We start from the raw sequence: 144,179 nt of genomic DNA, 5'->3' as shown, positions 1-144,179 counted from the left end.
TTTTTGAGTTTCTTTTTGTGAGTAGTGTAATATAGGGGTCTAGTTTCATTCTTTTATATATGAGATCTTTTTTAAAAATATATTTTTATTGATTTCAAAGAGGGAGAGAAACATCAATGATGAGAAAGAATCATTGATCGACTGCCATCCAGCACGTCCCCTACTGGGGATCGAGCCCACAAACCAGGCATATGTCCTGACCTGGAATGGAACCATGACCAACTGATTCATAGTTTGACACTCAACCACTGAGGCACACTGGCTGGGCATGATACACAAATTATTTTTATCAAACTGTTAAGAATCTGTAATTGGCAGTTTAGTACGTATGTCATTTTCAAAATGGTAAGTTACATTTTTTTATTCAGAGATACACATTTGTGATTGACAGAGATTTAGTTGTAATTTGTAATTTTGCTGAGGCTTACATTCACCAACCCATCCTGTTCTATATAAGAGCTAGCAGAAGTAACTTAGCTAGTAAGTAAACTAGGCCAGTTGGCTCTACATCAAATCTCAATAACTTTGTGTTCTGATCTCTCACAAATTATACTCTTAACTGCATTATTTCACACAAGTATTTACTAATGAAAATATTACATAAAGCCTCAGGTGTTAACCTCCAAAAATATTCAGGATCAGGTAAATTATTAAACAATTGTCATAGAATAAATGGCTCTTTATTAAGGCACGTGTTCAACATATTTATTAGGTATTGACTGTGTGACAGACATTGTGCTAGGTCCTAAACTGACCCAGAAAATTCACAGCTTTGCTGTGGGGCAGGGGGTGCATGTCAATATAACAAGTTGAACGTATCCCTTGTTGTTACGCAGAGAAGCTGTGGCAGTGAGAGAAGAAACCCCTACAAAAGATGGCAGATAAAATGAGGGAGGTCATTAATAACTTGTATAAAGACAGTGAAATGAAATATTTTGTCAGGTTTGGGGAACTGCTAGTCATTGAATAACACTAGATGAGAGGAAAATAATTTAGATGTGGCTGAAAAGTTATGCAAGGATCTTTTTATAGTCAAAAGCTTCAAAAATTAAGCAAAAATATGCATGTAAAACAATTTTTTCTGTAGTTTTCAGATCTTATACCTAAATATATTTAGGTACAGCACAATGTGCTCTTAGTCAACCTGTGAAATAAAATTAGCTTATAAAAGCACTAATAAATGTAACATTAAAATACCTTTTTTGAAGGTTTACTGACAAAGCAAATTATAACAATTTAATGTTACCGAGATGCAGAAAATTTTATACTGGTGGAGAGGAAAATCTTGGTAGGTAGGGTGGAAATTTCATTAGTTTACTCCACAGATCTGTAGTTAGAAGTATCTGTATATAAAAATATTGTGGGCATTTTTTAATAAGAATAGTTACTAAAGTGTGCATATTTATTTTGCAGGGGAGTGGATATTGCCTTGAAAAATTCCACTTTTTAAAAAAATAAGGGGGGGCGGAACGAAAAGAGATGACGTATTTCAGTAGACCACGGAGCCTCTTGCGACCTCCTGGCTGCGAGCGAGGCTGGCCTGCGCCTGCGCGGGGCGGAGCCTACGGTGACGCGCCCGTGCGCCGCAAGGCATTGTGGGGAAGTTGGGCCCGCAATTGAGGTGGTTGGAGGCGAGGCCGTTTGTTTTCTCGTGGGCTCGAACTCGCGCGCTCTGTTCCCTCCCCCCCGGCGAGCGGTGGGGCGGAGAAACGGCGGCGGAGGCAGCAGCAGCGGCTGTAACAGTGGACACCCTCCTGTCTCCTCTCCGGCAAACGGTTCCTCTTTCCCCTCCCTCTCACTGTTTGTTGTGTGTTTGATGTGTTAAAGCAGGAGCGAGCAGCGCCATGAGCAACACTACCGTCGTCCCCAGCACTGCGGGCCCGGGCCCCAGCGGCGGGCCGGGTGGTGGCGGCGGCGGCGGCGGCGGCACCGAGGTAATCCAGGTGACTAATGTCTCCCCGAGCGCTAGCTCTGAGCAGATGCGGACCCTCTTCGGTTTCCTAGGCAAGATCGACGAACTGCGCCTCTTCCCGCCGGAGTGAGTATCGTCCACCATCACCGTTTCGCTAACTCCTCCCAGCCTGGGCCTAGCACCATTTCCTAGGCCCTGTCGATGCTTCGGGAGCGGGAGCTTTGGCCGAGCGGCTGCGCGGCCCCTGGGGAAGCATCTGCCTGCTGGGCCGACTAAGGCGGCAGGGCCTGGGGTTCGGGGATTAACCTTCAACCCCCGGCCCCTTAAATCGTGCCAACAGGGTCGTTCTTTGAGCAACTAAAGCATGATAACTGCATTTTATGTGTATTGGTTAATCTTTTTTTTAAAGTTGTTTCTTTGAGTTCTTTGGAAAGTAACAGAATTGCCCGTTCCTATGTAAATTTATTATTGAACTTTGTAGGTGGTCGTTCACTTATTGCTAGGTATTGCTGTTCCGGGATTCTGGCCGACTGAATACATACAGAGTTAATGTATTAACACTCTTCACAGCAGTAAATTCAGTGAACCCGAGTACATAATTTTAATGACAAAAGAAATGGGTTATAGCTGAAAGTTAGAGTTTTCCTTTGTTTAAATAATGTATATAGTTATGATGTTTTACCGTTCTAAGTTTTTAATTTAGAGTATATGGCTTTTTTTATCCTGTTGTCTCACATTTTTATTGCATAAGTATTAAATGAGTGTATTGTAAAGAAAAGTAAAGAAGCTATGACGCTAGATAAGATGTGATAATTATTAGAACAAACATTAGGAATAAAAGAGTCTGCACTCTTTCAAAATTCAAATGTTACTTTCAGTATCTTCTCCCATCCCACTTAGTTTTATGATTTCACTTTAGTTCTAAACAGGAAATAGGAATCTGCTGTTTTGGTGGATGTGATAAATCATTACTCTATGTACTCTCTACACCAAAATAATACAAGTTGACCATACTGTGGTGTTTGTGAGGTATTGTCGTATTTTATCACTTCCTATTTAAAATATTTTCAGATGATTCTTAGTGTTTTCAAATTGTTATGTTGTCTTTACTATTTAGGGGAATATACCTGAGAGAGATTTTAGAATTATTTCATGAGGTGTACAGTTCTGGGAACATGTATTTGTAGTAATCTTGAATAGAAACTCAATTTGCTTTGGTAATGAAGGACAAATAGCTTTCATAATATGAACATACAGAAATAGATGTTTTCCTGTTACTCAGTTTTTCTCACAACATATTCCTCCTTAAGTTGTTAGTAAAATTAATAAACAGTAAATGGCAGAAAAATGAGTCACATTTGATTATATTCAAAGTATTTGAGATACTGGATTTATTTACAAAATAATTCTTTCCAGTCCCACAAGTTATTAAGAATTACAATTAGGGACATGGTTTTAAAGAACTTAAAAATGTTTTAAAATAATGGAATGGTTAAATATCTTATAAAAACAGATCCGATTTCTAATTTTTAGAATTAAAATCTCAAATAAAAATATGGACCACAGTATAACAAGGGTTTCAAATGGTTCACTCCATGCACATTTACACAGGGACCTTTAGTTTTGTCAGCTCCCAGTTGCTGACCTTGAAGTGTTTTGTTTATTTTGAAGATGCTCTTTTTATGATTCATTTATTTAAAAGATAACAAGGGGAGGTGTAATCAGCTTTCTGGCTTATCCTTTACCCATTCCATGGTCAGTATCTTAGAGGGATACTGGACTCAGGGCTTTTTGCTTTACAATCCAAGGAGTAGTTTCATCATGTAACCGGGATAGCAGATGTACACTAGATAATGATTTGGGGTATTGTACATTAAGAGGACATTCCCTGTTTTGGAAGAAGGAGTTATATATTGACACGTTTCTGCTCTTTGACTCCATATGTGTTCCCACATACAGACTATTTTCTCACCTGAAAATGTACAAAGTTACAATGTAGTAAATACTGTATTATCTTAGTGGCTTCCCTAAATTGAATAGTACTTATGTAGATGTTTAATTTTGTTGCTAATCTTAACATCCCAATAGCTCATCTGACCTGCAAAATTTGGAAATATTTGATAGACAGTTTCTTTAAGCTTGCTACAGTTTTCAGTAGTTCCCTGTTGACAATGTGCTATGGAGTCTTAGTAGTCCAAGAGGGTTCATTATGTCAAAACTTGGCTCTTAGACTATGCTTAATTGGCTCAGATTACATAAAATTATGACTATTATAGACACATTTGCACATGGTGTGTTGTTGTTGTTAGGGTGTACATCCTCCTCCCCACCAAAGGCATTCATATCCCCCTGGAACTCTTTTCTCCTCGATATGACCATGATATGCTTATTTCCTTTTGTTGCTCAGATGCCACCTAATCTGTTTCCTGATCACCCTGTATAAAAATACAGCACACCTGCTTCATCTTTATTCAATTTAACTGCTTTGTTTTTCTCTATGGCACCAATCATCAACAGGTTAAGTTTAGTTCTCCCTCTTCTAGAATATGAGGTCATTGGTTGGGGTCATCAATAATTTGGGAGACTGGAAGTTGGCATGTTTTAAAGTACATATATGACTGAGCCCCTGCCTATGGGGTGGGGGGGGGGGGAATCCTGGGATCTGAATCATGCCAAACATTTCAGTGGTAACCTCTTCAAGAAGGTTTCTCCCTTTGTTTTATTCTTGAATCCATCTATTTCCTGGTTCTTCTAAGCCAAAAATTGCTGGCTTATAATTTCACCCAGTGATAAAATTGCCTGTCTTCACAACAGATACTGTAACCCTCTCTTCACTATGACAGCCCTATAGCCATTGAAAGTATCTGTCATTGTTCCTCCCATTTATTCTCTTTTTAAAAGAAAAATGGTTACTTTAATTCTAGTTCCTAAAATGCATGTTGGAAATTAAATAGTGCTAGATGCTTTCTAATTTCATCTTACTCTGCTCTTACAAATGTAGAGGGAGAATGTATTTAACCGTATCTCACAGATGAGTGGACTGTAATTCATGTAGGTAGTTTTTTACACCCAAGCCACTCTACCAGTGTCAGACCTAGTATTGGAACTTCAGTGTTGTGATTGTCCTTTATAACTTGATCATGATTTTCTTGATTTAGCCTCACAACTTGTGAGTGGAATCACTCTTTTACACGTAGTAGGTATTCTTCATATGTTTGGTTTTAGTGGGATTTCATAATGGAAAATATAACTGGAATGTTGATAGGGTAATGATCCCAGCAAAGCATATATATGTCAAAAGTGTGCAGTAACTACAGGCTACTGTAACACTGCAGGTAAACTTAAATTCATTATTTAAGTAAATATTTCAATGACCAAAAATAGATACTTTAATCATTATATGCTACCTTAAAAAAAATTTAAGGTAAACTAAGTTCTCTCCCTTATCTAACTATAGCATTTAAAGAGCTCTTTAGTGGTAAAAATATGGATATCAGAAAAGAAATGCAAATTGCTGTATATAGCTTTAGTACTAAAACTGCTGGAATTGTATTCTTTCCACTACTCTTGGGTGTAACATTATTACATTTTCCACCAGTGGTCCTTCATATTAAAAAAAAAAAAAAAAAAAACAAATACTATGTCTACACTAAAAAACACTGTAGCCTTTCAAAAATATTTAGCAGTAAGCTTCTATGACAAGGTGGCTTAAATTCTATGTGGATGGATATATTGTCAGCTTTGCTTTGAGCTTAGATTAGGATCTATGCTTAGTATCTAAGGGCAATGCTTTGGGTAAACTTACAAATTCTAACGGGTTTGAGGGTTATACAGCTTTATGTTAGTCTTCATTATAAGTAATGAGGTTTTATTTTCATGTTAGCGCACAAATTGGGATGGGGGGGGTCAGCAAATACTTACCTCTGCAATACCTAGGGCAACCAAATCTGATGTAAATACATTTTTGTGGACACTTGAAAATCTAGTTTATTAAGAAAATTAACAATAAGCCTCATTCTAATAACATTCAAAGATACTATAGGATTTTCCTTTTCATTGAGTCTTAAAATGTAATTGGCTTACATTTGGCAGAGGTTCTTTACCCTGGGTGCATATAAAAATTGTCAGAATTAAAATAAAGAAGGGGAAAACACTTAGTACTTCATAAGAGATCTTGATTTAATTGCTGTGGAGTAGAGAGCCAGGGTATTTTTTTCTCCACAGAAGATTCTAATGTATGACCAGGATGATGTGATTACTGCTGCCATAGGGCATTGGTTTTAAAACAACTTTTGGGTTGGGATTAGGGAGTAACTCCTGCCCATATTTAATCTTTCCCTCTCATAGATGGAAAGTTTTGTGGCAGAAATTTGAACCACCCTATATTTAAAACAAAACAAAATCAGCACTCTCTTAATTTATCTTACCTTGTAGTCTGCTATAACTTGTACATTAGCACTTGTTTTTGTTTTATCTAAGAAAGCAGTTTGCTGAGGGAAGTGACTCCCTTGCTTATTGAAATTTTGCATACTAGTAACACTAAAGGGTGGAGTACTGTTGCCATGTGTGCTTAAAATTTTTTCTCTCTCTGATGCTATAGATGAAAGAGGACAGGGCATTTTATTTAGTAGGCAGGTAAAGAAAACTCGATTGTCAAATAGATATACTTTTCCACAATATTCTTTTGTTCCTAAATTGGTGAATTCTGTATATTTTTTGCTCTGAAAAGTTTTCTAAGCCAAGACTACTTGCTACCTGTATTTAAAAATAACTGGTATTGGTATTATTTTTCTTCAAGTGTTGACATTTTTGTGGTCTGCTCAACCTCTGACACTTGAGTTTCAAACAGTTTTTAACTTGGTAAACTATAAAGTTAAACAGTGATTGCATGCGTGCAATTTGCTCTACATGAGTTTAGTGGATAGTTCTTTATTTGTGAAGTCATTTTTTAAAACTAGGTAACTAATATATGTGCAGTTACTAATATCTGCCTATTTCACTTTAGAAATGCAGGTGTGGGTTTATGAATCATACACTTACGTTTTAGTTGATATTCTTTTCCTCTACTTTTATGCAATTTGTTTGTTTTTCAGTGATTCACCTTTGCCGGTCTCATCCCGTGTCTGCTTTGTTAAATTCCATGATCCGGACTCAGCAGTTGTGGCACAGCATCTGACAAACACTGTATTCGTTGACAGAGCATTGATAGTCGTACCATATGCAGAAGGTTTGTGCTTTGTTTACCTACCTATGTGGGCATCCAATGATGACCATCTACCTCAGTATAGTTTTTAGAGTGAGTGTTAGTAGCATGTTAAAAATCTAAGCTATTAACAATTTGAAACCCTTGTTATACTGTGGTCCATATTTATACTTGAGATTTTAATTCTAAAAATTAGAAATCAGATCTGTTTTTATAAGATATTTAACCATTCCATTATTTTAAAACATTAAGTTCTTTAAAACCATGTCCCTAATTGTAATTCCTTAAGATACATTTACTTAGTTAATGTAACATTGAGTTTTACGAAAAAGTCCTGAAGGTGAATGGTTCACTCCATGCACATTTACACAGGGACCTTCAAATAGATGCATGATGTTATTTCTGTTTTGAATAAAGGACTGGGCTTTATTTTTTTAGTGCTTCCTCACTGACAACTTTACAAAAAGATCCCATATTGAATTCCAGTATACCAAGGGTTGCAATGATTTTGGTTTGTATGAAAATTCAAGATTTCCTATAGCCTAGGTGCCAGATGGGCACTGGGTGTTTTGTTTTTATTGCCAGATTTTCTTGTTCATTCTTGCTATATTTTCTAGAATATCTCTAAATAATAAATTCTTCTCTCTGTTATTTGTGTGTGTGATTTTTGTAGTGGAGAAGGCAAATGCAAAACTCTTCCTGATGACTGAAAAACAGTGGGTCCTCTGCAGCTACAGGGGATTCTAGACATTAACTAAAGGCCAGCAAGCACTCAAGTCCCCCAAGTGTTTTTCTGGTGTAACCATTTGTTAACTACATTTTCTTTTCTTTTTACATTTTAGGAGGTTAAAGTAACTTGACAGAAATAATGAGCAGGGTTTGGGGGTCTTAAAAAAAGCCACTGTGACAAGACAGCACTATTTTAATTCCATTTTGTAAATTTTCTAAGCCATATTTTATAATTAGTTTGTTCCCAATGTACTGCTACTTTATTTGCTTTTTGTTATCTATAAATTTTGATCAAAGAAATAACTGAAATATAAAATTACTGGATTTTAATTAAGTTAATAATTACGGGGTTTTAAGTTAATTTTCCCCTTTCCTTAATGTACTGGTCAGTGGAAGCAGAATCTTGATATTGTTTACTTTAAATGCTATCTCGGCTCTTTGAATACCAATGTGAACATTTACACCATACCTTGTAAAAGTTGTGAAATGTCTAGTCCTTAAAACTTAAACAAATTGCCTCTGGTTTCTAAAGAAATTAAGTTGCATTCATAGATGGGGTAAAGGCATCTATATAATAGTACATCTATCTCTATGATATTAAAGTGTGTCGACTAATTTAAAGGTTTTAAAATATATATGCTGATAAACATTTGATTTAGTGTGTTTTGATTAAGCAATTCTTTTTATATCAGTTTGCCTGTTGTAGGATAAGACTTATCACCAAAAGAAAATTTACAGAATTCCAATTTAGAATAAGTAAAATATAGATGATAGTTTTTGGAATAAGGGTCAAATCATGTGAGTAATGTACAAAACATTAGCCTTTAAATTTAAATAATTCTTATTGGCTAAGTTTTATATTATAGTTCCCGAGCCCTGGACATAATACAGTATATCATCATATAATTGGCTTTTATAAATATTTTGACTATGGTAATTTTTCTGAATCTATTTCAGAAGTGAAATATTTAGGAGTGTATGTGGAATTACCAAAATACTTAGTTCTGGAATCTATTTTTAGTGTATTTAATAATGGTATGGTATGCTGTATTAATGTTATCTCCACTAAATAACTGATGTACTCAATCCATTTGTCACCATTCACCCTAGTTTTAGCTTTGACACTTTGGTGTTGCTTCTTGATCATGTTTTAGAACAATAGACACAAAGTATACGGTAAGGAATAATCTTTAATTGGTAAAACTGAGATAGCTGGATTTGGAAGGAGCTCTTAATAGTAATGGATTTGGGGGTTATTTAGGTTCCTTGGTTAATGTTTGTTTCTTTTGTCTGTTTCTTTTTCTTTCATTTCTACACATTCATGCAGTATTTCATGGTTCTATCAAAGCAGCAGTAAAAAAAATACTCTTGACGCATGAAAATTAACTGGTGAGGGGCCTCATTGCTATTTTTAAATTGTAGTTTTATTTTCAAATAGTCTTTTTTTAATCAGAGGATCAGATGCATGACTTTTTTTTAATGGATGCAGATCTTCTACCAGGTGTCTCACAATAAATTCAAGAGGATTGTAGTTTGCCAGAAATGTTGCAAATGCACTAATTTGAATAAGATGTTGATATTTAATATTATCCTCTTGAGACATAATTTTGCATGCAAGATTATCCCATAATCTTTGTAGGTTTGTTAATATTAATGCATTAATGCCCTATATCTAAATGATCTTCTCCCTCCCCATCCCCCCTCCATAACTCTGGGTATCTAAATTGATGACAGCTCTGACACAAGCAAGATAACAGTGCTGTGTAGTATACATTTGTTTATATTATCGGCACTTCTCAGTATAGGTGGAAGGAACCATTACCTTTATTTAACAGTGGTTTTTCTTTTTTGTTGTTGTGTTTTACAGTTCTTTTCCCTGGTTCAGCCTGAACTATATACCAGGCCCTGCTGAAAATACCACCCAACAGTTTTCTTCTGCAGCTTATCCAGTTTCTCTTAAGTGCCCTGTACATATTGTATGTTTTATGATGAGATGCAGTTTCTTAATATGTATTACAGAAATACTACTGGTATTTGCAAATATATAGTTTAATTGTATTATTGAACTCTCATTTTGGGGGCTTGGGCACATTAACAGATTAATCCATTTGTATAGGGCTTTTGCTGTTGGATAGAATTTAAATTGTGTACATAAATATTTGTTTTAGGACCCTTAGATGTTATCTGAATACACAGTTTAGGCTTTAAAAACAGATATACATGTTTTTGACTTTAGGAGTTTGCTTAAGTTAGCTTTTGAACTCACACTGTATAGCAGCATTTTTTGGTATGGTTAGCATGGCACATGCTGGAATATAAAGCATTTTACTGTACAGGTAAGGAATGTGCCATGTTATTTTACCCCTTCTCTCTCCCTCTCTCTCTCTCTCTCTCTTACTCCCCCACACACATCCAGTGTGTATTCAGAGACCTTCAGAAACATTCATTTTCATGAGTCAGCAAAAGCCCTACACTTGATTCCAACAGAATATTTCCTTTACATACTTTCCTTCTCTTAATTTTTACAAAATTTGTATGGTAGGTGTAAAAGAAAATCATAGTAACTGTACCATATTATTAACCCCTAAATCAAACTTTTTTTGTCTTGTGTATCTTGATTTTTCTGTGTGCTTTATAGTGAAGCAGCCGACACGAGTCGTTGTTCATAAAACAGCTTTTGAAAGTTGAGAGCACACCCCTGGAGAACCGACTGTGCTTGCTTACGTTTGGTTCATGACTTAAAAATCGAGTACAGGTGATGAAATCTTGGCAGTGTTAACAAAAAAGTAGTGTGTATTGTGCTATTTTTTTTTACTCTAGAAACTTAACCATTTGTAGAGAAAAAAAGGAAACAAACTTTCACACATTGAAGTTTCATTCTGACATAAAGTTAATGATAAATAATAATAGAAATCAAGCTTTATATTTTAGCGAACATAAGTACTTTCAACAAACTCAGATGGTGTATCAGGGAGACATTTTCTGGGTGTTTTTGTGTGTTTTCTGTCTTGCAAAAGGGTGTGTTCTAATGCAAGGATGTTTCTCTGCAGGAGTTATTCCTGATGAGACTAAGGCTTTGTCTCTGTTGGCACCGGCTAATGCAGTGGCAGGTCTTCTGCCTGGTGGTGGACTCCTGCCTACTCCTAACCCACTTACCCAGGTACTAGCTCTATTGAAATCTTAAAGGATAGAAAGGAACACAGAATTGTGGATAAAGCTAAACATATTTGAGCTTTTTAAGTATTGTGATTCTAGTTCACAGAATGATACCATTGTTTATGATATTAAAGGCTATTGCAATCGTAAATCCTAAAGAGAATCTCTTAGGAGTTTGCATTTTAAGAATATCTGTTACATTGGTTTTGCCACTGATTCAGAATAACTCAGTAATGTGAAAAAAAATTTCGTGGAGCATAGTTTGTTTTAACCTGGAAAAAAAGTAAAGGTGAATTTCAGACTTGTTTCTTTACCAATGTTTTTTAATCTTTTGCTCTTAACTGGGGGTTTGAATTAAGTAGGTGTCTTGAAATAAAAATGTATTTGTGGATATATATTTGATATGAGGAATAAAATATTCAAGTTGGAGAAAAATTTACTTGGTAATATAAAATGCATATCATTATAGAGGCAAAAGGTTCTTTAAATGTTATGTATTGAAACAACTCAGAAAGACTGTAACTGGTCAGTGGTTTCACAGATAAAGCAAATGATAGAGCCTCAACTAGAACTTTATAACAACATTCTTTTTATTAAATTATTTTGCCTGTCCAAATAGTTTAGTTAACTGTTAAGTGAACAGTATGTATTATGAAGGAGAATGAGATCAGGAATTCCCAGCTTTTATGAGTATGACTTTGATTGTCCCATATAAAATGTGGACTTTGAGAAATTTGTAGACAATTTTGATATATAAAATTGTGTAAAAGCCAAAATAGCTTATATAATAGTATTAACACAGTTTTTTAACTGTACTTAGTAAATAGTTAAATCACAGAAAATTTGGAACCTTATATTTATTAAAAATTAATTGGAAGCTAGGAGAACTTTTATAGAGAAGGTCAAACTGCCTTCAAAGCTATAAGATTTTGTGTGGTTTGTATCTGAAATTATTGATTAATCAGAATTATATTGGACAGGAGACATAATCACACAGTACTTTGAACAGTGAGAGTTTAGTATAAGGAATTAGTAACTTGTAACTGGACCTTACTAAGGGAACTGTAAGAATACATACATTGCAGATATAGGAAGCAACCATTACTTCTAGGGCTGAAGAAGAAAGAGTACAAGGGGAAAAAACACATTTTGATGAAAGGGCTTTGCAACGCTCCTCGCGTAAGATTCAGACCTTTGAAAGGGTTGGATGCTAAAGAAGTTTCCCAGGGTGCCACAGAACTTGTTAGGTAGTTGCCCAAGAAGATGGCTCTGCAACTTTCTGAGAGGTGAAGGCCACTGGGTATTTCATATGGTGCTACAGTAACAATCAAAAAGGGAACATAGAAACAAGGAAGAAAAATCCATTTTACAATGTCATTCCAGTTCTTATCCCCCAGTAGATAAAGCTTTTAAGATTCCATCTGTCAATGGAGAAATGCTATCTTCAATATCACAAAACAGGGCAAAGAACTGGATTTGGAGCTAAGAGACAAATATTTTTGATTGGCACAAAAACATATTGAATTTTTCCCCCTAAATTCTTATTGTAGGGATAAATGTGCTATAATGACAGGTGGAAAATGAGGCCAGAGGTAGGCAAACTATGTCCATTTGTTTGTTGTATATGCCTGTTTTCAGGCTATAATGGTAAACTCAAGTAGTTGCAACAGACAGCACATAGCCTATGGACTTAAACTTAGTTCTTTGCCCTTTAGAGGGCAAAATAAGGTGACAACCTCCACACACACATCTCTCTCTCTTTCTCTTTCTCTCTCTCTCTCTCTCTCTCTCTCTCTCTCTCTCTCACACACACACACACACACACACACACTATAAGGAACAAATGAAATTTTAAATAAAATTTGTAATTTCACAGATTGGCGCTGTTCCATTGGCTGCTTTGGGAGCTCCTACTCTTGATCCTGCCCTTGCTGCACTTGGGCTTCCTGGAGCAAACTTGAACTCTCAGGTATAATTTCAATACCCTTCAACTTTGAGCTCATTATAATTAAAGACTTTATTTTATTTGTAACTATTACTGGGCATTTAAAAAGTGGAAGATAACTAATTACTATGGTGTAGTATTTTTTCTCATATAGTCTTGTTAAAAAGATTTAAAAGATCACTGCATTATTAGCCTATTAACCCATTAAAGAATTTTACTTTATATAATTTTATTTTATTTTTTTAGTCCTCATCCAAGGATTTTTTGTTGTTGACTTTTATTTTATTTTTTTTTTAAATATATTTTATTGATTTTTTACAGAGAGGAAGGGAGAGAGACAGAGAGTTAGAAACATCGATGAGAGAGAAACATCGATCAGCCGCCTCCTGCACATCTCCCACTGGGGATGTGCCCGCAACCCAGGCACATGCCCTTGACCGGAATCGAACCCGGGACCCCTCAGTCCGCAGGCCGACGCTCCATCCACAGAGCCAAACCGGCTTTGGCTGTTGTTGACTTTTAGAGAGAGAGAAACATCACTCAGTTGCCTCCTGTGCGCACCCTAATCAGGGATCCAGCCTGCAACCTAGGTTATGCGCCCTGACCACAAATCGAACCTGCAACTTTTTTTGGTATACAGAACAGTGCTCCAACCAATTAAGCCACCTGGCCAAGGCAAAAATTTTTCATTTTACATAGTTCAAAGTAGAGAGTAGTTTCACAGAAATTTAATACATCATATGTTATGGAGACTTTTTTTTTCTGTCATTTGCTCACTTGGAAATTTTCTCGCATTGTAATTTGGCTGAACCTTTTTGGACATCCTTTGTAAAAATATTTTGATTTATTATCTTGACTAAGTACTTTGAGTTGTGTTTTACATGTTTCTTTTAAGCATTACTTTCCGTCATAAAGTCTTAAATAAGCAGGAGGTAATCCTGTATAATAAAAGCATATGCAAATTGTCCCCTCAACCTGAGTTCTTCCAGGAGTATGACCACGGGGTGGGGACAGGGCTGGCCAAGGGAAGGGAGGGAGGCCCTGGCCGGTAGCTGCTGCAGGCGGCTAGGGGAAGGGAGGGAAGCCCTGGCTGGAAACAGGCAGCGGCTAGGGACCCTACCAGTGCATGAATTTCGTTCACTGGGCCTTTAGTTTTTCTATAAAAAGTAGATTGTTCAGTTTTATAATCTTCACTAGAGGCCTGGTGCATGAATTCACAGGAGGTTGGCCCTCCGGGGAGGGGCCGCGAGAGGGATCCAGGGTATGTCCAGACCATCTCGTTCAGTCCCTGTCTGCTGGACCCCAGCAACAAGCTAACCTACCAGTCAGAGCATCTGCCCCCTGGTGGTCAGTGCATATCATAGTGAATGGTTGAGCGGTCTTAGCATATCATTAGCATATTATACTTTGATTGGTTGAACAGCCAACTGGGTGACCAGACACTTAGCATATCAGGCTTTTATTATGCTCCAACTGGTAGGTTAGTTTGCTGCTGGGGTCCAGCCATTTGGGACTGAGCAAGACAGGCCAGACACACCCTGGAGCCCTCCTGCGGTCCCTCCCCAGCCGCAATCATGCACCAGTGGGGTCCCTCGACCTGGCCTGTGCCCTCTCACAATCTGGGACACCTCAGGATATCGGAGAGCCAGTTTTGGTCCAGTGGCGGAACGACCAGTCACTATGACATGCACTGACCATCAGGGGTCAGACGCTCAATGCAGGAGCTGCCCCCTGGTGGTCAGTGCACTTATACGGGGGAGCACCGCTCAGCCAGAAGCCAAGCTCATGGCTGGCAAGCACAGCGGCGGTGTCGGGAGCCTGTTCCCCATCCATGTCAGTCGGACATCCCCCAAGGGCTCCCAGACTGTGAAAGGGCGCAGGCTGGGTTGAGAGGACACCCTCTTCCCCCCCCCACTCCCCCCAATGCAGGAATTTCATGCACCGGGCCTCTAGGATATTTAACTTGGATAAAGCACCTTTGAGTATCCAATCAGTACTATAGTAACTAATGTCATCTGTTTCTTGTTTTATTTTTTAATGTGGCTACTGGAAAACTTAACTGACATTCGACTGGCATTGTATTTCTGTTGGTCATTGATGTGCCTGGTATGTTACTTTTTGTAGGTTTGCCAGGGTCTCCTAGGACATTTCAACATCCTGAGAAAAATAAAAGGAAATCATTATTGCTTCATGTATTCTCACTGTTGTTATGTTTTGTGGTGTTTTTTTTTTTAGTCTCTTGCTGCAGATCAGTTGCTGAAGCTTATGAGTACTGTTGATCCCAAGTAAGGTTTTTTTCTGTTTTTCCATTGATGATATGGATATAGTATTTGAATGTCTAGAGAACAGTGTTTTGATAGCTAAAAAGAAAGTTATCTCAAGGCATGCAATACGTAATTCAGTTTTCTAGAAACAGAAAAATCCAGTGGTGAGTCCATCAATAAGAGGATTTTGTGTTAGTGTAATTTGAGTATTTCAAAATGATTGTAAATAACTTATACCAAAATAATGGGGAAAGCGCTAAACACTATTTTTAGTTGATTCGTTTAAAGTACATATTGAATGCCTACTATAAAGTTGTATCTTTATAGCATTTATACACTAGTTTGGAGGGGAGATGTTATTTAAAGCATGTGGATCCAACTAGATGAAGCACAGGGATGCTATGGAAAGAACTTATTACAAGAACTTAGTTTGAAGATCAGAGAAGCTAAGCCCTAGGGGATGAATAGGAGTTAGGAGACATAAATGAGGGAAAAACAATCCTAGAGCCAAGGACTGGCATATGTCACCATAATAATGGCCAACATCTTTTAGGTGCTTTGAAAAGTTCTCTTCATGCTGTCACTTTTCTATTTCCTACTTGGTATACATAAAACAAAGTCATAGTTACTTTCATTGTAATTTGTCAGTATGTTAAATTTGAACTGAAACCTTTTTCTCCTTGGTGGAAGTCACTATCAATAAGTGGAAGAGTATGGGAAAAGGGAAGACAGGATTATTTCGCTGTAGTACTTTGTGGACTTTTTTCTTAAAAACGAGATAAAGTTCAAGCGGATACCTGTCACCCAGCTTATAAAATGAAATATCAATAAAGTTGAAATTGCCTGCGTACCCATTTTTAGTTACATTTCCCACTCTCCCCACAAATGACTACTGTCCTAAATTTGGTGTCTAATTTTTTCTCACATGTATAAACCCTTTAAAAGTGTATCTTTAGCCTTTCCGATCAGGAATTTCATGAGTAACTTGGTTGTGCCATCAGCCTCTGCCCCAGTTTCTTCCACAAACTTAAAATGCTCTTCCCCGACAGAATTATGATTTTAAGTCATATGAAGAAAAGTTTCATTATTCAAAAATCTTTAGCATTAGCATATTTCCATGTACTAGCATTTCACAAAATGTGTTTATGGAAATTGGATGAATGTTCATTCAGGTTTAAGAAGGCATTTTTCTTATTTCAGATATCCTGAGTCTTTAAAATGCAGGTGGCATTTAAATATTCAAAAGGGTACTTATATTATGTATGGTTTTACCAAAAAAAAAAAAAAAATGGAATCCTCCCCCTTTTTCCCAAGGAATGTCTTACTAAAATGTAAAATGTTATATGAAACGTATTTACTTGAAATGCTGTTGTGCATTTTAAAATGTTTCCTATCTCAATTCTTGGTTCTGTTTCAGGTTGAATCATGTAGCTGCTGGTCTTGTTTCACCAAGTCTGAAATCAGATACCTCTAGTAAAGAAATAGAGGAAGCCATGAAGAGAGTACGAGAAGCACAGTCCCTAATATCTGCTGCCATAGAACCAGGTAAAATATGTTAATGCACTTGTATTGAATATTAAACTACATGATTGTTTGCAAATATGATTAGTGCTTTAGTTTGAAAAGTTTTTGACTTAATACTCTAGTAATTTTTTCAAATTCTGATAGAAAATCATTTAGTGGAGTGATTTTCAGTAGGTGTGTGGGGGGGACCGGTTGGAGTTGACACCCAGACATACTTGGAAATATTTAGAGACACTTAGTAGTTGTGCTGGTACCAAATGTATCTCATGGGCAGAGGGTCAGGGATATTGCTAAACATCCTTCACCATACAGGACAGGCACCACCCCTGCTTCAAATGATCCATTCCTAAATGTTAGTAGAGCCTAGGACGGGTGGGCAAACTTTTTGACTCAAGGGCCACAATGGGTTCTTAAACTGGACCGGAGGGCCGGAACAAAAGCATGGATGGAGTGTTTGTGTGAACTAATATAAATTCAAAGTAAACATCATTACATTAAAGGGTACAGCCTTTTTTTTTTTTTTTTTTTTTTTTTTTTTAGTTTTATTCATTTCAAACGGGCCAAAATCCGGCCCTCGGGCCGTAGTTTGCCCACGGCTGGCCTAGGATTATCTAATAATTAGTGTGATTTTTTTGTTTGTTTTTTAATTTATAGTTTGGGGTTGTTTTTTATCATTCATGTTTGTTATATGGGGATAGCCTAATTGATTTTAGTCTTTTATTTGACCAAGAGATGATGCTTCTGTTGATGCCATTTGTTTAAAGAAAAGCAGACCTTATTTTTTGCAGATTATCTTTTGAGATGGAATGAATGGTTATCCTATTGTTGGCCTGTGTTTCAATCTTTGATTCCCCTATTAAATAATGTTTTATTTTTCACTGTTACTTCTTAGTAAGTAGGAAGAATTTTTAGTAGGTAGAGCTTTTGAAAAATAATTTATATACAATATTGGATGAGTTAATACTAAGTGCTTTATGTGTGTTGCCTCATTTAACAAAACGTTATCCCAAGGTAACATGTCAAACGGGACCTGATACTTTCAGTACACAACTGGATCACTGACACCAAAGCTAGAATACCGTGCTGTAATTGTGTTCAGTGAAAACTTATAATCAGAATGACTAAAAGTGGTTTCTGTATGAATTTTTTTCTCCACTGTTTTTTAAATTATTAATAATGACATTAACAGTAATTTGAATTCTGTTAATGAAAGGCTCTGAATGTGAAAGAGGACTCATTCTCACTGAGATGATTGCTCATAAGTGTAATGGCTTTATTTCTCTTGTTATGTGTTATTTAAAAACTAGGAAATGGGACAGATCATTCTAGATCTATTTCCTCTACACAGTTAAACATTGGTAAGGAAGAGGAAAGACAGATTATGAGGCTATGGCTGGTTTTCTCAGTGGTTAGAATGTTTGCTCATGGACCAAAGGGTTAACATATTAATCTCAGTGAAATTTGTGAAAGTAGTACCTGGGAGTGGAAAAAGGGACTCCTTGTTTATAAAACTTTAAAGAATAAAGGGTGAAAAAGGTAACTCTTCATAGATTATTTTATGAACAACACTTATCAGACTCCTGAGTCTAGAAAATGAAATTGTCCATTTGGCTAGCCAAAATCAGAAGTCTAATTTGAATCTATCAAAACCCTGGATAATTTGTGTCACTTCAGTAAGCTTCAAAGTTTTGATTGTAAAATGATCACTTACAATATTTAAGGAATTAATGTAAATGCTGAAAATTAAGATGATGAAATTCTTACCCAATTCCTAAATGAGATTACATTAATTCCTGAATCAGATTAATCTATTTGATGGTTTTAAAATCCAGATTTATTTTCTTTTAAATCCAGATAAAAAAGAAGAAAAACGAAGGCACTCAAGATCAAGATCACGCTCTAGGAGGAGGAGGACTCCTTCATCTTCTAGACACAGGTTAGATAGATTGCTTTTGGTATTCAGTTGTACAAAGATGAATTTGGTATGCCACATCCTTCATAATTTACTGACTCTTCACCTTGCATCTTCTGGTTAAACTGTGTTTTAGTAACCAATCCTGTTAGCAGAGTGTGTAAATAATCTTCACACATGCATAAATGGAGAAAAGGTATGGTCCTAAGTAGGTGATTGGTACTTTAAAACCCAAAAACATTCAGGGGCAGGAGAAAGGCACTGGGACTTGAGCACTAAATTAGTACTATGGGAAGACCCTTACTTGAAACTTTGACTTGAATTCTAGTTTTGCTTTTCTCTAGTCTCTCCTAAGACTTAAGTTGGAAGGTCATCATGCAACCTATAGATTGATTCTCTAATGCATGAATATTTGCAAATGACACCACTTGCTGTTCTTTTGAGATTGTTTTTTGTTTTACTGGATACATTAAATGATTCTATAACTTTTTATCATATCTAGAGTAAGACTAAATAAATTTATTGCCTTTTCCACATGACATCCCTGTATAAATTTGTAAGGTTTGCTAAACCAGTAGATCTCAAACTTGCTGGTATTAGGACCTCTTTATACTTAATAGAAAATATGAGAACCCCAAATAGTGTTTGATTATATTGATCATAGCTATTAATGTCGGCCATATTAAAAAAAATTTTTTTTAATATATCTTTATTGATTTCAGAGAGGAAGGGAGAGGGAGAGATAGAAACATAAGGAGAGAATCATTGATTGGCTGCCTCATGCACACCCCCCACTGGGGATCAAGCCCACAACCTGGGCATGTGCCCTTGGCCTGAATCAAACCTGGGACCCCTCAGTCCGCAGGCCGACGCTCTGTCCACTGAGCCAAACCAGCTAGGGCGGCCATGTTAAAATTGAAAAATGACAGTAAACCCATTCATGTTAACACAACTTAGAAACTACTAACTTTCTAAAAATATATGGTTTTTTTTATTGATTTCAGAGAGGAAGGGAGAGGGAGAGAAATGGAAACATCAATAATGAGAATCATCGATTGGCTGCCTCTTTCCCGCCCTCTACTGGGGATGGAGCCCTTAACCTGGGCATGTGCCCTGATCAAGAATCTCACCATAATCTCCTTGTTCATAGGTTGACTTTCAACCACTGAGGCACACCAGCCAAGCAAAACTAAACTTTTTAAAGAAAAAATTAGAAGAGTGACTGTTGTACTTTTTGCAAATCTCTTTAACATTTATAATATAGACACACAAGATTCTACATTCAATAAATTTTGGTTATATAGAGAAAATCTGCCCTGACTGGTTTTCCTCAGTGGTTAGAGCATCAGCCAGCAAGCCAAAAGGTCACAAGTTTGATTCCCAGTCAAGGACGTGTACCTTAGTTACAGGTTTGATCCCTAGCCTTGGTCTGAGTGCAAGTGAGAGGCAACCAGTCGATGTGTCTCTCACATCAATGTCAATGTTGATGTCTCTCCCTCTCCCTCTCCCTCTCCTTCTCCCCTCCCTTCCTTCCACACTCTCTCTACAGATCAATGGGAAAAAATATCCTCAGGTGAGGATTAAAAACTATGTATATATACACACACACACACACAGAGAGAGAGAGAGAGAGAGAGAGAGAGAGAGAGAGAGAGAGAGAATCTGGCTTCACAAAAACATCGTTGGATGCCGGGGTCCAGCCCCAGCAGGTCCAGGGGTCCCCAAAGGTGTGGACGGAGTCGGCGAAGAAGGAATGACACGGAGACAGCGTTCAGTTGATCAGCAGCCTAGCCAGGATCTCCAGCCAAGTTCTGGTCTTGATCTCCAGAGAGGCTCTGCTTCGGATCTCCAGCGAGGTTCTGTAGCCATGTTCCCTCGCTAGGTTCTCCAGCCAGGTTCTGTCCAGGCTCTCCAGTCAGGTTCAGTGTCCAGGTTCCAGTCAGGTTCTCCTGCCAATCTCTGTAGTCAGGTTCAGTCCAGGATCCCTTGCCATGTTCTCCTGCTAGGCTCTGTCTCTAGGCTCCGAGGCCAGTCCCTCTCCAGGATCCTCCGGCATGCTCTCTCCAGCGAAGTTCTTCTGTCTCTAGGCTCTGTGTAGGCTCTGTCTTCTTGATTCTGTTCTAAGTTCTGCCTCTTTCTGTCTTGTTACAACTGTATTTATACCAGTTGATTCAATCCTATCAATCTCTATTATAGAGGTTAGGGCGTTTCTTATCTCCATTCCAGGGAGAAAAGATTATGTAGTTTAAGCATGATTGTTCGTAGTTAAAGGGATTAATTACCCGCCTGGCACTTAGTTGAGGGGTTTTATTCCCTCCCTAACTTCAGGGGAAAATCCCTACCTGGGGATTCAACCTTTCTCGGAGAGGTGACCTTGGTTAAAACACAGCGCCAAGAAGGTGAGCAAACATATTAAGAACCGTATGCCATATATGCCAGGTCCCTTGAAACAGCAAGCATGGACCGGCTCCCGGCAGTTGGAAAAGGAAAAAGTTGTACTTTTTTCCAGGTAAACTGCAACTAGTGTTCTTTGATATACCACCAAAACTTGACCTGTGATAGTTTCTTAAAAGATAGCTGCAGTAGGGAATCTGAAACCATAAATGAACCTTTCATACCCTCTTAAACTTTGAATGAATCTTTTTCCCAAACATCCTTTTGTAAAATTGTGTGTTGGTGATTTGCAAAATAATCAATTCATTGCTTTATGCAAGTTTTCAAATGTTGACATGTTTTGTTATATGACAACAAAAATGGCATTTGGTGCTACCACCACAAATCTCATCAGAAAATGCTGTCAGTTCAAAATGGTGGGTTCAAGTTTTCCAAAATTTTCTCTTAAAAGCTCAGAACTTTATACAGGCAGTCCTCAGGTTACGTAGGACTCAACATATGTCGTTTCGTGGTTACATCGCCATCTCCCATTTGCAGTATCCTATCTAGTAATATCCAAACATGGTAATTGACCATACCTTCTCTATGCCTCCCATTGGCTAATCAGCGAGATATGCAAATTAACCACCAACAAAGATGGCAGCTAATTTGCATACTGCAGGCAGGCGGGACAGCACGAGCCACCATCCAGGCCCCCATGGGCAACCCCAGAAGCCACGTGCCTGCCACCCGGGACCCAATCCAGTCCCGGGCCCTAGGCAGGCCGGCCCTGCAAGCCCCAGGAGCTGACCTCCTGCCGCCCGGGACCAGATTGGTCCCAGGCCGCTGGCGGGCCCCAAAAGCCCCAGAAGCTGCCAAATATGGCAGTAACTCTATCAGTAAGCACTCTGAAAGTCAGTAGCATAAATGCACCAATTAAAGACAGATAATGAGGCTGAATCAAAAACAAAACCCACTTTAAATATAAAGACACATATAGATTAAAAGTAAATGAATTAAGCTGCAGCCTGTTTGCTCAGTGGATAGAGCATTAGCCCTTGGACTGAAGGGTCCCAGGTTCGATTCCAGTCAAGGGCATGTACCGTAGTTGCTGGCTTGATCACCAGTCCCTATCTGAGCATGTGCAGAAGGCAACCAATCAATGTGTCTCTCCCTTTCCCTTTACTCTCTCTAAAATTTAATGGAAAGATATCCTTGGGTGAAGATTAACAGAAACAAAGTAAATGGCTTAAGTAACATTAAAGAGATTATAAGAAAAATATATTCCAAATTCTGTTAGTTGTATAATGGTTATGTTTAAATTATTAACACCTAAGAAATTGGGTGAAGGGTACATATAATATGCTGTAGTATTTTATAGGGTTTTTTTTACATGTATGAGATTATTTCAAATTAAAATTTAATAAAATATTAATTGAAATGTATCTGCATTACATGAAAAATCTAATTGCTTCTAGCATAATTTATTAAATTGTGCTAAAATTTACAAGGGTTCAATTAAAAAATATGTTAATTCTAAATGATATAATAGAGAATATATAATAGTGCAGTTATTAGCACTTATCTGAAAATAAAAATTTAAAGAAGGGATTAGCCAAAGAAAATATATGCACAATCCATGGACACAGACAACAGTATGGTGATAGCCAGAGAGAAGTGGGGGGCAAGAGCTGGGTAGAAGGGGCAAAAGGGGGAAAATAGGGACATTCTATATCTACACTAATAAAAGAGAAACATGCAAATTGGTGTCACTCCGCTATGCCCACCAGCCAATCATAGTGACTGTGCAAATTAACCAAACAAAGATGGCAGTTAATTTGCATATGCAGGCGCAGAGCGAAGACTGAAGAGGCTTGGTTTCTCCGCTGCAGCTGCAGTGGAGAAGCCAAGCCTCGCTGTGGCGGGACTAAAGGCCTGGGTCCCGGATGCCAGAGGAAAACCGATGCCAGCAGCCAGGGGAAGGAAGGCCTATTGCACAAATCTTCATGCAACGGGCTTCTAGTAATAATAATAAAAGGCTAATACGTAAATTGACTGAACGGTAGAATGGCCGGTTGCTATGATATGCACTGTCCACCAGGGGGCAGACGCTCAATGCAGGAGCTGTCCCCTGGTGGTCAGTGCACATCCATATGGGGAGTGACATTTTTATTTCTTCTTTTACTGCTAGTACTTACTATAAATGCCTGTGAAGAATACAGTGACTACAAGGCAGTTCAGCTGCCACTACCTTTGTTTGTGCTAAGGTGATGCCAGCACTTTTACCATTAGTGCAGATGTCAACACAGTAAAAAAGGCAAATAATCTTACTATTTTGAAAATAATTTTGGCCTCATGGACCCCATGACATTATCAAGTCATTTCTCATCCAGTTTCTTCCTCTACTCAGAATACTATAAACTGGGTGGCTTATAACCAATAGAGATTTGTTTGTGACTGATCTGGAAGCTGAGAAGTCCAAGATTGAGGTGCCAGCAAATTTGGTGTCTAATGAGGACCTATTATTTATACTGGGCTATCTTTTTGCTGTGTCCTCGTATTATAATGGGCCAAGGGGTCTCTAAGATCTCTTTCAAAAAGGACATTACTCTTAATCATGAAAGCTGCCCCCTTTTGACCTAATTACCTCCCTAAGACCCCACATTAAAATATCACACTGGAGATTAAGCTTTGTATAAGAATTTTGGGAGGGACACTAACATTCAGTCCATAGCAGAATATTAACATGTGGTATAACTGTCTGATTTCCTTTTACCTATCTTCCCCCACCCTGTTTTATTCTTCCTAAAGATGTCTATTAAAAACCTAAATTAGAATTATATCACAACCTATTAAACCTTGAGAAGTTCCCTATTGCCTGAAGGTGTTAAACCTTAGAGTGGCATTCAGGGTTTTTTTTACTATTCAACCTAGTTTTTCTTTTCACACTTGTAATTTACCACTCCAAAACAGTTAACCACAGCACTGCTTACCTGAATATAATCATTTTCTTTATGCTTTCAAGTTTTTACTCTTGATGTTCTTTTCTACCTAATGCTCTTTCTGATACCTTCATTTCCACTTGAAGGACCCCTTTTTCTTTGTTCTTACATGCAATGTTGATACTACTTAGAATTCCATTATCTTTCAGGTCAGTGCTCTTATAGCTTAGTTTTAACACTTAAAAAGGAGAACCTATGTTTTTTACATATAGTACCAAGTACATCCCAGGGCTCCCAACATTTAGTTTGAATTACTTTGATATGTATGATTAATGGGAAATAACTGAAGCATGTATTTCCTTGAACAAAGTGTTTTGGACACTTGCAGTAACACTTCATAACAGATAATTATTATAGCTTGTAATATCTTAAGCATCCTAGCATATAAAATTGGCCATTTTTTTCAATAAGCTTTTTTACTTAGATACATTATATACAAGTCTCTATTTTTGTGATTTTTAAAAGCTCATATAAACTAGTGTGTTAAAATGGCTCTGTTGTACATTATTCTTGAAAGATAACTGTTTCAGGACCTTATAATAAATAGATTGATGTGGTATTTCTGTTTATTGGCTTTTTAAAAACTATTATTAATCACTTGGTTTAGGAAAAATCCCGTGTAAGAATGGGCATATGGTTTTGTTTTCTGCATCTATATTTTTTCTGTATACATTCAAAAGCAGGAAAAAGGTGATTCAACTTAGCTAAAAGGATTGTAGAATCAAAATGAATTGACCAACAAAATAAGTCCCCTGCCATGGAGACATGGAACATACTGACATACATCAGAGGGTGTATGACAGAAAAGAGATAAACCAAAGAACTTATATACTACTAGAGGCCCGGTGCACAAAAATTTGTGCACTGGCGGGGGAGGGAGGTGTCCCTTAACCCCACTTGTGCCCTCTCACAGTCTGGGACCCCTCGGGAGATAACCACCTGCTGGCTTAGGCCCACTTCCTGGGTGGTAGATGGCAAGCCTGAACCCTTGGTGCCTGCACCGACTCCCCAGGTCTTGCACACGGCAGGGCCAATCCTGCCCCACCCCGGATCAGGTTGCACATGGGTTGCCCTAGGCAGGTCGCACACAGGACACCCAGGCGGGCTGGCCGATCACTGCTGCCCTGCCCAGCCGCCCCTGGTCAGGTCGCAGATAGCAGGCCCAGAAGGCAGCAGGGCAGGCAGGATGGCGCTGTCCTGCCCTGCCTGCAGTATGCAAATTAGCTGCCATCTTTGTTGGCGGTTAATTTGCATGTCGTGCTGATTAGCCCATGGGAGGCGTAGCGAAGATATGGTCAATTACCATGTTTGTCTATTATTAGATAGGTTATGCACAGCCCATGGACGCACAATAGTGTGGTGAAAGCCTGGGCAGGGGGAGAGACATGGGGAGGAAATGGAGGTCATCTGTAATACTGTCAATGGTAAAAAAAATATATATATATATTTTTTGCCCTAACCGGTTTGGCTCAGTGGATAGAGCGTCGGCCTGCGGACTCCAGGGTCCCAGGTTCAATTCTGATCAAGGGCATGTACCTTGGTTGCGGGCACATACCCAGTAGGGAGTGTGCAGGAGACAGCTGTTCGATGTTTCTCTCTCATCGATGTTCCTAACTCTCCCTCTCCTTTCCTCTCTGTAAAAAAATCAATAAAATATATTTAAAATAATTTTTTTTTCAAGAAAGTGAGGAATCTGATATTTTATATTAGAATCAAAATACAGTGTCCCCAAAAAAATCTTTATGATTATTCAAAGTGTGTGTATATATTTTGGGGGGGACACCCTATATTCATACCTTTCATTTAAGTCAGACACACTAGTAATTTCTCAAGGGTTTGTGGTCAGTAAGATATACACACTTCCTGTCCTTATGGAACTTACAAAAAGGTAAGCATTACATGAAAATTTTCTAGGATATAGACATGTTTTTAAGAGGGAAATGTTTTAGTAAATAGTTGCGTAATATGGTCAAATATAAGATGATTAAAATAAAAATTCGTTGGATTTGATGAAACACCAGTGATGAATTTTGAAACAGCTATTTTAGAAAATGATGGCAACAGAAATTTTGTTAATACATAAGCAAGAAGAAGAGGGTCAGTATTTAATGTACATACTTATACTAAGGCCAGAGTGCTGAGTTTTTTAATTCCTTTTAAATTACAAATGTTCTGTAATGGAAGTGCTATTATTTTTCTTTGCTAAAGTAGTAGGCTGAAAGAGGTTAGTTAATGAATGCACTCAGTTGTTTGCTGGCTTATAAATGAGATAATTTCCATTTATAAAATGTCCGTCCTTTGGCACCTTGAAAATGTGAAGGCAAAAGGTTTAGAATATATTTGAAAATTTTCAGAGAAAGGTGGAATCGTCACTAAAAGTTAAATGATTTAAGTCTAAGCAAAATATTGCAGTTTATTTTTAATCTTAATGTAGAAGGGAGTAAACTACAGGAAGGAGGATTAATGACAACATCAAAAGGGTTAATTTTACCTAAATTCTGGGAGAGAAAGAAACTATAGGTTTGGGGGGAGGAGTGGAATGAAGAGGGTACAGAGACATTTCTTTTACATGACAGGAAGGAATGGTAGTGAGAATAAGGCAGTTTGTACTGAATTATATAAATCTGTATAAAGAAGGCCTGCATTGCTCTTAAATTGCAAATTAAAGAAGTAGGATATATTTTAGAGAACAAAAATTAGAAATTATAGAAGCAATATTAAGTGGTTTCATTTATAAGATGGGAGTAATGATACCTACATTATAGGCTCATTATGAGTATTTATAAAGCATGTAGTAAGCATATATGAATATTTGGTAAGTGATAGATTTAACATGCAATAGTGAAGAATCAATAAATAACATGCTAAGGTGCTATATACTGAGGAAGATAATGCAAATCATTCAGGGTTTTTTTTAATTTGATCTTTTTTTTTCATGTTCTAGCAGTATTTTTACATTTGCTATTGTAGTTTCAATGGACATAGGACTAGTTTGATAGTTTCAACAAAAGGTATTCATATTTCTAGGCTAATAAAAATGTTTATTATTTGGACTAAATAACTGGTAGTAAATTGTCCCCACTTAATGAAACTTATAAGTCTTTTATCTGATACTAAGTGATATAGTCATAAACACAACTAACCTTTCCTATTTAAGTACATGTATTGGCTTTCTTTCATTAGGCGGTCAAGAAGCAGATCTAGAAGGAGGTCACATTCTAAGTCAAGGAGTAGGCGACGATCCAAAAGTCCCAGACGGAGAAGATCTCATTCCAGAGAGAGAGGTAGAAGGTCAAGGAGCACATCCAAAAACAGGTATAGTGGACGGTTAACATTGGGTGGGAAGACAAAATTTAGAGTTCTCAAGACCCCAAATACTGTACTACTTAAAGACAAAAGCGATGGTATTGGGAAATACCAATAGAGGGGGAAGAAACTAAAGTTTGATGAGTCTAGCATTTGTTTTTCTTGTTTCCTTTCTAAACTTCAGATTTCTATTTATAGCTGAAGATCCAGGTAAGATTTCTGTGTAGTAGAAATTCTTAGCTATCCTACTACTTTCCTTTATTTCCTCCTATCCATTCAACCACCACTAAGGATTTAGTGCTACCAACCATCCCTTGTGATATGCCAAGGAGTTTATGACAGACAACCATGCTTTAATTCATCTTTACACATTTCATCATCAATACTTAAAAATATTTATTAATGCCTGGCTTCTGTGACTCAGTGGCTGAGCATTGACCTATGAACCAAGGAGGTCAGGGTTTGACTCCTGGTCAGAACACATGCGGGGTTCGGGGCTCATCCACAGTAGGGGGGTGCAGGAGGCAGCCAAGAAATGATTCTCTGTCATCGTTGATGTTTCTATCTCTCCTTTTCTCTTCCTCTCTGAAATCAATAAATATATGTTATATATTAAAATTGACTATATGCCATATTTTAGAGTCTCTTATCCCATGATTTGGGACCAGTAGAGAATTGAAGTGAGGATTTATTAAAAAGCAAATATATTGCCTGCTGGTATGGCTCAGTGATTCAGTGTTGATCTATGAACCACGAGATTGGATTCCTCAGGTTGCATGTTTGATCCCCAGTGGGGTGGTTGCAGGAGGCAGCTGATTGATGGTTCTGTCATCATTGATGTTTCTATCTTTCCCTCTCCCTATCTCTCTGAAATCAATAAAAATATATAATTTGTCAATCAAAGGCAAACATTTTGACTTAAATATGTGTTCAATAATAAGTCTTTTTCATTTAAAGTGAAACTTTAAATTAGCATGATAGCCTTGAGTAACATTTACCAAATCATTGTTTTCTTCTGAACCACCTTTAAAGTGGCAAGAGAATTCTGTCACTTGAAAAATGCCTAGTTTTTTTTTTCCTATGTAGAGTTGTCACACTTTGTTTCACAATATTTCTTTTAGCAACTGTCCTTTATCTCTTTCTAAAATATTTGCCTCATTTTTTTAGAAGCAGTTCTTTATACTACTTTACCTATTCATTTAATTATGTAATTTTTAAAAAGGACAGAAGGGGACCAACAAAATTTATTCTTGGCAAACATGTAACAACTGGGAACATAAAATTCTGGGATAGTTTTGCTGACTGTTTGAGACTGTAACAAGGCTTTTAGTTGTGTTTTACAAGGTGGGTCATCTCTTAATTCAGTCAAACAAACAAGCTTCCTCCCACATATGCCCTGAAGGATTCTGGGTCCAATTCCAGTCAAGGGCACATACCTCAGTTGCAGGTTTGATAGCTGGCCCTGGTCAGGGCATGTGTGAGAGGCAACCAAACATTGTGACTCACATCTATGTTTCTCTCTCTTTCTGTCTTCCCACCTCCCTTCCACTCTCTAAAAACTAATGGAAAAATATCCTTCCGTGAGGATTAACAAAATAAAATGACTTGAATGAAGATAAGGGGTGACTGATGGAACAGGGTGACCAAGGAAGGAAGGGATGGGAGAATTGGTTTAGAGCAACAAGAGACACTTTAATCTCTAAAACTGTGGAATAGTTAAGGATGAATGTATATGTCTGTTTATGGATGTAAGGGATTTCTCATTCAACAAATACAGTATTGATCCCTTTGTCCATAGTCTTGGTGAAAATGGTGATCCAAAGCGGGGGTGGGGGGGAGTATTTCTGTAGCAAATCTCCTCACAGGGAACAGGTGTTCTCAGTTGATCTCAGGCAAGCTGTTAGCTTAGAAACAAAGACCTTTGCCTGGTGGGAGAGCTGTTGTCCAAGACCGTTCGTGATCAGATGCACACCTGCACGACATAATGTGTATGGGGGTGGCCTCACATTCACCCATCCTGAAAGGAGATTCTTCCCACGAATGGGACAACAACATTCAAGACCCAATTACAATAGGAAATAACAAATTGCACAAGGGACATTCCTAGCCCGCCCGCCCCCAACTCAAGAGATCTGAGAGACTGCACAATATACTTACTACATAAGACCATCCCATGAAGACTGGAAGGCTTAGCAATTTGATCTAATACATAGAAAGAAATACAAAGGGACAGCAAAAATGGGGAGACAACCAACACACAAATAAAAGGGGGAATCTCCAGAAAGGAGGCTAAGTGAAAAAGGAGGCAAGCAATTTGTCAGGTACAGAGTTCAAAGTAATGGTTATAAAGATGATCAAGGAACTTTGTGAGGATTTCCAGAAACTTAGAACTACAACAGCATGAAACAGGAAATAGAAACCATAAATGAGAATCAGTTGGGCCCTAACCAGTTTGGCTCAGTAGAGCGTCGGCCTCTGGACTAAAGGGTCCCAGGTTCGATTCCTATCAAGGGCATGTACCTTACTTGCAGGCACATACCCAGTTGGGGGTGTGCAGGAGGCAGCTGATCGATGTTTCTAACTCTCTATCCCTCTCCCTTCCTCTCTGTAAAAAATCAATAAAATATATTTTAAAAAAAGAATCAGTTGGAAATGAAGATTAATATCTGACATAAAGAATACATTAGAAGGAATCAAAAGTAGATTAAGTGGTGCAGAAGATAGAATCAGTGACTTGAAATACAAGGTAGGAAAAAAAACAATTAGAGCAGCAAAAGGAAAAATTGAAGATCAGGAGGATAGTTTAAGGGAACTTTGGGACACCATGAAACAAAACAACATTTGTATCATAGGGATTCTAGAAGGAGAAGACTGAGCACAAGTAATAGAGACACTGTTATAAAGAAATAATAACTTCCTTTAAAAAACATGCTGAGCCCTAACCGCTTTGGCTTAGTAGATAGAGCATCGGCTTGTGGACTGAAAGGTCCCAGGTTTGATTCCAGTAAAGGGCATGTACCTTGGTTGCGGGCACATCCCCAGTAGGAGGTGTGTAGGAGGGAGCTGATCAATGTTTCTAACTATCCCTCTCCCTCTCTGTAAAAAATCAACAAAATATATATTTTTTTAAAAAAACAACATGCTGAGGGGAATAAAAGTCAATTCATAATAATCTGTAAAAAGACTTAGAATGGATAAGGTTACAGTACCAGTTGATTATGATGTGATATTTTTTCTACTAGCACCAAGTAGCCCAGAATAGTTAGCAGCAGAAACAAAGGTAGAAAGTCGGCTAAGTCCATGAAAGAGGTTAACATGAGTGTGTGCTTTGGAAGAATACTAATAATTAATTTTGATAGTGCATTATAATGGGTTTTGGCCTGACAGAAGACATAGACCAATGGTGGGTTGTAAAACAAATCACTTGAGAGAAAAATGACTATTGAAGAGCCTAGAGACAATTACTAAAACTACTAGAGGCCCGGTACACAAAAATTTGTGCACTCGGGGGGGTGGGGGTCCCTCAGCCCGGCCTGTGCCCTCTCGCAGTCTGGGACCCCCTCGGGAGATAACAACCTGCTGGCTTAGGCCTGCTCCCGGGTGGCAGAGGGCAGGCCCAATCCCTAGGTGCAGCCTCTGGTCGGGCTCAGAGCAGGGCCAATTGGGGAGTTGGGGCGCCTTCCCTTGTCATGCACAGAGCAGGGCAGATTGGGAGGTTGCGATGCCACCCTCAGTCACGCTCAGGGTAGGGCCGATTGGGGGGTTGGGGCACCGTCCCCTGTCACACTCAAGGCAGGGTCGATGGGGAGGTTGCGGCGCCACGCCCTGTCACGCACAGAGCAGGGTCAATCAGGATGTTGGGGCGCTGCCCCCTGTCACGCACAGAGCAGGGCTGTCACGCACAGAGCAGGGCCCATCAAGGGGATTGGGGTTCTGCCCCCTGTCACGCACAGAGCAGGGTCCATCAGGGGGTTGGGGAGCTCCCCCCTGTCATGCACAGAGCAGGGCGGATCAGGGGGTTGGGGCACCGCCCTCTATAACCCACAGAGCAGGGCCAATCAGGGGGTTGGGGCGCCGCCACTCTCACACTCAGGGCAGGGCCGATGGGGAGGTTATGGCTGTACCCCGTCACACACAGCAGGGCCTGTGGGGGAGGTTGGGGCGCCGCACCCTGTCACACACACAGCCGCAGGGCAATCAGGGAGTTGGGGAGCTCCCCACTATCAGGCACAGAGCAGGGTTGATCGGGGTTGGGGCGCCTTCCCCTGTCACCAACAGAGCAGGCCGGATAAGGAGGTTGTGGCCCCGCCCCCTGTCACACACAGAGCCGCAGGGCGATCAGGGGGTTTGGGTGCTGCCCCCTGTCACACTGATCCTGGTGCTGGGAGGCATATTACCCTTTTACTATATAGGATAGTGGCCTGGTGCACAGGTGGGGGCTGGCTGGTTTGCCCTGAAAGGTGTCCTGGATCGGGGTGGGGGTCCCCACTGGGGTGCCTGGCCAGCCTGGGTGAGGAGATGATGGCTGTTTGCAGCTGGTCACACACCCTTCAGGGTGGGGGTCCCCACTGGGGTGCCTGGCCAGTCTGGGTGAGGGGCTGAAGGCTGTTTTCAGGCTGGCGGGTGACTGAAGCTCCCAACTGCTCCTTTTTTTCTGTTTCTTTTTTATTCTTGGCCAGCTTTAGCTTTAGCTCCAGCTCTGAGGCCTCTGTTGCTAAAAGCAGGTATCTGGTTTTTTTGTGTTCTATAATCGAAACACTGTTTCAACTCCAGCTCTGAGATCCCCGCTGGCTGAAAGCAGGTTTCTGGGGTTTTGTTTAGCTACTATATTTGTAACAATGTTTCAAACTGCAAGCTCAGAGGCCGGCAAGGCAGGCGGGGAACGTTGGTTTCCTCCGTCACTGAAGCAAGCAAGCCTCATGTTCGCTTCAAGCTGCCTGGCTGCCGGCCACCATCTTGGCTGGCAGTTAATTTGCATATCTTGCTGATTAGCCAATGGGAAGGGTAGTAGACGTACACTAATTACCATGTTTCTCTTTTATTAGATAGGATTGGTTTTTGTACCAGTCAATCAAGAAACTGGCCAACATCCTTTATCATTTTCTCTCTATAGTCTATGCTCTCTATTGGAGAGAAGTTTTCTGTAGAATACCAGAAAAGTAGGATTTTTTTCTTAAAAATTTTTAATCACAAGTAATACCATTCGAATTATATTTCTATATTTAGTATCAGAATAATGCTCATTTTATTTTAAGAATGGAATTAGATCTCACTGTTCTTTTGTGTTTATTTGGTGTACTATATAAGTTTTTATTAGGTGAAACTTATTAATGCATTCATAAATTATGTTCATTTATTAGAGACAAAAAGAAAGAAGACAAAGAAAAGAAACGTTCCAAAACACCACCAAAAAGTTATAGCACAGCCAGACGGTCCAGAAGTGCAAGCAGGTAAGACATTATAAATTCTTGGCATTTCTTAAAACTATTTGCAAGGATGTCAATAGATTGTGAGCATTGCGTGTTTTCTAGTACGTACAGGAGTGGGCAAAAGTAGGTTTACAGTTGTGAGTACAGAAAAATTTATTCTCATATTATTACTTATTGTATTGTTTTCCATATGAACTGTAAAACTTCTTTTGCCCACCTCTGTACATACTTCAGTGTTAACAAATTTTAGAGGCAACTTGTGAAGAATAACCTAAAGTTCTTTTCTTTTTACTTACTATTTATGGTGTAGAGCAAGCATGTCAAATTCGTGGTGAGTTTGACATGCTTAGTGTAGAGCAGCGGTTGCCAACCTTTTGGACCATGTGGACCACTGGTTGGCGAATGCCTGTGTAGAGTAAATTTGACGTAATATGGAGTTCAACAGAGGTCATTTTCTAGTTTGCTACATGCATTTTGTATCCTGATTTGAATTATTACATGAAACTTATTTTTATTACATAGTAATTCATGCTTTAAATGTCCACGTTAATAGTCAAGAGTTTTTCCCCCTATATATAGGGTTTTGTTGATAAAATAATAGCAAGTAGTCAAGTTCTAATTTGTGTCATTCTTAGACTTGTAATTCTGCCATAGTGTGAAAATTAAATGTTGCTAACTTTACTCCACAGGAATGTGTTTTTCGCAATGGTATATAAACATTGTTATTTATGAAACTAGAGGCCCAGTGCCCGAAATTCGTGCACAGCCGGGGGAGGGACCCTAAACCTGGCCTGTGCCCTCAGGGCAGTCAGACATGACTCGCAATCCAGGATGCTGCATGCGCCAGTGACCATACTTTTCATACAGGTGAAAGGCATCTTGCTGTTGTATGGGCAGCTACATTTTTTTGCCCTGATTATAAAAAGTAGTACTTAACATGATCCTTCTGAGGCAGTAGTACCATTTCCCCCATCTTATGGGTGGAAAAACTGAAGCAGAGAGAAGTTAAGTAATTGGCTTTGTCACATAGTTGTTACAAGTGTCAGAATCAGGGCTGACTACAAAATGTGCAAGCCAAAGTCCTTGAATGTCATCACAGCGTCATCCTGTTTTTTCAGTGTTAGAGTAGCCTTGTCAGGTTTTAATTTTTAAATCTAAGAGACTCTTCCCAATATATAGGGTAGAGTCCTTAGGCCTGGCTGGCGATCAGGGTCCCCACCGCTGGTTGCCTCCCTTTTGGGTGCAGAGGCTCAACGCAGGAGCTGCCCCCAGACGGGGACAGCTCCTGCGTTGAGCTTCTGCCCCCTGGTGGTCAGTGCATGTCATGGCGACTGGTTGTTCTGCTGTTTGGTTGATTTGCATATTGGGATTTTATTGTAGGATTAGTAAGGGCTGGTCATACTTAGTAACTCCATTTTCTTCCAATCTAGTTTACACATTTTGCTGTAGTGATTGTTTTCTTACATTGATTATTAAATGCTTAGGAGGGTCACTCTATGTACAAAAATTAATTCAAAATGGATGCATGACCTAAATGTAAAACCTAAAATGGAAGTAAATCTTCATGACCTTGAATTTGGCAATGGTTTTTAGATATGACATCAAAAGCATAAATAACAAAAGATAAATGTAAATTTTGGAGGTCATAAAAATTAAAAACGTTTGTTTCAAAGAATACTGTCAAGAATTTAAAGACAACCCAGAGTGCTAGAAAGTAACAGATTATATATTCAAAAAGGGACTTGTGTCTAGAATATACAAAGAACTGTTACAACTCAATTATAGTAAGACAACCTAATTAAAAAATTGCCAAAGAATCTGAATTGACAGTTCTCCAAAGAATATATGCAAGTGTCTAATAAACATGAAAAGATATACATTAGTCATCAGGGAAATGCAAATCAAAACCACAGACACTTCCCTGACCAGTTTGGCTCAGTGGATAAAGCGTCAGCCTGCGGACTGAAGGGTCCCGGGTTCGATTCCAGTCAAGGGCATGTACCTTGGTTGCGGGCATATCCCCAGTGGGGGGTGTGCAAGAGGCGGCTGATCAATGTTCCTCTCTCATCGATGTTTCTAATTTTCTATCCCTCTCCCTTCCTCGCTATAAGAAATCAATAAAATAATATTTAAAAAAACAAACAAAAAACACAGACACTAGGATGGTTATTATTAAAAAAGACAGATGGTTACTAGTGTTGGCAAGTATGTGGAAAACCTGGGACTCTGTATGTTGCTGGCACGAATATAAAATGGTGCAACTGCTTTGGAAAACGGTTGGTAATTCCTTTAAAATATTAAGAGTTTTGACACAGTATTTTCACTTCTAAGGATATACCCAAAAGAAATGAAAATGTTACACACAAAACTGTGTACACTAATTTTCATAGCAGTGTTATTACTCATAATAACCAGAAAGTCAGCCCAGATGTTCATTAACTAACATGTGTGAATAAAATGGTATAGCTATACAATGAATTATCCAGCAATGAAAAGGAATAAAGTACTGATAAATGTTACCAGGTGGATGAGCCTTGGCAACTTAGATGAAAGTAGTGAGTCACAAAGAACCATAAATTGTAGGATTCCATTGACAGGTGTCCAGAATAGATAAATCTATAAAGACAAAAAGTAGATTAATGGTTGGGGTGTGATACCTAAAGGTAATTTATTATGGGGTTTCTTCTCAGGGTGAGGAATATTTTCAGAAAATGTAAATTATATTAGAACCCCCTGCAGGAACCAAAATCCAAGAAGCTCAAGTCCCTTATACAGGGTGTCCCCAAAAGATGTATGCACAGTTTAACTGCTGATGCCTCAATTTTGAAAATGAAATGTATTTTATAAACACTGCCTTTATAATTATTCAAAATATGTGTATACATTTGGGGGGCACACCTTTTATTAAATGGCACAGAATAATGCATACAGTTAACCCTCTGGCATCCATAGATGTAAAACCTGCAGATACGGAGAGGCAACTATTTAAAACAGAAAATGAAACCATGTGTAAGTATTTAAGAAAATGACAAACTAGGTCTTAGGGAAAGGTGGGGTGTGCAGCATTTATTTTTCTTACCTTGCTAACTAGTGGCTATTTTTTTCCTTTTATTTTTTCTTTTTGTTGTTTTTGCCTGTTCCTTTATTTAATATACTTATTCATAAGCACTTTACACTGCTTAATTATTGGATCACCTTGATAATATTTGACGAATGAAAAGTTGTGTGTAATGTTTCCAGGACTGTGAGGGGAGGTGCCACACAGGGTTGTAAAGGTAATTTTTTGTTTGGTTGGTTTTTGGTGGTTTTTTTGTGGGGGGTTTTTTTCCTAAAGCTTTTATGGAAGCTAGACAACTGAAATTAATGGGGTTTTATTTTTATTTTGTGCCTAAATTGTAATCTTACACGTCCTAATAGCTTTTGAGAATAGTAACCAGCAGAATTTTTTTTTAAGCTACATTTTAAACCACAGGTGGGGAACATCTCACCAAGAGAGAGGAAGGGGCAGTGAGAGAGAAAAGCTATGTGAGAGCAGAACATTGATTGGCTGCCTCCTGCAACCAAACCTCCCCACCACCACCACCCACCGGGGTTTTAGCTTGCAACCTGTGCATGTGCCCTAACCAGCAATCAAACTGGCAACCTTTTGGTGCATGGCTGACGCTCAACCAACTGAGCCACACCAGCCAGGACAGCAGCCTAATCTTTAAGTTGATAATTTTGTATAGCCCACGAATGATGTTACAAATATCCAAGTGGCACTAGGCAGAAAAAAGGCTCTGCACCCTGTTTTAAAGAGAGGGAAAGGGCTATATTTCTTAAACAATGATTGCTCAAAGCAGTGTTGGGGGACATGGCTTGCTGGAGTATAGGCAATCGATTTGATCCTACATTAACATTAACTTTAGTTCTCTAAATTTTACCCAGTGAATTTAAGAGTAATTTTTTATTTTACTAGTATCTGCAACATACGATCCTATACCTCTTCTGGACACTGATATATGAATCAAAAACTGATTGTTAATCTTTCCTCAAGTTTAACAAATCTGATGTTATGATAATGTAATTTAAGAATTGCTGGAAATGAGGGTTTTCTTGAGAGCATTAAAGGAAAGGGACATGGTTTGAAAAAGAATTGTGGTTTATTATTACTCATTTGATTCTTCAGCTCAAAACTGTATTTGAAAATGCTCTGAGTTCCTAATGGAGCTCCATCATAGACATATCTGCTATGATGTGTCTGTATTTTAAAGTCTAGTTTGTACATTTGTGGTCCTAGAGAGAGACGACGTCGACGAAGCAGGAGTGGCACAAGATCTCCTAAAAAGCCCAGGTCTCCGAAAAGAAAATTGTCTCGCTCACCGTCCCCTAGGAGGTAAGAATGCTAATGATTTAGGTGTACTCTTTCTAATTTTCAGAACTTTTTTTTCCATTAAAATGCTATGAATGTGCTTTTATTTTTCTCTTACGATTTGAGACTGTTTTAATAAACACTGTGGAGGATTGAGCATTTTATGCCTGTAACCAAATTAGTTTTCTTCTATTATTGAGCATGGCTTGTGTCCAGTGTTTTGAAAATGGATATTTGCTATATATTTTTTAAAATATATTTTCATTGATTTCAGATAAGGGAGAGAGAGATATATATAAACATCAGTGATGGCGAGAGAATCATTGATTGGCTGTCTCCTGCACACTGCACACTGGGGATTGAGACTGCAACCCGGGCATATGCCCTGACCAGGAATCAAACCTTGACCTCTCCTGGTTCATAGTTCGACACTCAACCACTGGGCCAAACTGGCTGGGCTAGTCTTTTTTTATTATTTATTAATTTGATAGAAACATCAATTTGTTATTCCACTTATTTATGTATTTATTGGTTGCTTCTTGTATGTCCAGGGGTGGGAAACGTCCAGACCGCGGGTGCTGCTAAATTTTGGTCTGGCCTTGCCAAGGCATTAGGGGTAAGTTAATTAAATGTTTGACCAAATACAGCAGGCTAATTTTTAGGTTGATAATTTTGTATGGCCCAGGAATTGATGTTATAAATATCCAAATAGTCCTTGGCAGAAAAAAGGTTCCCCACCCCTGTTGTGCCTTGACGAGATCAAACCTGCAACTTTAGTGGTGTATCAGGACAATGGTCTAACCAACTGAGCTACCCGGCCAGGGCCCTGTACCCTCTTTATATCATGTGAACTTGGGTCAAGCTTAGCATCTAAACAAGTTAAAACTTATTGCTATACTTACAGGTTAAAATTCTCAAGCGTATCCTTTAAAGCATCTTTTTTTTCTTTGAGAACATTTTACTGTTATCCTAGGCATAAAAAGGAGAAGAAGAAAGATAAAGACAAAGAAAGAGGCAGAGATGAACGAGAACGATCAACAAGCAAGAAGAAGAAAAGTAAAGATAAAGAAAAGGATCGGGAAAGAAAATCTGAGAGTGATAAAGATGTAAAAGTATGTTTACATACTAATTTATTTTGGTATTTTAGGTGGTACTAGTACTTATAAGAAGTGATTTTTCTGTGAAGACGTTTACTTTTATTATTCTCCTTGGCAAAGCAGGTTACACGGGATTATGATGAAGAGGAACAGGGGTATGACAGCGAGAAAGAGAAAAAAGAGGAGAAGAAACCAACAGAACCAGTTTCCCCCAAAACAAAAGAATGTTCTGTGGAAAAGGGAACTGGTGATCCCCTGAGAGAATCCAAAGTGAATGGTGATGATCATCATGAAGAAGACATGGATATGAGTGACTGAATATGGCCTCCATGAGAATCCACCTGTATACATGCATCAGTGTCATTCCTTTGTGTGATATCTTCATGCTGTATTTGTTCATCTCAAACCTTAGATGTATACAGCTCTGAGCTACAAATGGTTATAACGCTCCTGTAATTGATATTATTTACATCCAAAAGTTTTTAGAAAATGCTATGTGGGTAACCAATTCTTGATGTGGTGAAATCTGATTGAGTAACCAAGCAGCTTGACTATTCTGGTGCTGCTTCATAGCAGAAGTGAAAAGCTGCATGCATCTACAGCAGGCATGGATTGTTTATGTTGTATAATCTCCTTTATTAAGTAAGTTCACTTATAGTATTTCTAGAATTTGATTCATTGCCGTAATAGAGCCCTGTAGGGAATGCACTGATTGCATGTTAATTGTGACAGGAATATCCTCAATGTCATTAAAATCCTCCAACATGATGGATCTACTTATGGTCTTGTTCGTTGATATGACAAGTTAACATTCTTATAGTTACATCTGGAAATAAGCATTTGAAATAGATAATCCTTTAAGCCTTGTGGCTGAAATTTTGTGGCTTTTGTTTAACTTTGAAAGGTTATATATGCACTAACCTTTTTTGATGGCTGCTTAGGCTTTAATTACAGAAACAAAATTTGAAATAAAACTGTCTTTGGCAGTGAGTAAATAGCATATTTTGAAGTAGAGTTGTATACTTTTTCATAAGGTGTTTGGGAATTGTTTTCCCTGAAATAATTTATTTCACACCTACATCATTGAAAGCTATCTGCCTATCCTGAGTCCATCTGTAAAAGACTTATTTCTTGTCCTAATTTTCAATTTTTCACTTTTATTAATTTGTTTTAATATCAATGTTGGAAAAAGGGGGTAGTGCATTTTAAATTGACCATATGCTTTTAAAGTGAGACAAATGTACTTGATAATGTACTTTTTATTTGATCTCAAGTTGTATAAAACCAATAAATTTGTGTTACTGCAGTAGTAATCTTATGCCCACAGTGATTCCATGTTAAATGCAAAGTAGTTTAGGCAACTGTTTTCTTAGTTACAGGAGTTTCCAGCTTCACTTTTGTGCAGTAAAAACAAAAGTAGGCTACAGTCTGTGCCATGTTGATGTACAGTTTCTGAAATTGTTTTACAAGTCTTTGATAATAAAACCCTTAAACCTATGTTCATGTTCCTGTAAAACCGTATTTGTATTTATTTACAAGCTGTTGAATGTATGACATTTACCTCATTCATTTTACAAATCAAGTCCTTTGCCCTACAATCTACATATTTACTATACAATCCATCACTGTAGTGATTAGTTACCATCAGAATTATCAAAGTTGCTTTAATTTCTAAAACAATCTATTTCTTAGTATAAATTTCTCATATTTTGGGTATAGGAATTGGGTTGAGTAAAGTAACTGTAGGATAAATGATCCCACCTATATCTACTAAATTTATATTTTCAGTGAAATATTTGCCTTTGCTGGAATAGTATAGCAATTCAATGGTATGTATCTAATGTACAATACTAAATATTTATTCATTTATGAAATGAGTAGTGTAGAGTGGCTGGGTTTAAGGGGGAAATGAGACTTGGAAGTATAGCTCTTATCCAAGTCTGATAATTTTTTTAACTTTTAAAATTGAAATGCCATATAGAAAGCAGCATTGTTTTTACAGTTTATAGTAAGTAACTTTTTAAAGATTTTATCCAAAGGAATTTTGTCTATAGTTATGAAGTTCTAATAATGGCCCTAATAGTCATTTTAAAACTGTTGAACAGAAGTGACATTTACTTAAACCTACAAAAACTTTCTTAGTAGGTGATGGTTGAACCATATGACTGCCGTTTTTGTAAATCAAAACAAGTAAAATGTTGGCAGTTTCACCTGGTTAAACCTAGTATTAGTCTGTTTCCTCACTTGTAATCTCTGAATACAAATATACTTAACTTTTCAAAAGGGATTAAGTTTTGGGCTGTAAAATAGTGTCACTGATGTAAAATGCAGTGACAGGAACCCATACCTAGGTTATTTTTCAGTGAACATTTTATGCACAGCGGTAAGGTTGCACAGGACACAAGCCTTTAACACGATCAGTTGAAACCAAGTGAATACTGACTGCCTCCACACTTAAGTTTTGTTCTGTATTTAGTAGTAAATGATTAAAAAAATAAAAGTGGTTTTGTTAGAAAAAAATGTTTGTCCTATTTATTTGCTTAAATTCTATAGCAGTGAATGAGAGGTAGTGGCTATGAGTCTAGTCATGAGTTTTGGTTTCATTTGCAGCTGAGGAGACCTGTATCTTTTACTTTGAATTTCTTAACTGTGAAATGAGATTAATACCTATCCTGCAATGTAGTTGATAATGTCACCGCAGGGGGTGGGGTGGAGGACGGGTTGGAGCGGAGAGATACAGGCTTGTGTTGCCTGGTACCTGCTATGGAGCTTTTCAGAATTATAATTTAGTTTAGGGTAATGTTTTAGCAGAAGCACTACAATACATTGCATGCAGATGAAGAGAGAAGGCTATGTTGCTCTTCTCATTTTTTGACGATGGGTTTTGGATGATAATCTTCCTGGTAGTGATTGCAGTGTCTGTATGTGGACAGTATGTGTAAATGTTAGATACTTAGGGAAAGAACAAACAGGGCTTCTACTAGAACAGTACAAACTAATTTTACTTCAAGTTGCATCCTACAACTGAATAAAGTTCTGGTGTGGGTATCACAGAAAATATACAAGCCAACTTTTCCTCTAGCAAACAATAACACTTTGGTTGAGTTCTAGATTAAGTGCCTCAGGGCCATGCAATCAGTACTTAAATTGTGTTTACTTTGGTTAAATATGGATGTTATGGAAATGCTACTGGGACTTTAAAGAGCATCCAGAATGTCTATTCCTAAGGCTTTATTAGCATAGGTCCTTTCTAAATGAGACTAATTCTGGAGTTGTAGATTTACTCATCTGTTTTACTCAGTTTTAATTTTGTTGCCATTTTCATTGTATGTGAAATTCATTTAGAAATTCTTTAGCAGCCCTAGTGGGTTTGGCTCAGTAGATAGAGCCTCAGCCTGTGGGGTTCGATTCCAAACAAGGGCACATGCCCAGTTGCAGGCTCAATCTCCAGTAGGGGGCATGCAGAAGGCAGCCAATCAATGATTCTCATCATTGATGTTTCTACCTCTTCTTCCTCTCTGAAAGCAATAAAAATACATTTTTTTAAATATAAATTTTTTAGCAAAATAACACACGTGTACCATACTAAATTCTTCATCTGTGGGAATATTCTTAAGAATACGTTTATTTTAAAATACATATATATATACACTTATTACAATATAAAAATTCACAGAATGATGAACTTTTTTTATATACAGTGGGGCCTTGACTTACGAGATTAATTCGTTCCGAGACTGAACTCGTTAAGGAACTCGTTAACTCAAATTACTCTGTCAACTCAATGCAAAAAATCGGCCGAGAGACAGCTGGTATCTCAAAAAACTCGTTAGTCGGGACACTCATAAGTCAAGGCCCCACTGCATTATTCGTTTCAGAGAGGGAAATACAGAAATATCAATGATAATCATTGATCAGCTTCCTCCTGCACACCCCCTACTGGGGATCGAGATCAAGCCCACAACCCGGGCATGTACCCTGACTGGGAATAGAACCTTGATCTCCTGGTTCATAGGTCAACACTCAACCACTGAACAAAACCATCCAGGCCAAACATCCTAATATATAGGATGGGTCATAACCAGTCACTACTGAGGCTCAACCAACCAGAAGTCAGTCCTGTAGGCAGTGCTGCTGGGTTGCCATAGCAACCCAGTTGCTGACTGCTTCTGCTGCAGACAGTGCCCCAGCACTGACTGCTGAGGGGGCTGCAAATCAGAGCCAGAGAGAGGCCTGAAGAGAGAAGCAGGGACTGACGGTTGCTCTGTGGCAACTTTAGATCAGCACTTGGCTCTCTCTCCCAGTCTGGCCAGCAGCTGTTGTAAATGTTTCCCCCCACGTCCCACGTGGTTCAGGGTTCAGGATCTGGAAGAGGAGCCGCACACGAAAGAGAAGAGACAAGAGATAATTTGGAAATATTGGGGGGCCAGACGGGTAAGTCCAACTCAAGGGGAAGGACTTCCACTGGTGCTCAGGCCTCGCCAACCTTTTATTGGTTTGGGCTACACCCATAGCCCTTAAGCAGGCAAGTTCCAGTAACAGACTATCTTATCAATAAGGATTTACAGAGAAAAAAGGATGGCGGCATAGGTAAACACCGGAGTTTGCTGCCTCGAACAACCACTTCAAAAATACAACTAAAAGACATAACGGACATCATTCAGAACCACAGGAAGGCTGGCTGAGTGGAAATTCTACAACTAGAAGGAAAGAGAAAAGCATACCAAGACTCAGAGGAGGTGCAGTGTGGAAGTAAAATACAGAGGTACAGAGGTGCATGCAGAGAGGGATGGCGGCTGAGGACACAGTTGTCTTTTTCAATTGGGAGGGAGTCTCAAGCTCTGAGCTCCAGTTCCAGGCAAGTCTCTGGGGACCCAGACTCACACGGGAGAAACTGAGCTGTCTGGCATTGGTCAGAACTTGAGGGCAGCTTTCTCGCAGGGGTGCTTTCAGCGATTGCCGGGACACTGAGAAGCAGGGCCTCTGAGGGCAGGACTGAGAGCAGCCATAACTGCCCTCTCCGCTCTGTTGATCCCCTGGGACCCCGCCCCACCCAAGCCCTGCACAGAGGCTTTTGCTGGATAGCCTCAGGCAAAGGCTAGATTAGCACCTCCCTAGAGATCCAGGAGCAAGGAAACCCAGAGGTCAGAGAGGGACCATCCAGTTTGCAGCTCCGCGGAACCATAAAGGACACACTCAGGGGGCAGACTCAGTGAGCACCAAAGCCCCATTGAAGCAAGTCTTGCCCCAGAGGGGTGTCTCCAGCACAGAAGTTCTCCCACTGCAGACACAGCTGATTCTCACAGCCAATTGGCCTGGAGGTCAATTCCTCCCAGTGATAACTACAACAATGAAGGCTTAACTACAACAAGACTGTGCACAAAGACCACGAGGGGGTGCACCAAGAGTGTCCTCCTCAGGTAATTGGGGAGGCTGAACCACTGGGCCCTAGAGGACACTCAGCACAGAAAACCACTTTATCAACACAGGGAAGCATAAAAAATGCGGAGACAAAGAAAAAGGACACAAATGACAGAAATGGAGGAAAGCAAACTACTGGACATAGAGTTCAAAACCACACTTTTAAGGTTTTTCAAGAATTTTCTAGAAACTGCCAATAAACTTAATGAGATCTACAAGAAATCTAATGAGACCAACTAGAAATTAAGCATACACTGACTGAAATAATATTATACAGATTCCCGCCAAAACCGGTTTGGCTCAGTGGATAGAGTGTCGGCTTGCGGACTGAAAGGTCCCAGGTTCGATTCCGGTCAAGGGCATGTACCTGGGTTGTGGGCACATCCCCAGTAGGAGATGTGCAGGAGGCAGCTGATCGATGCTCCTCTCTCATCGATGTTTCTAACTCTATCTCTCTCCCTTCCTCTCTGTAAAAAATCAATAAAATATATTTTTTTTAAAAAAGAATATTATACAGATTCCCAACACCAGACTAGAGGATTGCAAGAATCAAGTCAAAGATTTGAAATACGAAGAAGCAAAAAACACCCAACTGGAAAAGCAAAATGAAAAAAGAATCCAAATATACGAAGATAGTGTAAGGAGCCTCTGGGACAGCTTCAAGCGTACCAACATCAGAATTATAGGGGTGCCAGAAGATGAGAGAGAGCAAGATATTGAAAATCTATTTAAAGAAATAATGACAGAAAACTTCCCCTACCTGGTGAAAGAAATAGACTTACAAGTCCAGGAAGCACAGAGAACCCCAAACAAAAGGAACCCAAAGAGGACCACACCAAGACACATCATAATTAAAGTGCCAAGAGCAAAAGACAAAGAGAGAATCTTAAAAGCAGCAAGAGAAAGAAACCCAGTTACCTACAAGGGAATACCCATACGACTGTCAGCTGATTTCTCAACAGAAACTTTGCAGGCCAGAAGGGAGTGGCAAGAAATATTCAAAGTGATGAATACCAGGGCGGAGGGAAGCTCATTGGTGGGGCTACGCGCTGAGTGCACCTCGTCACTCTACCCCATGTCCCCTGGGAAGGTCTGAGACTAGGGCCAAGCGCGGCCCTAACAGGGCCCTCCCTGAGCTGCGTGGAGGTGAGTTCCCAGAGAAAGGGTCTCCGCGCGAGGGCAGACTGGGCAGGAGATGCCACGGACCCCGCCCTCGGGAGGGGCCTGGCGGATGCCTCCTCAAGCGGAGCTTGGAACAGACTCACGGCCAGCAAAGTGATGAATACCAAGAACCTACAACCAAGATTACTTTATCCAGCAAAGCTATCATTCAGAACGGAAGGTCAGATAAAGAGCTTCACAGATAAGAAATAGCTAAAGGAATTCATCACCACTAAACCAGTATTATAGGAAATGCTGAAAGGTATCCTTTAAGAAGAGGAAGAAGAAGAAAATGGTAAAGATACAAACTATGAACAACAAATACACATCTATCAACAAGTGAATCTAAAAATCAAGTGAATAAATAATCTGATGAACAGAATGAACTGGTGATTATAATAGAATCAGGGGCATAGAAAGGGAGTGGACTGACTATTATGGGGGGGGGGAAGGGATGTGGGGGATGCAGTAAGAGACTGAACAAAACTCATGCACCTATGGATGAGGACAGTGGGGGGGGGGCGGTGAGGGTGGAGGGTGGGGTGGGAAACGGGTGGAGGGGAGTTATGGAGGGGGAAAGAGGAACAACTGTAATAATCTTAACAATAAAGATTTAATTTAAAAAAACAAAAAAAGGGCTGGGAGGCCAGCATGGGCACAGCGACCATGCCATCTTGGAAAACAGAGCTGCTTGAGACTAGGATCCTGGCCTCAGCACCACCCAGTCTGATCTCAGACACATACCAGGACCCTGCAGCCACTGGGGACAGAGACCTGTGACCACAGCTACAGACGTGTGGACACCAAAAGTTCAGAAATCCCCTCAGCAGATCCGTGAGTAACAAAGCCCATCCCCCTTCCTGCAGGTGTGGGGGCAGCGCCATAGTAACTGATAAACCCACCCCTTGCCCGGGTCTCAGTGCTGCCACAGGAACTTTAACCTGGAATTGCACGAGCACCTTGGAACTGGTCCCGCGTAGTGCCTACTTCAGGAGTCCTGGGCTGGGAGCAAACGCGAGAACACCGGGAAGGGAACTGGTCCTGCGCGCACTGCCTGCTCTAGGAGCCCTGGGCTAGAAGCAATTGTGCAAACACCGGGAATTTGTCCCACGTAGCTCGGGCCCAGGGTCCCCGATTCTCTGCGCAGAAGGCAGAACCAAACACCAGTGACTTGACTGTGTTTCTTATCACCTGCGCCTGAGATCCCTGACTCCCTGTGCATTCATACTAAGAGCCAGTGACCCCAATTCTTAGTGCAATGGCACACAGGGACCCTGATTCTCAATGCGAGGTCGTGCAAACAACAGAGACTCTGATACTGGATTCTTGGGGAACTCTGACTCCTGGCACACGCTAGAGGGCGCTGATTTTCAGCACGCTCCAGGGGGTCTCTGTTTCAGCACAGTGCAGGCAGGGTCCCTGATTCTAAGGGCACGCATGAGGCAACATTGAGCGCTGGCAACACTGATTCTGAGCGAGCCTGGTTCCCACCAACCCACAACAACAACACATCTTAGTGTCAGAGCTCTTCAGTGACACTAGGGTGGTGTGAGGCTCCCACTGCACACAGCCCAGGCCCACGCAATTCGACGTTTGAACCATCGGGAGGTAATCAGAATGAAGAGACGACACAACACCCAGAGGAAAGACAATGAGGAGTCGCCAAGAAAGGAAATTAATCAAGTTGAAGCATGCAACATGACAGAAAAAGAATTCAGAATAATGGTTGTACAATTCATTCACCGAATGGATGAGAAAATCAACAACCTATGCAAGAATCAGGAAGAAAAAAAAAGAATCAGGAAGAAATGAAAAGTGATGTAGCTACAATCAAAAACACCATGGAAAGTTTCAACAGCAGACTAGAAGAAGCAGAGGACCAAATTACTGAGTTAGAAGATAAGGCAGAGAAACAAGCTCAATCTGAACAGCAACTGGAGAAGAAAATTAAAAAGCAGGAGGAGAGCCTAAGGGAGCTTTGGGACAACATGAAACAAAGTAACGTATGCATAATAGGGCTGCAAGAAGGACAAGAAGAGCAGCAAGGATCAGAAAATCTATTTGAAGAAATAATGACAGAAAACTTCCCAGATATGGGGAAGAAAAAAGTTACACAAGTACAGAGAGGCCCAAGCAAGATGAACACCAAAAGACCCACACCAAGACACGTCATAATAACGATGGCAAATGTACAAGACAAAAACAGAATCTTAAAGGCTGCAAGAGAGAAACAGAGAGTTACCTACAAAGGATCCCCCATCAGATTATCAAATGATTTCTCAACAGAAACACATCAAGCTAGAAGGGAATGGAAGGAGGTATACAAAGTGTTGCAAAGGAAAGGACTGAATCCAAGAATACTCTATCCAGCAAGACTATCAATCAAAATTGAAGGGGAAATCAGGAGCTTTGCAGACAAAAAAAAAGGCTAAGGGAGTTTATCACTACCAAGCCAGCAATGCAAGAAATGCTAAAAGGAATGCTGCAAAAAGAAGAAATATAAAGGTAAGAAAGAACACAGGCACGAAAATAGAAATGAATCCAAGCACGCACCTTTCAATAATAACTTTAAATGTAAACGGACTAAACGCACCAATCAAAAGACATCGAGTGACTGAATGGATAAAAAGACATGACCCATATATATGCTGTCTACAAGAGACCCACCTCAGAAAAAGGGACTCACACAGACTGAAGTGAAGGAATGGAAAAATATCTTTCAGGCAAATGGAAATGAAAAAAAAGCTGGGGTAGCAATACTTATATCTGACAAAATAGACCTCAGAGTGAAGGCTATAACAAGAGATAAGGAAGGCCACTTCATAATATTAAAGGGATCGATACAACAAGAGGATATAACCCTTATAAACATATATGCACCCAATGCAGGAGCACCCAAATACATAAAAAACCTCCTGGAAAATAACAAGGGAGAGATCAACAACAACACAATCATAGTAGGGGACTTAAACACACTACTGACATCACTGGATAAATCCTCTAGACAAAAAATCAGCAAAGAAACAGCAATCCTAAATGACTCACTAGATCAGATGGACTTAATTGACATCTTCAGAACATTTCACCCCAAAGCCACGGAATATACGTTCTTCTCAAGTGCACATGGGACATCTTCAAAAATAGACCCCATATTGGGTCACAAGCAAAGTCTCCCCAAATATAAGAAGATTGAAATCATACCAAGCATCTTCTCAGATCACAAGGGCATAATATTAGAAATAAACCACAGTAAAAACAATCCAAAAAACTCAAACACTTGGAAGCTGAATAGCATGTTACTAAATAATGATTGGGTTACCAGTGAGATCAAAGTAGAAATTAAAAACACCCTGGAAACTAATGACAATAACAGTACAACAACCCAAAATCTATGGGACACAATGAAAGCAGTACTGAGAGGGAAGTTTATAGCACTACAGGCCTACCTCAAAAAACAAGAAAAAATGATAGTAAATCATTTAACTCTACAACTCAAAGAATTAGAAAGAGAACACCAAAAAAAGCCCAGAGTGAGCAGAAGAAAGGAGATAATAAAGATCAGAGCAGAAATAAATGACATAGAGACCAAAAAAAAAAAAATACAAAAGATCAATGAAAGCAAAAGCTGGTTCTTTGAAAGGATAAACAAGATTGACAAACTTCTAGCCAGGCTCACCAAGAAGCAAAGAGAGAAGACTCAAATAAACAAAATCAGAAATGAAAGAGGCGATATAACAACAGATCCCTCAGAAATTCAAAGAATTCTTAAAAAATACTATGAACAACTCTATTCTAACAAACTAGACAACCTGGAGGAAATGGACATATTCCTAGAAAAATACAATCTTCCAAAACTCAATCCAGAGGATTCTAAAAATCTCAACAGGCCAATAACGATGGAAGAAATTGAAGCAGTCATCAAAAACCTCTCAGCAAACAAAAGCCCGGGGCCAGACGGCTTCACAGGGGAGTTTTACCAAACATTCAAGGAAGAACTAAAACATATCCTCCTCAGACTATTCCAAAAAATTTAAGAAGAAGGAACACTTCCCAGCTCATTCTATGAAGCCAGCATCACCCTAATACCAATACCGTAGAGAGAACAAAATGAAAGAGAATTATAAGGCCAATATCCCTCATGAACATAGACGCCAAAATACTCAACAAAATTCTAGCAGATCGGATCCAGCAATACATCAGAAAGATCATACACCATGACCAAGTAGGATCCATCCCAGGGATGCCAGGATGGTACAATATCCGCAAATCAATAAACGTGATTCATCACATAAACAAATTGAGAGATAAAAACCACATAGTCATATCAATTAATGCAGAAAAAGCTTTCGACAAAATTCAACACCCTTTCTTGATAAAAATTCTCAGCAAGGTAGGAATAGAAGGATCATACCTCAACATAATAAAAGCCATATATGACAAACCCACAGCCAACATCATAATCAATGGGCAAAAACTAAAACCATTTCCCCTAAAAACAGGAACAAGACAGGGATTCCCCCTCGCACCACTCCTGTTCAACATAGTACTGGAAGTACTAGCCGTTGCAATCAGACAAGAAGAAGAAATAAAAGGCATCCAAATTGGAAAAGAAGAAGTAAAACTGTCCTTATTTGCAGATGAGATAATACTGTACATAGAAAACCCTAAAGACTCCATCAAAAAATTATTAGAGTTAATAAATGAATTCAGCAATGTAGCAGGATACAAAATTAATACCAAGAAATCTAAGGCATTTCTTTACACCAATAGTGAACTTACAGAAAGGGAGACTAAAAAAGCAATCCCATTTACCATCGCACCAAAAAAATTAAGATACCTATGAATAAACTTAACTAAGGAGGTAAAAGACTTATATGCGAAAAACTACAGGACACTGAAAAAAGAGATAGAGGAAGACATAAACAGATTGAAGAACATACCGTGTTCATGGATTTGTAGAATCAACATCATCAAAATGTCCATACTACCCAAAGAAATCTATAGATTCAATGCAATCCCCATTAAATTACCAATGGCATATTTCACAGATCTAGAACGAACGTTCCAAAAATTCATCTGGAATAAAAAAAGACCTCGAATAGCTGCAGCAATCCTGAGAACGAAGAACAGAGTAGGTGGGATCTCAATACCAGATATCAAACTGTATTACAAAGCCACTGTTCTTAAAACAGCTTGGTACTGGCACAAGAACAGACATATAGATCAATGGAATAGAATAGAGAACCCAGAAATTGACCCAAAGCACTATGCCCAATTAATATTCAACAAAGGAGGCAAAAGCATACAATGGAGTCAAGACAGTCTCTTCAATAAATGGTGTTGGGAAAATTGGACAGATACATGCAAAAGGATGAAACTAGTCCACCAACTCACACCATACACAAAAATAAACTCAAAATGGATAAAAGACTTAAACGTAAGACGGGAAATCATAAAAATACTAGAGGAATCCACAGGCAGTGAAATAGCAAACATATGTCGAAGGAATTTCTTCTCTGATAATGCTCCTAGGGCATTGGAAACTAAAAAGAAAATAAACAAATGGGACTACATAAAAATAAAAAGCTTTTGCACAGCAAAGGAAACCATCAACAAAACAACAAGAAGACCCACTTCATGGGAGAACGTATTTTCCAATGATATCACCAATAATAGTTTAATCTCCAAAATTTACAAGGAACTCATGAAAGTTAATAATAGGAAGATAAACAATCCAATAAAAAAAATGGGCAACGGACCTAGATAGACACTTTTCGAAAGAGGACATACAGAAGACCGAAAGACATAGGAAAACATGCTCAAAGTCACTAATTATATGAGAGATGCAAATCAAAACGACAATGCAGTATCACCTCACACCTGTCAGAACGGCTATCATCAACAAATCAACAAACAACAAGTGTTGGAGAGGATGTGGAGAAAAAGGAACCCTTCTGCACTGCTGGTTGGAATGCAGACTGGTGCAGCCACTGTGGAGAACAGTATGGAGCTTCCTCAAAAAACTAAAAATGGAACTCCCATTTGACCCAGTGATCCCACTTCTAGGAATATATCCCAAGAAGCCAGAAACACCAATCAGAACGAATATATGCACCCCTATGTTCATAGCAGCACAATTCACCATAGCTAAGATTTGGAAACAGCCTAAGTGCCCATCAGCAGATGAGTGGATTAACGCATTGTTTGTGGGTAGTTTTTATCGCGTGCTAACAGGTGGCGCGGGCCATTTTTGCTAATTTTTTGCGCAAATGGCAACGTTCAGTAAAATTACGATAACTTTAGTTTACGTATTTATACGTTACCCGCATTCTACCGCTAGTCTATAAAAAACGTATTAACACATTGTATACAGGAATCGTATTTATACGTTTTACTTATACGTTTTACGTTGACTGGTAGTAGAGTGCGGGACATGTTATTAATACGTTTTTTATAGACTAGCGGTAGAATGCGGGTAACGTATAAATACGTAAACTAAAGTTATCGTAATTTTACTGAACATTGCCATTTGTGCAAAAAATTAGCAAAAATGGCCCACGCCACCTTTTAGCGCATGATAAAAACTACCCGCAAACTATGTGTTAATACGTGTCCCGCTCTCTACTACACTGGTAGGAGGTATAAATACATAAAACGTATAAATACGTTTCCCGCATACAATGTGTTAAAAAACTGTGGTACATCTACACAATGGAATACTACCCTGCGGTAAAAAAGAAAGAACTCTTGTCTTTTGCAACAGCTTGGATGGAACTGGAGAGCATTATGCTAAGTGAAATAAGCCAGTCAGAGAAAGATAAGTACCATATGATCTCACTCATTTGTGGAATATAGAGAACAACATAGACTGATGACCAGGGACAGATCCAAAGACAGAGAAACAGCAATCAAACTATTAATCCCCAGAGGCAAAGTAGGGGACAGTGGGGGTAAGGGGAAGAGGTCAACCAAAGGACTTGTATGCATGCATATAAGCCAAACCAATGGACATGGACAACAGCAGGATGAGAGCATGAGAGTGGGGGGGAAGGGGGTTGGGGGTTAATGAGGACATATTTGTTATTCCTTAACTAATAAAGAATGTAACGATTAAAAAGAAAAGGATTTACATGACTATCTGGTGGGGAAGTTGCTTCAGCTACCATTGTCTGGACTAACAGTGGGTGCACAGCTTTGACCTTTGCTAGGGCTTCAAGTGTCACCAGCCTTCCAGGTTCTCTGTCCATACCTCACTGCTAGTGAAGACAATAGGCAGTTTCCCACATGCCTCCATTTCTCTCCAGGCCTCTACCCGGGCTGCTGATCAGCCCTGCCTTTCTGATCAGGCCCTGTTGATAAGCCTAGTGATGCCGACTGGCATAGGAACCAACCAATCAGAACAGAATCTGGGTGCTATGAGGAGTAAATGCTTGCCTAGGAGGTGGAGCTTTTGACATTGACATATGAACAACCAATCAGAACCAAATCTCGGTGCTGTGAGGAGCCAATGGCTGCCTAGGAGGCAGAGCTTGACACTGACTGGCATAGAAACCAACCAATCAGAACTAAATTGGCCTGCAGGGGAGGGCAGTTGGGGGCGAGATCAGGCCAGCAGGAGGGCAGTTAGGGGTGATCAGGCAGGCAGGCAGAGAGGTTAGGCATGATCAGGCAGGCAGAGAGGTTAGGCGTGATCAGGCAGGCAGAGGGGTTGGGGCAATCAGGCAGGTAGGCAGAGGCAGTTAGGAGCCAGTGGTCCCAGGTTGCGAGAGGGATGTCCGACTGCCGGTTTAGGCCTGATCCCTCTGCCGGCAGTCGGACATCCCCCAAGGGGACCCAATTAGAGAGGATGCAGGATGGGCTGAGGGAACCCATCCCTCCATTCATGAATTTCGTGCACTGGCCACTAGTCTTACCTAATAATAGACAAACATGGTATTTGACCGTACCTTCGCTACGCCTCCCATTGGCTAATCACCACGATATGCAAATTCACCACCAACAAAGATGGAGGTTAATTTGCATACTAGGTTCCAAGCGGTGGAGCGAAGTCTGACGGCCCGGGGCCAGAGCAGTGAGGCCTCACACCCTGGCGCCAGGCGGAGCAGCGAGGCCTCACGGCCCTGGGATCTGCGGAGTAGCGAAGCCTAATGGCTCCGAGGCGGCTTCAGCCGGAGCCCAGCTAGAGCAAAGGCCTGGGTCCCGGGTGCAGGAGGAAAACCAGTGCCAGCAGCCAAGAGAAGGCCTATTGCACAAATCTCTTCGTGCAACAGGCCTCTAATCTAGTAACAGAGAAACATGCAAATTGACCATACCTCTGCTACACCCACAAGCCATGCCCACCAGCCAATCAGGAGCAAATATGCAAATTAACCCAACTAAGATGGCGGCAGCCATGGAGCTGAACAAGCAGGAGGCTTGGAGGCAATGGAGGAAGCCAAGCTTCCTGCCTGCCTTGCTGGCCCTGAGCTCTGCTCAAGGCTACAAAGTTTCAGTTATAGAAGATAAATAAATCCCAGATACCTGCTTCCAGCTGCCATGGCCTCGGAGCTGGAGCGAGCAAAAGGCTTGGGTTGCCCACAGCAATGGAGGAAGCCAAACTTCCCGCCTGCCCTGGCAGGAAATGGGCTCCATTCAAGGCTACAACGTTTCAATTATAGAAGATAAATAAATCCCAGAATAAAACAATTAAAAAAAAGGAGAGGCTGGGAGCTTCGGTCGCCAGGGGACTTAGCCAGCGTGAAAACAGCCATCAGCCCCTCACCCAGACTGGCCAAGCACTCCAGTGGGGACCCCCACCCTGAAGGGGCTGTGGCCAGCCTGAAAACAGCCCTCAGCTCCTCACCCAGGCTGGCCAAACCCCCATGGGGTGAGGGTCACCACTGGAGGGCTTGACGAGCCTGCAAACAGCCATCAGTCCCTCACCCAGGCTGGCCAGGCACCCCAGTGGGGACCCCCACCCTGAAGGGGGTGTGACCAGCCTGCAAACAGCCATCAGCCCCTCACCCAGGCTGGCCAGGCAGCCCAGCAGAACCCCCACCCTGATCCAGGACACCTTTCAGGACAAACCAGCTGGCCTCCACCCGTGCACCAGTCCTCTATCCTATATAATAAAAGGGTAATATGCAAATTGACCCTAACAGCAGAACAACTGGGAATGACTGGTTACTGACACACACTGACCACCAGGGAGCAGATGCTCAATGCAGGAGCTGCCCCCTGGTGGTCAGTGCACTCCCAAAGGTGGAGCTCTGCTCAGCCACAAGCCAGGGTGACGGCTGCCAGCACAGCAGTGGTGGCGGGAGCCTCTCCAGCCTCTTCAGCAGTGCTAAGGATGTCCGACTGCAGCTAGGCCTGCTCCCCGCTGGCAAGTGGACATTCCCCCGAGGGCTCCCAGGCTTCCAGAGGGATGTTTGAGTGCCAACTTAGGCCCAATTCCCCTGGGGAGCGGGCCTAAGCGAGCAGGTGGACATCCACCGAGGGGTCCCAGACTGCAAGAGGGCATAGGCCAGGCTGAGGGACTCCCCCGAGTGCACAAATTTTTGTGCACCAGGCCTCTAGTTTTTTAAATAATGTCCTTACAAAAATAATTGGGAAAGGTGCTTTCCTTCCCGAAGCTCGCCCATGCCTTTCCCATCTTCCTCTTCCCTGCCCCACGCACTTTACCTTTAACTGCCTCACTCCAAGTTCCATGGGACCTTCCTTTACCTCTGTAACTTGTTTCCTAAGTCCACTTCTAGAAATTTTTCTACCTGTGATGTACCAAATAAATGTTCTCTTATACAAAAAAAAATAATTGGGGAAGTGACATGTTCTCATTCTTTTCAAAATATCACTTTGTAAAAGTTATTTTTCCAGTGCACAGTCACTAAATTAGTGATACTAAAATTAGTTACATGATGTATTTTTTAAAAAAAAGCTAGTTAGTTAAATAAAGTATGATGGCCCTAGCAGGTTTGGCTCAGTGGATAGAGCGTCGGCCTGGGGACTGAAGGGTCCCAGGTTCGATTCCAGTCAAGGGCATGTACCTTGGTTGCAGGCACATCTCCAGTAGGGGGTGTGCAGGAGGCAGCTGATTGATGCTTCTCTCTCATCGATGTTTCTAACTCTCTATCCTTCTCCCTTCCTCTCTATAAAAAAAATCAATATTTTATATATATATATATATATATATATATATATATATATATATATATATATATATATATATATAATTTTTTTTTAAAAAACTGCAACATGCCGAAACCGGTTTGGCTCAGTGGACAGAGCATCGGCCTGCGGACTGAAAGGTCCCAGGTTCGATTCCGGTCAAGGGCATGTACCTGGGTTGCGGGCACATCCCCAGTAGGAGATGTGCAGGAGGCAGCTGATCGATGTTTCTCTCTCATCGATGTTTCTAACTCTCTATCTCTCTCCCTTCCTCTCTGTAAAAAATCAATAAAATATATTTAAAAAATAAAATAAAATAAAAAATAAAAACTGCCACATTTAAATAAACAAATAAATAAAGTATGATGATTTTTGCATAAGGAATTGAAGGTTAACGGTCACAAAAATGAAGTTAAGATTTGCTTACTTAAATTGTTTTAGAAGACAAGCACGTAGATTTAACTTTTTTTTACCAGTCAGCATTCAAAAGAGAAAAAGATTTGTTACAGCCTCCACTCGGGCTGCACCCCCAGCAGCCTTGCGGTCAAGCCACTTGGCCTGGTGGGGACACGTTCTTCGGAAAATCATTGGCAAGGAAATCCCAGCCAAAATCATTTCTGAGGACAATCCGTGTCTTGCTTTCCATGACATTTCCCCTCAAGCACCAACGCATTTTCTAGTGATACCTAAGAAACATATATCCCAGATTTCTGTAGCAGAAGATGATCATGAAAATCTTCTTGGACATTTAATGATTGTTGGCAAGAAATGTGCTGCTGATCTGGGCCTAAAGAAGGGTTACCGCATGGTAGTGAATGAAGGCACAGATGCGGGGCAGTCTATCATGTTCATCTTCATGTTCTTGGAGGTTGGCAGATGAATTGGCCTCCTGGTTAAGCATGTTTTAGGGATAATTTTCCTTGCTGTTGGCAATGACCAGTTTTGCAAGTTCTAATATGCTAAACAGTACATTTTATTTTTACCTGTGTACGAAGTGATCAAGGAAATAATTTCTAAAACCCATACATAATAAAAAACATCGTTGTATGTTATGAAAAAAAAAAAGTTTGTTACAGGGATTTGACCTTAATTATGGGAGCTGGTTAACCAGTTTCAAATCTGTTTATGGGCTTTATATGATGCTGGAGGTTGAAGCCTGCAGGCAGTTGAGAAGGGAAGATGGATAATTAGAGGGAAGAGTAAGTTAGAACCACAAGCACAAGCTGGAATCCACAAGGATGGGCTAGAACTCAGGTCTCATTGCTTCTCACCTGGGTGGCATGGCGGAAGCCAGGATTTTGCATCATGAAGCTAAACTCACATATCTGGCCTGTAGGTCTGAGAAGCTGAAGGAAGAGAAGGTGAAGTAACTGCAGGCCTTGCTCTTACCTCATCCCAAAGGGGCCAGCAGGTAAGCTACAAAATTTCTGCTTCACTTCTGCTTTCCAAAACTCCTACACCACCCATTTTTATTAGAGCATCCCAGCCAGTCATTGTCAGCCACCTTTAGTGATCAAGAATGCTATGGGAGGTACAGGTAAGTAAGTGGTGGGGGTTTTCTGTTTTTTATTACACAAAGTTTTTTACTTTAGGCAAGTTATTTTCATCTGTAAAACGATGAAATTCAGGAATGCTTTCCAAGTACCTTTCTTTAAAATCCTTAGATTTTGCTTATGTATTTGCAGGTGTTGTGGCAAAAGTGAAATTGTAACTGTATCATTGGTGCCATTATGACTAAAAGTACTATACTAAAATAAGATAATTTTAGAAGTTCTTCACTAGATAGTACTGTAGAGGGTCACATGACCTAAAATTGCCAAAATACTTGAGGTGACATTTTTAGATGACAATCTAAAATACTACTGCCCCAGATTTCTGACATAAAATGCTTTGTAAAAGTATTAACTTTGCACTTTACAAGTAGTGTAATATCTCCTCTGTCCTTTTGTCTCTTGGGCAAGTTTTACTGTCAGTTGTCTTTGAAAGTTTACAGTTTCCAAATATAAAAACTTTGGTAAGGATGCATTTTCTTAATTTTAGAAAACATGGTTAAGATTCCTCTTGCTGGAGTTAACATCAGAGGCATAATGTGTTCCATACTAATTAATAATTCTCTCACTCAATTTTAAAGGCAGGACTTCAAATTCACCTAGTGTTCTACTGTAACTTTCTTACTCATGCTATTTGCAAATAAAAGGAACATAAATGAGCAAAAGGAAGCAATCCTTAAGTCAATATGAAAGCGTTTAGTCCAGACCTTTTTTGTCCCCTTGAAACAGGATCAATTCTGTAGACTTAGTGAAAAATAAGAAGGGGTCACTAAAGATCATTATTCACTACTCTCTCACAAGGTGTGAATTATAAACTGTCCATGAATAACACTATAAAAAGTCATTTCTATTAGTGTGAGTGGGGCTCAATACCAATTCAAAGCAGAAACAAAATTGTTTTTCAGCTTCCGTCAGCTATTAGCTTCTCTGAAATGTGTTAATTTCCAGACCATATGTTCCTAGGTTCACAATAATCAGAGCATCTGCTTTATGCTTCCTTTTTATGAAATCTGACAATTCTCTATGAAGCAAATTCTCTCTCAAAAATTATTTTAAGCCGAAACCGGTTTGGCTCAGTGGATAGAGCGTCGGCCTGCGGACTGAAGGGTCCCGGGTTCGATTCCGGTCAAGGGCATGTACCTGGGTTGTGGGCACTTCCCCAGTAGGGGATGTGCAGGAGGCAGCTGATCGATGTTTCTCTCTCATCGATGTTCCTAGCTCTCTATCTCTCTCCCTTCCTCTCTGTAAAAAATCAATAAAATATATTTTAAAAAAAATTATTTTAAGACAAGAATCTGACCTTTTGATGCCACACTGTTGGCAGAAATATTGAACTCTTCAAAATAGCCATTTAAGGTGACTATTTCATAGGCCCCCAAGTTTTAATTTTCTTCAATCACAAACAGAAGACAGAATTTTATGGACCTACACTACAAAATCTAGATTTTCATGTGGGATTAAAATACTAGAGGCCTGGTGCACAAAATTCATGCACTGGGATGGTGGCGGGGGGTGGGGGTGTCCCTCAGCCCAGCCTGCACCCTCTCCAATCTGGGATCCCTCTGACATCCCTCTCACAATCCGGGACTGCTGGCTCCTAACCGCTTGATGGCCTGCCAGCCTGATCACCCCCTAACTGCTCCCCTGCTGGCCTGATGCCTAACTGCTCCCTGCCATCCTGATTGCCCCCAACTGTCCTTCCCTGCCAGCCCAATCGCCCCCAACTGCCCTCCCCTGCTGGCCTGATCTCACCCCTAACTGCCCTCATGTGCTGGCCTGGTCACCCCAGTGGAAGCCATGCAGAGCAGCAGCGGGAACCCGCCCCCCCAAGGGGCCGCAGGAATTGCGGTGGCCGGTGCGCGGAGCAGCTGGTTCCACCCCCGCTGTGTGCACCGCCATCTTGTGATGGTGTTACGGTGTGAGGGTCAAATTGCATATTACCTCTTTATTATATAGGATATGGTGTTTTGATTTAGTTACTTGAAACACAGAATATCGCTTCATTCATTAACTGGATTAAAAGGCACATTTTGAAAAGTTTAATGTGAAAAGTTTATTTGCATTAATAACTCCTTGTTTTCACCATTATAAGAGATACTGACATTTGCTTGTCCTTTATGATCAAATAAAAGACATTTGGAATGGATCATCTCTTTCTACTATCCTTTATGAAAGAAAAAGTTACGAGTTAAAAACAAAATCCAAGTGCAAAAGTTTTCAGTAGTCTTCCTACCTCCAGTGTACCCCAGCAAAATATTCACAGCTTTTAGGAAATTGTTAAGTTCCAAGTTGCAATTTTCCATGTTTTTTCCCCCACTAAATTGTCTGTACTTGTGAAAAATCTATAGTATAATCCTGAAAATATAACATTCCCAAAGAGTAAGGGAGCCTAAAAGCAACAGTGATAACTACCATTCAGTGTCTCAAACCTCACATAATTACTGACAAGATAATTCAATTTCTAAGTCACTTGATCTATAAGGATTCCCAAAATAATTGGGATCAACTTGTATTTAATAAACCTAGTCTGGGTTTCCAACTCTTCTCACAAAATTCAACAGACCCACACCAGGTAGTAAATGGCCTTTGAATTTTTAACTATGATTATTTTTCTTTATTATAAAATGTATTTAATAAAATGTCAACATATGCAATTATGTTACCAGCATGAAAGATGCAGCTTTAAAGATGTTTATTATAAAAATTTTCTTATGATTGATGCTTTGGATTTGTAAATAATCATCTTTTCAATAAAGGTTTCTAAACTCATTCAGCTTAATTAAAATTCTTGAAAATGTTTAAATTACGGGTCACTCTAAAAAACCTGACAAATGCATTCTCACACATTCATCAGGATACATTTAAAAAGCATTTCTTTAGCTAATTTCTTAAATATAACGTAACATATTATGTCTCATACCTTATTCTCCCTAATTTATTTTCATTCTTGGACCATCAAACCATCTTGGAATAAACATGAAAAATTTTAAGTGTGAAAATGAGTAATGCATGATTTTTTAACACTTTGAAGATAATTAAAACCAATAAATATTTTCTTGTGACTTAAAAAAATAAACAGTAGGAATTATCAATCTTGTGTACATTTTTGGAATTTAACTTATAACAAATATATTCTGTTAGCATATAAAATGTTTTTACCTTACTTTGAAAGCATTAAATATGTAGGGAGTCCAAAATGTGAGTTAAAACTGACATGAACACTAAAAACAAACAAAATAATCAGAATGATGTGCAGTTATTAGGAAGCAAGTTTAAAATTTTGGAATATTTTTAAAGTGCTGAGATTTGGAAGAGGACTATCCTTAAACATGCTAGTCATATCCTATTATGAACACAAAAAAGGCTTTAAAACTCAAGTTTAGAAAAAAAATAGAGGTTCTATGAAAGGAAGATTAGTAACAAACATTTACCATTGAAGAAAGAATTCAGGTAAAAACAAATAGCACCACAATGAATTGCACTAAGGTGCTAAAGGAGGTACCTTATTCCCTGCAGAGTGAATGCTCCTTCTGAAATGTATTGCAACATATAAATGCAATTGTTTAATGGTTACCATTTGGTTCATTCATCTACAGAAAACTGCATTCCTTTCTAGTTCATCATATTGAACAAACATTCAAATTACTGAACTATACATAAAGTTACATAGTTTACATTTTATGAAAACAAAGTTGGAAGGAATATTTATAAATGTCACCTTGGTCGGCCGTAGGAGGTTGGCTGTGGGAGAGCGCTGACCACCAGGAGCAGCTCCTGCGTTCGGCGTTTGTCTCCTGGTGGTCAGTGTGTGAATATAAGATGACAACTGTAAAGGGCTTCATATCTCTTAAGACATTTAATTTATGTTACTGGTCCAGGAGTGTTTTAGATATAACTATATATATAGATATAGATATATATGCATATATATTTCAACAAGAAGTGTAAAAATCTTTAAAAACAAATCACAGCACTCATAGCTGTTTTACATAAGAAGTACTTAGGGTCATTAAGGTGTCAAACTATTACACTATAATATGTATATATTTAAAAAGACTGAAAATGGCACATCAGGAAACTTATTAGAGGCCCATTTCATTATGTCATATCACTGATGTGTCAGTTCTATGAAATTCCCTTTTCTTCACTGAAAGCATCTGTCCCTCCTACTTCGCCTCCCTGTGGGGTCTCTGCACGCTCTTGCTTTCCTTGGTGAGATGGCGTCATGCTCGCGTCATTAGAGATCAGGAAAACGGCTTGGGTCTTCCTTGTAGTCGTCAGGTATAGTAAAGATGGAGCCGTCAAACTCATCATATCTGAATTCCTGAAAAGTCACAGTGGCTGTGATCGTAGGAAACACAGGTATATCTAGAGAGAATAATCAAGAATAATACTGTAAAATGAAATGTTAATCTACTTATCTATATATATAAGAGCCTAAGTGACTGTTACGACTGGTCACTATGACATGCACTGACCACCAGGAGGCAGACGCTCAACGCAGGAGCTGCTCCTGGTGGTCAGTGCACTCCCACAGTCAACCTCCTGCTGCCAGCCAGCCAACCTCCGCAGTCCCTCCCCATGGCTGGCCAGCCAACTTCCCGCGGTCCCTCCCCATGGCTGGCCAGCCAACCTCCCGCGGTCCCTCCCCATGGCTGGCCAGCCAACCTCCCGCGGTCCCTCCCCAGGCTGGCCAGCCAACCTCCCGCAGTCCCTCCTCAACCCCCAGAATGGGTGAGATGGCCCTGATCGGACCCAATCGCCAGCCAGGCCGAGGGACCCCAACCGTGCACGAATTCATGCACTGGGCCTCTAGTAGACTAAAAATACTATTAGAGACATCCATACTCCTTAAATTAAAAAAAGACACATTATTCAAGCACCAGACCAATCCTACCTAATATATGTTTATTACTGAGTATGATGCTTTGAGGAAGGATTTAGTTATTGGTTATGTGAGAATAAACAATCTTTTCTGTCAAAGAAGAGAGTTTTGGCGGCTGCCATTTTGGCTCCCATGAGGGGCTGCCATTTTGAAACAGCAAAGGTCAACCTCTTTGTTTAAATTAGCCAATCGCGCAAGAGTGTGAGCCTAAGGTCTTCCAACCAAGAGTGAGGAACAGATGACATGCGCCAGGCATGAGAGCCTGAGCAGACCGCCACCCAGTGTGCATGTGCTCCCAGACCATGTGAATGTGCACCCTCCTGCAGGAGTGAAGATATTTGCCTTGCTGCCTGGCTCCCGAGTGTGCGTTGTGTTTTACCAGGAGCCCTGATTTTGGGGCTCGCCTTATTTCTAACAGTAAGAAGAGAAAGACATGGAAGCATCAAAAAACTCATTTCAATTGCTTTCCAATCTAACATATAATGCCAGATTCCACCAGTCTTTTTATTTTCCTTCAGGCAAAGGGACAGCTAGCTATATTTGTAATTTTTGCAATGTGATAACTTTTCTTCAAATTATAGTATATATATTATTCAGACCCTGAGCTAATTTATTTTCATTCTAAAACAAAATACATGAGCCCTAGCCAGTGTTACTCCGAGGTTACCAATTGTTGGCTCACAGATTGAAGGGTTGTGGGTCCAATTCCCAGTCAAGGGCATGTACCTGGGTTGCAGGTTAGATCCCAGGCCCTGGTCAGGGCATCTGAGGGAGACAACCAATCGATGTGTCTCTCTCAAACTGATGTCTCTGTCTCTCTCCCTTCCTACTCTCTAAAAAGCAATGGGAAAAAATATCCTTGGGTGAGGATTAACAAAACAAACAAACAAAAAACTTAAACATAATTAACATAAAGATTACACAAAGAAATCAACATAAGGATTACACAGTTTCCAGTTATTTCTGGGAGGGAAAATCATTCATTTGTGCCTATTATGTGCAGATGCTGTTCTATCTAATTCCAGGTATCAGCAAAGTAAAGCCCATTGCCTGGCCTCTTTTTGTGAGGCTTGTGAGCTAAAAAATGATTTTCTATTTTTAAATGGTTAAAAGAAACACCAGAAAGTAAAAATATTTGTGTCTATAAAATTACATGAAATTCAAACACATCATCACAAGATGGCCACCCTCACATCGTCACAAGATGGCTTTCAGGGAAGGGCAGTTGGGGGCAAGATCAGGCCTGCAGGGAAGGGCAGTTGGGGGCAAGATCAGGCCTGCAGGGGAGGGCAGTTGGGGGTGACTGGGCCTGCAGAGGAGTGGTTAGGGGGTGATCAGGCTGGCAGGCAGAAGCGGTTAGGGGCAATCAGGCAGGCAGGTGAGTGGTTAGGAGTCAGCAGTCCTGGATTGTGAGAGGGATGTCCCACTGCCAGTTTAGGCCCGATCCCTGTGGGACATCCCCCGTGGAGTCCCAGATTAGATAGGGTGCAGGCTGGGCTGAGGGACACCCCGCCCCCACCGTGCACGAATTTTGTGCTCCGGGACTCTAGTAATAATATGAATATCAATAAGCACAGTAAAGTGTGGTTTCAGTAATACTGATCGAAGCAAGATAAAATAGATCTGAGGAATTATATCAAGGTTATATTCACTATATGTTTATTTTTCTCCCTCACTAGAATGTAAACACTTAGAGGGCAGGGACTTTTACTAACTCTCACCCTAGAAAAGCATCTGGCAAGTAACAAGCACTGGTTAAACATCTGATGTCTGAATTGATGGATGTACTGAAGACTCTCCTGAACAAAGCCTAAAGTCAGTAGAGAAGGGAGTTAAACTTCTCCTGAAGCTTAAATTTATGCTAAATCCAAGCCTAAACTCCAAAAGAAACTTCTAAATCTCGTTTCCAGTTTTCTGATATAGTTAAGAAGTTAAATATGAGATTTTACTATTGTTAAAGATCATGATGATAAAATTAAGTTTAAATATTTGAAAGTAACCCTAGCCGGCCCTAACCGGTTTGGCTCAGTGGATGGAGCGTTGGCCTGTGGATTCAAGGGTCCCAGGTTCGATTCCGGTCAAGGGCATGTACCTTGGTTGCGGGCACATCCCCAGTAGGGAGTGTGCAGGAGGCAGCTGATCGATGTTTCTCTCTCATCGATGTTTCTAACTCTCTATCCCTCTCCCTTCCTCTCTGCAAAAAATCAATAAAATATATTTAAAAAAAATAAAAATCATCATTCTCCCCTTTAAAAAAAAAAATAGCCCAGTGACTGAGCTGCTGCCGAGGACTCAGCAACCTCCCCCTTAAGCCCCCCTCGCTTCCCGAAACTCCGTCCCCCCTGCCCGCCTTCTCCCGCCGCAGCCTTCCGCAGGCCGTTTCTACCGAGGAAAAGGAATCGGACTGTATGTCTACTATCCAGAACCTCCACTCTTTCGACCCCTTTGCTGATGGAAGTAAGGGTGATGACCTGCTTCCCGCTGGCACTGAGGATTATATCCATATAAGAATTCAACAGAGAAACGGCAGGAAGACCCTTACTACTGTCCAAGGGACTGCTGATGATTATGATAAAAAGAAACTAGTGAAGGCCTTTAAGAAGAAATTTGCCTGCAATGGTACTGTAATTGAGCATCCAGAATATGGAGAAGTAATTCAGCTGCAGGGTGACCAGCGCAAGAACATATGCCAGGGACTCATCGAGATTGGACTGGCTAGGGACAACCAGCTGAAGGTTCATGGGTTTTAAGTGCTTTTGGCTCACAGAAGCTTAAGTGAGGGTTTCTTTGCAATGAGTAGAATTTCCCTTCTGTCCCTTGTCACAAGTTTAAAAACCTCACAGCTTGTATAATGTAACCATTTGGGGTCTGATTTTAACTTGGACTAGTGTAACTCCTTCATGCAATAAACTGAAAAGAGCCATGCTGTATAGTCTTGAAGTTCCTCATTTAAACAGAGGTCAAGCAGTAGGTGCCTGGCAATGTCCAGCCTGAAACGGAGCAATACCATTATGTTTCAGGCAAGCCCATGTCTGGCCAAAGCTCCTCACCAGAGTCCCCTGCCCTCAGAGAATGTCACCACCGCCTGAGCAGCCTTCCGTGAAGCTGAGAGGGGTAAGGCAGCAGCGGCATGTGTACCACTAGAGGGAGCTTTCCGTAATCACAGATCTACACCTGACCCGGTGATGGAGCTTCGAGCAAGCAGCCTGCCACCTTCCCTCCAGTGAGGTGTAAGGATTTCTGGCTTGCCACTAAGGTCTTTTTGACCAGACAGATCCTAGCTAATTGTTGTCCAAACACTGTAATTTGAGGCCAACCTTCTTATCAGAGTTAAACTTTTGACAAGGGAACAAATTTCAAACTGAAGTGTCAGTCATGTAGCTAGAGCTATAGAGCAGTGGTTCCCAAACTTATTTGGCCTACTGCCCCCTTTCCAGAAAAAATATTACTCAGCGCCCCCTGGAAATTAATTTGTTTTAAATTTTAATAGCAATTAAACAGAAAGATATATGTATTAATGTTTCTACCTTTTTCGTAAAATATAGTAAAGAAAGGTGTAAATTAGAAACATTGAAGTTTGAAATTATGAAACTATTTATTGAACTCAGAATAGAAAGGTAATACAAAAAAAGTTAAAACAAATGCACCTGTGGCCATCACCGCCCCCCTGGATCGCTGCAGCGCCCACCAGGGGGCGGTAGCGCCCACTTTGGGAATCACTGCTATAGAGCTTGCAACTTCCTAGCAACAGCTGCCCAATGCCATGTGAAGTAAAAAAAAAAAAAAAAAAAGATTTTTGGGGTGTTCTTTTTCCCCTCCTTCAGTTTTAATGTTATGTTATGTTATGTTATGTTATGTTATGTTATGTTATGTTATGTTATGTTATGTTATGTATTTAAACCCTTATTTAAATAAAACTTGTTTTCAGAAAAAAAAAGAAAAAAGAAAATAACCCTAGCCGGTTTGGCTCAGTGGATAGAGCATCGGCCCATGGACTGAAGGGTCCTGGGTTTGATTCCGGTAAAGAGCACATGCCTCAGTTGCAGGCTCCATCCCTGACCTGTTCAGGGCATGTGCTGGAAGCAACCAATCGATGTCTCTCTCACATAGATGTTTCTCTCTGTCTTCCCCCTCCCTTCCATTCTCTCTAGAAATAATCAATGGAAAAATATCCTTGGGTGAGGATTACCAAAAAAATATTTGAAAATAGAATGTATGATTATTACTGTATCTGTAAATAGTGACTCCAGAAACATTCCCACTGTTCAGAAACTCATTATCACAGTGCATCAGAAGTTCACCCACACCCTCTTGTATGAAGTATTTGCATATCCCATACATTTAATTTAAATAAAGTAGAATTAGGCCCAACCAGCATGACTCAGTGGTTGAGCAACAACCTACGAATCAGGAGGTCAGGATTCAATTCCCGATCAAAGCACATAACCAGTTGCAGACTTGAATCCCAGTGTGGGGCACGCAGGAGGCAGCCAATCAATGATTCTCTCTCATCACTGATGTTTCTAGCTCTCTCTCTCGCTTTCCCTTTCTCTCTGAAATCAAGAAAAATATATTCTTTTTTAAAAAGGAAAAGAAAGAAATCTAGTAGAATTAAAACTATAATCAGGCACTTTATACATTTGACAAAGGATGAATATCAAAGCATTTAATTACAGAAAAACTTTAAAATTTTTTAGCAAAACTTAGAAATCCATTTTCCTTCAAATCATATTTTTACTAAATGTTAGGAAACAATACCATATTTCTAATAGACATGGAAATTATAAGCAATTTTTCTCTTACCTAGTTTTACAGGAAAGCCTGGAGGAAGCTTCATTTGAACAAATTCTCTAAGCTTGTTAAAGTGCTTGAAGGGAGCTATTACTTCCAAAACATTCAATATTCTGAGAAATGGAAAGAGAAAAAAGTTTTCATTTTTCAAATGGATTTCTTTGTGTCCTAATGTTGTTTTATGACCATAAGCTTCAAACTTAAGGATGAGGAAATGATACCTCCTTTCTCTTGAATTTTTTATTATTATTATTCTTTTTACTGTGTCAGAGTTTGTGACTTTTATCGGTTACAGTACAAGCATAATTTCCACAGTTGTTTGATTTTAGGTCCATATTTAAATGGATTCAAGGCTTCTTCTTCCTGAAGTTTATACATTCCTGAATTCTTTAAGTCGCTTCACTATTTAGGTGTCTAAATTTCACTGCTAATTTTTTGTGCATGAAGTGCTTTTATGTGCTCAGTATCCCTTGATTTCTTTCAAATTTAATAAATTAGTGTTTTCTTGCATACTTAAAAGGAAATTTTGCTGGCATAACATTTCAGTTTATGTTTCTTCCCCTGTGAACTACAATTTCATAATGTCTCCTAGCATTCAGTACTGCACTAGTCATTTTTTTGGTTTGATGGATTTTACTTTTTAATTAAATCTTTATTGTTGAAAGTATTACATATGCTGCCTTCCCCCCCCCCCCCCCCACTGACCCCTTCTAGCCCACTCCTGCCCCCACCCCAGGCCTTTAGCACCCTATTGTCTATGTCCACTGGTTATGCACATATGTACTCAAATTCTTTGGTTGATCTCTGCCACCCACCCCCTTTCCTCTGAGATTTGATGGATATTATTTTCAAGTAATATTATTTTTCTTTCAAAAATGGCCCATTGCTGCTATATTTCTTGAATACTTCTTTTTTAATTGCCTTTATATTTAAATGACATCTTAGCTAGATATATTATCAGATCACACTTCCTTTGCCTCAGAAATGCTAAGATGTGAAAAAATGTAATGCCAGGCTGTATTTTAGACCCTTTCTGCTTGAATGCCATTAGACTTCAGAGCGAGGGGAAAGAGAGGAAGAGACAGAAACATCAATAAAAGAGACCACCGATTGGCTGCCTCCTACAACCCGGGCATGTGCCCTGACCAAGAATCGAACTGGCAACATTTTGGTGCACCAGATGTTCAACCAACTGAACCACACCGGGGCCATTAAACTTTAATGTGTAGAAGCTTTTGGGTTTGAATGCATATTTTTTCATATGTCTCAGGGCCATTAAACTTCTTTATTAAAGTTTAAGTCAAATAGTTTCATCGGGATAATTATTGTTACTAATCATCCTTTTATCAAATTTTCTTAGACCCTAATGTTATGCTACAGATACAGTTTTCCTTACAGAGAAACTTTCTCTTATATTTAGAATGGTATTTTGGTTACATTTTGGAAGCTCTCTATATCAGTGGAACATTAAGAATACTTGTGTTGAACCATCTCTGTCTCCCATAAATATTACTTCTCTAATTATTTTAATCTATTCTTTTAGTGCATTCACTATGAGCTAACAAAATTTAATTTTTTGCCACATATATTCTGTTTGTTATTATTTCTAAAGTAGCTATTTTGCAATAGTGATATTTAGTGCTTAATTTATTTCATTACCTTTACAATCTCCTTTTGATTTCATTCTATTGTCATCTCATCTAGAGTGATCTAGTTTATTCATTTCAGTATTTTTATGGTTTTCTACAGCATTTACAAAAAAATTTATTCTAGAATGAATTATTTGTCTGGCTTTTATATGCTATGTTCCTTTTCAACATTTTTTCAGGGGACATTGTTATAAATGCCACACTTACAAGTTCTAATATACCCATTTTTTCATATATTAACATCTCTGAAATTGGGATAACTCCTAAAGCTGATAATATCCTATAATTAACCACATTTTTCTTAATGAGAATATAAAACTGATGCATATTTTTATTTGCATCTCTCTGATGATCAGTGACTTTGAGCATTTTTTCATATGTCTCTTGGCCATCTCTAGATCCTTTGCCCATTTTTTAATTGGATTGTTTATCTTCCTTTTGTTGAGTTGTATGCATAGTTTATGTTTTGGAAATTAACCCCTTTTCTGATGTATCATTGGAGAGTATGTTCTCCCATACGGTGGGTTCCCTTTGCATTTTGAGGATGGTTTATTTTGCTGTGTAGAAGCTTTTTGGTTTGAATGCAGACTGGTGCAGCCACTATGGAAACCATATGGCATTTCCTTGAAAAATAAAAGTGGAATTGCTGTTGAAGCCAACAATCCCACTTCTGGGAATATATCCTAAGAATCAGAAAGAATATTTGCACCCCTGTGCTCTTAACAGCGTTATTTATTTACGACTAGAAGCCCGGTGCACGAAATTCATGCACGGGATGGGCGGTGGTCCCGTCAGCCCACCTGCACCCTCTCCAATCAGACATCCCTCTCAATCCTGGACCGCTGGCTCCTAATTGCTCACCTGCCTGCCTGCCTGGTCGCCCCTAACGGCTCCCCCCTGCAGGCTTGATCACCCCTCACTGCCTCTGCATACTGGCCTGATTGCCCTTAATACATTGTTTGCGGGTAGTTTTTATCACGCGCTAACAGGTGGCATGGGCCATTTTTGCTAATTTTTTGAGCAAATAGCAACGTTCAGTAAAATTACGATGACTTTAGTTTACGTATTTATACATTACCTGCATTCTACTGCAAGTCTATAAAAAACGTATTAATACATGTCCGCGCTCTACTACCAGTCAATGTAAAACGTATAAGTAAAACGTATAAATACGTTTCCTGCATACAATGTGTTAACTGATTCCCCTGCCGGCCTGGTCGCCCACAACTGCCCCCCTCTGCCGGCCTGGTTGCTCCCAACTGCCCCCCCTCTGGCCTAGTTGCCCTTCACTGCCCCCCTGCCAGTTTAATTGCTCCCAACTGCCCCCCATGCCAGCCTGGTCACCCCTAACTGCCCCCCCCCCGACCTGGACACACCCCCGCCCCCCTGCCAGCCTGGTTGCCAATCACAGCCCCCGCAGCCAGCCTGGTCACCCCATGCAGCCTGCTGTTCAGTCGTTTGGTCGTCCCTCATTAACACTCCTGCTGGCCTAGTCGCCCCACACAGCCTGCTGTTCAGTCATTTGGTCATCCCTCACTAACACCCCTGCTGACCTGGTCGTAGGCAGCCATCTTCTGAGGGCATGAGGGTTAATTTGCATATTACTGCTATCATATTGGACTAGGGGCCCAGTGCACGAAATTCATGCACCGGGGGGGGGGGGGGGGCGCGCGCGCACGCGAGTGTTCCTCAGCCCAGCCTGCACCCTCTTCAATCTGGGATCCCTCAGGGGATGTCCGACTGCCGATTTAGGCCCGATCCTAAACCGGCAGTCAGACTTCCCTCTCACAATTCGGGACTGCTGGCTCCCAACCGCTCACCTGCCTGCCTGCCTGATCACCCCTAACTGCTCCCCTGCCGGCCTGAATGATGCCTAACTGCTCCCCTGCTGGCCCGATTGCCCCCAACTGCCCTCCCCTGCCGGCCTGATCGCTCACAAATGCCCTCCCCTGCTGGCCATCTTGTGGTGGCCATACTGTGACCACATGGGGGGCAGCCATCTTTGACCACATGGGGACGGCCATTTGTGCAAGGGTGTGACAGTCAATTTATATATTACCTCTTTATTATATAGGATAGCTAAGATCTGGAAACAGCCCAAGTGCCCATCAGTAGATGAGTGGATAAAAAAAGCTGTGGTACATTTATACAATAGAATACTACCCAGCTATAAAAAAAAGAAGGACCTCTTCTCCTTTGAGACAGCAAGTATGGACCTGGAGATTATTATGCTAAACAAAATAAACCAGTCAGAAAAAGACAAGTATCACATGATCTCACTTATATGTGGAACCTAATGAACAAAATAAAATGACAAACAAAGAAGGTCCAGAGACATGGAAGCATGCAACAGACTGAGAGATCTCAGAGGGTAGGGAAGAGGGGTAGCAGAAAGAGATTAACCAAGTAACTTACACAAGTACTAGTGACCCGATGCACGGATTTATGCACACTGAAATGAAATTAATTAGAAGGTGGCCACTGGGGCAGGATTGAACTAGACGGGCCGGACACGCTCTGGAGCCAACCTCCCGTGGTCCCCCCCAGCTGGCCACACCTACAGCGGCGCCTTGGCTCAAAGGGCATCTGCGCAGTGAGCGGGGTCCCTCTGACAGGTGGGGTCCCTTGGCCTGGCCTACAGGTATCGGGCCGAAAGTGGCTCTCCGACATCCCCCAAAGGGGTCTCGGATTGCGAGAGGGTGGTTTTCAGGTGACGCACCCCAGAATCAGGTTCCCTCCTCTCTGGTTCCGGGTGCATCAACCGAGAACTGCAGCTGCCAAGTCACTGCAGCTCAGCATCTCCTGCATTGAGCGTCTGACCCCTGGTGGTCAGTGCACATCATAGCTACCGGTCAGATGGTTGAACAGTCGGAAGATTGATTAAGCTTTTATATATATACTAGTGGCCTGGTACATGAAATTCGTACATGGGGGGGGTGGGTTCCCTCAGCCCAACCTGCACCCTCTCCTATCTGGGACCCCTCGGCGGACATCCCTCTCGCAATCCGGGACCACTGGCTCCTAACTGCTCACCTGCCTGCCTGCTTGAATGCCCCTAACCACTCTGCCTGCTGGCCTTCTCACCCCTAATTGCCCCCCCCCTTGCCAGCCTGATCGCCCCCAACTGCCACCCCCACTGGCCTCGCTGCCCTCCACTGCCCCCCCCCATCAGCCTGCTCACCCCCAACTGCCCCCTAATGCTGGCCTGCTCACCCACAACTGCCCTCCCCTCTTGGCCTGATCACCCCTAACTGTCTCTGCCTTGGCCCTGCCACCATGGCTTTGTCCGAAAGGATGTCTGGAAGGTCTCCCAAGTCTAATTAGCATATTACCCTTTTATTAGTATAGATAGATATGCGTAGCCCATGGACACAGACAATAGTGCAGTAAAGGCAGGAGCCAGTCTGATGGGGGTGAAGCAGGGGTGGGGATGAAACGGGGGACAATTGTAATACTCTCAAACAAAAAAAATAAATGAAAAAAAAGGTAAAAAAATATATAATAATACATTTTAAATAAAAAATACTGGTACATTTTTTAGTCAACTGGGTCTAATATATGATAATAATAGAGACATGTATGTATGTATGAATAACTCCCTTCCCATATTCTATGGGAACTATCTATCTCCATCCCTGATCTATAGCTTGAAGGCTGTATAGCACATTCTATCTCCTTTTCTCAAGTTAGGCTATTGGGGGCTATGAGACATATATAGACTGTAGAAAAATGTAGGTCTTGCTCTATTCTATGATGATTTCTTTTACTGTACTAGGCCAGAGTAATAGGGGAAGGAACTAGGAAAGGAAAATAGCCTGGGGCTTCAGTCTGCTAATTGAATTTTTTAAGAAGATCATTAGTCTTTGACTCATGAATCAGACAACATCCCCCCGAGCACCTTAAAAAGTACTCTAAATTAAAAATTTTATGAGCATCTGATGAGTACAGTTTGAGAGATGTCTACTGCAGTATTGTTTATAATAGTGACAAACTACAATCAATATATTTATCAGGGGAATAAAACAAATGACAATAAAGCAACACTGCAAAATAACAAAGAAAGAAGAAAAAGAGACACTAAAAAGTAATTACTGTAAGAATTGCAAGATATACTCACTTTTAAACGAGAAAAAAAGAGAAACTCGCAGAACAAAATGTAGAATATGCCATTTTTATAAAAATGCAAAAACATAGAAAATTCTAGATAAAAATATAGCAGTTATCATCTATAACAATTACTAAGGTGAAAGTAAGCTATCATTTTTATTCGATAAACCCCATTGTATTAGATATTAAATAAAACATATGTATTGCCCTAGCCCAGTGGTCGGCAAACTCATTAGTCAACAGAGCCAAATATCAAAAGTACAACGATTGAAATTTCTTTTGAGAGCCAGATTTTTTAAACTTAAACTATATAGGTAGGTACACTGTTATTAACTTAATTAGGGTGCTCCTAAGCTGGCCTTTGCTAAAAACGTCCTCAATCTGATTGAGGTACGTTCACTGAGGTTGACCCCTTCCAACTCTCCCATCCACACTCGTCTTGTATACTTGTTTCGTCTATCTCCTTTTGTTCATCCTCTCTGTATGTCCAAACCATCTCAATATACCTTTCTCAGTCCTTGATACTACAACTTCTTCCACTCCACAACGTTCCCTAAAATTAACTTAATAAACTTTACTTTTATCACCCACACGCGTTTTGCAGACGCGACTAGCACTAACCACTGCACAATGAGACTGCTGACTGGCTCACTCAACTCGTGCATGAATCACACACACTTCCCCTGTGCTGCGTATCCCGTTGCCCAACCGACTGACACCCCCCACTTCTTCTAACGCCACTTCTTCAAAATAGACTCGCCCAGGCCAAAAACCGACTTTTGTGCATGGGCCACGGAGTTTCAATCGCACTGTACGTGTGCACCCGCACGTGGTATTTTGTGGAAGAGCCACACTCAAGGGACCAAAGAGCTGCATGTAGCTCGCGAGCTGTGGTTTGCTGACCACTGCCCTAGCCAGTTTGGTCAATGGATAGACCATCAGCCTATAGACTGAAGCGTCCCAGGTTCGATTCCGGTCAAGGGCACTTGCCTGTGTTGGGGGCTCAATCCCTAGTAGGGGGTGTGCAGGAGGCAGCTGATCGATGATTCTCTCTCATCATTAATGTTTCTATTTCTCCCTCTCTCTCTGTGAAATCGATTAAAAAAAAATATTTTTTAAAAAATGCAACAAAAATGTATGTATGTATGTATTATTCTTATAATTATAATTTAAAAACTATACAAACATTTATCTGGTTAAAATAATAAAAATATTACTATTTTGTGAACTAAAAAATTTCAAGAAGGGTACACACACTATCAAAGCAATGACTAACTGCTTTTGCGTGTCAAAGGCTTCAAATGAACCACTCAGATACAAATATTATTGAAGTCTTTAAGGTTTAGTAGCTTCTTTGATAAACTTGTATAGTTAGTAACTAACTTACGACTGAATTCCCAAGGGAAATTCCTGGCTCATGGCTATTGTGGCTTTAAATGTTTTCTTATTCTCTTTGCACACCAGTTCTCTACCGAGATGAGGAGCTCTAAAATGAAAAAATATATATATATTAGTAAACTTTTTCCATGTCTTATCATCTTAAGAAGAATCTGTCCTTTTCCAATGACAGATTCAAATTTTCTTACTCTGAGCATAGAAATAAAATTCTGATAAAAGAAAATGAGACATGTATAAGAAATAAGGATAACAAAGTATAAAAGTTCAGAAAAATGATCAAATTTCACATTGATATAATTTAATAAGCACTCTTAGGAACAAAGCAAACCACACAAAAACTGTAACACTGTGTATCTTTAAAATCACTTATTCAATTCAATCTCTTTTACTGTCTGTAGTTCTCAGCATAACCAATAAGAAATTATGTGAAGAATAAAGAATTCTAGCCTTAGCCGGTTTGGCTTGGTGGATAGAGTGTTGGCCTGCGGACTGAAAGGTCCCAGGTTTGATTCCAGTCAAGGGCATGTACCTGGGTTGTGGGCTTGATCACCAGTGTGGGGTGTGCAGGAGGCAGCCAATCAATGATTCTCTCTCATCATTGATATTTCTATCTCTCTCTCCCTCTTTCTTCCTCTCTGAAATCAATAAAATATATTTTAAAAAGAGAATAAAGAATTCTACATTCACTATAGAATACTGTACAATGGAAACATTTTGGAAAAGTTAGAAAAGTATAATAAACCTTCAATACAAAAAATAATAATCACTGCAACTTCTTCCTAAAGATGAGAGTAGGCAATCTTTTATTCTCTGCCGAAGAAAAATCCTATTTTCTATAAGAACTATACTTTAAAGCCGAAACCGGTTTGGCTCAGTGGATAGAGCGTCGGCCTGCGGACTGAGTGGTCCTAGGTTCGATTCCGGTCAAGGGCATGTACCTGGGCTGCGGGCACATCCCCAGTGGGAGATGTGCAGGAGGCGGCTGATCGATGTTTCTCTCTCATCGATGTTTCTAACTCTCTATAAATCAATAAAATATATTTAAAAAAAAAAAAAAAAAAAGAACTATACTTTAAGTATCTCACATGGTTGGCCAGAAAAAACTTTTTATTTATTGATTCATTCAAAATAGTTGTTTGTCATTTATCATTTTTTTATTCAACAAATATTTGCTGAATACAAACTATGTGCTAGGTACTCCAGTAAATATTAGTAATAAAATATTAAGCAAATGTCTTATGTAAGGATAGTGAGAAATAGTCTGGCATAGGCTAAAGCACAGAAATAATGACCGAAGATGGAGGAGCTTGAAAAAACAAAAAGTAGAGAAATAGTGAATGGCCTCATATAACATGCTAAAGACTCAAGATAATGACAGAATATAAAAATTTACATACAGTGAACTCAAAAATGCAAGGGCACTGGGCAATCCCTCACATTGTATTTCCTTAGAATGATATCCTATAAGTTTTTTTAGTGAATGTAAATTGGCAGCAAGAATGTAAAAAGAAAGCTCTGTAACTTATTCAAAGGGTGCACATCATGCCTAATCCATATTTTAAAAGGTCAAAGAATTACTTCAGACAAAACTATTAATAACCAAAGGCCCAATGCATGAAATTTGTGCAAGAGTAGGCCCTCGCAGCCTCGGCTTCATCCGGAAGGTCATTCCGCTGTTCGGCCGTTCCGTCCATTTGCATATTATGCTTTTATTATTATAGATTATATTATATTCTCTCTAAAACAATTCTACACCCAAATGTTATGTTCTGTCATTACCCTGAGTCTTTAGCATAGTGTGTGAGGCCATTCACTATTTCTCTACTTTTTGTTTTTTCAAGCTCATCCATCTCCAGTCATTATTTCTGCTTTTACAAATTATTCTTTTTAAAAACCAAAGAATCCAAAATAATCAAAATAAAAGAAAAAACACTTACTTTCCATTTTCAGCAGATATATATTCTTCCCATGTAATAGTGTTCTGAGGAGGAGGGGTAAGGGACTGTCTTCGAACCGGCTGCCAAAAAGAAATAAAGAGGCAGAGGGACAGGGAGAAAGACAGAGAAAAACACATAGAGAGACAGACAGAGGGAGACACAGAAGAAGGGAGGGGGAAAAATGACATTTTTAAAAATATAAGATAAAGCTATTTTAAACTACTTATTTTATTTTTATTGTCTAAAGTTTTACATATGTCTCCTTTTTCCGCAATTGCCCCACGCCACCCAGCCATTTCCACCCTGGACAAGACCCCACTGCCCCAGTGTCTGTGTCCATTGGTTATGTTAATATGCATGCATGCAAGTCCTTTAGTTGCTCTCTAACTCGCCCTCCCCTACCATTTGTCTCTAGATTGATCTATTCTTGTTCATCAAATTATGTTGATCATAATAAGCTATTTAAACTATTAAACTGTTCAATCTCTTCAATAAAATGCTTTAAGAGTTTACTGCCAAGATAGTTCCATGGTGATTTAAGCGCTATCAGTAATTTAATATCAATTTTTTTCTAAATCTCAAATAGGAAGATAAGTTATCAAAGTAATAAAATCCATTCATCAATGTTTTAATCATCTAAAATGTTCTTGGCATTATGCTAGAAAGTGAATATGAAGTATAAAAACCAACCATGACTTCAAGGAGTTTACAATTCAAAGAAAAATCCATACATGAACAGTTAATCAGAAATACAAAATATTATATTATTAAAGACCAAATGAGCTAACAAAAAAATTGAATAGTACAGGAGCTAAAAAAGAGAGCAGTGTTCTATGGATAATAAATTCAGATTAGGGGATTGGGGCTCAGATTGTATTAAAGTCAAACACAGACTGTTTATTTGATCAACACCGGTAAAAGGTCAGGTCAGATTTTAAAACTTACACCTTTGTCTGTTAAATATGCATTTGGGTCACTATAAAGAAGCAATATACTTAGAGCAGCGGTTCTCAACCTGTGGGTCGCGACCCCTTTGGGGGTCGAAAGACCCTTTGACAGGGCTCGCCTAAGACCATTGGAAAACACATATGTAATTACATATTGTTTTTGTGATTAATCACTATGCTTTCTTTAATTACGTTCAATTTGTAACAATGACATTGGGTGTCACAACATGAAGAACTATATTAAAGGGTCGTGGCATTAGGAAGGTTGAGAACCACTGACTTAAGAGTCAAGAACTGATCTTTGCTACTTCTAACTTTGTGACTTCAGAGAGATTAATTTCTTTAAACCTCATTTTCCTTTCTATAAAGTGGAGCAATGACACTCATCTCATTAAATAACTAATAATTAAAAGAGATGAAAATACTTAGCACAATGCCCATGTTAACAATGCCAAAGTTATTTTTGCGCACTGGGCATTACCTTCACACCATCTCCCATTCGAGTCTCTGAGCCTGGAGAACAGGTCTATGTTCTATTCATCTTTGTATCAATAGGACAATTATAAAAATACTAGTATCCCTTTGCACAAAGATTTGCGCAATAGACCTTCCTTCCCCTGGCTGCCGGCACCGGTTTTCCTCCGGCACCCGGGACCCAGGCCTTTGGTCCAGCCGCAGCAGCAAGGCTTGGCTTGGCTTTTGAACTCCGGCTGCTCCCAGCCCCTCCTTTCTTTTTGTCCAGCTCCTCCTGCGGAGCTCAGGGTGGACTGGAAGCCTGGGTTGCTCCCGGTAACCCAGGCCGCCAGCCACTCCTTGAGCAGAGCCCAGGGCCGACTGGAAGCCTGGGTTGCCCCCAGCGACCCCGGCCCCCAGCCACTCCTTGAGCAGAGTCCAGGGCCTGCGGGAAGCTTGGCTTCCTCAGTCGCCGGGAGCAACCTGAGCCTCCTGAGAGCCTCCTGCTCGCTCCAGCTCCGTGGCCGCCGCCATCTTCAGTCATCTTTAGTTTTTGCTCTGCACTTGCGTATGCAAATTAACTACCATCTTTGATGGGTTAATTTGCATAGTTGCTCTGATTGGCTGGTGGGTGTAGCAGAGTGGCAGAGTGATGGTTAATCTGCATGCTTCTCTTTTATTAGTATAGCTATTATAATAAAAGTTATGTGAATGTGAAGAAAAAAAAACAACTCCAATGTTTTAAACCAACATAAATAAAAAAGAAAACTCATTGAGGTGCGTATGAAATCAATTTTTAACTTGTAGAAGCTGAATTTAAATTTATGACACTTAATTCAGATTAGGCCACTGGAGAATTCTTTGTTATCTGCCAACAAAATGTTTTGTTATAATAATCACTCATTAAAGTACATACATTTGAGTAACCTGTGTTTATGTGAATTGCAAGTTGACATAACACATAATTATTTTCACACTCGATTCATTTTTATATTACCAGCTGTGACCAAGCAGCCATTAATTTTCAATACTGGTTTATGTGTTTTTTAAAACTTAATATTAAGATTTTAAGTACAATTCCCCATCACAATGGGATTGTCTCTTGAATTTGATAGGATCCTCCCTTTATTCTTTTGACCACCTATTTTTTAACTGTGCATGTTAATTTATATGTACCTTTCCTAAAAGCTTATTATTTAGGTTTAAAAGAACTGTATTCCCTTATGCTAAGTGAAATAAGCTAGTCAGAGAAAGATAAATATCACATGATCTAACTCATTTATGGAATATAATGAACAACATAAACTGATGAACAAAAACAGATCCAGAGACAGAGAAGCATCAATCAGACCATCAAGCCTCAGAGGGAAGGTAGGGGAGGGTGGGGGTAAGGTGGAGAGATCAACCAAAGGACTTGTATGCATGCATATGGGCCTTACCAATGGACACAGACACCAGGGGGGTGATGGCATGAGTGGGGAGATGTGGGGGGAGGGGGGCCGATGGGGCTATAAGGACACATATATAATACCTTAATCAATAAAGAAAACAAATTAAAAAGAAAAAAAGAACTGTAGTTCCAAAAGTTTCTATGAAATGCATACAAGTATTTCTTTTCTCCTTTAATGCCCACTGTGGAATATAATTAAACTGATATCAATTCCATGCTGCTTTCTCTGTGTTTGTAAATTCTGTGTCTGGAAGAAAAAACCACACAGCTATTTTTATCGTTTTTATAATTAAATACCAATTCTGTTTTGATGTTTTTTCATCCTGCACCATTCCAGATTCAAAAAAAATCAAATTGTATGCATAGATGAATATAATAGAATTAATATTGTCTTTAAATTTCTTCTATTTATAACTGAACTCCAAAAGGATTCTCAAATATAATCAATCAATTCTTCCCCATCAAAAGTCCAACACCATCCTAATCAAAATCCCAGCAAATATTTTATCTTTCATAGAAACTGACAAGTTGATTTAAATATTCATCAAAAACTGTAAAGTTCAAGGGGCTATGATTCACATAGAAAGTGTTTTATTTCTGCTCAGAAGTCAAAACCTTAATTATTTAACTTAATTCGTATTACTTTGTTCTATCATGTGGCTATCTGAAATTAAACTATATCTTTAATTTCAATGTGCAAAACTATAACTTATTAAAATGCCATCTGCAGACCCCTTTAACAATTCAAGTACATCTTACAAAGAAAATTAAGTTGTATGCTGCAGGTTTAAATACAGATAAATCAGACAATCGAAGGCAATTGGCAAATGGTCCATGAAATGCTATTCTATATAGCTTTTTCCCCCCAAATATTCATCCCAAAATGGTTTGCTGACAAAATTAAACAAAGGTAGCAATAACTACCACAACAAAATCATTTCTTAAAAATAACTAAATAAAATTTAAGTCACAATATAAGTCCAAAGAAATGGCCTTTTTGTCTGGTCAACAATGGGTGAGAGAAGCAGCTTTGTCCAAAATTGAGCTCAGCATTTTTTCTCTCAATGTATTTCTATTTCCTGAGTATATCATGTCCTGTATCTCCTAGTTATCAAGATATCAGTAAATACCAGGTGGGCTTCTGAAAAATGAAGTCTGATGAAGCACAACTCTATCCCAAAGCCAGAAAAAATCTAAGGAGGATCTGGTAGGAAGGAAATAGGGTCACACTAAACTAGCATGATCACAATTTTAACTTAAACATTGAATGGGGGAATTCTCAAACATTTTACATCCTATACTTATTTAATTGAACTACATGGCTGATTCACTTAATACATGAACTTTGCAAATGTTAAAATATTTTCTCTCTCACACACACACACACACACACACACACACACACACACACACACACACACAACATTACCATGACTTAGTTGGAACTTGGCACACTATGCAAAGTTATAGGCTAGAAATGATTTCATAAAGTAAGTGGACCATTACTTCGGCCTTCAAAGCAGTCAGTGATTTCAATTAGTGAAATAGGAAAAAGAATATATGCAAAGGAAGATGGATTAAAAATGAATACTGGGTTTCATGCTTATAAAATGATTTAATCTATTTGTTAGTGAAGCCTCAGAGACCAAGAACAGATCACACACACAAAAATATCACTAAAGGCAATATATATAAAAAACACCACCACCAAAAGGTGTATTGTATATAGTAAACAAAACCTATGTGTGTGCTTATATAAACTCACTAAATGCCAGGAATAGAGTCTACCCCCTCTCTCCTTAGAACATTGTAAATTAGAAGTGAAAATTATACCTCAAAATTTTGTTCCATTATGTTTCCACCTTTACTAAGACTCTCCATAATGGCCTTATTTCGAAGAATATCTTCTTCACTGAGATGTTCTCTTCTTTTTCTTGATTCTAAAACAAGTCCATTCACCAAATAAAAGTCTGCCAGAAAGTTTCCTACTCTTTCCTAAAACAAAATCAAATATTTCAACATAATAAAAAGATTAAGGTGGCCTTAGATTAACAAGAAAGTTTCAAAGTAATATACATGTTTTTCCATAACTATGTAACATTAAGGTATATATAAATATTCCTTTGGTACTTGAAATTACCAAACTGTCTTATGCATTCTATTAAGTTAAAAAATATATTAAACTAGAGGCCCGGTGCACAAGATTCGTGCACTGGGGGGTGGGAGGCACGCGGTGTGTGTCCCCTAAGACTGGTCTGCGCCCTCTCACAGTCCAGGAACCCTTGGGGGGATGTCTGACTGACGGCTTAGGCCCACTTGGGCCTAAGCCGTCAGTCAGACATCCTTAGTGCTGCTGTAGAGGCATGAGAGGCTCCTGGCACCGCTGCTATGCTCGCCAGGCCAGCCGTGAGCCTGGCTTCTAGCTGAGCAGCGCTCCGCCATGGGAGCACACTGACCACCAGGGGGCAGCTCCTGTGTTGAGCGTCTGCCCCCTGATGGTCAGTGAGCATTATAGCAAACCAGTCATTCCACTGTTCATTCGATTTGCATATTAGCCTTTTATTATATAGGATTACACATTTCAAATTTTAAAGAAAAATTTAAAACACACATACGTATGGCAGTTAACACATTGTTTGCGGGTAGTTTTTATTGCGCGCTAACAGGTGGCGCGGGCCATTTTTGCTAATTTTTTGTGCAAATGACAACGTTCAGTAAAATTACGATAACTTTAGTTTATGTATTTATACGTTACCCGCATTCTACCGCTAGTCTATAAAAAACATATTAATACGTATCCTGCGCTCTACTACACTGGTAGAACGTATAAATATGTAAAACGTATAAATACGTTTCCCACATACAATGTGTTAATCTGAAAATGAGTTAAATTTAAATAAAAATACCACAGAGTATTCCTTTAGAATCTACTCCCAAGTAGCACAAAGCTATCTGAAAACTTTATTTAGTTAAAGTCAAACATCATAAGTAACAAGGAGGGGTCAGGGATAATTACTGTTCCCATTTTATAGATAGAAAAGAAAGTGGAATAAAAAGAAATAGTCTAAGTCACATAGAAATCTCTAGGACACCTAGAATTAATTACCTGTTCCAATACTCTATTTTCTAACAGGATCAAACCTCAAGTTACATTTAGTTACTACTTTCCAACAAAGAGAGAATAACAGAGCAGTCCAGCTCACCAATACCACTGTTTATATTAGAAATGCGGGATAGGGAAACTCAAGAGGTTTAAGGGACATTACGAAGAGAGTTGTTATTTCCTTCAACATAAAACATCACCCTTTTAAATCAGACCCAAGAGGAGATCAGAGTTTGAAATATTTTACTTCAAAAAACATGATGGAAAGCAAGCTTCCCAGTTTCACCTGCATGCAAATCACTCGGTCTCCTACTTACTACTGTGTTCTGGCACTCCAAAACTATGTGTTTAGAGTTGTTTCCATGTTCACCTTGCTTTTGGTGGCTCCTTTACTGGTAACCAGAAAGCAAAGCATTCTGCGCCTGTTTCTACCTACAAAACGGGAACCATAAGCATCAGACTCCCTCCTTACCTGTCGGAGCTTTAAGAAGGCCACCTACATGCTGCTCAAGAGCTCTGAGCTGCTTAGCAGTAGCACTAGGTGAACAGCAGCTTCAGTTTTTATCTCCTCTGAAGGGTCCTTCTAACGCTGTCCAGAAGAACAGGGTACAGATAAATAAGACTCCGCCAACAAGGGGATTGCAGTGTAGGCGCTCACAACTGGGAATCCTATACACTATTTGTTGCCAAATAGCTTCGAGAGGAAAGCTGAGGAGCCTAGATCTACAGTGAGGATTTTTTCTCTGGTTGTGAGATGCTCAGGTGATAATTATCAGTTTTTGAAATCTCACAATAAAAAGCATTTATTAAAAGTAAACCATCAGAACAGTATAAATTTGTAGCGTATAGGCTCTATCATTCAGCCATTTTATTTCTTGCTATCTATAACAGACACTGCAAAGGAATGTAAAAGAATGCAACGTCATTCATAATGGCAGAAAACTGGACAAAATGTGTGTCCATTCATTTAAATGTCCAAAAAAAGAGCCTAGCTAAATAAACTACAACATACCCATATTATGAAATACTATGCAGTTGTTAAAAAGAATGAAGTAGCACTACTAATAAGAAAAAGCACCTAAGACATACTAAAGAGAAAAAAAATAGTTGCAAAAAATAAGTATAACACTTTATGAAAAAATAAGTATCAACAATTAAAGTTACAGATGACTATAAATACATTATTTATGGAAAGCATATAAAAGGGTCTGGCCGAAACCGGTTTGGCTCAGTGGATAGAGCGTCGGCCTGCGGACTGAAAGGTCCCAGGTTCGATTCCGGTCAAGGGCATGTACCTGGGTTGCGGGCATATCCTCAGTAGGAGATGTGCAGGAGGCAGCTGATCGATGTTTCTCTCTCATCGATGTTTCTAACTCTCTATCTCTCTCCCTTCCTCTCTGTAAAAAATCAATAAAATATATTTTATAAATAAATAAATAAATAAATAAATAAATAAATAAATAAATAAATAAAAGGGTCTGAAGGATATATAAATAGATAACCTTCTGCAAGGTGCTCTGGGATTGTGAGTAGGGGCCAAAGGGAACATTTAACTTTATATGTAAGGTTGTGTGGTGGTTAATTTTACGTCAATTTGGCAAGATTATGGTGCCCAATCTTTTGATCAAACACCAGTCTAGATGTTTCAATGAAGGTATTTTTTAGATGTGATTAACACTTAAATCAGTAGACTTGGAATATAGCAGATTACCCTCTATAATGTGGTAGGCCTCATCCAATCAATTGCAGGCCTTAAGAGCAAAGCCTGTTTCCCAAAGGAAAAGCAATTCTGTCCCAAGACTGCAACATAGAAACCCTGCCTGAGATTTCAGAATCAAGACCATATCAACTCTTCCCTGAATTTCCAGCCTACCGCACTGCTCTAGATTTCAGACTTGCCAGTTCCTACATTCACATGAGCCAATTCCTTAAAATAAATCAATCTCTCCCGACCCACCCCTCTTTCTCTCTCTCTAAATATCTAGTTATACATCTACTAGAGGCCCGATGCACGAAATTCGTGCAGGAGTAGACCTTCCTTCCCCCGGCTGCCGACACCAGCTTCCCTCTGGCACCCGGGTCCCAGGTGCCAGAGGGAAGCCAGTGCCGGCAGCTGGGGGAAGGAAGGCCTACTCTTGCACGAATTTTGTGCATCGGGCCTCTAGTGTAATATAAGATGAATATAATTTTTAAAAGTAATAAGTATGGCCCTTACCTGATCTGATTACTTGTTGACTTTAAAATTTTATAAAATGCTTCTTCATGTGTCTAATTTAAAAAATGCCTGAGAGCCCTGGCTGGTTTGGCTCAGTGGATAAAGTGTTGGCTTGTGAACTGAAGGGTCCCGGGTTCAATTACGATCAAGGGCACGTGCCAGGGTTGTGGGCTTGACCCCCAGTGGGGGGCATGAAGGAGGCAGTCAATCTATGATTCTGTCTCATCATTGATGTTTCTATCTCTCGCTCCCTCTCCCTTCCTCTCTGAAATAAATAAAAATATATAAATAAATAAAGTCTAAGAATATTTCAAGCATTTTTTAAAAAACTTTTTCTTTATTGATTTAGAGAATGAAAGGAAGGGGGAGGAGGGAGAGAGAGAAACATCAATTGTTGTTCCACTAACTTCTGCATTCACCAGTTGCTTCTGGTATGTTCCTTGACTGAGGATCAAACCTGCAACCTTGGTGCATCAGGATGATACTCTAACCAACTGAGCTACCAGACTAGGGCTTGAGCATTCTTACATAACCTCTTCTTGACAGGTAAAATGGTAATTATGGGAAAAATTTACAATTCACTAAAGAGAAACCTTCAATGAAATTTAATTTAATGACAGTATTGTAAAAATATAAGCATACTTCATTTTAGTCATATATATGGAATACTGAGAAACTGCTATTAGATAAGTAAATAGTTTAGAAGTCTAAGAATAGAAAGTAAAAATATCCAGGGAAATGAATTCAAAAGTGTATCCCTTTGTGGTCTTCCTAAGGAATAAAGCATTAGAAATATAATGGAAACATGTGAGGACAAGACAGCTGACAAAAAGAATCTTTCCCAACATGGAATTCAATGAACTAAACTTTCCCTCTTGGCTTCTCTAAGAATATGTTCCAATTCTGTAACCAACCATTATAATTCCCTATGTGGTCACAAAGTGGAGAGAATAAACTATTTGAAGACAATTCAGTAAGCTACTTGCATTTCCATCACCTTATCTTGGCAATGTTAAATTCTAAACAATCTTTAAAGTTTAAAAATCTGGATTTGTACATACTGTTTTATCTTCCCGAAAAAGCCATCCTGTTTGGGCACGTGTGAAAGAAATTGATTTGGTTGATAGAGTTGCAGAGTAAATATCACTACTCATTAAAATGTCAACCTCCTCTTCTGTTTCCATCTCTGATTCCTGGGGAGGGGGTAAAAGTTAAATATTAGAACCTAGGTTTTCAAAGGTTATTAGCATGACACATGAAAATAACAAAATGTTATGAATTCCTAAAAAGGAAACAAATTCTAAAAAATGTTAAATCCTACTTATTCTAAAAACAATTACAGAATTTTAAACTACATATATCTAAGTAAGTTAGAATTATGACTAATTATGAATCTATAAGTACAGGATACATGAAATACTGTACTCTTACACTGTTATACATAATGTAGTTGAAACAATACTAGATTACCCATTACAGAAACATACAGTATGTAGGGCAATTTTAAAAGATTACTTAAAGAATTAAGTTGAAAGGTGTGAGACAAAATGTCCATATGAAGGTTTCATTTTCTTTCAACAAAGATGAATCTTACTTCATTTCTTTTTAATCTAAAGACCGACGACTATCATTTGAGCCTCTCTTTCTCAATAGTTCTTAAGTGGAAGGAAGGATGGAAGGGAAGGAAGAAAGAAAAGCAGTCCAGAAGGGATTTGCTCTGTATTTCTTGGGGGGAAAAAAGAAATCCATACATATCAACCTATGATTTCTAAACTTGATAAGTAGCCTTACTTCTGGTTTTATTCTCTGCATATTCTCCAGTGCTCGCACATAATACGTGATCAATAATTACTTTTTAAATGAGAAAAAAGAGAAAGCTTTGTGCTTGTTTCAGGAGCAGAAGACTAAGAAATCAGGTACAGAGGGTAAGTGAGCAGGTAAAAGATGAGATTCTATCTTTAACAGGCCAAGAGAGAGTCTCTGATACTTAGGATCAAAGAGTCTCAAGTAGAAAAAAAAAGGGGGGGGGGGCAGAATAAAAGGCAGAATCTAGAGAGCTCACTGGAGAATGAGAACTGTGCATGAAGTTTACAATGTCTAGAGCAGTGGTTCTCAACCTTCCTAATGCCACGACCCTTTAATACAGTTCCTCATGTTGTGGTGACCCCCAACCATAAAATACTTTTTTTTTTAAAAAAATATATTTTTATTGATGTTTTACAGAGAGGAAGGGAGAGAGATAGAGAGCTAGAAACATCGATGAGAGAGAAACATCGATCAGCTGCCTCCTGCACATCTCCTACTGGGGATGTGCCCGCAATCCAGGGACCCCTCAGTCCGCAGGCCGGCGCTCTATCCACTAAGCCAAACCGGTTTCGGCTATAAAATTATTTTCGTTGCTACTTCATAACTGTAATTTTGCTACTGTTATGAGTCGTAATGTAAATATCTGACATGCAGGATGTATTTTCATTGTTACAAATTGAACATAATTAAAGCATAGTGATTAATCACAAAAACAATATGTAATTATATATGTGTTTTCCGATGGTCTTAGGCGACCCCTGTGAAAGGGTCGTTCGACCCCCAAAGGGTTCGTGACCCACAGGTTGCCGACCACTGGTCGAGAGGCTTGATTTCCCACACCTCCTTATTTGTATACTTGAGGCCCGATGCACAAAATTCATGCAAAGGGCTTGGCCCTTGCAGCTGCGGTGGCTTGCCTAGACCCTCGTAGCCCCAGCTTCGTCTGGAAGGTCGTTTGGCTGTCCAGTCGAATTAGCATATTATGCTTTTATTATTATAGATTATCAAGAGGCCCATTTTCTATTTTTCACCATTGAACTTTCACCCAGATATAGTCCAATTCTTAATCTATCATCTACAGAAAAAACAGCAATACCTTGGGACTGGGATAGTACCATTTCCTTCACCCTTACAAGTGAGGAATGGAAACTCTTGATATTAAGCTAAGGTACAAATGTATTTCTGGCAACCCAAACTAATTCAGAACACAATTTTCTTAAGAAAATTTTGGGCAGACATAGGTTATACAGAACTGTCAGACATTATCTTACAAATATATTACAATCAATTAGGATTTTGTGTATTAGCTTGAGAACAACATTACATATAAGACTGTGAAGAAATTTGCCTTGCTTCAAACACCCTGTTTTTAAATAAACTTTTAGAACAGAACTCTTCTATAAATCATAGACTGATCATCACCATATCATGGGAAAAAAAACTATTACATCCATTCAACAAACATTTATTGAACAGTTATTACTTATATATGCCCATTAGAATAAACAAGTATTTCCTTCTTAAGGATTATTACTCAAAATCCAGCTTATCTGTAAGTTTTAGGCATAAAATACACACATATACATACCTTAAATACCAGTCCTTTGGTGACTTCATCAATACTATAACATCAGCTAATGTTTACACTACTAGCCTTAATCTTTGGTTTCTCTTTCAGTACCATATTTCCACTTACCTCTGCCTAGTTAGCTATGCTATTCTCATTTAATATGCAATAGGTCAAATTATTTAATAAATATCTGAATCTATAGGAAAAGTCAGCAAACTATGGCCAGCAGGCCAAATCCAATCCACTACATTTTTCATCATTCATGTACATAATATCTCTGGCTGCTTTTATACTAATCACAGCAGAGTTGAGTAGTTGTGACAGAGACCATATGGCATGCAAATATATCTTAATATCTAAAATATTTATTATCTATACCAGTGGTTCTCAACCTTCCTAATGCCAAGACCCTTTAATACAGTTCCTCATGTTGTGGTGACCCCCAATTTCATTGTTACAAATTGAACATAATTAACCCATAGTGACGAATCACAAAAACAATATGTAATTATATATGTGTTTTCTGATGGTCTTAGGCGACCCCGTGAAAGGGTCGTTCAACCCCCAAAGAGGTCGCGACCCACAGGTTGAGAACCGCTGATCTATACTTTTACAGAAAGGTTCCCAAATTCTGGCCTAGAAAGTACTGATGCTGTATCAGGTACCAGAGACTACAACTAAATGAACCCCATAACCGTGAGGGGCTTAACCCCACAAAGGAAGAAAGCCACATAAACAAATAGCAGAAGAGGGTCTTTGATACCATATTCAGCGAAAGCATAAAGAAAACAATGGTCACCTGGCAGGGGAGGAAGTGACACTAAGCAGTGCCCCTTAAGTATGAAGGTGCAAGAAGAAGGGCATTCCAGGAAGTGGAAACAATGTGAACAATAAAATAAACGCTAAATAGCCTGGCATGTCTGAAAAATTGCAAAGAGGTAAGTACTACTGTATCTAAGACAGCAAAGTAAGAAAAAGGCTGGAAAAGCCAGGTCACAGAAGTAACCATATCATGCTAAGGAATGTGGATTTCACTCTTTAGGAACAGGAAACTTTAAAATGTCTTTAAAGAAGGCAGGTTTCATAAATTTGTTTTCAACATTTAATCTATCTCCAATGTGTGAGATAATTTAGAAGTAGAACAGAAGGGGGCCAGGAAGATCATTTATAAGACTTGTGATAGTCGAGTTGAAAGACAATGAGTATCTAAATTGAGGCATTAAAACTATGAAAAAAAAAGGGATATTTATTAGACACAGGGAAACAGAAATGACTACACATAATCTCTAGTTAGAAAACATGAAGTATAAGAAAAGATGTCAAAAATAATTCTCAGTTATCTGGATGAATAGAAAATGACGTCATTCACCAAAAGAAGGAAAATGGGAAAAAAGAAAAAAAAAAGGAGGCTTGGAGGGAAAATAATGAGTTTAGCTTTAGACAAACTAAATTTTGAAGTTATCTTGGAGACATACATGATATCCCATTTGAGTAGATAGGTCTCCACTCAGAAGATTTATCTGCGGTACAAATACATACTTTGTGAGAATAGAAGAGATTATTCTGCCAGTTTGTAAAAATGAGAACCACATCAGAGGCAAATCAAGATTAAACAGGTGAGTAGGGAACAGGGAAAGGAGAATAAGATGGAGAGAAAAGAACAACAGACGAAGGTCAATTCATAAGGAAATGAAAATTTTAAGAACTGAGTTATCAATAATAGCAAATACTTCAAAGAAGTCTAATAAAGAGAAGGTTGAAACAAGTGTGCTGGTTTTAGCAATGGACTCAAAATGGGCATTATCCAAAACCCCAAACTTATTTCCTTTTCCAAATAACCCAATTTTATCAGTGGAAACCGTCATTCCACTCCTCAAGACAGAATCACTACACTCACCCTTAAATCTTTCCAATTCTTAATTCACTCAACCTATTTAGCAAGTCCTATTATTTCATTCTTGGAAATATAAGTCATAATTTCTCTTTCTTAATTATTCACTACACCATCTTAGTTTAGAACCTCATCCCCTCTAAACTGTATAACCATAACTTCCCTGTCTCCAATCTCTTCCTTTTGCAATCCATTCTGCATACCAGCTATGTGATCTTGAACATGTCATTTAATATTTGTAAGCCTCAATTTTCTCATGTGTAAAATGAAGATAATCCCTCCCCAGGGGAAAATGAATCCTACCTTTTAGGGCCAGGTGTTCTTTACAGTTAAGTAACAGCATGGCAGAGAGAGGGTAAGCTCACTCAACTTTTCACAAAGTAATCAAAGTTTATACTGGCTTCGTTAACATATGTAATTTTAAAGATGCTTCATAACAATAAAGCAAAAAGACAAAAAAATGAAGATAATAAAAGTACTTACTTTGATAGGTTATTTTAAGAATTTAATGATAAATACTTTTTAATTAAAGTACTTAAATAATAGTTCCAATATGCTGGCAATTAATGCTTAATATAATTATATAATAATAATGGATATACACTATTAATACAGATCCACTATCCATAGCATTTAGAAGTGTCTAGCATTTACTAGGTCCTTGATAAATGTTTAAGAAAGGAAGGGAGGGAAAGTGAAAGAAATGCATAAGATTAATTCACTTGAATTACTTTTAGATCATATCAATCATTTAAGAATCTATGACTTTGTTACTAACTACAGCAAATCCTAAGTTACCTTTCTGGCTTTTAAGACCTGCCATAAACCATGTTCGCATACTCAATAAGAGAAAACTTCACTCTACTCAGATCTCTTTTCTGTTTCCCCAAAAGACCATTCTTATTCCCACTTCCCTGACTTTACTCACCCTGTGTGCTCCACAAGGAATACCTTCTCCTCTTCCAATCTAAATCTTCATTGCTCAGTGCCAGTTAAGACACTACTTTTCAATAGTACACGTACAAGGTAACTAAGGTCTCATCAACAGATATGGTAGTAGGAAGTTCTAATCTAAGAGATGTTGAGGAAGGAACCATAAGATGTGGTGAATGACAATATGCAGAAATGAAGTGGTGAAAAATAACAACAAAATTTAAAAAGTGACAAAACAAAATGTTGACTAAGAAAATTTTGTAGTACTATCAATGATAGAGATACTAGAAAAGCTTTGTCTTTCCAGCATCTCTAAAAGCAGGGAAAGGGGCATTCAGGAAATTAAAGGATGAGGATAATGGTGCATATAGTTTTCAATGATGGTTGGGTAGGCAACCCCAACATAGATTTCTGATGTGATGAAAGGAAGGTAATTTTGTACTTTAAGAAGAAAAAGATAAAAGAAAGGCAGTCAAAGAGTGAGGAAAAATAAGAGTACAGACAGAGAATCAAAGTACAAATAAAGAGATAGGGATGGTCAGTAACATTTTAAAAGAAGCGATGGTTGTAAGATAATAAATGGCAAAAGGGACAGTGCAGATTCAACAAATAAGAACTAAGAGAAAATGGAGTTCACCTAACTAGAAGATCACCAGTGAATTATGAGCAAACAGACTCACTGGCTTGATCAAGATGAAAACCAGATGATAATATATAAAATAAAATAATAAAAAACTAGTAGTAAGGAAATAAAAGCTTTAGGATCAATCCCAATTATACCTTAAGCCCTTTGAAACAATTACACTGACACTTGGTTCCATAAGAAGACATGTTTTAAAAACCATTTAGAGGAATGCTCACCTCATGGTGTATTCGCTGATAAACTTTTTGTTCATTGTCTAATACTACAAAAGATTCAGAGGGTGCTGCATCCCCATTGAAAATGAAGCTTAAATCCCCTCGTTGGCACTTCATGTCAGTAAAGTCTATGAGAGTAGTGTCAAGCCTGTGAAAGATATGTGGATGAGAAATTCTGACAAATAAATTTCAATAACAATCCATAATAATTAAAGCAAACTTTGTTCCTTCTAAACTCAAACCAAGATGCTAATACCATATTTCAAAGTCAAATTTAGAGAAAAACACACACAACTGAGTATCTTATTTAAAAACAAAACACACCAAAAGGATATTTAAATATATTCCATTTTACTTGTATTTCATTTTTCTGAATATGTACTCTAATAAAGATGTTTCCCCATTGTTGAAATATTTTGCCTTTGTTCCCTACCATTTCCCTTACTGTAACTAATCCATAAAAATAACTTCAGGACAGAAAAAGAAAGCAAACCTGTCTAATATTCTTTGATTCCTTTAAGACCATGTTACTACTCAGCAGAGTAATTAAGAAGGTTGTAAAAGCAATGGATGTACCATATTCTTGGCCTTTTGCTCTATATCTATGCCCTATCCTAAACCATCAGGTACCAAAACTTGCTTCATCCTTCCACTTGGTAACCCGCTTAACTTATCCCAAAGTCTTTCAGCCTTTCTGTTTGACTTCCTAGATTCAATTAGCATTCTCTTTTCCAACATCTCCACAGCTTGAAAATCTTATGGATCATTCCTATGTCAAAAGCTCACAGATTCACTTTAGTGTATTTATTGTGCTCTTTGGTAACCAAGACCTGACAGTCTACCCCAATGAATTGCTCTCAAATTTCACAAATCACTACTTGCTGAAATTAGGGAGAATACTGGAATGGGAAAGTTCCCAAGTACCCTAAAGTCTTTTAATCTTTGAAGACTTTGTAGATCACATCAGGACCTCTCTAACTGCTCAAAACATAGTCCTTAATCTAAGAAATGGGTTGACACATTTGTTACATGATGGTGATCATGCCCAAGGAAACACCTTTAAGTCTCTGTGAAAGATCCACTCCAGCTACTGAGTTCTAATGCAATTATAAGAATTCATTACTTTGTAGGCTTTTCCGTTTTCACCCTGAACAAGGCAAAGTGAATGGGCATTCTTGGTTTCCCTAAACAAAAAAGCTGAGAAATGAAACATCTCACATACTGCATCAAAAGAATAACAAGGGTTATTTTTAAAAGTAAAAGTGAGCCCTGGCTGGTGTGGCTCAGTGGTTGGGTGTCGTCCTTGCATCAAGAGGTCACTGGGTTTTTTTTTGTTTTTTGTTTTTTTTAAAATATATTTTATTGATTTTTTTACAGAGAGGAAGGGAGAGAGATAGAGAGTTAGAAACATCGATGGGAGAGAAACATCGATCAGCTGCCTCCTGCACATCTCCCACTGGGGATGTGCCCGCAACCCAGGTACATGCCCTTGACCGGAATCGAACCTGGGACCCCTCGGTCCGCAGGCCAACGCTCTATCCACTGAGCCAAACCGGTTTCTGCAAGAGGTCACTGGTTTGATTCCAGGTCAGGGCACATGCCCAGGTTGTGTGCTCAATCCCCAGTAGGGGGTGTGCAGGAGGCAGCAGATCAATGTTTCTCTCCCTCTCTCAAATCAATAAAAAACTTTTTTGTTTAAAGTGAAAGTGATCCTATTAATAATTTTACGAGGGTAACAGGGATGAACCAGACCAAATAGGAAAGTTTGATTATCCTATGTGCAAGGAGCTCTTTTCTGAGCCATATAAAATATACATATTCCCTCAGAATGAAATCAAGAAGAACTAAAAAAAAGCAAGTCACCAACTCCTGTAGGGATGAACCCTGTCTGCAGCTTTATAACTGAATTGTGGCTTCTGGTCTGCTGCCAGTGGCCTGCTATTGCACTACTAGTGCTTGTACTGCTAAACATGTCCTGTTGTTGCTTGTACATATGGCATAAGAGAAAATAATGCTAGTTAAAGGGGCTTATCCCTTCCCTTTATAAGGTGTGGCTACTGACAGTATCAAAAAGAAACAGATCAATTTATGTAAGTGCCCTATTTGGACTCTAAGCTTCAGCTATCAGGAAACTCTACACCCCACATAAAAAAACTTTTTAAAAAGGGTGTGTGGCCAGAACAGTCTCTGCCTCCATTCCATTCCTGCCCATCCTGGATGACAGTGGTAGTGAGTTGCAAGGGGTAAGGGTGAAAATACTGAGAAAGGAGATACAAAGAGAGGCAGAGATAGATTTACATGGTAATATTTAAGCTCCTAGATGTAGTCACACCTAAAATCAATAACAGTCAATTTTTATTTCATCTGTACTTTTATAATTTGCAATTGAAATAAGACTACCTAATACATCTTCTGCAATATCCCCGATTTATTATATGGCCTAATAAATATCACACATGCCTCATAATGATAAAATGTATCATGATATTTTAATGAATTAATTATTCCTTCGCTTTAAGCCTATGAACCTAAATATTAATTTTTGACATGTAATGGCTATGAAGAACAAAAAATCTTTATATAAATGCAAAGATTTAAACAGAAAATATTTTTTGATATAAAAACTTGAAAAATGCCAAATAGCACTGAAAAAGGAAATAGAGCCTTCTCTTGAGACAGGAAAAGCCTGAAATGGGGCAAAGTTTGCAATGATCATTTCAGTCAATGGGTACAGATCACCTCAAATTATTAAAATTAATAGTGAAAATATTTTAGTATTCACAACAATAAAGCTGCTCACACTTTCCTATTTCTACTAAAGTATTCATCTCTCGCCCTAACCGGTTTGGCTCAGTGGATAGAGCATTGGCCTGTGGACTGAAAGGTCCTGGGTTCGATTCCGGTCAAGGGCATGTAACTTGGTTGCGGGCACATCCACAGTGGGAGGTGTGCAAGAGGCAGCTGATCGATGTTTCTCTCTCTCTCATCGATGTTTCTAACTCTCTAGCCCTTTCCCTTCCTCTCTGTAAAAAAACCAATAAAATATATTTTTTTAAAAGTTTAAATATTAATAAAAAAATAAAATAAAGTATTCATCTCTCCTTGACACCAAAGAACATATTTACATGATCAGATGCATGTCATGAAGTATGAGTAAACTTTAAAGATTTCTTTGATATATTTAAAATTCGGCTTTATTTGAAGTGATGCTTTAAAAAACTAAGTCTTTTGACATTTAAAGTTGAAAGTTTTTATTTAATGTTAACATATTTTTTAAAAGTTAATTCTTGTCATATAGGCAAAAAAACTTTGCCAAACTTCCTAAAATCCAGCCTTTCCATTAATGTGATAAACTTTGTTTAGAAATAAGAGCTTTAGAACCTATCACATTTCTCCTTCATCCTCAGCTGCTTGTAAGCCCTAGGTCTGAGTGTCTTACTACATTAAAGCAGCTTCCTCTTAACCTACATATCTATAACAATGACTCTCCCTCAGGCTCCTATTTTCATGTCTCCATTTTAACCATTTTGTGGTTTTATTATCTATATTTATTACATAATATTCATAATAAAATTTACTTCCAAAAGTCATATATTTTTTTAAAAGAGAAAGTTCCTCCTTTTTTGCTATTTCTAAAAATCAAACAAAACTAAAACTAACCTTAAAGTATAACACATGGAATAAAATACTATTCTCCCAAATTAGCTACTACCTTTGGCAAGTGCCTATATTAAACATTTTTAAATTGATGAATACTTTTTTATGAATCCATAATATACTGTTAACAATGGGCTGCTGAATTAAACCTACATCATTATCAAATCCTCTCCTAGTTTCTCTTGTATATTTTTCTGTAATTTCCAAGGTTTCTATAATTATCATGAACTTAATGTGCAGGAGCACTATCATAATTAGAAACTTCTGAAGAGGTTATTTTTTTAAAAAACAAAAATTTATAAACTTCTACTTTAATTCTACTGCTTGAGAATAATTATCCTAGAACTACTTCCAACTAAAGGTTATCTCTTCCTCTAAATTCAACATATTACATAATGAATTTTATACAGTTAGCTTTTTAAAATTTCTGCCTTGTGACATGGTGGGAACTGATAGGAAGTTGGAGGTCCTGGCTCAGCTACTAATTTGCAAAGTGCTCCTATAAAAATCACTTCACTTTCTCATCTATAAAACAACAGTATACATGAAATAATATTTTACATTTCCAATTCTAACCTCTTACATATCCAAATTAATATTCTGGATATGTATAAAGATATATATGTAATTTTGTATATGTATATATAATTTATAAATATACTAATATACATATATATGTGTGTATATATATATATATGTTGGCATATTCACTAGCATTATATATAACTTCCATATACTTAATTTACAAATATACCTACATTAATATAAAGCTAAAGATAATAAGGAACGATAAAAGTAAAATTCTGAAATGAGTAAAACAGATTTTCCACATGATCCAATCATCAATCTTAAGTTTTAAAAGGAAACAGAAGAATATTAAATTTAGTGTTAAAAAGTTAGCTAGAATAAATGATTGAACAGATGAATGGATTCATGGATGGGTACATTGGGAACAGAAGGGTATAAGAGTAGGGAAAGAAGGACAAGAATTAGGTCTTCTACTTATGTGTCCCTTATTCCTTAAAAAGCCAGGATCAAGGAGATGACCATCTTAAATCTTCTTAGTATTACATCATGTTCTTCACTGTTTGCCTTCTAGATATTCTGTAGTTGAATAAGAATAATACCTTTGTTTTAGTCAAGAGTTGATACCTTTGGTTATCTGTATATAGTATGTCTCAAATGAGATAAAATGTTGTGACTTTATTACAGCATGTTTAAGTTATACTACATCCTAATGTAAGCTATTACTAGAGGGGTAGGGGGAAAGATTCTTCTAAATCTCAATTTTCTATTACTCAGGAAAAAAAATCAAATCACCTTACCTGATATTGATACCTTGTTTGTATATTTTACATGCATCGGAAGGCAGAATTCGGGAAAGTAAAGGCACTATATTTTTTAAAAAGAAGAGGTAAAAATTAATTAGAAGAATAACATGAACATTTTAGGAATTCATCAAAATTATAATAATTTCTTTTGAAATAGTATTTTCCCACCTAAAATATACGTAAAGCAATTTTGAGCAACTATAAGTATCTATTATTTAATTGTATTTGCTGTATAGCTCAACACATTCCCCACCACCACCCCTGCACACCACCAGTAGCAGAGTTGATATAATGTTCCTTGTGGATACATATTGTACGGTATTATTATAGACTAGAGGCCCGGTGCATGAAAATTCATGCACTGGAGGGGGGTGTCCCTCAGTCCAGCCTGCCCCCTCTCACAATCTTGGACCCCTCAGGGGCGGGAGGCGACCTGGCAATCAGGAAAAGGCAATGCCCCCATCACACCTCTGCTGCTGCCACTGCCGGCAGTGCAAGCCTCGGCCGGCTCTGGTTACCTGAGCCTCAGGCGGCCCTGGGCAGCTGGGCAGCCGCCATCTGAGGCTTGCTTGCGCCTTGGGCGTTGGCTGGGCAGCCAACATCCGAGGCTTGCCTGCACCTCGGGCCAGCCCTAGGCAACTGGGCAGCCAACATCCGAAGCTTGCCTGTGCCTCGGGCTGGTCCTGAGCAGCTGGGGGGCTGAGGGAGGGTCTGGCCACACCATACACCTGCCCCCCCCATCCCCTAGGGGGCCTGAAAGGACTGGGTGACTCTGGTGGGGTTGAAGGGACTGCGTGCCATCTTTGTGATGGAGTGACAGTTAATTTGCATATCCCCTCTTTATTAGACAGGATGAGAAAACTATGCCCCTTTGGTAACTAAAGCCTCCTGAATGGATAACTGGATGGACCTGAATCCTATCTGATCCTTTAAATATAAGGTGATTAAATAGTAGAAAATAGCCCAGCTGGTGTGGCTCAGTGGTTGAACATCGACCTATAAACCAGAAGGTCACAGTTTGATGCTCTGTCAGGGCACATGCCTGGGTTGCAGGCTTGATCCCCAGTGGGATGCGTGCAGGAGGCAGCCAATCAATGATTCACTTTCATCACTGATGTTTCTATCTTTCTCCCTTTCCCTTCCTCTCTGAAATCAATAAAAATATATATTTTAAAATAAATAAATCCTATATAATAAAAACATAATATGCAAATTGTCCCAACAGTGGAATGACCAATGGGTGGGGGGTAGGGCCAGCGAACAGGTGGCTCCAGATCAGCGGGCACATGCCAGTGGGCAGAGGGAGGGGATGGTGATGGGGAGGGGGGCAGCAGCGGCAGTGGCAGGCAATTTGGGGTAGGGCCAGCCACTCACTGTCCCCAGATTGGCCTGCCGGGGTCGCCTCCCACAGAGGGAGGCCAGACTGCAGCTTAGGCCCACTCCCCGCCAGTTGGATATCCCCTGAGGGCTCCTGGACTGTGAGAGGGCACAGGCCGGGCTGAGGAACGCCCCCTTCTGAGTGCACGAATTTTTGTGCACCAGGCTTCTAGTAAATAGATAGTAGAAAGTAATGTGTATAACAGAAAAAGACATTTTTAAATCTAAATAACTGAATTTGAGTTTGAATCCCAAATATGTGACCTTGGTTACTTAAGCACACTGAACCTCAGTTTCAAAAATCTATAAAATCCTACTGTTTACTTATAGATGTCTATATTCCATGGTGCTCACATTCATATCACAGCTATCTTTTGATAGCTTTTATTAGTTATTATCTGCCATACTTTGGGGAAATAGGAGTTATTGTATGGATGAATAAACCTGTGTATCGGGTTATAATAAACTACCACATACCAAAAAAGAAAAAAATATGAAGTTCAAGATTCCTGAAAGTAAGATCACATCAGATGTGTATGTTAGTGTGTGTGCATGTATACAGATAGGTAAATAGATAGATAGATAGATAGATAGATAGATAGACAGATGTCTTACACATATATGTATATATACGTGTGTATGTATGTATATGTATGTGTGTGTATATATGTGTATACACACACACACACATATATACACATACATATATACACACACATATATATATATCCTATCTAATAAAAGAGAAAAATGGTAATTGGCGTACGACGATACCCTTTTCATTGGCTAATCAGGGCTATATGCAAATTAACTGCCAACTAAGATTGGCAGTTAACTGCCAACAAGATGGCGGTTAATTTGCATATGTAGGCACAATGCAGGGAGGCAAAAGGGAAAGCAGGAAGCAGCCCCCTGCCACTGACAGTGATCGGAAACCCAGGGGGGAGCTAAGAGCTGGGGGGCAGGGCAAAGGCGGCCCTGGGGCCGCCTTTGCCCTGCCCCCCAGCCATGATTGGAGAATCAGGTGCCTTTTCCGCCCTGGCCAGTGACAGCAGGAAGTAGGGGTGGAGCCAGTGATGGGAGCTGGGCACGGTCGAAGCTGGCAGTCCCAAGAGCTAGGGGCCCCTTGCCTGGGCCTAAAGCGAAGCCCACGATTGCGGGGCCGCTGCAGCTGCGGGTCCCCGCTGCCCGGGCTGGACGCCTAGGCCAGAGGCGTCAGGCCTGGGCAAGGGGCCGATCCTGTGATTGGAGGGTGATGGGGGTCAACGCCTGAGGGCTCCCAGTATGTGAGAGGGGGGAGGCTGGGCTGAGGGACACTCCCCCCCACACACACACCCAGTGCACGAATTTCGTGCACTGGGCCCCTAGTATATATATAATTTGAGACAGAGGAAGGGAGAGGGATAGAGAGCTAGAAACATAGATGAGAAACATCATTGATTGGCTGCCTCCTGCACACCCCCTACTGGGGATTGAGCCCACAACCCAGACATGTGCCCTGAATGGGAATTGAACCCTGACCTTTTGGTTCCTGGGTCAACACTCAACCACTGAGACACACCAGTGGGCTAGAGGTATATTTTTTTAAATTCAGTGTTTAAAATGGGTGCTAAATCAACCTGGGTTAGAAAGAAACAAAAATTTCAGAGAAAATTAAAGACTAGTTTTTTAGTTAGCTTTTTCAGAAGTATCAATATTTTCTAAACACTAAAAGTACATTTAACATATCAATTTCTTTTTAAAATCGTGAGAGGTTATTGAATCTAAAATGATTTCCAGGAATGAAGACTGTTTTCTAGACATTTTACTATACAAAAATAAGAAAAGTTTACTGCCCAAAGAGAATGGAATACCAACTAACAGTTACCCTAATCAAAGTATATAAGAAATCATTTTCTGATAAAAAAAAAAAAATCCCTTATACGAAACAATAGAAGTTGAGAAAAGCAATAGTAGTGTAAATTGATGTCAATGGTCAAAGCTCTTCTTTCATGCTCATTAATTGAAATCCAGTTTTCCTTCCTCAAGTATTTGATGTAGCATGAAAAAAATGATCAGAAGATAGCATTCGAAATTAATTTAACCTAATCTACTAGATTTTTTTGAAATTATATGGAAACCTATAAAAACAAAATTTAGAAAAATCAGAAAAGGAGGAAGAAATGAATGCAAAGAGAAAATAAAATGCTTAGAAGTAGTTTTTCATAAGCACAATTTCAAAAATTATTTCATAAATAAATCTGAAGAAAAAAATCTAACGCAGAAAATAAGAAAATCACTTAAATATAAAACAAGAATGATGGAATATACTTGTAGTAATTGAAAATGTTTCTGAAGAGCATTTAAAGATGTTAAATATGTTTATATAAAATAAAAAATCAGGATATGCAAAAAAGAAGCTTGGGGATTTGGGAAAGTGGCAAAAAAGCTACAAAACAAAAGAGGGAATAGTATCAACAAAAAAGAATACTGCTATGAAATGAATTCTAAAAATAGAGCAATTTATATTTTCCCAATTCTGTGATGACTTTTTCCTTTTCCGTGTAAACTGAACAATTAAACTCTCTATATTTTAAGTTAACTCAATATAATATGAGAGTCTAACATGCCATTCCAAAGGTAGCATAATTTACTGAACTGAAAAATGAAGAGTCTCTAAATTTAAGTTTTGGTTTTGCTATCACTTACTTCCTGATTTTAATTAGCATCTCTGAGCCTAATGTTTTCCATTCATAATATGCAAATAACAACCCCAAATATATAGGGTAGAATGAATATTCTGTAGATAATGAGATAAAGAAACTTTTTAAATTATCAGTTTTTCTGTTGAAACATGTTATATGCATAATCCTAATTTTGAAGTAGTGATTATGATACTGTAAATTATTTGACATTTTACAATATATAGGGCTTCCTTCAAAAACATGATTACATTTCATTTACAACAAAACAAAAATTTGCAAAAGATGGGGCAATTATCCCCACTTTAACCAAGTCTGAGGCTATTTTCAGCCAAACACTGAATCTGACAGCACAGGAAAGAGTAGAGTTTGTATGCTCCACTTCCTTTAAATTAAACTTAATCCTGGGATCTCAGTATTTCTTAGATTCCCCCTAAATTCTGGATTGCCCTCCCCCTTTTTTTAGGGGTTTTGACAAGGAGAAGAAACATGCCTGAACTCTAGAATAAAGTTTGATAATCGAATCTAATAATAAAAATTATCCAGTGTTTTTAAATCCAAAGTGTCTAAGCTAAATCTAGTCAATGAGTTTTAGTTTTTAGAATTACATATGCTATCTAACCATCAGGAGATAGGTTTGACACGATATCAGAAAAATCCTTTATCAGCAACAAATAGATGTGCTGACTTTTTTGTGTCAAAGTCAAGTTCTCAAAAAACCCCAATACTTTCAACAAGTACCTCAGGGGTTGCATCATGAATTTGATTATGCAACATTTATAATGTGTTTGTAACTATAGATGTATGTACACTTTCAGGAGTGATTACATCCATTTCTATTTCTTTATATAACTGAACTGTCACTTTCAAAAATGCTCAGCAAGATAAATGGAGTATTTTAGAATTTAAACCACTAATATTACTAAGAGAATCAGTTAAAGAACCATTATACTCAAGGGACACCCTTATTTTAAGATCACCAAGGAAGATAGGGTCTCAATAAAAGTTAAAAAAACAGAGTGAAAAAATGTATTTTGACTTTAGACCAATTTGACTTGGAGCTCTTTTATTATTCAAAGCCACTACAAACCTCTTTTCTTCTCAGTGGTCTATTATACCAGGGCTTCTGGATTATATATAAAGCAAAAAGGCAAGGTAGGCCTATCAGAATAACAAAATCATGTGTGATTTTGATGAAGCAAAACTAGCCTGATCAGGTAGAATTGTAACAATTTTGGAAATAACTAATTTTATTTAGGAATTAAAACTTTACATTTAGAGATGAAAAACATTAGGAAAACCTTAATCATCCATGCTGTAAAGTATTATGCAGCTGTTAAAATAAATGAATTACTTCCTCATGAATATGGTAGGATGCCTGTGATATATTAAATAAGAATGACAAATTGTATAATCATATAATAGTATAATTCCATTAAAAAAAGAATGCTCAGGCCCAGCTGGTGTGGGTCAGTGGTTGCACGTTGACCTATGAACCAGGAGGTCACGGTTCCATTCGGGTCACAGTACATGCCCAGGTTGTGGGCTCTATATCCAGTGGGGGATGTGTAGGAGGCCACCGATCAATAATTCTTTCTTATTGATATTTCTATCTCTCTCTTCCTCTCCCTTTCTCTCGGAAATCAATAAAAATATATTTTTATAAAAAGAATGCTAAGCATATATTTGTGCACCCACACTCACACATTTGTAAACATTAAAAAAAGATTTCGAAACATTAGTATGAAACGTTAACAGTGATTTCCATATTTGTCAATATCTTACTTTTATAATTACTTTATGATTTATTTTTACAATTATTTTTGGGGTAAGTATCATAGAGCATTCAAATATCTTTATATAATAAAATTAATTCAGATGCTTTAAAAAAATGTAAGCTCATATATATATACATTACATGTGTTTAAAACTTTTAAACAAAATTTAGTTGTTTTGGCAGTTTAGTTAGTTAAGGTCACTAGGATCAAGTTCCCTATTTAAACAATGGGGAAAAGAGAAACTTACTAAGGTAAAATAAATGACTGAAAAATATCTTGGAATTAAGGTCTTTCATAAATAATAGAAACAGTGTGCAACCAAACAGTATGTTAAGGAAGTGGCTATAACCCTGCCGGTCTGGTTCAGTGGACAGAGCATCGGCCTGCAGACTGAAGTGTCCCGATTCTAGTCAAGGGCACAAGCCAGATTGCGGGCTTGATCCCCAGTAGGGGGCGTGCAAGAGCAGTCAATCAATGATTCTCTCTCATCACTGATGTTTCAGTCTTTCTTCCTCTCCCTTTCTCTCTGAAGTCAATAAAAATATATTTAAAATGAAAAAAAAGACAGTAGCTATAAAGTATAGAGGGAAAGTGGCCAAAGTGATTGAAAGCTGATAAAATATCCAAAATCAAATGTTAACCAAATTCTGCACATTCAGGGATCCAAGTACTATATCAAACTTCCTTTAATTCAGTAATCTAATAATCTCATAATTGTTCTCTCTTCCTCTGAACATTCCTTAAAGTACTATAATATTTAAACCTGCATTTCATTGTTTAAAAATGTAAGACATTTTTAATCTTAAAATAAAAATTATAAAAGTTACTAATTAGGTTGAGATAATGAAATACCACTTCAATGCTTTACAAACAACCACTTCAGTTTATTACATTCAACATAATGGAAAATATTAATTTTCCTGGGGCAAGTATCAAATTTGTTATGTTAACAAGTATATACAATAGTTATTTTTTACATTTGCAATTCTGCGTGTGTACATATGTTATAGTAAAACATAGCACACTCTTACCCCAGCTTTGAAAATCCCAGTGAAGTTCTAGATAAAAGTCACCTAGCTAGAAAATGAAATATGAATAATTACTGAATGCACCTTAGTTAATAGTTCTTATATCTACTTAACATTTTGCTTTTTAAAAATCTGTTATCATTTAAGATCTATAGACAAAAATAGAAAATTTCAATGTTTAGATTAGCGAAAAAGAAAATAATGTCCATTATTTAAAATAAAACATTACAATAGCACACATTTATCTACAAAGGAAAATATGCACCACTATAGATTTTATAACATTTTAATTACATAGGAAAATATCTGAAACTGATAGACATTTAAATTTGCATAAGTAAATATTCCTTTTCTCAGCATAACTAAAATAACAATAAGTATTATTGTAAAAATAGTTAATAACTTTAGAAGTGTTATAAAAAATGATTTCCAAAATGATTATTTATATAACCTCATAATGGTCTAAAAAAATGACCCATTAAAATAGAAACTTTTATCTCTGCAAAGTAATAACACAAAGGTTTATTTAATCTGAAATAATGTGTCACCATATGAGAACTACAGAGTAAAATTTTATTTCACAAATTAAAAACTAAACACCCAAAGACTATAACTGTTAAAGAAACTATTATAATCAAATATTCTAAAATATATATATATATATTTATATATCTTCAGAGCTCAAAAAAAAAAAAAGGCATACCTAAGAAAAGACATAATCATCATCACAGGCCTATCTTTCTTCCACAGTTCTTTTAGCCATCAAAAATACAAAAGAAAACATCAGAAAATAAACCTCTCTTTCTATGCCAGCACTCCCAGATCTTACCATCAAGAGGTAGGGCACAAAAAGAATTATATAAGGAACATGAAAACTGCTCTTGCTAGAAGCAAGGGCTGCAGCTCTTAGAAATCTTTTAATCCAAAGGACAAAGAAAAATTATTGCCATTAACTATGACCTACCTCCTTTTTTCTTAGAGCTCTCATCTAAGAAAGCAATAATTCTTTATTTACTTTCCTAGTTCAAAGTAAATGGTGGTTCCCATTAAGAGTACATTTATACATCATAATCAGAGTATTTTGTTATGCTATTATTGCTTAACTTAAGCAGGATTTTTACCATTTCTTGACCCTTAATAATTAGTGAGAAATTAGACTATATTTTAAAAAATGCTTAAAATCATACTTACAAATATTCTTTGAATGCAAAATCAGCAAAGAAATACAGCCTACCTCTTTCAGGGCTTTTAATAATCGAGGTCGTTTTTCTTCAACACTTTCCCTGGATTGCTGTTTAAGCTTCCTTAAAAGAGCAGTAACTAAAATTTAAATTAAAAAATTTTTTAATTTAAAATAGATTTCACCATACTAAAAAATTTTATTTCACAAATAAAATTTTATTTCACTGATTTTTATACAGATATATTGAGAGGTGTAGTTAGTAAATAAGTTTGTAAGGCTGTTATTATTCACACTAGTTTCCCTAGTTTTAAATTATCCATATGAATTTACCTGACTGAGCCAAGATTTACCAATCTCAATCAGACGATGCAATGTCCTGTTGTAACACTGATCTAAAAGATCTCAAAGTTAGCAGATCTTAAAAATCCCATTGGATACCACTTTTCTAAAAACGTAAGTATCTACAATTGTTACCAGGTACTGTATATCTTCAAATTTTCACTAGAGGTTGTATTTTCACATAATACTAATACAGAAAAAAATACAGAAATGAATCCTATTCTATCTTTAACAATAACTTCTGAATCTAATAAAACCTGAAGACCTCCTTAGTATTTTCTCAATAGTTAAGAGATTCAAATGTAAACACTGCATTAAAGTACAAACCCCGGCTTTACTACTTACTAGCTATGTATAAACCTGGACAAGTTAGAAAATTTTCCCAAACTTAAGTTTCTTTTTTTTCATTTGTCAAATAAGAATAAAGTAAAATCTACTGTATAGTTACTGTTAAGCCTCAATATAAATTGCTTACTCACTGTGTCTACAATTAAGTAAATATGATTTTTATTTATTAGAATGATGGCCTAAAACTGACTAGCAAAAATCAGTTAATCGCTAACATTTACTGAAATAAGGGAAAACACTAGACTTGAATGAATTAAGTCTAGCAAAATAAGAAGATGGAAAAGTGTGCATTGAGATTAAAAAATATATACATCAATACGTGATTTCTCCTCCTGGTCCTGACATTTTTTCATATACGTATATAGATATATATGTAAAAATACTATTTTTTCTATTTTACAATATGCAGTCTTATAAACTAGTTCAAGCCTATGTGGAATACAGACAAAAACAGAAGGTTAAAAAAGAGAATCCAGCCTGTTTGAAATGAATAAAACTATTGAAAAAAAAGACCATACCCTTTTATGTAATGATGTTTACTTTGAATTTATATTAGTTCACACAAACACTCCATCCATGCCTTTGTTCCGGCCCTCCGGTCCAGTTGAAGAACCCATTGTGGCCCTCGAGTCAAAAAGTTTGCCCCCCCACTCCCCGCCCTAGCTGGTTTGGCCCAGTAGGTAGAGCATTGGCCCACAGACTAAAAGGTCCTGGGTTTGGTTCTGGTCAAGGGCATGTGCCCCGGTTGCAGGCTCATTTCCCAACCCTGGTCAGGAGCCTGTGGGAGTCAATCAATGTGTCTCTCTAACATTGATGTTTCTCTCTCCCTCCCTTCCACTCTCTCTAAAAAAACAATGGAAAAATATCCTCGGGTCAGGATTTAAAAATCTAAAAAAACCTAAGAAACAGAAAGAATGGCAGTAAAAGATTGAACCAGATTTGTTTTGTCCACATAGGCCAAATTAGGAAAAGGCCAAGAACAATTCTGAAGAACAGTAAAGTTTATTCTTACTTTTAACCATAGGTCTAACAGTAATTCCAATATATATATATATATTTTTAATTCCAATATATTTTAAAAAGCCAAAAAGCAAAGAACAATGTTTAAATTACTAAAGATCTTTCAGAACAGTAAAAAAGGCTGAGACTAGAAGCCAAAGAACATAAGACCTGATCTCATTTATAAACTGGCTGTGTTACATATATTTTTAACACACTAAAAAAAACTCAAAAGCAAAAATAAACAAATTAGCTCCGTGACCTAGGTCAATAATTCCCAAATACAAGTCTACATTTCAGTGACCAATTGTTCAAGTTTCCAGTGATATGCAGCAAAAAAAAAAAAAAAAAATTGGAAACTAGGATGGTTTTAATTTATAGATTACATATTATTTTAATTCAAGAACTATTCTTGCTATTATTTTTGGCTTTAAAAATGTCTTTTTCTTAAAATGATCACAGAAGAAAGCAGTTATCTTTTTTAAAAATATATTTTTATTGATTTCAGAGAAGAAGAAAGAGGGGGAGGGGGAGGAGAGAGAGAGAGAGAGAGACTGATGAGAGAGAATCATTGATCGGCTGCCTCCTGCACGCCCCCTAATGGAGATCGAGCCCTCAACCCAGGCATGTGCCCTAGACCAGGAATTGAACTTTGATCTCCTGGTTCATAGGTCACTCAACCACTGAGCCATGCAGGCTCGGTGAAGTTGTTATTTTTTTTTTTTAAAGTTCTTATACACTAAAATAAAAATGTTAGCTATTCTGCATCAATCCTCAAATAAATATTTTTCTGGCCTGTGAAATCCAAATAGTCTGGAACCAATGACCTAGTTAATCATTAAGATTCTTTACAGCCCTGACCGGTTTGGCTCAGTGGATGGAGCGTCGGCCTTCGGACTGAAGGGTCCCGGGTTTGATTCCGGTCAAGGGCATGTACCTTGGCTGCGGGCACATACCCAGTAGGGGGTGTGCAGGAGGCAGCTGATCGATGTTTCTCTCTCATTGATGTTTCTGGCTCTCTATCCCTCTCCCTTCCTCTCTGTAAAAAAATCAATAAAATATATATTTTAATAATAAAAAAAAAAGATTCTTTACAGATTCAAATTTATATGAATCTGGTTAACCTTCATGTTTGTTACAATTTAACTCTAATATCAGAGATACATTACCCAAATGTAGTAGCTTTTCTTCCTCACTATAAGCTCAAATACTTTTTTTTTTAAATATATTTTTTTTAAATATATATAGAACTATGCTCTATTGCTCCAAGTATTACTTAAATCTATACCTTCTGCCCTCCACTTCCTTCTACACTCCAGTCTAATTATTTCCCACTTCTTACTTGGAGAGTTCTTCCTGGATGTGCCACACATAACTCAAACTGACCAAGCTTAACACCTAATTATTTAAATCCCATATTGCTCTTCCTTCTATATTCTATACATCAATTAATCAATGAGATCACCATTAATACATGATAGAGATCTTGGAGTTACTCATAATACTTCTATCACTATCCAGGAGATAATCAACCATTGTCAATTCTTTCATTTAATTATCTTTCTAATCTATCCCTTACTTCTCTAAACACAGTATCTCTTCTTTAAGACAAGATTACCACATTTGATCTAAAGATTTTTTTCTCTAAAAACCTACTGTCTCCCACCCAATCAAAAAGTCTTAGGTTTTATCTAATAATCTCAAACCCTGCTTTGAAGTCTTCTGGAGCTCCAGCCCTGATTGCTGGCTCCAGAAGACTTCCCCAGTGCGGGGCATGCAGGAGGCAGCCAATAAATAATTCTCTCTCATCATTGATGTTTCTATTTCTCTCTCCCTCTGCCTTCCTCTCTGAAATCAATAAAATTTTTTTTTAAGCCCTAGCCAGTTTGGCTCACTGGATAGAGTGTCGGCCTGGGGATTGAGGGGTCCCAGGTTCGATTCTGGTCAAGGGCATGTACCTTGGTTGCGGGCACATCCCCAGTAGGGGGTGTGCGGGAGGCAGCTGGTTGATGCTTCTCTCTCATCGATGTTTCTAACTCTCTATCCCTCTCCCTTCCTCTCTGTAAAAAAATCAATAAAATATATATTTTTAAAAAAAATTTTTTTTTAAATATCACTGTACAGAAATCACTTTTATAACATTCTTAACTAATATGTGCCTCAATTTTTACATTAAAATTTATTACTATATGTCCAATAATTTATTTTCTTAGAAAACTCTGTTTACTGGTCTTCCCATAGATTATGAATTACTAAAGAGTAGAAACCATGTCTTTATTCTCTACATCTTACTATATACACATGCTTTATAGTAAGGACTCAATAAATATTCACTAATGCTGATTAAGAGAATCCTTGAAAGTCACTTAAAAGTCTCAAAGTGGGTCAGAAATCCAGGAGCCCACCTTGTTTCCTCTCTACTCTGCTAATCGTATAGAAATATCAGAACCCTTTCTGGGTAACTCAGCTGGTTAGAGTGTCACTGATATACCAAGGTGTGGGTTTGATCCCTGGTCAAGGCACATACAAGAATCAATCAATTAATGCATAAATAAGTAGAAAAACAAATCAATATTTCTTTCTCTCTTTCTCCCCCCAAAAAAATCAACAAAAATTTTAAAAAAAATATATCAGACCAAAGTTTATTCAGACCAACTGCTATAACTTTTAATTAATTCTCACTTTCTTAGAGCTGTATATTTTTATCCTTTTCCTAAAATAATTCTAGGGTTAGTACAATTTCTTGCTCTCATAAGGGTCCCTTGATGTTTGTCCAGAAAGGACAACTCTCAATGAATAACTTACATATACATATACATGTACACAGTAGTACAGTTGTTACAATATCATAATTTTATCTCACATTAAATCTTAAGCCCAAATCTAACTTCACTATTAAAAGTTGTCCAAGGTGTTCAGAAACTCCACAGATATAATATGTGGATTACTTGTAAAGCTAAAACATAAGAAAAAACCCATAAGAGCCCAAAACTTAGCATCAAAAATAAAATTAAAACCAAATAACAACTCAGTAGTGTCCAACATTATGCTTTTTTAAAAATAAAACTGCCAAATTTTTTTATAGTTCCTTCTACAAAGCTAGACTGAAGTGATTATTTTCAGCCTCAAAGTCTAAAAGAAAGATAATATTACCATTCAATATTTTATAAAATATTCAACTATTGAGAGATATATTTGACAAAAATAAGACCTGTATATGAAACTGGGGGGGGGGGGGCGGCGGGGGGAAAGGTGTAGGAGGAGGGAGAGTGGTATAACTGAACAGTCTATAAATTGTGAAAAATATATCTGACATCTTTTGGAAATTCTCTGAAGACTAAAACAGACACACTTGTTCCTTGCTTTTAGTAATTAAGACAGATACATAACTGATATTGATACACCGATTATTCTCAGTTCCAATTAATCTTCAAAAAATTAAGCAGTTCTCAGAAAGGACAGTCAAGTCTCAATGTTTTTATTTTTATTTTTTTCTCAATATTTTTAAAAAGTCATTCAATCTAAATTATATAAAGCCCTGACCGGAGTTTCCCAATGGTTAGAACATCAGCCCATGCATTGAAGGGTCTTGGGTTCAATTCCCGGTCAAGGGCACATACCTCACTTGCAGGTTCGATCCCTGCCTTGGTTGGGATGTGTGCAGGAGGCAACCAATTGATGTGTCTCTCTCACATCGATGTTCATCTCTCTCCTCTATTTCTCTCTCTCTCCCCCTTTCCCTTCTACTCTCTCTGAAAATCAATGGAAAAAATATCCTCAGGTGAGGATTAAAAAATAAAAAAGTAAATGATAAAAAACAACAATAGGGCAGGATGCTATTAAAAGAGAAAAAAAACATACTTTTAAACATAATTCCTGTTATTTTTATGTATCATGCAATGTTCAAGTTCCTAATAATCCATATATAAGCTTATAAATAACTGCACACTTTTCAGAGCATGGAAAGTTATGCTAAATGAAAAATATTTCAAATGCATCACTTCATATTTTTAGACTATATAACAACTGTAATTTATATTGCTTACTCATCTGTCTATCTCCATAGCTGATGGCTTCCGCCAGCGGGCTCCATCCCTGAGCATTTTTCACTTTTACTGGAGCATTGTGAGCCAAAAGTAAATGGGCACATTCTGAAACATAAAGAGGTAATAGTATCAAACATCATGTAATTTTTAGAAGCTCAATATAAAAATCATGTAAAAATTCAAGAAACCAAATTAATAGAAAACAAATCCATAAAATACTGCACTATGGAGAATTAAACATTTAATTCCTATGGATCACCCAGTCAGTGTGCCGCAGTGGTTGAGCATCTACCTGCGAACCAGGAGGTTGCAGCTCCATTTCTGGTCAGGGCACATGGCCAGATTGTGGGTTCGATTCCCAGTGGGGAGAGCGTAGGTGGCAGCCATTCAATGATTTTCTCATCACTGATGTTTCTATCTCTCTCTCCCTCTCATTTCCTCTTTGAAATCAATAAAAATACTTTTAAAATAATAATAATAATAATTTCTATGTATCTTAACCAGGTTATTTCAGATCCTCAGATTCATGAAGTATCAGTTCTAAAAATAAATTGGATCTCTGCAATGGAAGAATTATGTCTCTTAGTAATTGTTCTCAAGAGTATTTTGAAAATGTTTTCTACTCTAAAAGATAACCCAAGAACCTCAAGAGTAATTTACATCAAACAAAAAAGATTTGATTGTAATATCAAATGAGAAGCTCATTATTTCATCTCTTAAACAAGTAAACAGACTTAGTGGCATTAATAGTGAGATACTAGACATTATGTGTATCCTAAAGTAATGCAATATAATAAAGTTCATAGAGCTCCGTGGGCCCCTTCCCAGAGCCCCAGTGCCCCTTCTCCTGACTCCCTCCCCTCATCTCTCCAAACCCTCTCCACTTCCCAGGCTCCTCTCCTGACCCAAAAGCAAAAAAAAAAAAAAAAGTTCATAACATCACCTATGCAGCATGCTTTCCAGAAATGTTTAACCTGAATCTAATTAAGCCTCTACAGTTCATTTTCAATTTACAGGAGAGACTGAAAACAAAGAAAAAGTTAAATAATATCACGAGAAAATAGGTAAATCCAAGATGGGGGGGACATTCTACAAATTAGCTGGGCAAGACTTCTAACAGGTACACAGGAGGAAGAAAAAGCTGGGCAAATTTTTCTAGATTAAGATAAAGAGACATATCAACCAAATGCAATGAGTAAACCTTGAACGTGTCTTGGTTTGATATACACCATCTATAAAAGACATTTTTTAAAAAATATATATTTTATTGATTTTTTTACAGAGAGAAAGGGAGAGAGATAGAGAGTTAGAAACATTGATGAGAGAGAAACATCTATCAGCTGCCTCCTGCACATCTCCCACTGGGGATATGCCCGCAACCCAGGTACATGCCCCTGACCGGAATCGAACCTGGGACTCTTCAGTCCGCAGGCCGACGCTCTATCCACTGAGCCAAACCAGTTTCGGCAATAAAAGACATTTTTTAAACTGAAAAAAATAAAATCTGAATTAGATATCAGATATTCAATAATATTATTAATTTTCTTAGGTGTGATAACGATATCATGGTATGAAGGAAAATGACTTAGAAATGCATGCTGAAGTAGTTGTGGTAAAATGTCATTATGTCCACATCTAATTTTTAAATGGTACAGCAACAGTAATACATATAACCCGCTAAGATAAAAAGGTAATGTAAATATGATAAAATATTAACAATTACCAAACCTAGATGGAGAGTACTTCAATGTTCTTTGTGATAATCTCTCACATATATTTGAAAGTTTTCAGGAATGTAAAAATAATTTTAAAGGAATAAATTTAAGCTATCCCAATGTGGAATGTCCACATTGTACTGCTAAATGAAAATGCAGAACTATATATTATGATCCCAATTTTTAAAAATTACATATATGAGTGTGTATTTAGACACATACACACATATTTGTATATAATTTGTATATAATAGTAAGCATGGAAAAAAGTATACAATAATATCCAGCAGGTTAACATGGCTTACCATGTTAATTGGGAGGAGGGGGTTAATAAAGAGAGAAAATGATAGACAAGATAAAAAGAATTTCTAAAAATAAATAAATAAAATGGACCCTCTCCTCAAGAAACCTAACATATGGTTTTATATAAATGTGTATATGTATGCACATACAAAGAAGTTGGGGAAACACAAACATGAATAGATATCTACAGACTTGTAAAAATATTTCGTGATAAACACCTGAGTGAAAAGAAAAACATGGCAAAGTACTATATGTAGTGATTTAACCAGTAAAAGTAAACTAAGCCTCTGTGTTATAAGTAGTAAGATGTGCAAGGATACACATTAGGTTATTAATGTTAATATCATCAGAAAACAAGTAGGAGATATGTTTTTATACAAGTTGGCGGGCAAAAGTAGGTTTACAGTTGTTTGTATGAAAAAAACATGCAGGTTATGATTATTACAACAGCTTCATTAACCTCTGTGTTTCACATGCTCACAACTATAAACCTACTTTTGCCCACCCCTGTACATCTTTGTTCTGCATTATTTTAATTGTTTCAATAAGAATGTATTAATAACTTCAAAATCATTAAAGAAAAAATTTTTTAATTTAAAAATAATAAGCAAGATGCACAACAGTGTCTAAAGCAAATATCCCAATTGTGTAAACTAAGGTACAGAATTAGCATGATTTAAATGCTAGATATATCAACTATGTTTTCTAATATACTACAAAACCTGCTGAATTTGGTGCCCTTTACTCACCAGTTATAACTCAACTGACATAGAAATGAGCAACTAAGGAAAAGTCAGATAACCATAGTTATGTCAATGATCTATGACATTCTCATACATTTAAAAAAAAACAGGATCAGTCAAATGCCTTCCCTCTGTATTTTAAAAATGAATAATAAGAAAACAAGGTAGTTATCAACCAGGCACAAAGGCTTAAAGATTAAAGAGTACATGAATATGGCACAAAGAAGCTAAAACTTAAGCAATGTGGACAAAATGAAATCATGAGAAACAGAAATCACATATAAATAAGCAAAAACTATAAAGGTGGTAAATACAAAGAGAGCAGAATAGGACAGTTGGAAACAAAACAGGAAATCCAGAGAGATCCTTATGAAAGTTAGAATAATCCGAGAATTATTTCAGGGAGAAAATTTTTAAATTGCATATCCAAAAAAGACTGAGAATGAATTAAAAGTTGCAGCAACGGGCCTGAAGAATACATCTCTGATGTCTAACAAAAAGGATAAGAATTAAAGATTAGTTTTCCATTTCATCTCCTAAAGATTCTTAAAATCTTCCTTAAGTATAATCCATTTTAATTAAATTCCATAATTCAAAATCTTTCCTGCCAACATGGCCAACATGATCAATGGACCCAGAAATTCAGAAAAATCAGACCTCAAAGGTGAAAAAATAAGATTATTCAGTAGGTTAAGATGAGCAAGAGAAATAAATAAAAGTGTAAAAGTCATATGATAGTCCTCTCTCTAACTCAATCAATAAGTACAATTTGAATTAACTAGGAATTTATACTGTGCTTACAAAGAAGTATACAAACAGAAAGTGCCCCTCAACAATGAAATCACAAAAGGTATAGTATAGCTCTAAAGAAGAAGATAGAGAACAGAGTAGCACAAACTGAACACTAGTATGTAAAATTAACTTACAGTAACCAATGGACACAGACACTGGGGGCTTGCCCAGGGTGGGAATGGCTGGGGGGAGGGGGGTGTTAATTGGGGAAAAAGGAGATATATGTAAAACTTTAGACAATAAAAGAAGAAAAAAAATAAAATAAATTGACTTACAGAATTAAGTACAAGGTAGATGTTTTAACTTCTACTACACATTTCTATTTGACTCTTGTGCAATCAAATATATAAAGGACATAGTTTTTTTATAAAGTAAAAAAAAAAAAAAAGAGTATAAAAGTGGAAAAATAGCCCTAGCTGGTTTGGCTCAATGGATAGAGCATCAGCCTGCAGAATGAAGGGTCCCGGGCTCAATTCCGGTCAAGGGTACATACCTCGGTTGCAGGCTCCCAGCCCTAGGTGGGTGCATGCAGGAGGTAACCAATCGATGTGTCTCTTTCACATCAGTGTTTCTCTCTGTCTCTCCCTCTCTCTTTCACTCTCTCTAAAAATCAATGGAAAAAATATTCTTGGGTGAGGATTTAAAAAAACCAAAGTGGAAAAATATAAATGGACAAAAGTAAATTGGTCAGTATATTACTGAAAAGGACTCAGAAAGAGCAAATACCAACAGTATTTGCAGATCATGAATCATCAGTTTCCCAAAATACCTTCCACAGAATTCTAGTGTCTTAAGATATTTATGAAAAAGAGCAAACATCAAATAACTACAAGGAACAATGACTCCAATCCAACACTTTCCCCAATAACCCAGAGATGCAACAACCCATGATATGCATTCCCCACAATGCATATCAAAGTTCTAAGAAGGTCCATAATAAAGAAAACTGTTTAATACTTATTAATCCACTATCTTCCAAATTGATAAGACCTGGAGACACTATTTTCCTCAAAATACTTAGCAATATCCCAGGAAACCAATGTTCTGCGAAGTACATTTTGTACAGGCTGATATAAACCTATGATGAAGCATAACAATACCTCCACCTAACATTAGAACACTTAGGCCTGGGATGGTAAATATGCTTCATTTCACATTCAAATCCTGGTAAATCCATACTTGTATTAAAGTACACAATTTAGAACAGTAATCAGTCTTGGCATCTAATTAACTATGCCTGCCATGAAAACTGGAGGAAGACATGATGTTAGCTAACTTTGATATAGATCCTATCTTTTTTTAATGGTTCTCAGTAAAAAGAGATCAAGGCAGTTCAGCATAATAGGAATCCAAGCTCTACAGCCCGATACTCCATGTTCAGTAAAATCCTGAACCTTTACTCTGGAAAAGCTGCTTAACTTCTCAGAGCTAAGTTTTTTTAAATCTGTAAAATGGGGCTAATAACAGTATTTTCCTCATATGGTTATGTGAAACAAGTAAATATGTGTAAAGCACTAAAAAAGAGCATCTAGCACATTGTAAATGATGAACATATTTGTTATTTTCTAAAGTTCTGTTCCAATGCCCTTTGGGAAAAAGTGCAAGTTTTTACTGGTCAAATTTAGCCAACTATATCTGATACATGTTCACCAATGTTGCTATACTAGAGATGACTCTCATGGCCTTCCCTACCCACATACCTGCTAAACTAAACATTCTTCCTCTGTATTTCTGATTCTCTTTCCCACCCCCAACTCTCATCCCAAGCCAGGTAGATGGAGATAGTTTCACAAAAGTAAATACGAATCCCAATTATAAGTCATGAGCATGCCAGTCGTTCATTACTGTGGCTTGGCTTGAGATGAACAAAACCCATCGAACATTTTGTTCAGAAATTCAGGTACCTAAGAAACAAAACTATTTAGTGGAGAATACTGAAACCAGAAAGTCATGATTATCTTGGATTCTAGAACAGTTATTTTAGGTCATGTTCAATTTCCATAAACATTGAAAAATAAATCAGGAAAAGGCAGATTATTACATATATATACTCACACTGAGTAGCCAGATTATTATGACCACCTGATGTTTGTAGGCAAATTAGCTATAATTTCGCACTGAAGTTGCTAGAGGGCCAGACCATTATAAATAGGGAAGCAGGTTTTTTACCATGACAGTAGAAGTGATTTTTTCCTAAAGATATGGGTAAACAACGCGATTTAACAGTCTTTGAACGTGGGACATATTTGAACGTAGTGGCCAGATTATGACGACCACCTGACATTTGTAGGCAAATTAGCCATACACTACATCGTATGGAATACGGAAGCCGAAGGCCTGTTCGAACACCTTTGCTGTCTGCAGTTACCAAGATAAAACGACTCCAATTCGCACAGGAACACAAGGATTGGACAGTCGAGCATTGGAAAAGTCATGTGGTCCGATGAATCATGTTTCCAGTTGCATCATGCAGATGGCAGAGTGAGAATTTGGTGGAAACAGCATGAAAGCATGCACCCCACATGCATGAGGTACAACCCTTCAAGCTGGTGGGGGCAGTGTTATGGTTTGGGGCATGTTTTCCTGGCATGATTTGGGCCCTTTAATTTGTGTGGAACAACGTCTGAATAGCACAACATACCTAAGTATCGCTGCTGATCAAGTTCATCCTATCATGTTGATGGCGTATCCCAATGGAGAAGGCTTCTTCCAACAAGACAATGCGCCATGCCACGGTGCTCATATTGTGCAGGAGTGGTTTCAAGAACATGAGGGAGACTTTACCTTGCTTAGGTGGCCCCCACAATCACCAGATCTCAATCCAACTGAGCATTTGTGGGACGAAGTTAAAAGAGCCATCAGGCAGCTGGTTGCACAACCATCACATCTCACAGAACTAGACAGTGCTATTCTTCAGGCATGGTGTCAGATTCCTCGCATCACCTTTCAACATCTCATGGAGTCAATGCCAAGAAGAATCGCTGCAGTATTGAAGGCAAAAGGTGGCCCAATGAAGTACTGATGGGGTGGTCATAATAATCTGGGCACTCACATTCAAATATATCCCACATTTAAAGGCTGTTAAATCGTGTTGTTTTACCCATATCTTCAGGGGGAAAACAATTCTACTGTCATGATAAACAACATGCTTCCCTATTTATAATGGTCTGGACCTCTAGCAACTTCAGTGCGAAATTATAGCTAATTTGCCTACAAACATCAGGTGGTCATAATAATCTGGCCACTCAGTATATGTGTGTGTGTGTGTGTGTATACACACACACACACATATATCTACACATACCCACACACATATATACACACACATACACATATACATATCTCTATATATAAAATAGAGAAATATGCTAATTAACCGGGACACAATAACAAGTCGACCAAACAGGAGGAGATTGTGCAAGGAGCGTCGGGGGCGGGGCGGCATAGTCCTCCACGCACCTGCACTGGGGGAGGGCCTGATCAGCAGCAGCTGTGGCTGCTTCAAGGGCTGGAGAGTGAGGCAGGGGCGGACTGGTGACTTGAGGGTGGGCGGCGCCACGCGATTTCAAATCACACGCTGTGCTCCTAGTATGGATATATTAGCACATATACGACAAGAAATAGGCCGATGACGGATGGATGGATGAAGGAAGAGAGGTAAGGAGGGAGGGAGAAAGGAAGGAAGGTAAGAAGGAAGGAAGGAGAATGGATGATCCTTCAAACTGCCTTGGTAATGCTTTTCCTGAGATGTAGCCAGTGCCCATATCTTAAGTTTCTAAAATATGTAGCCTCTTCATGAATCTCTAGAAGTTAATCAAGTTAGTCTGTTACTTCCAGAAAGAAAAAAAAGCAGTGTAACTAAATTAAAAAAATAGATTTGAGTCACCAATTTACACAGAATTTAAATCAAAATTAAGTTACCCTGCATATCATATGCTCCATTGAAGGATATGAACTTAAAAACGAAACTAGCAAAAGAATTCTGTGTGTTTTTTTCAACAAAGCAAGTTCTAGTAACACCCCTGGGATCAGCACCTATTGAGATCAAATGTTTATACCAACTACATTACACTATCTACACTAATAAAAGACAAACATGCAATTTGACCGTACCTTCTCTACGCCTTAAGCCACGCCCACCAGCCAATCAGGGTGACTATATCCAAATTTGCCCAACCAAGATGGCGGCCGGCAGCCACGGAGCTGGAGCAAGCAGGAGGCTTGGCTGCCCCAATGATGGAGGAAGCCAAGCTTCCTGCCTGCCGAGGAGGCTCTGAGCTCCACTTAAAGCAACAAAGTTTCAATTATAGAAGGTAAATAAACCCCAGATACCTGCTTTCAGCCGGCCCTGGCCATGGAGATGGAGCGAGCAGGAGGCTTCCCTCCCGCCCGCCCTGGCAGGCTCTGAGCTCCTCTCAAGGCTACAAAGTTTCAATTATAGAAGGTAAATAAACCCCAGAATAAAAAAGAAAAAAGGAAAAAAGGAGAGGCTGGGAGCTTCCGTCGCCAGGGGGCTTGGCCAGCCTGAAAACGGCCCTCAGCCCCTCACTCAGACTGGCCAGGCACCCCAGTGGGGACCCCCACCCTGAAGGGGGTGTGACCAGCTGCAAACAGCCATCAGCCCCTCACTCAGGCTGGCCAGGCATCCCAGTGGGGACCCCCACCCTGAAGGGGGTGTGACCAGCCTGCAAACAGCCATCAGCCCCTCACCCAGGCTGGTCAGGCACCCCAGCGGGATCCCCACCCTGATCTGGGACACCCTTCAGGGAAAACCAGCCGGCCCCCACCCATGCACCAGGCCTCTATCCTATATAATAGAAGGGTAATATGCAAACTGACCCTAACAGCAGAACGACTGGGAATGACTGGTCACTATGACACACACTGACCACCAGGGTGCAGACGGTCAATGCAGGAGCTGCCCCCTGGTGGTCAGTGCGCTCCCACAGGGGAAGCTCTGCTCAGCCACAAGCCAGGCTGATGGCTGCCAGCACAGCGGTGGTGGCGGGAGCCTCTCCTGCCTCCTCAGCAGCACTAAGGATGTCAGACTGCAGCTTAGGCCTGCTTCCCGCTGGCAAGTAAACATCCCCTGAGGGCTGCCGGACTGCCAGAGGGATGTCTGACTGCCAGCCTGGGCCCGATCCCCCAGGGAGCGAGCCTAAGCCAGCAGGTGGACATCCTCCGAGGGGTCCCAGACTGCAAGAGGGCATAGCCCTGGCTGAGGGACCACCCCGAGTGCACAAATTTTTGTGCACCGGGCCTCTAGTCTATATATATAAAAAGCCAGTGACTGAAATGTCGTAACTACCAGTCACTATGATGCCCACTGCGGCCAGCGAACAGGCCCGATTGGGGGTGGGGCCGGCAGGCCAAACCCCCCTCTCCCACAGTCCTTCCCCCTGGCTGACCCCACCCCCGATCAGCCGGCCCCACCCCTGACCACTCCCTCTCCCCAATAGGGGGTGGGGCTGGCCAGCAAACCTCCCTCAGCCCCTCCCCCTGCTCACCCCCACCACCCCGATCCGCATCCTCACCCCCATCAGGGGCAGGGCCAGCCAGCCTACTGCCTGCAGCCCCTCCCTCCAGCCAGCCCACCCCCAATGGGCCCCCACCACCCCATTCTCATGGTACCTCCCCTCAACCAGTTCTGCCCCCGATTAGCCCCCCCCACCCCAATCGCCTGTGGCCCCTCCCCCAAGCTGGCCTGGCCCTGATCGGGCCCCAATTGGGGTGGGCCGGCTGGTCACCCTCCTGCTATCTCCTCCTCCCAACAGGCCTGTCCCTGATCCACCGGTTGGGGTAGGCTGGCTGGACCCCAACTGTGCATGAATTCGTGCACTGGGCCTCTAGTATAACAATAACAAATATCCATAATGATACATCTAGGTTAAAAAAAAAGTCTTAAAAAAAAAAAGTCTTAAAAATAATAAGCCTGTTTAAAAAAAGAAAGAGTATATGTTTTAAAAATTCTTTTAGCAAACACATGTAAAATTTTAAATTCTAGCATTCAAAAGGTTGCCAATCATCTCACCGGTATGGCTCAGTGGTTGAGCATTGGCCCATGAACCAAAAGGTCCCTAGTTCAATTCCTCGTCAGAGCACATGCCCGTTTGCAGGCTCGATCCTGGAGGCGCCAACAAATGTTTCTCTCTGTTTCTATCTCTCTCTCCCTCTCCCTTCCTCTCTCTAAAATCAATAAAAACATATTTTTTTAAAAAGGTTGCCAATCAGCTATCTGGAATCCTCACTTTTCAGAATTATTGGGAATCAAGATAACTAAGATTTTATGGCATCTAGGAATAGCCTTATAAAGCAGATCTTTTAAATCACCTATCTACAAGTTGTTTTCTTAATTAAAGAATAAACAAGTATTAAATGTTTACAATCATATACAAAAGACTAGAGTTTTTAATACATAAAAGTTCACATTAAAGATTATAAAACTCTGAATATTAAAAGTATTACAATAATGAATAAACCTTAATATGTGAAAATAAGAGTCTCCTAAAATTATAAATACTTGCTTGACAAAATAACCAAGTAAGGGAAAAAAAAACCCATAATTTCACAAAGCATAAAGGTTAATATAAGATTTCCACTATGAGCCCTAGCTGGTTTGGCTCAGTGGATAGAGCATCGATCTGGCGGCTGAAGGGTCCCGGGTTCAATTCCGGTTAAGGGCACATGCCTGGATTGTGGGCTCGATCCCCAGGAGGCAGCCGATCAATGATTCTCTCTCATCATTGATGTTTCTATCTTTCTCCCTCTCCCTTCCTCTCTGAAATCAATAAAGATATACAGTGGGGCCTTGACTTACGAGTGTCCCGACTAACGAGTTTTTTGAGATACGAGCCGTCTCTCAGCTGATTTTTTGCTTTGAGTTGCGAGCTAAAATTCGGGTTACGAGCCAGCTTCAGATACCCCACTGCTAGTTTTGCAGCGAACTTCACAGTGAACGCCACAACATCAGCCCAGCATCACTGTTGATTTGACATACGAGTAATTTGAGTTACGAGCTCCGTCACGGAATGAATTAAACTCGTAAGTCAAGGCCCCACTGCAAATAACAAAAAAAGATAAAAAAAAAAAAAAGATTTCCACTATGAGAAAATATTTATTTTTCATATACTGAATCCTAAGCTCAATTAGCAAATAAAATAATCAGGCTAATTTGTAAAATCTGAAAAGACAAAATTCACATGGAAAAATTAAAGCTGACTATACGTTAGTGAAGTTAAACATAAAAAAAGAAAGTATTTACTAACCTTTATTTCCTAACATCACAGCAAGATGTAAAGGAGTGTTTCCTAAAATAAAATAAAAAGTTAAATTAGTATAAAAACACTAGCAGCCCTTGCACGAATCCATGTGCCAGTAGCTCGCTGCCCCCCTCCTGTAGCTCCCCCACTGCCCCTCCTCCCACCCCCCCCATAGCTTGCTGCCCTGCCCCCTCCTGTAGCTCTCCACCGCCCACTTGTAGCTCACTTCCCAACCCTCCTGCTGATCTGTGATCCAGTTGTTACGTGGTTGGTCGTTACGTAACAACCATTTGCATATTACATCTTTATTATATAAAAGTAGTTTCAACTCCTTCACAAATTTCACTGACAGATTTTAAGCAAAGTAAATGTGATTGCAAATGATCCTGTTTATATGGCAAATTCAAAGTCAGAAGACGCTAAGGTTTCCAAACATAATACAGCCAACTCCTCTTACCTCTGCCAACCCACCCCCATCTCTCTCCAAAAAATACCCATTTTGCTTTAGGGATTTCTTCTCTAAATAGATTTAGAGCTTCTTTTGCTGCTAATTTATCTGTCATATTATTCTTTCTTATTCAGCAAACAACTTAAATACTTACTATAAACTCATTCTTGGAGATAAGTATCAATAAGATCCAATCCCATCCTCAAGTTGCCAAAATTCTGTTAGAGACTAATATGAAAATAAATCATTGTTATATTATTTAGTAGAATAGAAGGGACTGTAGCATGATAATGGAACACAGGGCAGAGCACCTAATTTTGCCTGTGCAGAGAGACTTAAATATTAAAGATAGACCACACTGAAAAAAGTCTTAAAGAATAGGTTAGAAATTTGTAGGAAAAAAAAGCAACACTGCCTAGTCTTCCATTCAAATGCAAGAACAGTTTTTGGGAAATACACAAAAATGGTTTTAATTGGTGTGAGTCAAGAGCTTGTAAAAGAATAGCAAATAATGAAATTGGAACTATTTGCAAAAGACAAATCTTTTTGAGAACCTGCAGGCTATGTTCGAGAGTTCGGACTATATCTTATAGTTGATGTTATAGAATGACTAATTTAATTTCAAAATGATTTCCCAAACCATACAGCCTCAAAACTTCTTGATTATAGAAGAAATCAAAACTATAGTAACATTTTAAAATAAAGTTACTAATTAAAGTTTATGTGTATTAATTTTCAGATATTAGCATTTTTACAGAAGTTGCTACATGAACAATTTTTTCCAATAAAACGAACTACACATGATTGAAGAAATCATATACAGGATTAAAAAAACTTGATTACATTTTCTAAAAAATCTGCATGTGATCTATCCCAATCCCATAGCTAAACAAAACCTGCCAAAACCTGCCAACACACACACACCCCTTTTGCTCAATAAAGCCAGAAAACAATGGCAAAGAGAGCATGACTGTATTTTATGTAAAATTTACAAGGCACAAATAAATTCACTAAATTTAAATTGTATTTATAAGAAATTTTACAAAAAAAACAAGCTGTGTTACAGTAAATATCTTCGTCTTAGTCATTAGAAACCAAAAAAAAAAAATTTTTTAATGGCAGACTTTGGAATATAATTCACATTATGGTTTTCAGAAATAAAAATTTGAAGTACAAACTTCAATTAGTGACTAGGCAATATACTCCCCAGTTTTCACACCTCAGAACTTAACGTAGTTGAATAGGAAAACCACTATGATATAATTGTTAATAATCAAACACTGAAGCATGTCCCAGAACAGACATGACTACCAAAAGTCACTGGTATAAGCTATTTTCCAAAGACAAACGTCAATCCCCCCAAGATGTCATACCCTTTAGAGTGAGCTAGCGATCTTTTCAAAATGCTATGTCATAATGTTAGAAATATTTATATGAGTAAGAATGAAAACAAGTCCAATGAAAAAGTATCCTGTGGCCTAAGTCAGGCCACATGCCCAGGTTTCAGGCTTGATCCATAGTAAGGGGCATGCAGGAGGCAGCTAACTGATGTTTTACTCTCTCATCAAAGTTTCTCTCTCTCTCCCCCTCTCCTTTCCTATCTAAAAATCAATTAAATGAGATCTAAAAGATATGCAGGAACTAAGAAATCAAAGAATGAAAAGAAAAGCATTCCAGACAGAGGCCAAAGTAACCTGGAATATTCAAGGAACTGAAAGAAGACAAGGCCAGAACACAGAAAAAAAAAGATTTTTGTACAAGATAATATCAGAGAAGTAGGCAACGGCCAAATCCATGCAGAGCTCTGTAACAATGATAAGAAATATGAATGTACTTTTAAGTGGAAAAGACATTAAAGGATCTTGAGCATGGACATGACCTGATACAAATAAATTTTAAGATTATACTTGTTACCATATAGAGAATGGAACAGAGGAGAGGCATAGGGAAACTAGTTATGACTCTGGTGCAGTATTCTAGGGAAAAGATAATACAAATTGGTTGGTTTCAAGTGGTGGCAATGGAGACAGAAAGTAGACTGATTTAAAATAACTTGTTGATTGATGTGTATGGGTAGGAGAATGGGGTGAGAAAAAGAATAATCCCAATGACCGAAGTTTAAGCAATTGCATAGTTAATGTGATTTACTAAAAGACTGATTGGCTAGGTGTGAGATGGAAAATGATAACTCCATTTTGGACAAGTATATTTTAATATATCTATGAGATTCCCAAGTAGAAAAATTACAAAATCTGGAACTCCAAGAAGTCTAGAGATCAAATATGTAAATTTCTGAATATTCATTTTTGTCCTACCTGTAGAAAAGGCAGTAACAGTTACCTTTCTTCATTCTCTATCTTAAAGGAAAAATAAATAAATAAATAACATGCTCTAAATGGTAACTGAAAAAGAAAATAAGAAAATAACACTGGTTATTTTCAGGAGGGTAACTGGGTAGCTAAAGATGTACCTAGATAATTACTCTGTTTTCTTAACCCATCCAAGAACATCTAGATGTAAAGTTAAAGTATAAGTATCTACTTAAGTTACAAATGAAACTTCTCATTTCAAATCCAAATCAATCACATTTCCAAAATATTCATGAACTAGAAATGACTGAGTTCAATAATCTGATCTCTCTCAATTTACAGTTAAGAACATAATCAGAAATACATACTACAATTAAGGAAGCCAAATATCATGCTGTGATTCAATATTTTAAATGCAAATGATCATCAACATCATCATCTTCACCTAGCCAATCAACACCGCATTTACTTTACTGACCAAGTGTATCATGAAATAAGGGCTCAAATGTTCTAGTCACCTTCATGTATTATCCCCTCAGTTTTAAGTCCTCTATCTGCTGCTTAAGCTAGTTACACAAAGAAAATCAAAACTTAAAATAACCTTCTCTGTGAAGTTTTCACAATGAAGTTTTAAATCTGAAATTGGATTCCTTGGTTCTAACTTGGTAAACAAAATTGAACTATTTTATCAAATGAGTAAAACACTCCAGTAACATTAAGACTATTATAGTATGAAAGTATGCAAATTATTAACCAAATGGCTAGCATTTCTGGCTCACCTATTATATGTGCCCAATACAATGCTATATACTTTATATACCTTATTTAATTTGCTCCATACCCTGTAAGACAAATATTATTTCAAAGTTAAGAAAAATAAAGCTAATAACAGTTAAGTAATTTTCTAAAATTACGTATCTAGAAATTGTGGGAGTCATGACTCTAAGATCCTTATTCCTTTTACTACACTAACAGTTTTAAAACATTTTGGTCGCTAGACCCTTTTTTTTCTAGGCCCTTTTATACTCAAGAATTACTGAAGATGCCAAAAATCTTTTAGAAATATAAATCTATCAATTTTTACCATATTAGAAATTAAAATTTAATGTTTTTACATTTTTATTTAATTTTAAAAGGACAATAAACCCATTGTGTTTATATAAATTTTCTGAAAAAATAATCACATTTTTCAAAACAAACAAAAAAAGTGAATGAATAGATCTTTTACTGATACCTGATCTTTTTTAAATTTTTTATCTACACTAATAAAAGAGAAAAATGGTAATTGGCGTACGACGATAGCCTTTTCACTGGCTAATCAGGGCTATATGCAAATTAACTGCCAACTAAGATTGGCAGTTAACTGCCAACAAGATGGCAGTTAATTTGCATATGTAGGCACAATGCAGGGAGGCAAAAGGGAAAGCAGGAAGAAGCCCCCTGCCACTGACAGTGATCGGAAACCCAGGGGGGAGCTAAGAGCTGGGGGGCAGGGCAAAGGCGGCCCTGGGGCCGCCTTTGCCCTGCCCCCCAGCCATGATCGGAGAATCAGGCGCCTTTTCCGCCCTGGCCAGTGATAGCAGGAAGTAGGGGTGGAGCCAGCGATGGGAGCTGGGCACGGTCGAAGCTGGCAGTCCTGGGAGCTAGGGGTCCCTTGCCTGGGCCTAAAGCGGAGCCCACGATCGCGGGGCCGCTGCAGCTGCGGGTCCCCGCTGCCCGGGCCGGACGCCTCACCCAGAGGCGGTAGGCCTGGGCAGGGGCGGAGCCTGCAACCGCGGGGAGCTGGGGGTCCCCTGCCCAGGCCTGACACCTCTGCCGGAGGCCTCAGGCCTGGTCAAGGGGCCGATCCGGTGATTGGTGATCGGAGGGTGATGAGGGTCAACTCCTCTGGCCGAGGCATCAGGCCTGGGTGGGGGGCGGAGCCGGGGATTGGGGGGATATGATGGTCCCCTTGCCCAGGCCTGAAGCCTGGGTCAGAGGCGTCAGGCTTGGGTGGGGGGTGGAGCAAGCGATCAGAGGGAGATGGGGGTCCCCTGCCCAGGCATGATTCCTGGGCCAGAGGCCTCAGGCCTGGGCGGGGGCCAGAGCCAGTGATCAGGGGGAGATGGGAGTCCCCTGTCCAAGCCTGACACCTCTGGCGGAGGCGTCAGGCCTGGGCAAGGGGCCGATCAGGCGATCGGAGGGTGATGGGGGTCTACGCCTGAGGGCTCCCAGTATGTGAGAGGGGGCAGGCTGGGCTGAGGGACACGCCCCCCCACACACACACACCCAGTGCACGAATTTCGTGCACCGGGCCCCTAGTTTTTAAATATATTTTATTGCTATTTTACAGAGAGGAAGAGGGAGAGAGATAGAGAGTTAGAAACATCGATGAGAGAGAAACATCGATCAGCAGCCTCCTGCACACCCCCTACTGGGGATGTGCCTGTAACCAAGATGCATATCCTTGACCGGAATCGAACCCGGGACCCTTCAGTCGGCAGGCTGACGCTCTATCCACTGAGCCAAACAGGTTAGGGATGATACATGATTTTTGATCATCTGAAAATTATTGGTTGACCAAGTTACACAGATCTTCTAAATGTTAACTCATTTTATTATACAAAATAAAAAAAATTCACATTTGGTAATATCACCCATCTGACTAGTACAGTCTTTAAATATCGGGAAACTATCAAACTTTTTCCAAATACTAATTTTCATTTCAAAGTTTGATGTTTTTTTCCCACTGGCAATACTTCAATTGTTTTCCTTGAAGTCACAGGTTCACTTCATTCAATATCCAGAAAATGTGTGCCACATATCCAAATTGGAATAACCATTGTTTGTCTGTAAACTGGCCTTTTTTTTCCCAAGTAAAAATGGGGTGCCATGACAAAAGCAAGTGGCTTACAACTCAAAAAACTGCAGAACTGTTTTCTCTTATTTTCTCTTCAGTATGCAGAGCATCATGCATATTCCATATTATGTCAAAAAATATAAAAAAGATATGTACTTGAGATTAAGACAATAAAATTAATCATTTCTACAACTTCATCAAAGACTTTAAGAAAAATGGCTTTTAAAATTAAAACTGCAAGGACATGGCAGTGAATAATATAATGTCTACTGGCAGTTTGGTGCCTTGATTCATGTTAAGGTTCCAAAAATTTTATTCACCACTGCTTTTGTACCATGAGCAAAAATGTCAGCACAGTGAGAAAGGCAAACTATGACTGTGTATTTTTACAAAAATAGTTTTGACTTGATGTGCCCCCTATCTGGGAAGCAAAGCAGGAAATTACAAGTACTAGAACCAACATAGCTCTAGCTTCTACAGACACCCTCAAGTCTCGTCCAATCAAGCAATAGGGAGAATTTTTGTATTTTCTCTCATAAATGGTACTATACTATATACTCATACATGCGCATATTATATCCAACCGCTCATCAACTCCTACCTTCTATTTCCATAGCTCCCTTCCTTATTAAAATAGAATGGTAAGTTGACCCGTGTGTCCCCTAATTTTTGCTTCAGAGAGCAGACAGAGTGAGCCTTTTAAAATCAGTGTTACTCCTCTTTCAAATCCTCGAATTGCTTCCTATGTTGCTCAGATAAAAACCCAAATCTTGAACAATGGTCTATAAAAGTTCCTCCCTGTCACCTCTCAAATCTCCTCTTTCCACTCTACCCCTTGTACCAACCACACTGGCCTTCCTATTCCTTAAACATGGTACTTTCTTTGCATCTGCCTGAAACTCTGTTCTGCCAGATATGCGCTCTCTAACGTCCTTTAGATAACTGCCTAAATCTATTTTATCACTGATGTCTTCCCGGAACCTGACTTCCATGAAATAATTACTACCTCCCCTCTCCTCATCTTCTCTACACTCCTCACCCTGCTTTATTTTACTCTATATTTATCATTACCATATATGTATTGGTTTGTCAATTATTTACCTTTCCCCTTTTAAAATATAAGCAGGAGACTAGGAACTTTGTTTAGTTCACTGCTGTAAATCAGACCTAAAACACTGTTTATCACACATTGTGAGCTCAATATATATCTGTTACATGAAGGAATAAATGAAAAAAGAAAAGAAAAAGAAAGATAAAAAACCATTAGCATAGTGTTAAAATCGGTTTTTACTCTCCAAAAAACATTTCACCCCCGGACAAAGCAGGTCTCCACAAGAAAGCCAACCCAACGATACATACACGTAAGAGGACATGCAAGACTGCACATATGCTTTTATAAAATTCAGTACAGTGCTGAGTAAGGGAAAGCATGCATTAACATGCCTGATAGATATCTACCATCAAGAATCTAAATGTAGCAAAACTACAGATGACTTACAGGAGTCAAATGAACCTAACCTCATAGACTGACAGGCAGTATAAATCCAAGTATCAGATAAAATCTCAAGTGAAGTCTAAACCTCAAAACTTAACCCATGGACAGTCCTACTCGGTTGGAGATGCACATGGGGGAAGAGGTGAAAGATGGAAAGTCATATTCATATGGTCAGGAAGATCAACTGGCCCTAGCTGTTTGGCTCAGTGGTTAAGTTAAAGCGTAGGCCTATGGACTGAAGGGTTCAAGAGCACATTCCTCAGTTGCAGGCTCAATCCCCAGCCCTGGTCGGGTGTGTGCAGGAGGCAACCAATTTATGTGTCTCTCTCCCATTAATGTTTCTCTGTGTGTGTCTTTCCCCCTCCCTTTCACTCTCTCTCTAGAAATCAATGGAAAAATAGCCTCGAGTGAGGATTAACAAACAAACAAACAAAATTATCAACTGAATCAACCCCAGCAAAGGTATATAACACTTGAATGGATTATCTTGGGCCTCCAGAACCATTCTAAGGGAAAACAAGGTCTGCCTTTTAAAAACAAAGTTCAGAAAAGACTACAAAATACGAGGAGAGCCCTAGCTGGTTTGGTACAGTGGAAAGAGCATTGTTGGCCTGTGGACTGAAGGGTCCCGGGTTCAATTCCAGTCAAGGGCACATGCCTGGGTTGTGGGCTCCAGCTCCAGTAGAGGGCGTGCAGGAGGCAGCTGATCAATGATTCTCTCTCATCATTGATGTTACTCTCTCTTCCTCTCTAAAATCAATCAAAATATTTAAAAAACACACACACACACAAAAAAACACGAGGACAGATATACAACTACCAGCGTTCTTTTTTAAAGATGTGCCATCATTATAATCCTCCTGGCTAAAATTGTTCACTTGAGGTTTAGTTCAAGACTTTTTTTTTTTTTTGCCATGCAGTTTAGCTTTATAGTCAGTTCTTTTCATATAGACATAATATGCATTATTCTCTTGCATTAACTATCATAAAGATTTTAGTGACAAAATAATATCAAAAGGGAATTTAAAGATTTCTAGAGAATAAATCAGAATTGAAAAAACATACAAACACCAAACAGATTATCCTATTGCCTCAATTCTCAAACATACATTTTTAAACTTTCAAAATTAAAATGTTTTAAAATCCCTGCATGAAGATATCTGTCAGCTACCAGGCAGAGATATCACATGTTAATTATTTCCTTATCACTTCAATGAGTTACCCACATTTAGAAATACTCTAAATTGAATTTTAACTTAAATTTGAAATCTACAATCACTTCAAGATTACACTACAACTCAGGAAAAATAAAAATTAACTGTATATAGAGAGGATGGCTTGTCACATGCCAGACAATGTAATTAAAGGCAGTAGAAACTGCCAAATCTCTCAGAATAGATCAGAAATTGTTCACAATCTAGAAAAGGCTGTGGTGAGCAATTTATATATCAATATCTTTCATCTTTCTGACACCTAAAAGCTCTGACTAATGGCCAAGAGAAGGTGCTTAACTTCTAAGGATATGTAAGTAAATTAATAGAAAAAATAAAATTACATGTTTAACAAATAGGAAGTGCACTCAAAATCAAGAGAGTCTTCGATATGCTTCACCAACATTATCAATTCTAAAGGTGAAAAGGTAAAAACATGATGCTTTGTTTAACTACCATTGGCTAAAAGTGATTCAGAAAAATCTTAATAGTCAATATAAAAAAAAAAAGCTTATTTATACTTAAACTTTAATTCTATGCTAAAGAGAAAAGATATACCAAATATAAAAAGTTCAATAAATCTGTGTACATTTAACGTAATGGATCTTTTTACCCATCCCAAAAAAATTTGTTACTAAACATACACTGAATCACAATCACTTGGCATATTTATTTATTTATTTTAAATAAGTATTTTTTAAATTTATTTTATTTTTTTTAATATTTTATTGATTTTCTACAGAGAGGAAGGGAGAGAGATAGAGAGTCAGAAACATCGATGGGAGAGAAACATCGATCAGCTGCCTCCTGCACATCCCCCACTGGGGTTGTGCCCGCAACCCTGGTACATGCCCCTGACCGGAATCGAACCTGGGACCTTTCAGTCCGCAGGCCGACGCTCTATCCACTGAGCCAAACTGGTTTCGGCCACTTGGCGTATTTAAACACAGTATATACATGATTTAACTTAAATTTCAAGAGATTTGTTTGGATCCAAATTCAGTAGACCTCAAAATAATTGATGGCTCAAAAAAAGCAATTCATATTCAACCAACATTTTTACCACAAAAGAAAAAGCTCTATTTTTCCTTGTTCCTATTCAATTCAATAAAGAAGGAAGAATTTAAAAACTAGAGTTTCACTGAAAGAAGATGTTTAAGATTTTCACTTATTTAACACACACTTAGTATGTACTGTTTCAGGGACTACTCTAAGCACTTTATAAATGATGTTATATGAAGAATGGATACAGAAGTTAGGAATGTTTACCTGAAGATAAGGAGAACATGATAGCTCTTGTCAAATATCTAAATGACTATCAAGTGAACCAGCTAGCCCATTTAAATAAAAAAGATACAGAACAAGCAAGAGATTTGGGCTCTGAAAAACTATGAGAGCTCTCCAATGGCAAAATCTCTCTACAAGTCTACTAATAAGCACTAAATGGGAAAATATATACTAAAGCACTTGCTGTAAACTGCCACATACACATTAAAATTGACTTCTTTGCAATACAGTGGGTCCTGATCGACAGAAATATTTACAAAGAGGTTGATAATGGGCTTTGGAGTTCACTTCTCATTTTTGCAACTTATCCTAAGTATGCAACTTCAGAAAACTTTCCTTTAGAATAGGGATAAAACCATTACTCTGCTTTGCAGAGTAATTGTGAGAATTAAATCTGATAATGTGTGTAAACAGTACAGTGCTGAAACACGCAATAAATTGTATCTATTATGATGACCACTATCATAATGTTGTGGAAGGAATCTCTACAGTGAACATAAAACTATGTGATATGATGTGGTATGATTGTATGGCTCTGCTATGCACTGGTATGAGTGTATGATTCTGCTATGCACTTATCATGTTACAACAATCCAAATACAATACATAGCTTGTTTATGTTTGGGTGACTTAAAAAGCATTTATCTTTTGTAATGTGAAAGGAAAAATATTCTAAAAATCTAAATTAAGTATCCAGGTTACTAAAAATCAAGCGTATAAATAACAAAATATAATGCGGAAATGATGCAGCTATAGAGAAAAAAGGGATTAAACAAGTAGCACATTAAATACAAACTACTCTTCCTAGAGACTTTACTGCAGGACATGAGAATACATATTGAAGGGGGGGAAACAATTACACTTTCCACAGGTATGTGAGCCACTGGTTACATTCATCAGAAATATCAACAATATAATGGTAGCTAAACACAATGCAAACATTTGGTATATCCAGGCAATTTAAAAAGTGAATTTCGGTGGACTATGGACAAGAACTTAGGGGTATTTAGGATTCCTATTACTTTGAACAGAATTTGTATTTTAACAAACCAACTTCTAAATGTTGCATATTATAGAATACTAGAAGCCCGGTGCACAAAAATTTGTGCACTGGCGGGGGGTGGGGTGGGGGGGGGGTGGGGGGTGTCTCTCAGCCCAACCTGTGCCCTCTCACAGTCTGGGACCCCTCGGGAGATAACCACCTGCTGGCTTAGGCCCGCTTGCCTGGTGGCAGATGGCACACCCGATCCCGCAGTGCTTGCCCTGTCTCCCCCAGTCGCACACGGCAGGCCCAGACCCCACGCTGGGGAGGGCAGCGGCTGGGGATCGCGCTGCAGCCCGCGCAGGGCGGCGCAGTGGGATCTGCCTGCAGTATGCAAATTTAACGGCCATCTTTGTTGGGTTAATTTGCACACTCTTCTGACTGGCTGATGAGCGTAGCGAAGGTACTGCCAATTAGCATCTTTGTCTTTTATTAGTGTGGGGTGGAAGCCCAATAATCTTGCAATTCAGTACCATTTGTGATCAATCAAGAATATCAGTTCTAACATACCATACTATCCTACTTAGCTATATTCATCTCGCTCTTTTTTGAAAAGGAATTAACTCTCAAAAGGCATCTTTTATGTTTTCAGGGATCTTTCTTTCAAAGACAATGACCATAAAGTAAAACGCAGCTACTATTAAGACCAAATAAGAGAAACTTCTTAATAACTGACTAATAACCAGAAACTACAACATTTTTCCCACTAAACATTCTTTCCCAAAAAGTTAAAATACAATTACCATCAATGAACTATATTATACTTGTTGCAACAGTAGTAAAACAAATAAATTAAATGTAGGAATGAAAAACTGGGTGCAGTTTTCAGGAACTTTTGGGGGGATTTGATTTATGACAAATGACAAGTAGTGGTATTATAATATCACTAAATTCAGAACACAAGAGCAATTGTTAGAAAATTATACAACCAACAGAAATCTTACTTCACCTCAATTTCTGCCCTAATTTTAGATAAGAAGCCTAGAGTCCAATGGAATTAAGGGAGCTTATTCCACAGGCAAGTATTTCATCAATGTGTTATATTATTTTGAGCACAGAGTTCATTAGTGTGTTCTAACTGAATGTATGCAATAGTCATGGTCAGTTAAAAGCAAAGCTATCAACAACATTTGCCAACTACCCAGTTTAAATGGCCTATGAAATGTTGAAAATATCAGTGTTTCCATTCGTTTTCATTAATTTACTGTTAACTAGAGGTCAACTCAATCACATTGTTTTTAGAACTAAAAATATATTTTAAAAAAATCAGCTGATGGGTTAAGGTAAGGCAAAAGTGGAAATAAAATCCTTGAATAACAAATGATACTACATTCTGTCATATAGGTTGTGAAGTTACCATGAAAAACCACAGTACTATTTTTAGTCACAGTCATCAAGATGAAATATTAGCAACTGCCTATCCAGAACAAGCAAAAAACTCAAAACTCTACTCCAACAAAATTTCACCTACTCGGAAGTCGCTTTACTTGCTCTAAGTATCAGATGTCAACACATTTAAACTGTGTGGCTTTCAAAAATCAAAGCACTTTACATTCCATCTTAAATGCAAAATTCAGACACTTCGTATCCAATTTTCCTAAAAGCATTTAAAAAGCGCACACACACAAAACAACAACAGAGAAACCACCACCTGGCAGGTACCCATCACAACCAGCTGCAATCCTGTTGGGATCTGTACCGAGGTGATGAAGGTAGGTGGGCAATATCCGAGTCCCACATTCAGACCCCAAGGTGGGGGACGAGAGATAAGAAAAGATTTAATTCCACAAACACAGGAAGAAAGCCAGGATGGATGAGAGGCACCCTAAAACTGCTTATCATCAAGAATCCACACACACTGAAGGCCTGTCTCAAAGACAAACAAATCGGCTGCTCGCAGGAAACTTTGCAGTGGGCGAGGAGGGGGCATGCCTTGGCACCCACCGGAGCCAACCCCCTGGCCCCTGGCACGCTGTCACTGAGCCCGGCACGACTCCCGGGGACGGCGAGCCAAGGAAAGAAGGGTCTGCGGGAGGAGAGCTTGGGGCTGCAGAGACGGGGGGGGGGGGGGGGGGGGCGGCGCGCCCGGAGCCCGGGAAGGGAGAGGCGGAGGGGCGCGCACTCCTCACCGTGATTATCTTTCTGCCCGATATTGTGCGTGCGGATGAGCGAGGACAGCCGCCTCACGTCCCCCTTGAAGACGCACTCGTGCACCGGGTAGTGTGCGGGGGAGACGCCTCCGTCGGCGGCCACCGCCACGGGGTGGGCGCCCGTTAGCAGAGTCTGGGGCTGGGAGGCGGCGGTGACGGAGGAATTGTGCAGCAGCGGCAGGGCCGGCGCGCCGGGAGGAGCGGAGGAGGCCGGGGCGGGCTTCAGCGGCAGCCGGTGGTGATGGTTGCTGAAGATCTTGTGACAGGCTTTGCCGCCCTTGCCGCCGCCGCCGCCCCTGCCTCCGGTGAAGGTGCCGCCAAGGGCCGCCGCCGCTTCTTCATCCCCAGGCTCCAGCAGGTCCCCCTCTTCTTTGCTGGGCTTGTGGTCCCTCCGCAGCGAGCGGATCTTCTCTCCGGTCATCGCCGCCAGGGGCAGGGAGGAGGTCCGGGGCGCTCAGCGCCGGCGGCAGGAGGCGATTAGAGCGGCGGCCGGGAGCCGCCGGCGCAGCAGGAACTCGCCGAGAGCCCCCGCGCCCCGGACGGACGCATCTCCCGGGGGAAGAGGAGCCGGCCCTCGCCGGGGACGAAAGGACGCGCGCTCGCTGGGGGGAGCTAGTGCTCAGGGGCCCACGGCACCGCGATCTCCGGCCCCGACGCGGCCAACGCCACCGCGCTCTCAGCCCGAAAAACAGGGCACGGCCATCTTCCCCTGGCTTCTCTCGCGAGAGCTCCCCCGGGAAGGGGGCGGGGGACGGGGGGGGGGCGGGCGGGAAAGGCAGGAAACACCGCGATAGGTGAGCGGCGTGCTCGCGCCCCCGCGCTGTCCGCTGCCGGAGGGCGGCGGGCGGCGGCACCTGCGGGGCCCCGCGTTCCTGCCTCGCGCGGGAGTTTCTGCGTTAGAAGACCCGTCGCTCCCGGTGGCCGCGCTTCTCGCGGAGGTTCTGCTGCGTCTTATGAACAAGGACTTGAACCCTCCGACCTCTAGGCTTCCCGGAGTGCCGGCTGACGGCACCGCACACAGGATGTGATGTCACTGAGATGCACAGGGCATTCATTCACTAAGCATCTACTTCGTGCCGCGCACTGAGCTAGTAGGTTTCTAAAATGCCACCCCTGGCGGGAAGGAGCTCAGCTGGTAGAGGAAGAGATTCAGGCAGTCGGGGTCAGCCTTGAAGTGGACGCGGGGAGTTAGGTTGCTCGCGCGCACCCACGCCCCCCCCCCCCCAAAAGAAGCAAATTTTAGAGTTGGAGTTGTCAGAAAAGTCACTGTAGAAGGGGTCAGGGCTGACCTTGGGAAACAGGCTATTCAGCAGAAGGGGAGAGGTAGGTCACTCAAATATTTGTTGATGAATCAATCTCGGGCAGGCGTCAGTGTCTAAGTGTGGATAGTGGAGGCTGGAGGTTGGCAAATACAATTGTGTAACTGGAATCCCTGGGCTAGTTCATGGCCAATCTCGGCTCAGCGTAAAATTCTAAAAGAACCTGAAGTCTGACATCCATAAAGCCTGACGAAATAACTAAATCTATGGGAACTGGAGTGGAGGGAAGTTAGCAAAATGTCCTAAAGGTCTTACCCGTTTATCTCTCCCAAGTCCCACCTACTCTGATAACTGCTTCTCTCAGATCTCTTCTTAATTTTTATCATCACCTCCACCCTATCATTCCTCTCCCCCTCCCTGCCCCCCCCCCAAAAAAAAGATAAATAAATAAACCTCTGTGGGAACTAGCCTCTCTTCCTCCTCTCCCAACACTCAGGGTTACACCTCCCATCTTCTTTCAAATCTATTCAAATCAGTCTCTTCCCTTCTTCCTTTTTTTTTTTTTTTTAATTTTGGTGGGGGGAATGGAGGTTGTTCCAGTTATGTTCAAGCATTACCCAACCAGCACCTCAAGGAATCCTACTCAGAAAGCAAGAGAGATTGAACACATTCATATATATATAAGAACGTTTTGTTCTTCCACAATAGCCAATATTTATTGTTAACTCTAAACCAGGCAGTATGTTTCGCACTTCATGTATTATCTCCTTGTGATAAGTATCATTTTTAATCTTCATTTGACAGTTGAAAAAACTTGTCCAGTGTCCCAATGCTAAAATGCAACACAGTCAAGTATGATTCCAGAGCTAGAGAAATAAGAACGGGTTAGATCATGTAGGACTCCTTATGTCACCTTAAATGTTTCAACATTATCCTAAAAGAAATGGATATCCTTTTAGGGATGTTAAACTGGGGAGTAGCATGATGAGATTTGTCTTTTAGAAAAGCCACTCGCTCATATTTTAGAAAAGTATGTATTCAGAATAGGTTACCAGGGGCTTCTCTAGAAAGAGGGAAACAGAATAATGCATAAATAAAAAATAATAATAATGTGTTAATATTTATAATAATAAAAAGGTAATATGCTAGTTAGACCGGACATCCTTCCAGATGAAGCTGGGGTCGGAGGGAAGCTGGTGCCGGCAGCTGGGGGAAGGAAGGCCTACTCATGCATGAATTTCATGCATCAGGCCTCTAGTTTGAATGTAAAAGTCTGGACAATATATACATCACACAGGGTGAACAGTGAGTATTTCTGGAAGATGGAATTGTTAAATCGCATATTCCCTGCATTGCTTGAATTTCTTTTTATAAAGAGAAAGTATTACATTTTATTAATCAGAAATATAATACATTTTTAAAGAAGTATGCAGCAATTCAGGTAATGAGATTTTGAGAGCATGAACCAAGTTGTCTATCTACCATTATATCCATAAAGTATCACTGAATCCAGAATTTATTTATTTATTTATTTATTTATTTATTTTTAAAAGGAAATTATGTTTTTGGTTTTTTTTAAATATATTTTATTGATTTTTTACAGAGAGGAAGGGAGAGAGATAGAGAGTCAGAAACATCGATGAGAGAGAAACATCGATCAGCTGCCTCCTGCACATCTCCTACTGGGGATGTGCCCGCAACCCAGGTACATGCCCTTGACCGGAATCGAACCTGGGACCTTTCAGTCCGCAGGCCGACGCTCTATCCACTGAGCCAAACAGGTTTTGGCTAAATCCAGAATTTAAAAGTACCTTAGTGGCTGCTCCTCATGGACACTATATGTCAAACACTATAGACATCAAAAATAATATTCAGCCCTTTTAAGAGTTCCACAGTATAATAGGGAAAATAATATAGACATATAAGATTATAATACATTGTGAAAAATACAAAAATTGAAATTAAATTATATGAGATCCTGATACAATATAGAAGAGAAAATTATTCATTATCTCTGGAGGAAATGAAAGTCAGGTGATCAGGAAATCTTTCAGAAGGTGATGTTCAGGCTAGGTTTTAAAGAATATATAGGAGTTGGCTAATTGGGCAAGGGAAAAAGATATTATAGGTAATAATAGCTATCATTTATTGAGAGCTCTCCATGTGTCAGGCATTGTGCCAAGCAAGTTTCAATAACTACTTGATTTAATCCCCACAACAAGTTTTTGGGCTACTTACTGTCCCCATTTTACAGCTAAGGCACAGAAAGTGACCATTCAGCTGATGAGTAGAGGTAAAGAGAATAGTGTATATAAATATAGCATGATATTAAGAATCATTGGAGTACAGTATGTGGCAGGAAAAGTGATGGTAAGTGAGATGAAAAAGAAAAAAGAAAAGCTGGGCTAGATTACAAAAAGCAACTATATATGTTAGTGGGAGGAGGAACAAACTTTCCTCTCCCTTCAGGGTTCTGGCTGCCCTAATAACCAAAGAGACACGAGACAGGTTAGCAAGAGAAAATAACCATATGTAATACCTACATATGTATGGGAACTTCGCATGCAAGAGTCAGAGACCCCGCGGACATGAGAGTTTCAGAGACAGAAAGGGTGATTGAAGTACGTAAGACATCCTGAGCTACGGATGAGGTAAGGTGTCTTGAGGCTTCAAAGGATCATGGCAGGATGGTAAGAAAATCAGACTTCTAGTAAAAAGAGGTTTGCCTTGCCCTATTGATAGATCAAAGGAAGTCGTCTCTAATACTCTCTTATGGGCAAGGTCTCCAATTTAAATTCTTCTATATAATGAAGGGAGATGGACAGAAGTCTCTCTCGAGCCTGAGGTCAAAGTTGCCTTCAGCGTAAGGCATTCTGCACACCACGGAGGCACATCTTGACCTGACTCATTCTGGACCCCTAACCTAGGCACTGTAGAGTTTGCAAAGGATTTTAAACATGGTAAATGCAGGAGCACATTTAATCACCACAATATACAACCAACCCATATCCCAAAGATAGGAGATTTTGCCAGTCTTTTCAGCTTCACCTCCTACCACAATGTGAACTTCATCCTTTATCCTAACCAATGCAATCTGCTGACAGTCCCTGACCTTTTCTCATGCCTCCTCCATACCTTTGCACATGCTGTTCCATGTGTCCCAAACTCATTTCTATTTCATTCACCCAGATACCTCCTTCAGTCTGTCAAAAAGGTGTTCAAATTTTATCTCTCCTTAACACCAGGTATTTTTAAAAACTTGGTATAAAATTCAGGGATCCAGGAAATCACATCAAACTAAACCTCTAAATAAAAATTCAGCACATCCTATTATAAATGTAGGCCACAAACCACATAGTATTAGCAACACCTATGCTTTTGCAACCAGAAGAAACCACAGGTATTTCCGTATCACATTACAGTTGCTACCAAAATATCATTCACATTCATTGCTACCTCAAAATTATGTTAATAATTATGCCCACCACTAGATCTTGTTTTTAATAAGTTAATCAAAGAGCACATATATTACTAAATCACAAATTTGTTTTTAAAAAAATATTTCAATAGCTTTTTAATACACAATATTTCCTTTGTTAATCCAAAATATTGTATGCATTTAAAAACATTGCTCTCAGCCGAGACTGGTTTGGCTCAGTGGATAGAGCGTCGGCCTGCGACTGAAGGGTCCCAGGTTCAATTCCGGTCAAGGGCATGTATCTGGGTTGCGGGCACATCCCCAGTGGGTGATGTGCGGGAGGCAGCTGATCGGTGTTTCTCTCATTGATGTTTCTAACTCTCTGTCTCTCTCCCTTCCTCTCTGTAAAAAATCAATAAAATATATTTTAACAAAAAATAAAAAAATAAAATAAAAACATTGTTCTGAAAATGGGTCCCTAGGCTTCTGCCAGAGAGGTCCAAACAAAACTTGGTGACTCCTTCTTAGGAGTCCTGAACGACACCTGCCCTTCCCTGCCCTTCTCTCCTATCCAACACTCCATCATTCTGAGTAAGGTGCCCCTCCTTTGCCTTCCTTCTGATTTCCCATTTTAACGTTTGCATCCCATCCCTCTTTGATATTCTTCTCTGCCTCCCTAACTAATCCGTTGAGCTCTTTGAGTATTGGAACTATGTTTATCACTGCTGTATGCTCAGTGCCTTACAGATAGTGACATAGTGCTTATTATTAATAATAAACAGTCATAGAATTAATCAAACATTAGAACATAAAACCCCAAAGTATCTGCAATGTACCAAGACAACTATAAACTAAGACACAAGACCCTAAATAAATTTAAATAATCCCAATCTGACTACACTGAAGTTGACGACTACTCTCGTGGATGCTTGTATGAGGCCCAAGAGGAGGTATATAATTTTCGATTTTTTTCATTTGCCAGTAACAGTAAATTCATTTGAAACTGGCCTAAATTAAGGGGATTTATTGACTTCTATAACAGAAACGTGAAGAGATATGTTTTCAAGGGTGACCACCTCCAAACCACATGTGAGTGTCTCCGTGACTCCCAGGGAGCCTCCCCGTTTCGAGTGTCCCCTGAAGGCCATCTTCCCTCAGGGACACAGATGGCCGCCAGGAGGAAAGGGGTCACGTGCATTCTCCCCTCAGATCCGGAAGGAGGACCAGTGACCACACAAGTCAGGTGCTTGACATGGATAAGAGGACCCTCTCCAAACCTTGTGTCCAGGACAGTGTGGATTGGCTCAGGCCTAGGATGTCTACACAAATTCCTGCGGCGGAGTTTACCTTGGTCAGTTTTGCCCAGTGAGCACTCATTTCTGAGTGGGATGGGGTGGGGCCAAGCCATCCAAACGGCAAAATAATTTCATGATGAGAACGAGGGTGATGGGGAAACAAACACAAGAGAAGTCAGGAAAAAATACTGCACCCAGAGACCTAAAATGAAATTTTACTTGGTAAAAAACAAACAAAAATACAGTATCACAGTGTCTTAGACTCAGCATGATTAAATATGTTGTGTTTTCAATTATATTAATGTGTAATGTGAATAAATAACTCACTGTCAAGCAATACATTTACTTTTTATCCAAATGTTTCCAATATAGAATTCAATCCAACAACTCAAGTATGTAACTCAGTTATTGAATTTACTAGATAACACTCTGGTCCTATACACTGCACTTATTAACCTCCCTCCTGGTGTGAGTAAGAATCCAAATAATGATCTATTTGCCTTGAATAGCCAAAACAAGTACCTTCTGATAAGTGTGTCTTTCAAATTTTTCTAATGAGGATTTTGTTAAATGCTATACTATTCACTAATACCCAACAACAAGAGGATTGAGCCTAGTTCTAACAATGAATATTTCTGAATTTTAGCAGAAATATTTTATCTAATTAGCTTTAAAGAAGGAAAGCACATATTCCCCACCCTAGTGTCTTCATGTAATAAAAGTGATAGTATCACAGTATGAAATATAGAATGTACTGTACAAAATAATAAAACCTCACTGATTATATTTTATAAATGTGTCACTGGACCTAAAATTAAGATTGGTAGCTACTAACCTTACCCCTCCTAAATTGTATTCTGATATATTCCTAATGTAAACATTAGAGCAAGTTTAGTCTCCATCTTTTCTTCTTCTTCTCTGAGGGTTTGTATTTCATATTTTCACAACAATCTAGACTATGATGTCTTACCCTCCATATTGGTTGAGCCAGGCCTTGGAGAACTGAAGGAGGATAGATGATACAGCTGCCTGCCTAATGAAATTATCACCTTGAACATCCCCTGACAACACCACTACTGGTACACTGACAATTGAAAAGAACAAATCATGTAAATCAATACCTTCTACACCTTTTACATTCTTCTCCCTTCCTCTCAATGTTTTTCTGTTTCCCCTAAATCTGCACACTTCTTTTCTCAGAGGCAATGCTGGTCACTTCCCTTCTACGATTTTTGATCAGTGATTATTATAGATTTAGTCAGATTTCTAAAAAGCAAGCAGAGAACATCAGAGAGACAGGGGTTGCCAAGGAAACCCAGAACCAATAGCAGTGGAAGTACCAGAAGGAAGCAGTTCCTCTGAGACAGAAGAAACACAGAGACTTAGGGCGGGAGAAGGAGGGAGGAAAGGTGCCAGGAGCGAAGTGAGCGTACAAGTCAATATGAGATGAAAGGGGAAAAATAAAGTGCAATATTTACAAAAGAAATTATTTTTAGATCACCAACATAGGCTCAGAACAAAATATAGAACACAGAGATGAATGGATTTTTCAGTGAAAGGAGAGGTTAAAACACAATAGGTGGATATGTAAGAGATATTAAATGGAATAGATGGATAAGGGTCAGTACTCAACATGTGCGATATGGAACTTATCTCCATCAGCAATCCCAGTGGCCAAACTTGTATATCACTTTTATTATTCTTACTAGTAACTCCTTCCTCTCCCTTGGCCGCACATCCAATCAGTCGCCAAATCTTGACCTTTATAACTCTGATATAGCTCTGAGATTATCTCTCTATTTTGCATTGGCCATATTTGAGTTCAGGCTACTATCGCTTGAAAAAGTCTTCAAACTGTTGTGTCTCTGTCTCCCATTTTCCATTCATGCATGTAGTTCACACGTTGATGCTTAACCACTGAGCCACACTCGCCAGGCTCAATTTGTACTTCTTAATCCCTTCACCTTTTTCACCCAGCCCTCAACCCCTCTCCCATTTGGCAACCCTCAGCAGATTAAACAATTTTTCATGTAAGTATGTCCCAAATATTATATGAGACAATGTTGCAAGTATTTCAAATATCCATTCAATATTTGTGACATACTTATACTAAAAACATATTGTGCTTGTTATCTGAAATTTAAATTTAATTGGTAATCTTGTATTTCATCTGGCAGCCTCATTTATCCTACAATCATTTGTGTTATTTAGAATTAATATAGCTAGTTAAAGTACAAAATCAAATGTCTTTGCTTCTTAGCATTTTCTTACTCTTCATTAATAGAAGAAAATAAAGATACTCGGGAATAGTTGAGGCTGGAGCAGTTGGCACAGGGAAAAACAGTACGTGGAACACGTATAATGAGGATGCCATCTTTACTCCAATTGCACTCTCTTTATTAATTCCACTTCTCAAATTTTCTATTTCCAGCTCTCAGGTAATTCTTACCTTCACATTCTACTTTTGTAATTTCCAAAGTATGATTACCTGGGTCATTCTGAGGCAATATCAAGATTAGAAAAATAAGTCAAGTGATTATATGATTATTGAGGGCCCCCTATTGCTGAAATCTAAACCACTGTGGTTCCAAGACTGTTATGAAGATTTGGCTCAGGAAAGCAAAACAGCTATTGTTTGAAGAAAGTTGGCAGACAGTCAAGATCTTTCTATACTGTCACTTACTATAATGGATTTACTGTAGTCTGTAAGCTGGTCCTCAGTCTGACAAATAAAGAAATCTAATTTTGTCAGCTCTCTGAGAGTGAGTCCATTTTCCAGGGATGGATTTAAGATAGCCAAGGATAAAAGACTAATATATCAGAATTCCAATCTGAAATGAGTGATCAAGTGGACTGGAATTAGTCATCAGCATACCTCCCTGCAGACAAACTGCATAAAAGCCAAATAAGCAGAAGGCTGCTTGGTGAGCATGGAATCAGAATGAGACCAGTCAGTTACTTGATTCTAATGTTTAATGACGTTGTGTTTTGAGTGCCCGATGCGCCCTGTTCCACAGGAGCAAAATTTCTGTCTGTGAGGCAGATGGAGACTCATAAGACCTGAGGAGCACCAGCCCCTCCTCACCAACACACTGTGCTTGGTTGGCCAGGGCCAATGTATGCCTCTGTGACTCCTTTTTCTTTGTATTCCTGGATGATTCCCACCCCTAAGTCCCCAATTTTATATGCATTTGCTTGTTACTTTTTTCTTCAGATGTATTAAAACAATCCATGTTATTGTGATGTCTGAACCAAGAAGCCATTATGTTTCTTTATGACTTTGCACAAATCTACTCAGATTCATTATGTGATCATTTAACTTTTAAATAACTGCTTATTTCCCTTATTTTAACATGTTGGGCAATATTCAGTGGTATCTATATACTGGAAACATAATATAAAAGCAATGTTTCATCTCAGGAAGTAGGAATTAGGACTATTACTAATGAATGAAACCTACCAATTAAATATTTGTTAGATTTTTTAAATGATCCTTCCGCATGTGTGCCCACACACATGCACAGGGACCGAACCTGCATGACCTGACCAGAAATTGAACCCCCAAGCTTTGGGTGTATGGGATGACATCAGCTCCAACCAATTGACCCACCCAGCCAGGGCTGAAAATTTTTTTTAATATTATTTGCTCTGATGTTTTAAACTTTTAAAGTCTTCAACATAAGAAAATAGTTGCACACATCCTATATAATAAAAGCCTAATATGCAAATTGTCTCCTCAGGCTGTCGTTTGACCACTTGCTATGACATGCACTGATCACAAGGGGGCAATGCAAAACATGGTGGGAGCCCCCGCCCTCAGGAACCGGGCGTCTGCGAGGAGCCCACCCCCCACCAGCATCTGCAAGGCCTCTTCCAGGTGAGCTGGACCACAGCTGCCAGGACCGCAGGGGCGGGTCAGGCTCCCCATGGGTTTGTGTAGGAGCCAGTCTGCTAGGCCAGCTGGGAGAGAGCACGCTGCCTGCCCGGCTTCTGTGAGGTGCTGATGGGCAGCCTAGAGGCCCACGCTGTGCCCTGGCCCGCAGCATCTGGCCGCACTCACCACATTTCTGCATGGGGACTCGGGCACCGTGACTCAGGCGAAGGGGGGCGAGTGGGGGTCCGGGGGCCCAGGTGCTGTCCAGGGCCCAGAGGTCAGCTGGGACCTTCCCTTACACACCAGATGCTCACGCTTTGATCACTGGCCAGGCCTAGGGACTGCACCCGTACACGAATCTTGTGCACTGGGCACAAGATTATCTAATAAAACACAATTCAAAAAGTAATAATTGGTCTTTGTCATTTCTAGTAATAAATCCTGTCTTTTTTTAAATCATAGTATAAATTATATTCTTATGCAATATACAGGATTGCATTAACACCTAGTAGTTCTTAAACAATATTATCTAATAACCACATAAATCTCAAATGCAGCAAAAGTTAACAATATTTTTTTTCTCATTTAACACATTTTATGTCACTTTTTTAAAAAGGTGCTGGGGCCGAAACCGGTTTGGCTCAGTGGATAGAGCGTCGGCTTGCGGATTGAAGGGTCCCAGGTTCGATTCCGGTCAAAGGCATGTACCTGGGTTGCGGGCACATCCCCAGTAAGAGATGTGCAGGAGGCAGCTGATCGATGTTTCTCTCTCATCGATGTTTCTAACTCTCTATCTCTCTCCCTTCCTCTCTGTAAAAAATCAATAAAATATATTTTTTTTTTAAAAAAAAAGGTGCTGGGGTCCAACCCCAGCAGGTCCAGGGGTCCCCAAAGGTGTGGACGGAGTCGGCGAAGAAGGTATGACACGGAGACAGCGTTCAGTTGATCAGCAGCCTAGCCAGGATCTCTAGCCAAGTTCTGGTCAGGATCTCCAGAGAAGTTGTGGTTAGGATCTCTAGCCAGGTTCTGTGTCCATGTTCTCTTGCTAGGTTCTCCAGGTTCTCCAGCCAGGTTCTGTAGCCATGTTCCCTCGCTAGGTTCTCCAGCCAGGTTCTGTCCAGGTTCTCCAGCCAGGTTCAGTCACCAGGTTCTAGTCAGGTTCTCTTGCCATGTTCTATCCAGGTTCTGTAGCCAGGTTCTGTCTCTAGGTTCTTCAGCCAGGTTCTCTCGCTAGGTTCTGTCTCTAGGTTCTGTGGCCAGTTTCTGTCCAGGATCTTTTGCCATGTTCTCTCCAGCGAAGTTCTTCTGTCTCTAGGTTCTGTGTAGGTTCTGTGTCTAGGTTCTGTGTCCTGTTGTCTTGTTACATCTGTATTTATACCAGTTGATTCCAATCCTGTCAATCTCTATTCCAAAGGTTAGGGCGTTTCTTATCTCCATTCCAGGGAGTAAAGATTATGTAGCTTAAGCATGATTGTTCGTAGTTAAAGTGATTAATTACC

At 39.1% G+C, this 144,179-nt stretch overlaps 4 protein-coding genes and 1 long non-coding RNA gene across 25 annotated transcripts in view; 4 read left to right on the top strand and 1 right to left on the bottom strand.

Moving 5' to 3' along the window:
* SRSF11 (serine and arginine rich splicing factor 11) overlaps positions 1-39,700 on the top strand; it is a 50,544-nt gene extending 10,844 nt beyond the window's left edge. The window contains exons 2-13 of one of the 14 annotated variants that reach the window (XM_059689200.1): positions 1,831-2,038; positions 7,006-7,139; positions 10,895-11,004; positions 12,877-12,969; positions 15,181-15,230; positions 16,627-16,754; positions 18,588-18,669; positions 27,204-27,335; positions 32,687-32,776; positions 37,014-37,130; positions 38,011-38,218; positions 38,324-39,700. In XM_059689200.1, the coding sequence (XP_059545183.1) occupies positions 1,831-2,038; positions 7,006-7,139; positions 10,895-11,004; positions 12,877-12,969; positions 15,181-15,230; positions 16,627-16,754; positions 18,588-18,669; positions 27,204-27,335; positions 32,687-32,776; positions 37,014-37,130; positions 38,011-38,218; positions 38,324-38,521 (1,550 nt within the window). In that variant the 3' untranslated portion in view covers positions 38,522-39,700. Of the gene's footprint in view, positions 1-1,827; positions 2,039-7,005; positions 7,140-10,894; positions 11,005-12,876; positions 12,970-15,180; positions 15,231-16,626; positions 16,755-18,587; positions 18,670-27,203; positions 27,336-32,686; positions 32,777-37,008; positions 37,131-38,010; positions 38,219-38,323 lie in introns of those variants that run through there. The other 13 variants (XM_059689207.1, XM_059689204.1, XM_059689202.1 and 10 more) reach the window with 13 other exon arrangements.
* A 15,637-nt stretch (positions 39,701-55,337) lies between these two features.
* Positions 55,338-55,811, top strand: LOC132229747 (adenosine 5'-monophosphoramidase HINT1-like). Its single transcript, XM_059686225.1, has one exon. It carries the CDS (start codon positions 55,338-55,340, stop codon positions 55,809-55,811), a length of 474 nt encoding a protein of 157 aa, XP_059542208.1.
* Positions 55,812-58,509: 2,698 nt separating this feature from the next.
* ANKRD13C (ankyrin repeat domain 13C) lies at positions 58,510-133,574 on the bottom strand. 8 transcript variants are annotated; one of them, XM_059689185.1, is made up of 13 exons: positions 132,814-133,573; positions 120,060-120,101; positions 109,242-109,346; positions 103,561-103,646; positions 102,330-102,375; positions 95,457-95,523; positions 90,478-90,622; positions 84,478-84,609; positions 79,932-80,093; positions 75,249-75,328; positions 73,301-73,399; positions 66,170-66,270; positions 58,510-60,849 (listed from the first exon to the last, which is right to left on the bottom strand). In XM_059689185.1, exons 1-13 carry the CDS (start codon positions 133,253-133,255, stop codon positions 60,719-60,721), a joined length of 1,638 nt encoding a protein of 545 aa, XP_059545168.1. In that variant the 5' UTR covers positions 133,256-133,573; the 3' UTR covers positions 58,510-60,718. The 8 variants fall into 8 exon arrangements, with proteins under 8 accessions (XP_059545168.1, XP_059545175.1, XP_059545172.1 ...); XM_059689187.1 differs by lacking the exon at positions 58,510-60,849 and adding an exon at positions 62,108-62,199 and having other exon boundaries at positions 132,814-133,574; XM_059689192.1 differs by lacking the exon at positions 66,170-66,270 and having other exon boundaries at positions 132,814-133,574.
* On the top strand, positions 63,644-64,289 carry LOC132230948 (eukaryotic translation initiation factor 1-like). Its single transcript, XM_059689194.1, has one exon. It carries the CDS (start codon positions 63,775-63,777, stop codon positions 64,114-64,116), a length of 342 nt encoding a protein of 113 aa, XP_059545177.1. The 5' UTR covers positions 63,644-63,774; the 3' UTR covers positions 64,117-64,289.
* On the top strand, positions 91,733-92,167 carry LOC132230949 (uncharacterized). The gene is made up of 2 exons (XR_009451958.1): positions 91,733-91,789; positions 92,043-92,167. It is a non-coding gene; the product is annotated as an uncharacterized LOC132230949 (long non-coding RNA).
* Positions 133,575-144,179: the final 10,605 nt, after the last annotated feature.

This window comes from Myotis daubentonii, chromosome 3 (assembly GCF_963259705.1).
Source record: "Myotis daubentonii chromosome 3, mMyoDau2.1, whole genome shotgun sequence".
Lineage (NCBI taxonomy): Eukaryota > Metazoa > Chordata > Mammalia > Chiroptera > Vespertilionidae > Myotis > Myotis daubentonii.
This window is presented reverse-complemented; position numbering and strand designations above follow the sequence as displayed.

Bases quoted from the DNA above. Each gene is read 5' to 3' on its own strand.
- LOC132229747 (XM_059686225.1), top strand. From the start codon at position 55,338: ATGAAGTTAAGATTTGCTTACTTAAATTGTTTTAGAAGACAAGCACGT.
- LOC132230948 (XM_059689194.1), top strand. From the start codon at position 63,775: ATGTCTACTATCCAGAACCTCCACTCTTTCGACCCCTTTGCTGATGGA.
- ANKRD13C (XM_059689185.1), bottom strand. From the start codon at position 133,255: ATGACCGGAGAGAAGATCCGCTCGCTGCGGAGGGACCACAAGCCCAGC. The intron at 102,376-103,560 runs GTAGGCTGTATT...TTCATTTTCTAG, and splicing joins TATTAAAAGCCCTGAAAGAG to CTAGGTGACTTTTATCTAGA. The intron at 60,850-66,169 runs GTAAGAGAAAAA...TATTCTCTCTAG, and splicing joins AGGCTTTCCTGTAAAACTAG to ATATACCTGTGTTTCCTACG.